Source organism: Eublepharis macularius, chromosome 5 (genome assembly GCF_028583425.1).
Source record: "Eublepharis macularius isolate TG4126 chromosome 5, MPM_Emac_v1.0, whole genome shotgun sequence".
Lineage (NCBI taxonomy): Eukaryota > Metazoa > Chordata > Lepidosauria > Squamata > Eublepharidae > Eublepharis > Eublepharis macularius.
The window spans coordinates 76,100,024-76,244,202 of record NC_072794.1 but is presented as its reverse complement, the minus strand read 5'-3'; the positions used below and the strand labels follow the sequence as shown (position 1 = coordinate 76,244,202).

The 144,179-nt window shown below is 41.7% G+C and overlaps 3 protein-coding genes across 4 annotated transcripts in view; all 3 read left to right on the top strand.

Moving 5' to 3' along the window:
• The window catches only part of AK4 (adenylate kinase 4), a 61,948-nt gene extending 23,291 nt beyond the window's left edge, over window positions 1-38,657 (top strand). For both annotated transcript variants that reach the window (XM_054979946.1, XM_054979945.1), the window contains exons 4-7: window positions 8,983-9,102; window positions 16,098-16,270; window positions 17,986-18,104; window positions 29,621-38,657. In XM_054979946.1, coding sequence (XP_054835921.1) covers window positions 8,983-9,102; window positions 16,098-16,270; window positions 17,986-18,104; window positions 29,621-29,735 — 527 coding nt within the window. In that variant the 3' untranslated portion in view covers window positions 29,736-38,657. The remainder of the gene's footprint in view (window positions 1-8,982; window positions 9,103-16,097; window positions 16,271-17,985; window positions 18,105-29,620) is intronic.
• A 37,000-nt stretch (window positions 38,658-75,657) lies between these two features.
• Window positions 75,658-121,577, top strand: DNAJC6 (DnaJ heat shock protein family (Hsp40) member C6). The gene is made up of 19 exons (XM_054981196.1): window positions 75,658-75,889; window positions 86,123-86,273; window positions 89,362-89,411; window positions 89,537-89,685; window positions 90,692-90,814; window positions 92,236-92,369; window positions 94,209-94,403; window positions 100,613-100,730; window positions 101,904-101,983; window positions 103,313-103,506; window positions 103,620-103,700; window positions 104,208-104,654; window positions 106,017-106,149; window positions 107,339-107,409; window positions 108,794-108,928; window positions 115,561-115,827; window positions 118,296-118,441; window positions 119,675-119,851; window positions 121,476-121,577. The coding sequence occupies exons 1-19, from the start codon at window positions 75,658-75,660 to the stop codon at window positions 121,575-121,577; spliced, it is 2,985 nt and encodes a 994-aa protein (XP_054837171.1).
• A 3,857-nt stretch (window positions 121,578-125,434) lies between these two features.
• LEPROT (leptin receptor overlapping transcript) lies at window positions 125,435-136,909 on the top strand. The gene is made up of 4 exons (XM_054980054.1): window positions 125,435-125,535; window positions 126,784-126,859; window positions 128,594-128,780; window positions 132,669-136,909. Exons 1-4 carry the CDS (start codon window positions 125,520-125,522, stop codon window positions 132,783-132,785), a joined length of 396 nt encoding a protein of 131 aa, XP_054836029.1. The 5' UTR covers window positions 125,435-125,519; the 3' UTR covers window positions 132,786-136,909.
• Window positions 136,910-144,179: the final 7,270 nt, after the last annotated feature.

The window sequence follows — 144,179 nt, the reverse complement described above, 5'->3', positions numbered from 1 at the left end:
TCCTTGTTGCTCAGAATAGTTTACAATAAAATAACACAATTTAAAGCCAACTCAAACCTGACATGATAAAAAAATCTAAAAATATCTCCTGACTGAGCTGTTAAAACTAAGTCAAGCAATAGTCCTTGTCATAAGATTTGATCCATGGATTTGTAAAGATACAAATATTATTCTGTAACAATACGAAAAATGTTTTGCAAAACACCCGAAAATCCAGATGTAGAGTTGTACAAAAGTATATATTTTTAAAAAGGCAAGCCCTGCCCATATGCGTATTTGAGGGCCTTATTAGCATTATCCCCACAGTCGCAGTAGTACCAACTGAACATAGATCGTGGTCTGGTTTATAGATTGTTCTGGCCTCTGCAAAGACCAAAGTGCAGCCTGAATAATGGACAGAAGGCAAAGTAGTAAAGGTGGCAAGTTTTCCTCCACCTTCCTACTATCTCAAAGGCCACTGCTGCAACTGGACAAGGCCCTGCTGTTCCATGGCCAGCCATGCCCCCTCTTTCTTTCCATTGTGAAAAGCTCCCAGAGTGTCCCAGAAGAACCCTTCAGTGTAACAGCCCCTGCTTTGAGAAGGGGCTGGCAAGTGTTCGCTCTTCCCTTGCGGTCCTGGAGCTGCCTTTATCCCAAGGCCAAGTTGTTTGTGTGTGTTCTCCAAGCCTACCAAAGGAAGTTGAATTGTTTGTTCTGTCTGTTGTGGACAATGATGATGGGAGTGGGTGGCCTTTTGGTAGACAATATTAGGTGCCTGATAATTTCTTTCTCCTTGGTGGGTATGGTGGGTATCTTTTGAATTAGCATTTGAATCTATGACTAAGTTGGCAGATCTTACTCTAGTGAGACCTCAGGCAAGCTTGATTTTGTGGTTGGGTAATTGTCAAAACCTGCTTGCGTTAGGGACTGTGTTGTGGAGTGGCATTTCTTAGCAGTGAGGACATTCTCAATCTTTTGACTTGTCTGTTAAATTACATAAAGAAGGATGTTATTACAGGTCATCCCCAAAAGGCATTGGAACGTTTTGTTGCATAACTCTTTGGTTGTTTTCTTTAGAGGCACTCACCAAGGTCAGAAAGGTCACAATGAAGAGTAAGCATTCACATCAAGAGATTAATGTCGGTATGCCTGTACACACCATTTCTTTTTTCATAGAGAAGTCACTTTTATTCTTTTTTGTGTGCACAAATTCACTTGTGATTAAACTGCTTTAATGCAATACTCCGTGTTTTTAAGCAGTGACTCATCTTTGCAGTTCAGTGAGATGAGCTCAGTCACCTGCCTCCCAATTGTTCCTGCTGTGTCATTTTCAGCAGAAGTACGATGATCTGGAATCTGATTTGTCTAACTGGTGTAGCTTTCCTAAAGTTCTCTGGTGGGGAAAACCCCCAATGTATTCCATAAAAAGAAACAGCTAATAAGGATTAAAACAATGAATTCCTGGCAATGAAGTTACAATTTTAGCTCTGTCATTATTAATGTTAATTATTTGAGCAGTTTCCCCCCATTTCCTTGCCTGGCATAGTTAAGAACATAAGAAGAGCTCTGCTGGATCAGACCAGTGGTTCATCTAGTCCAGCATTCTGTCTTGCTCAGTGGCCAGCTACTTACTCTGAAGGGCCAGCAATAGGGCAAGAGGCCAGTGCCATCCCCTGAAGTTGCCCCCTGGCACTGCTATTCAGTGATTTACTGCCTCTGAATGTGGGGTTCCCTTTAGTTAACATGTCTATTGTTGGCCACTGAAGACAGACTCTACCTCAATCCCTTTTAAAGCTGTCATTAAGTGTGGCCATCGTTACATCCTCTGGCAACAAATTCCATATTTTAATCACTTACTGTGTTTTTAAAATGGACTGTATTGTACTTTTAAAATTATTTCAAAGGACCCCTTTTTATGTGACCAACTTGGGGTGTTTCTTAGCATTTACGTTGCATTAAAACCATTTAATTGTCATTCATTATAAAAATAGACATCTATAGAGACTCCTTTCATATGTCACAAAACTACCTCAAATTTTGGTCATTCTCACAGCTAAAGAGTGATTGGCTATCTAGCAGCGCAATCTTAAACAATTATATCCTAAATCCACTGATTTTAATGAACTTAGAAATGTTTAGGTCTGTTTAGGATTACATTGTTAGTCTAGGAAGGAGAAAACAGCTTCTAATGCATGGCTGTATGGCTTGCAGAGATCAGTTACCTGGACATATCTGTATATGTCTTTCTACTTTCATTTATTTTCATTTGTAGTCTGCCTTTCTCACTGGAACTAAAGGCAGGCCATTATAGTACTACTGACTATTTAGTGCTAGGCATTAGAGGCAGTACTAGATATGTTTTAGCCTGTATAGCTTGAAATGGGGCTAAGTGGCTATAATGGCTATGCGCACATTTTATTGTATCTGTTATCATTCTACCTTATATTGGTAGACCACTTTTCTGCTATAATGGCTTCCAAAAATATGAATGACGTTGGCAATTGCATAATACTAGCATATCAACAAGGCCACAACCACTGCCAAACATCCAGCAGCACGGAAGATTCTTGGAGTAGTACTGGATAGCAAACCTTATTCCTAAACAGCAATGATCCAATCCAGAACAGACATGTTCCCATGCATCTGGGCAACTGAATTTCCCATTTGTTTTCAGATTATTCAGCTTCATCCAATCCTCCAGTGACTTCAGGCACTGTCCAAGGGAATTCACAGCCCCACTTAGATTTGCTGAGAAGAAATACAACTGTGTATCATTTGTGTACCAATAGCACTAGACTCCAGAATGCCCCAAATGGTTTCTTCATTTGGCACTTAATGTTAATAAGCATGGAAGTAGTATTGGAACCCGAGGAACACCAGAGAATAATCCCCAGTAGCCTCCCAGTATCTTTCAAATATGTTTATTTGTTAAATTTATTTGACTTAACTTTTTGCAGCAATCAAAGTGATGTACAACAAGCGAATTGTCATGTTGTCTTTAAAACTAGTAGCATTAAACAATGACATGAATAATAGTATCTTGGCAACAGTCACCAGAAGCAGAGTATTTTTGGTTGGTATTTGTGTGTCCAAATGGATACCTGGTCATAGCAGTCTAATATCCAGTGGGCACAAATTAGAATAAGGTTTGCTATCCAGTACTATTCCAGCAATGCATTAGCAGCACTTAGATTCAAAGTGAGCCAATTTGGTGTAGTGATTAAGAGCATGGAACTCTAATCTGGAGAGCCGGGTTTGAGTCTCCACTCCTCCACTTGAAGCCAGCTGGGTGACCTTGGGCTAGTCACGGCTCTCTGGAGCTCTCTCAGCCCCACCCACCTCACAGGGTGTTTTGTTGTGGGGATAATAATGACATACTTTGTAAACCACTCTGTGTGGACATTAAGTTGTCCTGAAGGGTGGTATATAAATCAAATATTATTATTATTATAAACTGGAAGCCACTGAAAGTTTGAACACTATAAGTATAACTTTTAATGAAATTGAATAGAAACAGTAGAATATACAATATTACACAATAGGGTTATTATAAAAATACCAATTTTTATGAACAGATCTTTTTTTCTTCTTGTCTGATTCTTTGCTTTGAAAGAATTCTTGCTGCAGCAGGGTTCCTATGATGTTCAATGAAACCGAAAATGTTGCATTCATAGATTCTTCTTCTCTGTCTCTGTCTCTCTCATAGAGCACAGAGACAGCACCAAAACTGAAGCAAGCAATTTCTGTAGACAATTTTCAACCCATGCAAAATTTCGGAAATGATACCAATTGTGTTTTCTTACTCATATGCCTCACAACCACTTCTCACTCTGTTAGGGGTAGACCCTTTGGTGACTTGTGTATTCTCTGTTCTACTCACTTAACTAGCCAGTCCCAAATAGGAAGCTGGTACCAAGCAATCTGCGAGCATGTTGTTGCAGGGATGCAGCTTGTCTGCAGCCTTAATTGAAAATAATCTAAGTAACTTAGTAGCATCTGAAGGAGGCTTGAGGTGCAATTTCTTTTATTTGCATGGTTTCTAAGTTCCATCTGACAACAGTCTATGTAAAATGCTTTTAGACCCAGCCATAAAATGCACAGATGGAATTACAGGCTCTTAGTAGGATGCATTTTAAAACAAGCTGTAGTTTGACCTTACGGCCCAACAGCAGGAAAATACTGGATATAAGATGGGATTCCTTGTAACAGTGACGAATCATTGTAATGACAAATCACTATAATGCGCTGCACGTAGTTGCCTCTGCCATTATTCCATGGTTAGTAATGGGACTGACAGCTAATGGTTGTTGTACAGTTCCAGCCAGTGTATGAATGGCAAGGATGTTCTTTCTTTGACTTGGTAAGACTGCACTTTTTAGCCCTGTGGTCCCCATGGCACCTGCCAAGCTTTTCAGACAGTAGGTAGGGCCTTTGCAAGGTAGGGCTTGTTATTGGCTGCCCTCATTCAAATGAAAGAGCAATAGCAGCAGCTGCCTCTGGAGGATCAGGAGGACTATTAAGCGTCCAGATTTGTAGTTCTATTTCCCCTTTCAGGGGTCCCTCCTTTTTATTTCTTTTTCTGTATTTCCCTTCCCCTGGACTTTCCCTCATTTCTTTTTTTCCCCTTCCACAATTCTTTTGTAAAGCAAGGAGGGAGGTACCATATTTTACTCTGCCTCCAGTGGCAGCCATTTGGAGGTTGTGCTCACCACCCCTTTCAAAATTCCAAAGGTGCCCATAGACACACAAGGTTAGGGATCCCTGATCTTATACTTATTTTATATTTGCTGACAAAAATTGACTTTACTTGTTTGTCTTCAGTTTGACCTGACACCAGAAGTTCAAAGAAAGGTCTTCTGGAATGCTGAATTTGGAGTTCCATTGAGCATAGTTTCAGATTGCCTTTAGCCGTGGGTACTGTTTGCTGAAAGAAAGGTTACTCTTGCTGAAGCTATTATGAAGAAACTAAAAGCCTTTCTTGGATTCTAAACCAGTCAAAGGTCTGTTTGGAGAAAGAGCATGAAACAAGTCCATTCCATGAAAACAAGCTTTTTAGCAAGTTAAAGAGTGGAAGAGTTTCCCCTACAACCTTAAGTTAATATTTAAGAACTCTGGTCAGCTGAAAGTGTTGTTTAGCCTTCTTGTTTAAGGATGTTAAGCCATTCCAAGAAAGGGTCTGCTGGGTGATACTTTAAATTGGGTTAAAGGGTAATTCACTTTTAGGCATCTGGGCACTGGTAGAGTATTGTGTGTCTATTAGCTAGTAATAGCGTCTTGCAAGTTCATGTGCGTAATGTTAATATGTAACCTGAAAGATCACTTGTGTGATTTTTGTGGTACTGTGAGATATATCTATCCGTAAGAAAGGGCTAATCTTTTACTTCATCTTTCCCTTCTCTGAGATAAAGTCCTCTGAATAAACTGGAAAAGTTTCTGTTCTATCCACAGTCTGTTATTCCTGCTTATTTGTCTTCCATAAGGAGGGAATACTATTTGTGTTAGACCATGTGAATCATAATGCAAGTAGCTGTAGTGGCCAACAGCTGTATCCCTGGACCTGCCTGGTTCTAGTCCCACCAGTTAGACAGAGGTGGCTATTGTTTCTGATATAAAGGAGTGCTAAGATTTGGGGGAGAACTCTCCATTTTAGCCTCCTTCTTACATATTTGTTTTCACACAAGGCTCCAAGAACATTTTACCAGCTTCCACTGGTGCTGTTATGGAAAGCAGCAAGCAGGTAAGAAGGAAAAACTTAATTGGTTAGGTCAGTATTGGAGTTAGGATTGTTGGATAAGGAATGGAGAATCATTTTATGGATGTTGTATGATGAGCAAAATTCAACAGAGATATGTAGTAGGGAAACCTTTAACTGAAAGAAATCTTCCTTTCACACAACAGAATATCTTTTAACAGCTCTGTAAAGGAGGAAGTCATCAGGTAGAGGAAGGAAAGGAGGTATGAAACTGAAATCTTCCATGCACTGATAAGGCAAAGAGAGAATGTTTTCATCCTGTGTAAAAAAAAAAAAAATTAGTTCCCAGCTTGAAAGATTGAGATAATATGAAGGCCAGTAGAAACTGGTTGAACATATGTTACTTTTGATGTTCTCCTCCTAGGTTCTGTTCTATTTACTTTAGGTCTTAAATATTTTGCGGCGGGGGCGGGGGATATTCTACTATTTTTATGTTATTCTTAATGAGTTCTAATATGGTTGAATACTTGCATGTTACTTTATATGCTGGAAAACTGCTTTGCTACTACAGATCTAGAACTATTGTAAATGTTCCTTTGTTCAGAAATGGTTCACTTCTACAAAATGAAAATCATAGGCTTGGATCCAGTGCATGTTTCTGTGGGTGGAAAGATTTCCACCAATGGAGATTTCCTCCAGTGGAGCATGACTTTCTTGCCTGCCCCTCCTCCTTTAGCCTAAAATGCCCTCTGAAATGTTACTCTCAGAAATCCTTCAGCCCACATAAAGGCTGGACTGGATCCAAGCTAAAGAATGAACGGATAAAATAATTTCAAAAAAATAATAATGAAGGGGGTGAAATGTAGACATGGGCATGAACCACAAAAAAAACCCCCCGAACCATGGGGCTCATGCTTCGTGGCGTTTTCATGAACTAGGAACCATGAATCCCCACAAACGGGCAAGTTCACGAACCAGTTTGTGGTTCGTGGGGTTTAAATGATATTCTTTCACAGGCCTTGAGTGGCAGGCCTTTTCTTGCTTACAGACAACTCTCCAGCTTAAAACAGCTTCTCAGTAACAATAGTGGACCACCCAATAGAGACATGAACCTGGGAATGAAACCCTGCAACAGACTTAGCTGCCGGCTTTGTTCCCATGTACATTAAAAGGCAGGACTGTTATGGGTCCTAATAATATCAGCTATATCTTCTTGGGGTCATCCACTTGCTTATCATCTATTTCTATATATGTCATCATGTGTCAACAATGTTCTTGTCTTCATCATGCAAATGTGGTCGTCTCTATATAAAAGAATCAATATGCTCAGATCTGACATTAAAATCCCCCACATTCAGAAACCAGAGGGAAAACATTTAAATCTTCCTGGACATATCATTGCAGATCTGAAAGTCACTGTTCTACCCTGCAGCCCTCAAATTCAAAGGGATTTCACACTGCTGAAGTGCTGAAGTAGAATTCATCAAGAAATTAAGCACTTTTGCCAGGGCTAAACATAGGTTTGTGTTTCCTTACTATAATTACAAGTAGCTCAATAGAAACAGTTTTTAAAAGCCTTTAATTGGCTGCTCTTAACCTATATTGTAACCCTTTACTAATATTAGTTAATTTTTTCTTATACTTGATTAGTAGTTTTTATCTAGGATGAAATCTTTGGACTTTCTCACCATCCATTATGTGTAAGAACAAATCCATTCCAGTCCCTTTATACAGGGAATCATACCCAAAAGATTTATGACAAGATTCTCTTTAGACTCTATTCTGTTCAAACTCCTTCTCTTTTGCTCCCTCCCTTTTGTGAATTTTTTTAAGTCTCCAAAATGATTTCCTTCCCATAAGCATCTGAAGAAATGAGCTATGACTTATAAAAGCGCATGGTGACTTCTTTCTGTCTTCAAGGTGCCACCTGACTTCTATTTAACTATTGAGTCTGCCTGATTCTTTCTGTGCTCTCTGGAGACTAGTGATCTGCAGACAGAGAGAACCCCCCCACCCCCACCCCCCACCACACACACACTTCTTGCTTGATTGTTTAACCTCTAGCTTGATTAAGAGCTTCTGGGGAATTTCCCAAAACTTTCTTACCAAGGTTGACACTTAAGTTCTGCAGTACTGATATTTTAGAAATCTTTTAAAATCAGTACCAGTTAGTACCATCAAAAAGACTGTTTTTACACTTTTCAAGCATACCACTTATCGTTTGTTAAGAATAAAAATGAAATGAAAATGCATGTTGCTACAGGCCCAGGTTGTTGAATGCCTGGAATAAAATTCTTTGTTACTACTACTTTTCCAGCTTATCTGGAGAGGCAGCTTACTGCCACTCATTGTTTCCTTTGACCTATTTTCCCCCTGTTATTGTTACCTCACCCAGAAGCATCTAATTTGGATCTTCCTTTGTCAGAACTGTGAGGGAACACTGAACAAGCTAGCAGCTGGCCTCCTGATCATGAAATAAACCAAGCTATGCTAATTAGAAAAAGGAGGAAAATTAGGAGGTCTATCTGAAGTTGTATACCTGGCAATGGAAGGGGTCACCAGGAAAGTGAAGCACTTAGCAAGATGTGTAAGAACTTGTAGTTAAATAGCTTCTTCCCTTCCTTGTTCATCTATGTTTATGGTCCACCTTATTTGGTGTTAGTATCTGATTTTTCTAGTCATCTGCTCTCAGTCCATTGCTTCCTCCATCTCTACTTTGGCTACTGTGCCTCAGACTGTTGCCTCATCTCTTCTCCAAGCTGTGCCACCGCTGTCTCCCATCTTCCATGCTTTCTCCTTTCTTAGCTGCTTTCTTCCTGAGCCTGATGTGTTTTGTCCGTATTTTGGCTTCTTGTGTGTGTTTTTTCTTGAGGTTTTTTCTGAGTGTAATAATGCTGCAGCTTGTAATAATGCTTATGCTTGGTAGCTGTGAGATGGTTAAGCTGAGGTTCATGCCATTTGGTTGCTTAGCAACATTGATCTTGGGCCTGTAGCATTGAAAGCTGGAATCATGGTGAGATGATTGCTGTGATTGTTGTATTTGGTGGTGATATCAAAATGCTCTGAAGCCTTACTGTCCCACCACTCTTCCTGCGACATTTCCCTTTGCAGTTCTCTAGAAGCAATAGGCATTTTGGAGGACATCTTGGAGGTGGGTAAAAGGTGCAAATCCAGCATATCACTCTTCTTTCTTAACAAGCATTCTGTTGACATTGCTCTTTCCTGGGCTGGTGAAGCAGTTTTGGAGAAGAATCTGGGAAGATATGCTTACTTGTTAGTCATAACTAAAAAGTTTTTGTTTTTCTTAACAGATATTGGTGCGTTGGCAAGGCAATATCTAGAGAGGGGGCTTTTGGTGCCGGATCATGTATTTACACGTGTCATGATGACAGAACTGGACAAAATGCAGGCCCAGCCTTGGTTACTTGATGGTAAGACTATTATTTATTTAAATAATAGCTATTATGGTGTTTAATGGTTAAATAACCATTAAACAATAGGAGGAATCAGTAGGTCACCTTTAACCTCAATAAATTTGTTTAACATTACTTTTCTACAAATAGCATGTTTAACATAAAACTGAAGACTATCCTGAGCCTTTCCAATATTTTTAGCAACTGGTGGCAGAGTAGAGAGACAACTGAAAATATCTCAAGAGCTCTTACAAACAGAGCTGTTCATAGTTTAATCTTTTTTGGCAACTGTTAAATACAGATGGAAAAAGCAGTGTGGGTTCCTGTCCTCAAGATGGATTTATTTAGAGGCTGAAGAAAGGTGACAAAAATCTAAGTCTTCTTAGATTTCTCTTGGCTCATCTTGATATAGTGACTTGCCTGAGTTAACTTGGAATCCTCCAAACCTGCAAAAACATCTGCTTTCATTTTCCCTGAAGGGTCCCTTTGTGCAAGAACTGGAGTTGCTGACATGCCTGGACTAGTATTTCCTGGAGCAGTCAATTGGATAATATTTGTTCACTTAACAAGGCTAGTTCACAGAAATCTTAATATGGGAAAGTGTGAAAGATTGGCTGCCTCTTTCACAGAAAGAAAGGACACCAATTATCTTTGATGGTAAATGTAGGATATAAAGCAGCAGATTAGATGGTCTGTTGGATCAATTCCCAACTTCCTTCCTATGAGGAATTTTTATCATATATGCAGAGGCTAATCATTCAGCTGAAAGTTGCCATTGGATCCAACCCAGTGCTTCTTAATAGGATATTTTGCCCGATCATCTTTACACAAGCAGGGATCTGATGTATCACAACAGTTTTCTTGGTGGTTTGAATCAGAGGAAGTGACATTGTTCTCTGGAAGAGTAAAGAATACTTTCTATCTAAACCAAGGTCCATCTTTCTCAAACTTTTGTGTACATAACATGTATCTGAAGGCCTTGGCTCCTCAAATGAATGCAGTTGAGACAATACGAGGTATAGTCTGCTCTTCCTTGTTCAGATAATTTGAACCTATACCAAATCACTATAGAATTGGATGGATTTCTGAACCTGAATTCTATATTGAAGCACATCTTCAATAAACCCCCTAAAAAGAATTTAATGTGTTTGTTTAAAAGCTAGGTAGTACTTTTAGGAGCCTGTGGGCCATATATTCTTGAATTCCATTTTTACAGCTAATTTATGTAACCTTTTTTGTCTGCATAATCCATCGGAAAAAATTAAACCAGTGGTAGCCTCTTATTCAGGTTATTCTGACACTTGTTATTCTGACATTGCTTTTATTTTCATCAGAAAAATACATTTCATGTATCTGAAATATATTTTGTGTATTCAGAGGGCTGTCCTAATGGAGTTACTACTTCTATTCAGGATCAGTTCCAAGTGCCTGAAGCTGACCAAGTGTCAACTGTTGCTAAATCTCAAAATATTTCAGCTTAATTGATTAGTAACAAAATGGTAAAAGAAGCTTCTGTACCCTTAATTCTTTAACTGTGCTGCAGTAACAAAATCAGTTGATATAAATAGACCAAAGGAACGTTTTTTTAATGGGAACCAAACTAGATGACATGACAGCATGGATTTCATAAATGTGTGTAGTGAGGTGTCTCAAAAGCAAATCATATTCCAGATATTCACATGTACTGGTGAGGCACTCTGCTTTGCATAGTGGTAAATGATCTGCAGTAGAGGGGAAGGGCATGCCCCAGTGTAGTATGTGAACTACTGAATGAAAGCCTGTTCATACAGATATACAATTTGCATACGAGAGGGCAGAGACATGGCTTAAATGAAGACAGATGATGTGCTCATTGTGAGCATGTGCCACAAACCCACGTCCAACTCAGGCTTAGGCTGACCTTCCCCTACCCTGAGGTAAAACTTCTCCTGTTTAAGCCTATGAAGCTGTATACTGGGCTGGGAAGCCTCTGGTAGCGTGGTCGATGTTAAGCTTTAACTTTCCTTCTTGTCCCACCCTTAAGAAATATTAAAAATGGTTACCCAGCCAAGTCTTAGTAGGGGATAGATCAGGGGTTGCACTTCCCTTTAGCAGAAACTGGCACACAAGGCTTGGGGAGGTTCAAAACGTAACTGAAGGTTTATTTACAAAAGGCTAAAATTAAAAGGCAGGTAGGCAGATGTTTGAACTGACGTAACAGAAAGGTTTTTGTACAGCAACTTCACTGGCATGAGGCACAAAACACTTGGTTTAACACTAAGTTGCTGGCTTCTTTCAGAGGTTGACACTGCTTCACAAATGTTTCCCTTTTAAAGCACAGACAGAGCACAACTTTCCCTCCTCTCCAGACTTAAGGGTGCTCCACTGACACAAACCCTTACTAGATACTGGGCAGGAGTTATAGTTATGAGCTGTTCCTGGCACTGAAGGGGAGACTCCTTTCCACCCACTTCCTTGGCCCACTATAATTCCCAGATCTCTCAAGTCTAAGCATGAGTTAGTGCTGGTTTTTCCCACTTTAGTCCGAGGACTTACAGTGCTTCACAAACATTTCTTCCTCACACAGAGGATTCTCTGACTGATCCTCTCTGGTCTGAAGCCAGGCTCCAACTTCCCTTTCGCTCTCTTGTTTACACTCCCACTACAACTGACAGCTTTCCCAACATTCCATCCCCAACTGCCATTTCAGGCTAGCCACATGGGGGGGGGGGAGGAAACATGTCAATCATAGCTCACTGACTGGAAATCTCAGCATCTGAAGCTGAGTCCATCACAGCATGACTTGTGGGTTTCCTAGAGCTTTCCCCTTTGATCCAGATCAAAAGAAAATCTTGTTTGATCTGGCTGAAAGGAGGAAGTGCAGGCTGGCTGTGGACAGTGGAGAGTTCATTTGGACACACTGCCTGAAGCCAATACAGGGCGAGGGATAGGGATAAGATTGGTCTTCAAAACTGACAAGTTAATAAGCAAAACAACATCTTTGCTAATATATGAGGAAGTTTTGGTTCTGACTCCAGTAGCACCTTAAAGACCTACTAGATTTTAAGGGTATGAGCTTTTAAGCTCCCTTTGACTCTCAAAAGCTCATACCCTGGAAATCTAGTTAGTCTTTAAGGTGCTAGTAGACATTTACATTCTACTGTAGACCAACATGGCTACCCACCTGAAACTACTATGTATGTCACTCTATATAGACCTAAGAACAGAACATACCTGGCAAAGTGTCTGAAAAGCTGTGGGGGGGGGTCAAGAAGATGGCAGTCCAGAATGTGTTGCCCAGCCCCACAGCCTTCAATTGCTTGCTTCTCTGGGCTGTCCCCCACAAATCACACCACCCCTGCTGATTCACTGCACAGTTGCTGCAGCCTTCATGATGTGAAGCATATGTAGCACTAAACACTGCCTTGCCTTCCCCTCCCTGGTTTTGGACCTTTAAAGGTACTTTCTCTATTTTTGCAGCTGAGCTGCACTGTACATCTCAGGTGGGAGAAGGGGTTGCCGTGTTATGGAGGAGACGTGCACAGATGCAATGGAGGGAAAAGTGGGAAATGCTGTAAATTAAGCAGGCGGGGGTGAAGTCACTCAAATAAGTATGTCATTCCTGAAACACTGCAGCTGTGAAATGGGAAACAAATTGTTGCCAAGATTCTATAATGTTACCATCCTGCTACATAAAGAAACAAGTCTTGGCTTGAGGCCCTGAGAGCAGAAGCACACAGCTTGCATTACGTCTGTGCGTGATCATGTTGTTTCCTTATGAATAACAAACTTCTGTTTTCCCTCTTCGATTTTCACCGTTGCAAATGAAATTAATAGATCTAGTCAAGACTTAAGAAAAAATACCATATATTTGTAAAAGAAGAAGAACCTGTTTGTCCTCCCTTGGTGTTCTCTGTACTTAGGTTTGCCGCACCATCTTGTTCCTCGCAGTTAATGTCCGGTGTGTTCTGTTGCTTCAGATGCAGAAAGTGAAATGCATTTGTTTAAACTCACTTGCATTCATGGGCTGCTTCCTACACCATTCAGAAACCGAGTTGTATTTACCAGTGAATGTATGCTCAAAAGGGAGCTGCAGTCAGTCATAGCTCTTTGATTCACACTCTTGCCAAAAGTATGCACCTAAAATTGTAATGTGTGAAATGGCCTTACACTAACCAGGGAAAAATCTATGTGGGGTGGTCCTTTGCTTTTCCACTGAGCTTACAGTTTGAATACTTTAAATCATCTCACTTGGTACAAATCATCTCATGATGAAATAGGTGATAAATAGAGCCCCCAGACCCACAAGGTCCTTGACCTATCTGATCTGTGGGAAACTATGGTAAGCAACCAGACCCTACAAGTAGACATCCGTTTGGAGCCGATTGTCAACAGTGAGTCAACTGGCCCTTCGTTGGGATCTCCCCCTTATTTTTCCTCAACACGATGGCAGAAAAATTGTTGTTTAAAAAGTGTGAGGAGTGTGCCACTAAGGTGGCAAAAATGGATGGTCATGCCCGATGCCTTTCCTGTCTGGGGGAGGGCCATATTGTGGAACGCTGTAAGATTTGCCAGAGCTTCACACTGAGGGTGAGGGGTGATCGGGCGGCTAGACTTAAAGCAGTGCTTTGGAATAAGGCTATGTCAAACCCCACTAGCCCGGCAAAGAAATCGATCTTGGCGGAGTACTTGCTGCACCGGACAGGTGAAACCGGGTTGGATCCAGCAACAACCTTGGTTCTCAGGCCTACGGAATCAATTTCAGAACCATCGGTACTGAGGGCTTGGAGCCGACCGTGCTGTTGTCTCGAGAGACTTTGGCGTCTGTGTGGTCTATGCCTAGTGTGATTCTGGCAGGGAGTGACCAGTCTGCTTCTCAGAATAAAGCCTGAAACATTACTCTTTGCCCTGCATATTGCAGGGTCACAAAAAATAAAGGCAGACTACTTGAGCAGATTAGGCACTTCACATCACAAGTGATCCCTGGGGGACAAGTAAGTGTGAGAAATTTTTATGGAATGGGGGTATCCCGATGTGAACCTCTTCGCCTCGGCAGAGAATACGAAGGCCCCCCAGTTCTGTTCCAGGGCTGGTGTTGGAAGCAACTCACTAGGGGATGCTTTTCAAGTAATATGGAGAGGAGGGTTGTTTCATGCCTGCCCCCCGGTCCCCTTGTTGTAGAGGGTAATATGCAAAATTCAGACAAACCACACCAATTGCATAGCCCCTTTTTGGCCGCATCAGCCATACCTTAAGAAGTATGGCCAACGGAAATTACATTCATCTTCTGTCAGTACTGGACCTGATTCATTTCGGTCCCATATTGCACCATGAGTTAGACAGGCTACATTTGATGGCATCATTAGTAGAACACTAACTGGGCAGTTCTCTGACATGGTGGCACACATTATTCTAAATGCATGTAAGCCCACAACTAGGAGATCTTATTCCCTGAAATGAAATAGGTTTGCAGTATGGGCAGAGAGCAAGAGTATTTCACCTGGATCCTGTCTCTTATCTGATGTGTTTGAATACCTGATTTGTTCACAAAGGTCAGGTCTAGCATCCTCATCTATTAAGGTCCATATGGTAGCCATTTCAGCATTTCATGTTAATGTAGACAGAAAGGCGCTGTTTTCCCATTTTTGTCTAAGTTATTCTTAAAGGGATTAAACAATTTTTACCCACCAAGAGTCCCAATGGTCCCTCAATGGTCTTTGCCGTTGGTATTATCGATCCTAATGCTCAAACCCTTTGAACCTTTGGCCGGGTGTAACCTTAAGATGCTGTCAGCTAAGATGGCCTTCCTCTTAGCAGTAACTTCGGCTCGCAAAGTTAGTGAGTTACAGGCTTTGAGTACAGATCCACCATTTTTACAAATATATTCTGATAGAATAGCGATGCGTACAAACCTTCAGTTTTTACCAAAGGTGGTATCTAAATTTCATATGTCACAAAATACAACTCTCCCAGTGTTTTTTCCATACCCTGAGTCCCCTAGAGAGCAAACACTCCACACATTAGATGTTAGAAGGGCGGTATTATTTTATTTGGGCAGGACACGGTCTCTGAGGTAGAGCCAAGCCTTTTTTGTTTGTTATGCTGGCCCAAGCAAGGGGAAAGTAGCATCTTCACAGACCATCTTGAGATGGGTAGTGGCAGCAATTAGGTTGGGTTATGCAGTCGTAGGCGTCCCATGTCCATTCTCTGTAAGAGCTCATTCGCCAAGGGGGCAAGCAGCATGGGCAGCCTTCCTGCATGGAGTGCCACTAATCAACATTTGTAAAGCAGCAATTTGGTAGTCTGAGGAGACATTTGTAAGACATTAAGCAATTCATGTGAATTCTCGCAGAGAAGCAGCGGTTGGACAAGCAGTTCTACAGTTGCTGTTGGCATGAGAGCCTCACCCCACCTCCTTGGTGAGTAGCTTGTGAATCTCCCGATGTGGGACTGCACTGAAGACTGTAAATGAAAACAGAGTTGCACTTACCTGTAACTGCTGTTCATCTAGGTCTTCATGCAGGCACACATTCCCTCCCTCCTGCTCCACTGAGAGCTCTCAAGAATTTGTGGATTGGGGCTGGCGGTGGCGCAGAATAACTGAGGGAAGAAAGGGGTGACCTCTTTCATCACGTGACCATTTTGGCAGGAAAAACCGGCTCAGAGCAGTCCGCGGGGGAGATACCCCCCCCCCGAATAGTCTGTAAGCTGGAAAAAATCCTTTTCTGAACAGCAGGCCTGCGCAAGCACAGGACTAATGTGTGTCTGCACAAAGACCTAGATGAACAGCAGTTACAGGTAAGCGCAACTCTGTTCTACCCTAGTGCTTGTATAGGTGTGCCTTCTTTCATAGTAGGCCAAAAATAGGTGGTGTAGTAAAGTTGTTTCTGCAAACTGAAGGACAGGGGTGCCAAGACCTTTTCAAATCAGAAGTTGTAAAAATAGTTACATAGGAGTTAAAAAGTGGTCTTAATTTCTTTTGTAATAAATTCCTAACTGCATTTTTAATGGGATGTTTTTTCTCTTGCATGTAGGTTTTCCTAGGACCCTGGGTCAAGCTGAAGCACTTGACAGAATATGTGAACTAGATCTAGTGATAAGCTTGAACATCCCCTTTGAGACGCTAAAAGACCGCTTAAGCGCTCGTTGGATTCACCCAGCTAGTGGACGAGTATATAATATGGAATTTAACCCACCTCATGTGCACGTAAGTTAATGTATCCTACAAGGCAGTGTAATTTGAAGAAAGAAATGTCAGTTGATAAAGATGCTTTCCAAGCAATGCTTTAGCAGTTACTGGGTAATTTGATCATGGTTTTTAGTTAAATGGGGAATATGTTTTTAAACGAATGGTAAAATAGCTTCATATACCATTACAGAAATGTAAAATTTCTGGAAACTTTTGACACCATGAAGGAAAAAGACCCATATGTTTTGGTCTTCAAGGACAAAATGGAAATTTTATGAAAAATTGAAGTTGTCTTATCCAAACTAAGCTTATTCAACTGCTTTTACAACATAAAATACATAACTTATAATTTACTGAACGTAAAATAATATTTGGCATATCATTGAAATTCAGAAGTATAAATGCCTTAGGTTTTCTACAAGCAAATTGTGATTATACGGAATATTTGAGAGACTGCAAGCAAGCTGTGAACTGCTACACCCTATACTGCTTAAGTATGTGTTTCTTAGTTATTGCTGTCTGACAGATAGAAAACACAACTGTTAAAGTAAACAAAACCACATTATTTGGACAGTCTGAAACATCAGAATGTTTCATTATATGACTGTTATCATATTAAGATATTGAGTGAAAGTCTTTAACATTAAAAACACAAAACTTGTTATTCCTGGAACCTTAATTCTGTGCCCGATACTGAGCTTGCACTTAGAAATCCCAGAACTTTCTAAGTGAAAGTTCAGTATTGGGCACAGAATTAAGGTTCCAGGAATAACAAGTATAACCTGTTTTTTAAAGAGAGAGAACATAATCAAAACTTAAGATTCAGAGCAGTTTAAGCCGTTATTTAACTTTACCTTCGAAATCAGTGGGACTTGGAAAATACTGGATCATGTCCCAAGCTTCTTGCCCCCATGGCTGGGGAAATATGTTTAAAAGTTTTGTGAGCAGTGGCTTGTGAAGTCTTAGAGGTGGGCTTTGAGCAGGATTTGCAATGTTAAGGATAAGAGGTCTTAGTACCCAGCATTGTTCTCTTGTTTCAATTCATGGGATCTGAACCCAGGGCCAGATCTACGGTTGCCAGCGCCCAGGGCAACCGAAGACTGGCCACTCATGTGTGCGCACAGTGCGTGCACACTCCCGGTGCTGCGCAATGACGTCACTTCTGTGACATCATCACACAGGGTGGCGTGTGCCGCCCCGCAGCAAGCTGGCTGTCCTGGTGTGCTGCAGAGCTGGCAGCGGCAGCGCGAGTGGCTAGGAGGCCGCCCGCGCCATTCGCCGGCTCTGCAGGACGGGGTGGCCGGCTTGCCACACACCTCCTGTCCTGCAGGGCAGGTGAATGACACGGGTGGCTTCCCAGCCACCCTCACTGCCTTTCTCCTGCCCTGCAGGACAGGGGGTGCGCGGCAAGCCGGCCGCCCCCTGTCCTGCCACCCGTGTGCTCCTGGGGCTGGCAGCTGCGCCCAGTGCCCCCTTTTTGGCGGGGGCAGACTACCCCCTGCCCCCCCCCCGTTGATCCGGCCCTGTCTGAACCTATTAGCTTGTTTTCTGTATAATTATGTAATATCGTCATACAGTTATGCAAAAAATGAGCAAACAGGTTCAAACCTATATATAATGCACGTTACTTTTATTGGTATAATTTTGCTCAAAATTGTGAGTATTGATTTGCATAGCATATGTCCAAGATATATTTCATATTTTTGCTTTTCTTATCACTTTCATTTAAACAGGGGATAGATGATACTACTGGCGAGCCTTTAATCCAGCGGGAAGATGATAAACCTGAGGCTGTTGCTGTCAGGCTAAGGAAATACAAAGATGCTGCAAAGCCTGTAATGGAATTGTACAAGTGAGTTAGAAATTTGAAATCCTCATAAGCAGTTTGTGGAATTTCATAAGTATTTTCAAATTATTCAGAAACTAGTATTTTTAGACCATTGTGCTTATCAAAACTTCTGAGGTATGGAGCTTTTTGATTCATAACATTAGCTTGGAGTCACTGGAATGCTTTCCCCCAATGGGAGGATTTCCACTTGGAGAATGGATTTTTCTCACTTCTCTTTCGCTGAAGTCCAGATGTCCCCTGCATATTGTTCTTCAAGGGGTAGTTTGAGCTGTTGAAGGTGGGGGAAGGTGAGAGTCAAGTTCTGTGAGTGGAAAGCCGCCCATCTGTAGAAACACTGCAGTGGATCCAAGCTAATATGTCTTAATTGAAAGCAATAGCAGTTTGAATATGCAACAAGAAATCTGTTATTAGGAAGAGATATCCTTTATAACCCTTTGGTTTGGGGAGATGCAACAAAATGATTACCTTCTTAATTCCTATACTGTTAACAAGAGTGTAGAAATTCTTAAGCTTACAGAATGCATGACTGGCTTTACGTGTTGCAACATGTTGGTATACCCCATACATCTCTCTGTAACTTCCATTTCATCGGTGGTCTTCCTGTGCAGTCCCACATGGGACTGCGCACGCGCAGTCTTGCCGATTTTGGAATTTCAATAGCTTAATACCACCAGGGGGCGCCCCTGTCCCTTTGCATGCATGCACAACCATCTTTCCGCCTAAACATGGTCTTAAGGGGCGGGGCGCCCCCGACATACCCTTAGTTCTTCCTTGGCCGCCGATAAGAGAGGTTTGTAGCATACTGAGTCAAAGTGGAAATTTCTACATCAGGTCAGAGATGGCCCTTTTCAAGCGCTGTGAGTCCTGTAATAGGAAAATGACCAGATCTGATGATCACGCTCTCTGCCTTTACTGTCTGGGTGAGACACATAACACCCAAGCCTGTAAGCACTGCAGAGCTTTTACCCTGAAAGCCAGATCTGAATGAGTGGGAAGACATCAAGCTTCCCTGTGGAAGCGTGCCATGGCAGCCACTGATCCACCGACGAGGACACCATCCTCGGCCTCACCAGCGTCTTCTAGCCAGCCTGGCCCTGCTCCTCCGAGCTCTAAGACCCTACATTCCCAGGCGTCTCCAGCTCATTCGGAACCAAGACCACCTCTGTCGTTGACTCCGACATCGGTCCATTGCACGTCGGAACCGACCGCTTTGGGGTCTGATTCGAGACCGACTGGTTCGAAGACCCCTCGGAGCCGAACTCCATCAAAATTGCCCATCAAAGTCTCTTGAGATGTGGGACCGGCCGCAGTCCTTGCGTCGGATTCGAGGTCTTCCTGCTCCCAATTGCTGTCGGCTACCTATGCTTCCCCAAATGCCACTATGGTTCCGACCCCATCGGATCCGTCCCCAGTGCAGGATTCGACCCAATCCGAGTCGGGGAAGAAGAAGAAGCACCTATCTACTAAACAGGACAAAGCTATCTTGGAGAAGGTGCTCTCGACCCTGGCTCCGCTATCATGTCGATTGGGCTCGGAATCCCCAGAGAAATGACATAGAACAATGAGCGATCACCCATCGCCTCCAAGTGCCTCCCATTGTAGGCACAGCCTTGAAGAGGAGGTCATCCTTGTGGAAAAGCCTCCTACACCTACTGGACACCCTTGATTGTTGTCCCAAGTGTCATGGTCCTCCTATTCATCCTCAAGACAAACTGGCCACTCCCATGACAGAAGCCCTCATTCTTATTGGAGCTGTTCCCGGGAGACTTACCCAAGAGATGACAGTTGTTCCTACAGGAGGCACTCTCCCTATTCAGACATCCCTTATCGGAGGGAATCTAGATCTCCTTCCCTACGGGATCAATCATATGGGGATTCCTATCGAACCCCACATCTGTTGGATCTGGAAGTGATGACTAGGACAGCAGGTCAACGTGCCAGTGCCTCCCTCTTGTCTGATTCACCAGAAGGTGAGACTGGTCCTGTGGATGACGCGTCTCTCACTGACAACTTCAGAGCTTACAGTGAGCTACTTCAGAGGATGGCAAAGGCACTAGAGATTGAGGTGACCTCGGCTGAACCGAAATTCACCGATAAGATCCTTCAACACATTTATTCTGGCTTGACACCATCTATCTCCTTTCCTATAACTGAAGGTTTTATTAAGTTCCTGAAAGATTTAAATCTGAAACTGGCTTCTGTGCCTGCAACGAACAGGAAAGTGGAGAATCTCTACAGGGTAAAGGACGATCTGTGCCCTTTCCTATCGGTCCATCCGCTTCCTTCATCCCTAGTGACAGAGGAAATGTAAGCCAGATCCAAACAAGGTTCCCTATCAGCTCCATCTGACAGAGAGAGCAGACGCCTGGATGCTATGGGATGTAAAATTTATACTTCCGCAGCCTTTGGGGTGAAGGTTGCAAACTACTCAGCAATGATGGCAGCCTACCAACTGCTTCTCTGGACAAAGGTAGCCACATTTATACCCAAGTTACCCGAGGACCAGAATGTGTTTCTCAGGGTCATACAGGAGCAGGCAGTTCGACTTTCCCGCCACCAGATCAATGCAAGTCGCAACATGGCAGACACCTCTGAATGCTCGTTACTGTCAGCAGTCGTCCTACATAGGTATGCATGGTTGCGAACCACGGCTCTTCCTATGGAGACGAGAAGCAAGGTGGAAGACCTCCCCTTTGACGGCACCACACTTTTTTCTGAAAAGATGGACGAATATCTGTCCAAGAAAAGATCGCCTTACTGCCAAATCGTATGGTGTACTTCCATACCTGCAACAACACAATGCCCCACATTTCAGCTATAGGTCCTTCCCTAGAGGACATAGCCAACAGCAACACTACCAACCTTATCAAGGGTAAGCGTATAGGAACCAGCGACCTTATCGAAGTCCGCAGTCTTCTTTTCCCAGGCGGAGGTCAAGCCGAAGGCCCAAGCAAGGCATGGTGCATCAACAAGCCAAAGACCAGTTACAGCAGCAAAAGCAATTTTGACAATTACAGGGCCCTGACCCTCTTTTTGGTGTCAGGCTAACTGAGTTTTTCTCTGCCTGGTGATCTATTACAAATGATGTTTGGGTTCAAAAAATAATCAATGTTGTTTATGAAGTTGAGTTCTTACAGTTGCCTTATTTACGGCTCCCCGTGTTTTCTTCTGACTCTCCCAAACCTGAGATTCTCTCAGAATTCTCGGCTCTATTACAGAAAGGAGCAATCGAGGAGGTTACTGACAGTGATGACCCACAGGGGTTCTATTCCAATCTATTTATGGTAGAGAAAAAGGATGGTGGCCTTCGTCCCATCCTAGATCTCCGTGGTTTGAACAAATTTATTAATGTTCGTAAATTTAAGATGATTACAGGCAGTCCTAACTCTGGTTGCTGTGGGTTTTCTGGGCTGTATTGCCGTGGTCTTGGCATTGTAGTTCCTGACGTTTCGCCAGCAGCTGTGGCTGGCATCTTCAGAGGTGTAGCACCAAAAGACCGAAATCTCTCAGTGTCACAGTGTGGAAAAATGTTTTCCACACTGTGACACTGAGAGATCTCGGTCTTTTGGTGCTACACCTCTGAAGATGCCAGCCGCAGCTGCTGGCGAAACGTCAGGAACTACAATGCCAAGACCACGGCAATACAGCCCGGAAAACCCACAACAACCATCATTCTCCGGCCGTGAAAGCCTTCGACAATACAGTCCTAACTCTGTTGCCCCCTGCTGCATGGTTTTCAGTCCTGGACCTAAAGGCTGCCTATTTCTATGTCTCCATTTTTTCGGAGCACAAGAAATACCTTCGTTTTTCCTACGGTGACCATATTTTTCAGTATAGAGTTCTCCCATTTGGGTTGTCTACTGCTCCACGGGTTTTCACCAAAGCGGTGGCAGTGGTAGTAGCTCACTTAAGGGTTCAAGGCTGCTGTATTTTTCCATATTTAGATGACTGGTTGCTGGTGGGCTCCTCAGCAGCTGATGTTCACAGACAAGTCTCCATTACTTTAGACACCTGTTTACGTTTAGGGTTATTCATGAACCAAAAGAAGTCTAAACTTTCTCCCTCACAAGTAGTTCAGTCCATTGGCACTATCCTGGATGGTACCCAAAATGCGGGGTTCCTCCCAAGAGAGAGGGGAACTGGAATCAAGACCCTTATCATATGACTTCATAAATGTCATTTTCAATCGGCCCATTTCTTCCAAACTTTGCTGGGTTGCGTGGCGTCCACCATGGCGGTAGTGCCATTCGCTAGACTGCACATGCGACCGTTACAATTGTGGTTTACTTCAGGTTTTCCCCCCGAAAGGGACCCTCTACTCAAGATATTTAACATCCCGAGGACGCTCCTCCACTCATTAGATTGGTGGTTGGTTGACAATAACCTATTCACAGGAGTTCAGTTTGGCTGTAAACAACCACAAGTATCCATTACTACGGATGCTTCGACTTTAGGTTGGGGCACTCAATGTGAGGGCTTTTAACGCACATGGTGTATGGGATGTTGTTGAGAAGCGAGAACATATTAACCTTCTAGAGTTAAGGGCTGTATACTATGCATTGGTTTCCTTTTCAGATCGTGTGAAAGGCAAGACCATCCAAATTCTCACAGATAACACGATCACCATGTTTTGTATAAACAAGCAGGGAGGCACGGCCTTTGTGACTCTGTGCAACGAGGTGGTGAGAATCTGGACCTGGGCTGCGACCCACTCGACATGGTTGCAGGCAGTTCTCTTTCTGGGTGTGGACAGTCTATTGGCAGACCATCTGAGCAGGCTACATGGGGACAACCACGAATGGTCGCTCCATGACAAGTACTTAAACCCTGTGTTTTCAGAATGAGGCTTTCCAGAAATAGACCTGTTTGCCTCAGAGGATAATCACAAGGCACCCAGATTTTGCTCAAGGAGAGGCCTAGGCTGAGAGTCTCTTGGGGACGCATTTCAACTAGAGTGGTTGGGTCACCGATTCTGCGCATTTCCCCTCTTCCCACTCCTGACCAGGGTACTCAGCAAGATTCAGGTGGTCAAACCTTCGATGATTCTTATAGCCCCTTTCTGGCCACGCCAACTGTGGTTCCATACATTGCTCAGACTGCAAACACAGAGGCTCGACTTCCCACTGGAACCGAACTTACTATCCTGGAAGGGGGTGTTACACCACAAGATAGAGAAACTCTGGTGCGGGGAGAAAGTCTTGAACCCTTTTGGCTCTTCCCTACCTGAGGTCTTGGAGTTTTTGTGGAATCTAAAACAACAGGAACTGTCCAATTCTTCTATTAAAGTGTACCTGGCGGCTATCTCCACCTTTCACCCTCCTATAGACCGCAAGACAGTGTTCTCCCACCATTCTGCTAAATTGTTTTTGAAGGGATTGAATAACTAGTGGTCTAGTTTTATCTAGACTAATGTCAAAACCATTTGAGCCTTTAGCTATGTGCCCGTTAAGTCTCCCGTCTATGAAAATGGCATTTTTGGTAGCTGTTACCTCATCCAGGAGAGTTGGTGAATTGGCTGCTTTGTCCTGCGAGCCACCCTTTTTGAAGATCCACACAGAGAAGGTAGTTCTTCGCACTAAGATTGACTTTTTACCTAAGGTGGTTTCCAAGTTCCACCTTTCTCAGGAGATGTCCTTGCCAGTATTTTTCCATTCATAGGATTCTGATGCTAAGAGAACACTCCACACACTAGACGTTTGTAGGGCACTATTGTTTTATTTGAACCAAGTTAAATTGTTCAAGATTGATTCTCACTGGTTCATATGTTTCGCAGGGCATAAGAAGGGTAGAAGAGCGGCTCCCCAAACTTTAGCTTGTTGGGTGGTACAAACAATTTTATTTTGTTATGAAATTGCTAAACTGCCTTGTCCATTAGGAGTCCACGCACATTCTACCAGGTCCCAAGAGTTGTCGGCAGCCCTCCCGAGGGGAGTTCCGATGCAAGACATCTGCAGAGCGGTGATGTGGGCCTCTTCTGACATGTTTGTCAAGCACTACGTGTTGGACGTCCTGGACAGGAAAGATGGCAGTCGGCACAGCTGTTCTGCAATCAGTTTTCTTGTGACTGATATCCAACTGCCACCCAGCACAGGAAGACTGCCGATGAAAAACAGTGTTTCTTACCTGTAACTTTTGTTCATCTAGGGGCCAAGCTACAAGTGACGAATGACACTTGAACAGCAAGTGTATTTCTCCCTGTTCACTTGCCCTCCACTCGATCCACTTAACGTTCAAGTGTCATTTGTCACTTGTAGCTTGGCCCTAGGTCTTCCGTGCAGGCACACATGCCCTCCCTCTTTTCCTGCTAACTCTCTCGGAAATTACCTTGCAGTACAGTGGCAAAAGAGGACTGTGGGTATGTCGGGGGCACCCCACCCCTTAGGACAGTATTTAGGTGGGAAGACGGTCGCGCATGAGCGCAAAGGGACAGGGGCACCCCCTGGTGGTATCAAGCTATTAAATCTCTGAAATCGGCAGGCCTGCGCATGTGCAGTCCCATGTGTGCCTGCACGGAAGACCTGGATGAACAACAGTTACAGGTAAGAAACACTGGGTTTTTTTGGATGTGACAGCATATGACATAGTGGAATATAAATGTATCCACACATCCACCTTTTGCATAACATACAAAACTATTCTATTGCCTGATCCTCCATAAAAAGACACTTCATGTTATTTCCCCAAACACTAACACAAGGCATTTTCATTCAACAGCTAACATGAAATCTACATGTAAATTGTCACATATAGTAGTCACACACATTGATGGCCTGGTTTTTTTTGGCTGTGTGTTTGTTCATTTCTCTTGGTTTCTCCATCAATGTATTCACCTCAGAACATTAAAAACTGCAACAACTTGCACATAGCCGACTGCAGAGTGGGTCACAAAGTACTTCGTCATAATTTTGTAATCTGTGGATGCCCTTTATGCATATTGCTGGGGTTTGGTACAACATCATCACATGTATTGTCGAAGGCTTTCACGGCCGGAGAATGATGGTTGTTGTGGGTTTTCCAGGCTGTATTGCCATGGTCTTGGCATTGTAGTTCCTGATGTTTCGCCAGCAGCTGTGGCTGGCATCTTCAGAGGTGTAACACCAAAAGACAGAGATCTCTCAGTGTCACAGTGTGGAAAAGATGTTGGCAGGTCATTTATATCTACTCAGGAGGGGTGGGGTTGAGCTGAGTCATCCTGTAAGAGTTTCCCCGGGTGTGGAATGCTAATGGCGGGAGGCTTCACTGTATCCTGAGGAGGTTCTTTTGCATATGGATTGGTGCTTGATGTGCTAATCTTCTCTGCCGGGCTATTGTCAGGTATAGAGTGTTTTGTTAGCCTGGTGTTTTTCAGAACTGGAAACCATGCTCTGTTCATTCTTAAGGTTTCTTCTTTCCTGTTGAAGTTTTGCTTATGCTTGTGAATTTCAATGGCTTCCCTGTGTAGTCTGACAAAGTAGTTGGAAGTGTTTTCCAGTATTTTGGTGTCCTGGAATAAGATACTGTGCCCTGTTTGAATTAGGCTATGTATACTCCTGCAGAGGTGAGGGGGTCTCTACTGTCTTTTGCTGATCGTAGCATCTGTTGTATTTTTCGGGTAGGTCTGAGTACTGCTTGAAGGTTATGCTTTTTTATAAGCTTTCCCATCTGATCAGTAATTCCTTCAGACCCACCCGAAAAATACAACAGATGCTACGATCAGCAAAAGACAGTAGAGACCCCCTCACCTCTGCAGGAGTATACCGTATACCCTGCAGCTGTGGACAAGTTTACATCAGGACCACAAAGCGTAGCATCCAGACAAGAATAAAAGAACATGAAAGACACTGCAGACTTGGACAACCTGAAAAATCAGCAGTGGCTGAACATAGCCTAACTCAAACAGGGCACAGTATCTTATTCCAGGACACCAAAATACTGGACAACACTTCCAACTACTTTGTCAGACTGCACAGGGAAGCCATTGAAATTCACAAGCATAAGCAAAACTTCAACAGGAAAGAAGAAACCTTAAGAATGAACAGAGCATGGTTTCCAGTTCTGAAAAACACCAGGCTAACAGAACACTCTATACCCGACAATAGCCCGGCAGAGAAGATTAGCACATCAAGCACCAATCCATATGCAAAAGAACCTCCTCAGGATACAGTGAAGCCTCCCGCCATTAGCATTCCACACTCGGGGAAACTCTTACAGGATGACTCAGCTCAACCCCACCCCTCCTGAGTAGATACAAATGACCTGCCAACATCTTTTCCACACTGTGACACTGAGAGATCTCTGTCTTTTGGTGCTACACCTCTGAAGATGCCAGCCACAGCTGCTGGTGAAACGTCAGGAACTACAATGCCAAGACCACGGCAATACAGCCCGGAAAACCCACAACAACCAATATCATCACAGCTTGACCCAGTAGAGTGTGAATATGTCTCTTGGTGACCCTTTCTCCCTGGTGTTATTGTGCTGCACAAGTAGACACTTAAGGTGCATGAGAACATGCCTACTCCCTTTCTAAGTATGGGAAATAGTCCACTACTAAAGTCTTTTGGCAGATCTTGACTTCTTGGTAAACATGAATTCAGTCTTTTGGGGGGGTTCAGTTACATTGAGGTTTTATCTTGCAGGGTATGAGAGAAATCTGGAAGTGTCAGTGATAGTAATAAAGTGATTGTATGGTTCTAACACTTGCTAACAGTGCTGTTAATGCGCTTAGAGACATTCTAATGCATTTAGAAGCGTTCTAAAAACTAGAAGAAAGGAAGTCTTTTTGAGCTGTATTTCGTCTCTGTGTCAAAAAGAGATCTTTATTAAAACATTTGACCATTTAAGTATGTCTGCTAAAACATGGATAGATAATTCACTTCAATAGCAAATTTTTGAATAACATCTTAGACTTGAAACTAACGTGAAGACACCACATCATCACCTTTTGTGTGTTGGTGCTTATAGCATAGGTTGTTTTTCTGGAAAAAAAAACACCTGGTATCAGGTGGTGCTTCAATTTATCACAACTTGTACCAATAGTTTGACTCAGCCGTTCACTTCCCTTGCCATGCCAAAATAATGTTATCCCCATGTCAGCCGCCCTCTGGAGATCCAGTTTGGTGTAGTGGTTAAGAGCAGTAGGACTCTAATCTGGAGAACCGGGTTTGATTCCCCACTCTTCCTCTTGAAGCCAGCTGGGTTGCCTTGGGTCAGTCACCGCGCTTCTAGAGCTCTCTCAGCCCCACCCACTTCACAGGGTGATTGTTGTGGGGATAATAATAACATACTTTGTAAACTGCTCTGATTGGGTGTTAAGTAGAGATGATCATGAACAGCAATACGAACTAAAACCATGAACAGCCCAATCAGCTGTTTGCAAACAAGCTGTTCATGAGGCCCCCTTCTAAACGAACAGGTGGTCATTGCAAGCCTCGTTTGTTGCTGTTTGTCAAGCCAGACAGTCTGGCACCTGCAATCAATTCCCTTTGCAACTGGAGGCAGGGACTGCCTGAACTCTGTCTGAACTCCTTCTGTTGCCCTGGAGACCCCAATCTAAGCCCAATTTAGCTTGATAGGCAGGTCTTCCTTTCAAGTGTGGAGCTCCAAATTTGTTAGGAGGAAGCAAAGAGCAGAGGGGAGGGGGGCTCCCAGCTCTGGTTTTGCAGACAGTGAGGGAGAGACAGTTGCTGTTGGCATTTTGAGAGAGAGACAGGGAGAGTTCATTGGACCTTGAATTTTCTTTGTGTGTGATTGGGTAGGAATCTACCTCTTCAAGTTCCAGGTCTGCTGCCAGGCTCTGGGGCCAAGCTATCATTTATTATTGGTACATTTCTTGCTGCCTGCTCAGGTCAGGTTTCTTGGAGTGGTGCGGTAGGGATCTTGATAGCTAGAGGAGAGCCTGCTGGCCCCCACGAACAACGAACATGTTCATGAACAGATCATGTTTGTCAATGTTCATGGATGGCAACGAACACCATGTTCAGGGTTTTTTTCTGTTCGTGCCCATGTCTAGTGTTAAGTTGTCCTGAAGGGTGGTATATAAATCAAATGTTGTTGCTGATGTTGTTATTATTATTTTGATAGGTATAAGTTTACTAGCTCCTCACAATATGCAAGTGGAAACTCATTTTACTATTCAACAGAAACAGTGGCCATGTTTATATTACGTTAAACATTGATCCTTCCCTTAGATGGCAAATGAATTAATATAGAAAGAACATTTCTTAGTGGTTGACTTAAAGGCTTTTAGAAATCAGAAACATATATTAAGGATTGCTTAACTGTTCTAGAAAAAGTCAACTAGGCTTCAGAAGTCTGTCTTGAATCCTTTGTGAGCACAATACTGCTCATGGAACAGAACTTTGCAACCTCCTCTCTCCTATAGTCCCTGAAATTATGCTCTTTGAGGGTTGGTTGAGCCCTGAGATCAGAGTAGGGAGGTGAAATGGGAGTCTGCAGGGGGGTGGAGACACCACCAAAGATTGACACCCCCTTCATGGATACAAGTGCCTTCCATAAACAGAAAACAGCTAGCATTTAAGGCCTATGTCTGGTAATTTTGATATCTATGAGACTGAAGGGGAAATACTGTTTAACTCAAGTAATAATTTTTAATCCCTGCTTTTGATATTAATGGTGTTGTTGTTACTGTATAGCATTTGCATAGCATCTCTAATGTGCTTAGCAGTCCTGTTTTTGTCCTCATTTTTCAATGGATACTGAAGATGGCAGAGAGTTAATTTGTCCCTTACTTTCCCAATAAAGTATCCTTTAGGTCACAGGCCGACAATCCTCATAATTAAAAAGTCCAACCCTGTCAAAATTCAGAGCAAGAGATCAATAAAGAGCCAGTAAAAGAGCTAGTTTGCGTAACTGAAAATATACAATTCAACTTTACTGATAATTGACAAGTGGAGTTAAAATCCATAAAGTTTCTGCAGCCAAACTCTGTTATGATACTGGGAAGTAGCATACATGAGGCTTCACAATAAGAAGTAAGACAGGAGCACTCTAGTAATTTAGATTACTGGTTGCCTCTGACATTTACCTTTCTGTAATGCAGAGGTTTCCAATTTTATTGAGACTGTAGGCATTTTGAATTTTAAAAACAGTGAGTGGGCAGTAAAATCGCTGCCATCTATGGGGCGCAGCTGGTCACAAAATGGCTGTCATCGGGCCAACCACAGAATGTTGGGAGCTAAGTGTGTCCTCTTATGATGAAATATCTGCTTCTGAATGAAGTTTTTCTGAACCCTCTTCTTTCAGTGAAATGAAGGAAAGCTGGGATTGACTCTAGTTTGGAGATGCTTTGCGGAATACGGAAGTGGACAACAGGAAATACATTGGTGGGTTCCATGTTGGGGACCACTGTTGTAAAGCATCTCTTAAGAAACTGTTAAAAAGATGTAGACAGTAACTGTAACTGAATTGGCCTGGTGTTATCTATTCCTTTGCATTTAACTTAGACGGCGTTTGTAGGATGGTGTCACAGATTTTAAGATGTCACATTCACTTATATGAACTTCTGTTTCATATTTCAGAAACAGAGGGATCCTACATTCATTCTCCGGGACAGAGACCAACAAAATCTGGCCTTATGTATATTCTCTGGTGTCCAGCAAGATTCCTCCAATTCAGGCAGAAGAAGTAAATTAACCATCTCATAACGTGGAACAACAGGGAACATAGTTGACCATTTATTTTTAAGAAGTTTGTGCTGTGCTGTATCTGTGCTCTGCTCTCTCCCTTCTTTTTCTTTAGGAAAATGGCTGTTCTTCCTGGAGAAATGACTGTGGAAGCATAGCTATAACTTTTTCCTCAAGATATGATGTATATGGAATCAGTACCCAGGCTATTCAGTATTGGTACATCACTCCATATTATCATAGTTGGTTATGCAGAGGCAGATATATCTTAAGCAAGTATATAGAACCTGTTAGTTCATTCCAGCTACCAGCAGTGGTTCTGCATATTAAATTTGTCATTCTGTGAATGTTTGGAAACGGTTTTCTTTGATCTGACACTCTGTGGCAATTTAAAATAACCAACCCCACTACTTTAAATATAGTTATAATGCAATGAGCACTATGGAAAATATATGAATTATACAGGTTGAATAAGTGTGTTTGAATATTAATAAATGGGGAATTCAAATCATGGTGAGTTTAAATATGTTGGTTCTCAAAGACAACCACCACTAAAAAAGTATCTGTTAAAAAAATGCTGCTGTAGAAAGAGAACTAATTTTCAACATGATAGTGTGACTTCAGGTTATCCTGTAGGCCGGGGATAGTTGTGGCCTATTTTGGATCTAAGATAAGTTACACTACTTGAGATTTTGGTTCTTTGTTGATAGCTTTAATATTTTGCAATGGAGTCTGATTGGATATAATTTGTCACTAAAGGCCAGTTTGGTTTCTAATTTTTGGAAATAGAAGTTGTTGCAACTGTCTTGGGGTATTTTTTTATGTGGGTAAATGAAACATATGAACCAGATATTGAGGATATAATTAGCAAATACATTCTGGTGAGAGCAGAAGGTTGGATAAATATGATTGTGGATTCTGTGGTAGATTATAGCCATGATCTTCTAATTTACATGCTGGTCCATGATGCGGTGAGTCAGTTTTGCTCACTGAAGTATTGCGTGTGTTGGACCAAAAGCCTTAATTTAGTTGGTAATTTGATGTGTTACCACCTTGTGGAATGTATCTTATTTTATTGCCTCATTAATTAGGCCCTTTCTGTCCTCTTTGACTAGGGGTTATTATATGGCACAGTTTCCCCTGAATTAAAGAGATTACATCATCAGTCTTCTTCCATATAGGAACTGGGTATGGAAAGAAAAGAGGCCATTTGAATCTGATCCTACAGTTCCAGCGTACATTCCATTTTCCTTTCTTCACACATTTTCTTTTGTATTTATCCAGATCAGGTTGACACAGAGGCTAAACAAGAACTTCTGTGTATAAAAACAAAACCATCTATTGCACATGTATTCCTTGAGAGTTGATTCAGTTTATTCTTAAAGTGTTATTTTTGAGGTTACATTCTGTTAAGCATGCAGTTAATTTGGGCATATTGGCCAGATTCTTGCTAGATCAGTATAGGTCAACTCCAAAACCATTTCTGTTTTCTGAGCCACAAGAATAATTGTATGTTTCATAAGATTTGAGGGAATTTTCTGTGCAGAATGTGCCAGTCATGTAGGTATGAACCATGCCTATTGACTTTGGTGTTCTCCTATGCAAATGGAGATCAACCTAGAATAAGCACAACTTGCTCTAGTATTGAGAATTGCAGGGGAAGATTGGTAGAAATGGGTAAGCTGTCTTCCAGGATGCTCCTCTCTGGGCTGGTGTAGATGATATTTTCTTAAATTCTAAGTTCTGATGTGATGTCTTGAATGAGTTGATCACTGCAGCATTAAATGACAGTTGATCACTGCAATATCAGTCTCCACTGTGTGGTATAAAAGATTTCTTTAAAACGTTTCCCTGGAGCTTCAGAGGTTTTGTGACTTTTAAGTCACTGCAACATTCCTAAAGGATGTTGTAGTAGTTGATTCTTTCAAATGAGAGCTATAGAACATTGATGGCTACATAGTCTACATTTTCTAAGATAGTTTGTAATCAGAACTCTATGCTACAAGATAGTGCTAATATTCAGAATGCTGTTGACTGAAAATAGGCACTTGAAATCATTGTGGAATGGTTGAAGTTGATTCCTGAAATGGTAAGCTACCAAACAGAATGCTGAATGAACATGGTTACATGAAAATGGGAATCTCTTTATGATGGTATCATCTAGGCCACCCCCTTACCTGGAACCCACGATAAGCTTCCAAAGAATCCTGGATTTCCTAGAATGCAAGTTGAAAGCACCAATTCTAGGGTAACAAACCCAAGTCAAGCAGATTTCAGATGTACAAAGGAACTTCTCCCCTCCTACATATGAATTCCTTCCCGTGTAATTTCCCTTCCAATTCTTCCCATATTGATTTTCCTCTAGTAACATTCTGTAATAAATAAATGTTTGTAGTTTGTTAAAAATGCAAAACTAGTTTAATTTTTAAATGGTGAAGCAAAGAGTAGCTCATGCTTTTTAAAAAAAGGTTGTGAAATCTATTTTAAATGTTCTCTATTTTCTGATAGGCAGAGTTAGTATTGATACCTTTCCTGAACTGGAAATTAATATTGCAGCTGTGATTTTGGGTTTTTAATATTTAGGTAGAGCTGTGACTTGTCTGTCTCAATCTAAGTGGCCTCATGTTGCCTTATTTTATACATTGGAGAAGGGGAGGGAGAATATTTTTTGGGGGGGTCATGAATTTTATGGAATAGATGTTTTTTTCTTTGAAACCATGCTGCTTTGATGACACAATTATTCTGATTAATCTTTTTAAAATTACCAGTGTCATTGTTCAAAAGAATTTTACTACCCTATTGCTGCACAAAAAAGTTACAAGGTGACTTACAGCACATTCCTGAGGGCGGGGGCTGAAGACGCTGACTAGGAGTTATGCCAGTGTATCCCACATGTATGCTGGCATAACCCCCCTACGGCAGCATAGTGGCACAGTGCGGCTCCGCCCAAGGCCGCCAGCGGTGTTGGGCCATAGCGGTTGGACACAGGCATAACTCGGTTGTAAGCCCTTGCATAGGAGTAATGGGATGCGAGTTAGTTGGATCCCTAAACCGTTTCAGGCACAAGAATGCCACCAGCAGTAGCAGAAAGTTATGCCACAAAAAAATGATGGCATAGCCCATAGGTGCCCATTGTGTAGGAAAAGTCAATCAGGTCCTGTGCCCAGCCCTGCCGAAGCAGCCCAGTGGAGCGTGGGATACCAACTACTACAGAGGTCAATCCACTCAATGCCTCCATGATGGCTGAGCCTCCTCCCCTGCTCCCAGTCAGCTCCTTGGGCACCCTACATAACCTCCAGCCAGGGCGCCATGACCTCAGGTAAGTGGGGAGGCAGCTGGAGGCTCTTCCCAAGAGCCCACTGCCATGGGAACTTAGAATGAGAGGGGAGAGAGGATGCTCATGGTGGTGAGGCCAAGAGTGCACAGGGAGAACTTGGCAAAATTTGGGGTGCACCTCGCAGTCACAGTTAGGAAGGGAGCCACATTCAGACTTCTCCTGCTATCTCCGGGGGGACTTTTGAGTCACAGCGAGTGGCCCTTCCATCTTGGTGCAGGGATGCTGGCCAGCAGCTATAGGGGGTCCCAGAGTGGCTGTGGCAGCTGCCAGAGTAGGGTTCTTGTAAGCACCTTCCTGAGCAGAGCATGACCTGAGAGCAGTTCTCAGAAGGATGCCCTGCTCAGCTGCATAGAAAGATTCTTTGCAGTGGCAGATGGTCAGGCAGAGAGTAGACCACCCCTCACCCACATGTGTGGGGCTGGGCAGGGAAGGCCAGCCTTGTCCAGCAAGCCATGCAACTCTGGTGCAGAATGGTATCTCAGGACTGCAGGTGCTATGGCTGGGGTACAGCCCCCCGCACAGTGAGAGACAAGCTACCTGGGCTACATGGGACTGCTAGGTGACCCGGCAGAGCCTGGGGGCTGCAAGCTCATGACCTGCTTGGACAGTTGTGGGGGGCCCCACTCCAGAACCAGGGCCTCCCTAAATGGACAGCTTTCCTCCACCTGTGCACCTCCATGCATGTGCCGTGACCATGGGGGCATGTGGTCCCTAGCTGCCTGCTCTCTGCTGGGGGGGGGGAGAAGGAGGTATCAGTGGACTGCTGAATTATGGTCCCTGCATTGGGTGCGCCTTTGCTTGCTGCCTACCTATCATGGAAGCAGTGCAGCCACTGGGATGCCAGTGGAGTTGTCAGGGGAAAAGTGGAGCATGTGCTCCTGGCTGTGGCCTTGCTAGGCTCAGCTGCTAGCATAATTCTCCCGCAAAAGTCCTTAGGGAGCTAACGAGAGGCGCCACAGGTATCTGGGTACTGGTGGTACAGCAAGTCTCAGGATTGCCCTGTTTGCCTGGCTAAGTTGTTAATAGAAGGAAAAAATAAGGCCATGTCAATTGCAGAGATTGAAAAAGCAGGCAAAAAAGCCGATTATGCAAGTCAGAAAAAATACTTGTTTATTCTAATTAAAATTCCCTGAGTGTTTTGCAAGGAAGTCTTTTTAAGGGCAATCTCATTTGTCTTTCAGTATTTCGCTATTGTGCTTGCATTCTTATTGTAAGATTATCAAAAAAAAAAAAGAGAGAGAGAGATTCCCCTGAAGGAAGCCTTCTTGGCAAACCATGCAGGGAATTTTAATCAGAATAAATGATCATTCATTGCCCATCTTCTGTGCAGTCCCACATCGGACTGCACATGTGCAGGCCTGCCGATTGGTGAGATTTTTAAAGCTTAAAGTCTGCTAGGGGGTGCATGCCTCTTCTGTGCACGTGTGGCTTTTCCCACCGAACATACCATTGGGAGACAGCGCCCCTTCACCCTCAGTTCCTTCTTCACCACCAATTGAGAAGGTTCTTGCTTTTTCCACTTGTATCTAAGAGAGAGAAGAGAAGGAAGAAAACTGAGAAAGCTTGTAATATGGCAGAAAAGGTGTTATTTAAGAGATGCACCACATGTGCTACTAAGATGATGGAAATGAACGGGCATTCCATTTGTCTAGAGTGTCTGGGAGAAGGGCATAATGTTCAGGCCTGTGAACATTGCAGCAAGTTTACCCCCAAGGCCAGGGCTGAAAGGGCCACCAGGCTAAAAGCTCTTTTGTGAGAGAGAGTGATGAAAACCATACACTCGTCCCATAGAAAGTTCTTACACTTTGTCTGCAATGGTAAAATATTCCAGTACCAGGTTTTACCTTTTGGTCTTTCCACAGCCTTCAGATCTTTACAAAGTGCTTGGTCATAGTGGTAGTATATTTGAGAAAACGGATGTTCTGTCTATCCATAGCTTGACGATTGGCTGATACCCGCCTCATTGAGTGAACTACGGCAGAGGCACGTAGGAATGATGATTGACACCTGTATCTGATTAGGTCTTAGTAAACTTGAAGAAATCAGTACACGTACCTTCTCAAAGAGCTCAATTTATTAGAGCAATTTTGGATAGCATTAAGAATAGAGACTTTTGACCTCAGGAGGTGGATAGAATTAAAAGACTGGTGGGACAGCTTAACCGTTGTAGATTTCAATCGGCTTTGACTATACAAACCCTACTGGGGCTTATGGCAGCCACCATGTCAGTCACACCATTGGCAAGGTTACACATGTATAAACTATAACTGGTTCTTTTATGTTCATGACTTAAGAGTCACAAGAATAGAACAGAAAGTATTCATATCTAGATCAGTGATTAGGTCCTTGGAGTGGTGGTGATGACAGAAATCTATTAGAAGGGATAGAATTTGGCTTTGCACAAATAAATGTTATGTCCACTGATGCCTCCACATTAGGTTGGGGGGCCCGTTGTGGTTCACTCAGCACACACAGGACATGGCTGAGGCATGAGAGAATGTTACACATTAATGTCCTGGAACTAAGAACCATTCGTTAGCCCTTATCACATTCGCAGATACCATAAAACAGAAGAGAGCCCAGGTGTTGACAGACAACTGTAAGGCTATGTTCTATTTGAACAAACTGGGGGCACCACTTCCAGAATATTGTGCAAAGAAGCGATCCCCATCTGGGAGTGGGTGGTGGAAAAAGGCGCTTTCATACAAGCTGTACACATACCAGGCACTACAAATGTAGTAGCAGACAAATTGAGCAGACTCAATACAGAAAATCACAAATGGTCCCCTTACAACTACTTACCTAGAACGGGTTTTCAGACAGTGGGGTTTTCCCAATATAGACCTGTTTGCAAAGGAGGGAAACCAGAAAGCTCTGAGATTTTCTTGGGAATAGGTCACAACTCATTAGGAGATGCCTTCCAACTAACTTGGAAGGGACATCTTTTTTTATGCCTTTCATCCCATCCCTTTGATTGCCAGATCAGTCAGCAAGATTCAGGACAGACCATACATAATCTTGATAACTCCTTACTGTCCCAGACAGCCCTGGTTCCAACATGTGATGCACCTATCCAAGGGCTCACTGTATCGGTTTGGGTCAGAACCAGATCTGCTGACCAACAGAAGGGTATGGTATCAAGACCTATTCAGACTGAAACTAACAGCACGGCACATAACAGAACAGGGAACCTGCCTGTGAGAGTGACAGACTTTGTGTTTAATGCTAGAAGGGAAAACACTAGGAAATCCTATGCATTCAAATGGGAACGTTTTAATATGTGAGCCAAACATAAAGGATTAGACTTCTTTGACTGCCAGTTGTCAGACCTATTAGAATTTCTACCGTCACTTAAAGATGGTCTTTCCAATTAATCTATTAAGGTATACCTCACTGTCATCTCAACCTTCCATCGTAGAATTGAGGGGGAAACTGTGTTTTCTTACAACGTATCTAAATCATTCCTTAGAGGACTACAGAACTTATTCCCACCTGTTAAAGAAATTGTACCTCAGTGGTCACTGCAATTAGTACTAGCCAAATTGATACGACCACCCTTTGAACCTCTAGCTAGCTGTGATTTGAAGTTTTTGTCTCTTAAAAGTTTCATTTCTAGTCCAGCGGATGGATGAGTGAATTGGCTGCTCTGTGATGTGATTCTCCTTAAGGTATAGCAAGGGAAGGTCATAATTGAAATCTGATCTCAAATTTAGACCCAAAGTTGCAAGCCAATTCCATTTGTCCCAAGATGCCATACTTCCAGTGTTTTTCCTACACTCTACGAATTCAGAGAAGGCCTTACATTTGCTAGACGTCCGCAGAGCTATATAGTTCTATCTGCATCATACATCAGCGTTTAGAAAGGACAAACAACTGTTTTTCTTTTATGCTGATCCTAGGAAAGGGAAAAGGACTACAGCACAATCAATAGTGAGTTGTGCGATACTAACAATTAAGACTTGTTACGCAACAGTCAACTATGTCCTTTAGAGGTGAAGGCACATTCCACAAGGTCCCAGGCTTCCGCTGCCTTCATGAGAGCGGTCCCTCTACAGGACATCTGCAACGCAGCTACATGGTCTTCATTGGATACATTTGTGAAGCACTATGCACCTGGATGTGATGTGATGGAGAGAAAAGAATCAGCAGTTGGACAGGCTGTACTCCATTCAGTCTTTCAATGAAGAATACACCCACCAGGGTAAGAAGCTTATGAATCTCCTGTGTGGGACTGCACAGAAGATGGACAATGAAAATAGAGATGCATTTTCCATAACTGTTGTTCATTGCTGTCTTCTGTGCAGGCACACACACCCTTCCTCCTGCCCTGCTGTGCTTTTTCAATACTTTGGAGAGTCAGTGGCTCAGGAGAAACGGGGTGAAGGGGCACCAACTCCTGGTGGTATGTTCAGCGGGAAAAGCTACATACGCACACCAGAGAGACGTGTGTCTCCTAGTGGACTTTAAGCTTTAAAAACCTCACTGATTGGCAGGCCTGCACATGCACAGTCCTACATGTGCCTGCAGAGAAGATGTCAATGAACAACAGTTACAATAAGTGCAACTGTTTTTTCTCTACTTGCACCATTAGCTTTTTTGCCTACTTTTAAAAAGTTAATAGGCCACAACTCCTAGCACAGCTATATAATTTGTATATAAGATGGCTAAGTCCTTATGCAGTTTGCCTAAACCTTGTGTATATGTAGTTGCGCATTAGTAAGTCCCTGTCCTGTTTATGCCTTGATCCTGTGGAGCTGTAGGCCCTGATCTAGAATTCAGCAGGGCTCTTGTTCTTGGGTGGAGTATTCCCAGCACTGAATAAATGGAACGCCCTGCTTGTACAGCCCTTCATGTTTGCATCGCAGGACACCAGATCCATTAGATATGAGTGTGTCAGAATTATTTGTTGTTAGATTTTCTCCCAAGGAGCTCAGGGCAGCATGCACGGTCCTTCCAACAATGCTGTGAGAGAGGTTAAACTGAGGGATTGTGATTGGCCTAACAAAGTATCTAACGTGGTGATTTAAGCCTAGCCTTCAGCTCTAACCAGTGTATATAACTGACTCCTACTTGTAAACACTTAGCTAAAAGGCATCTTGTTAATATTTCTACTGTTGAACACAACTTTGCTGCTATTCTGTACTATATATTTTCATATTTCACGTTTGCATTTGATTCTGATGCACATAGCTGTATTATTCTTTTTTAGCCTGCTTTTTAACCTTATGGCTATGAGATAGAATACAAATTAAATTATAAAAAATTAATGCAAACTCTAAAAAGAGTTTAAAATGTTATATTTGATACTAATACCTGCCTTCTGATATGGAACTTAACTGTATGTGATGGTTGCCAAATTGTAAGCTATTCAGTGTGCCTCTCAGCTGTATTATTACTGAATCTTTTCTTGATTTAAGCTTTCTAGTTTGAGAAGGCCTCCAGTATTCAGTATATAGGTTGACAGAACCCTATCTGCAGCAGATCTGAGAGCCAAGCTACAAGTGACGCCTGACACAGGTTGGACACTTGTCAGTTTCCCTCAAGTTTTGGTGGGAAATGTAGGCATCCTGGTTTTACAGCTTGGCTCTCCATTACAGCTGCAAGACCAGGATGCCTACATTTCCCATCAAAACGTGAGGGAAGCTGACAAGTGTCCAACCTGTGTCAGGCGTCACTTGTAGCTTGGCTCTGAGATAACAGGTTTGTAAAAACTATAGAGGGGTTTCTAATTGTAATTCATACTGCAAGCAAGAGGGAAAGTCTAATATGAAAGAGTACTATATTGCTTTCTGAATTTTCTGCAAGACATACATGTAGTTAGATATGTCAAAAATATTTTGGAACTGAAATATCTTTGCCACTCTGAGCAGAGGTGCTCCTTTTTGAAGCTCCTTAGCTGCCACAGACTTTTAGGTTAGCTTTCTTCTAAAATCACAATCTTCTGTAATGCAGTGTAACTTACATCTTGTAATGTTGGCACTTTACTATAGATCTGATGCCTTATCTAATGTTCTGATCCTGCTTTTATAATAATTTTATTTTGGGGCTAGGGGATTTCTCTAGTTAATTGTTCTAGAGAATAATTTGTATTTGTATGCAATGTACCTGAAAATTTTTGTTTTGTTTACTTCCCCCCCCCACAAGTCCCTACAGCTATTTGCTGTTTGAGATATCAATAAAGTTATTTTCAGCTTACTGTGTTCTCACATGTATGGTATAAGATCAGCCACATTTGTTGGTGAACGCCATTTTGAAATAAGTAAACATAACTGCTCTTTAAATATTATAGAAAAAAGCAAACAGGCCGTGAAATCTAACTAATAAATGTTTCTATTGTAAATCAATCAAATTTAAAGCAATATTCCAGTCAACTTAAACAAAAGAAACAATATATACAGATATACAGGGTGGGTGATTACAGAGGGCAAAGCATCATATAAAGTAATTCAAATATAATTCAACAAGAATTCCTGTGCAATATTAAAGTTCTGTGTGCCTTGAATTAACCAGAGGTCTGTACAGTAATCCCCAAAGTCCCAATAAGTTTGTGGTATAACAATGCAAGAAGGTCTTCAGTACAATAAATTCCTTTAAAGAAATGGTGTATATGGTCTCATATGATGACAATGAGAGGCGGCAGAGAAGAATAGATACACAACTGCGACGGGAAGCCAGCAATCTGCCCGTTTCATCTCTTCATCCTGGCAGTCGTTATATCACAGTCCAAGCATATACACTTCCATTAGTCACTCAATATTCTTGTCTTTAGCACCTGCCTTCCATTTTGGCGCATTATTACCGTGATACTCTCTACTTGCTTACTACTTTAAATATTATAAACAATTTCAATTTTATTTTTCTAAACTTTTTTTACGTGTAGTGCTACATGGAAGAACTAAACATAATAAAAACATGAGTGATGCTGAAAATGGTAGCCTTGTATTGGTGTGTCCTTTTTAAAATACTTTTTAAATTTTATTAATAAGATTAAAAGCCCAATAAAAGGGCAGAGAAAAGATAAAAAGAATAGAGAGAAAAAGAACAAAAATTAAAAAAAAAACAAAAAAAATTCATATTTCATTATTATTGTCATATCTTTACACACATTATACTTGTAGTTTTAATACCTCTAAAATTTATTTTCGATACTGCCCCCCTTCTATTTATTTTTCCCTAGTTTATCTTCTTAGAAATCAAATCTACAAATCATCAATCTATTTTTTCTCATCTCACGCAGAAAGTCAGTATGGGGTTTCTAATTAACCATAAAAGTAGACAGTGTTTTATCTCTGATCAGAGCTGTAAGTTTAGCCATCTCTAACTCCATCATTTTCACAATCCAGTCATCCATTGAAGGCAATTCTGTACTTTCCCATTTTTGCAAATATAAAAGCCTAGCTGCCGTTGTCATATATAGAAATAGGATACCAAGTTTATTTTCCAACTGTTTGTCCATTCCAACTGTTTGTCCACTAGTCCCAACAGAAAGGCTTCTGGTTTAAATTGTATATTGATCTTCAAAATTTTCTGTATTATCATATGAATTTGTGACCAGCATTTTTTTGCTTTAAGACAAGTCCACCAAAGATGACAACATGTTCCTTCATGTTGCTCACATTTCCAACATTTGTTTGACATACCTTTACTCATTTTTGCTAATTTATCAGAAGACATATACCACCGATTCATCATTTCGTAAAAATTTTCTTTTAAGTGTGGAATAAAAAAGTGTTTTGTGGGGCACATGAGAGGAATAAAATGGGCCTCTGGGTACATGCCAAACCAGCTGAGATGATTTTCTAACCATCTTCCTGGGAGCTACTGAAAGCACATGTGCTCTGAGAGGCAACAATCCCAGGCCAGATAACATCAACTCCTAAGAAGGCAGCCATTGAGAGAATTTCTAAAAGTGTTTTAGATGGGTAGCTGTGTTGGTCTGTAGTAGAAGAGCAAGACACTGTTCCAGTAGCACCTTAAGATGTAACTTGATTTTCAGGGTATGAGCTTTTGAGACTCCAAGCTTTGAACTCAAAACTTTCTGAAAGTGATGTCATTTCATAGCTCTATTGCTGCTGCTACTCATACTCTGCAATTAAGTAGCACTTTGAAGTGACTAGCTCAGATTGTGATGAAATATACTATACTGTAAGCAAGGCGTTATACTATAAGGAACCATGTACACTAGCACTATATAAATAAATAATAAACCATGGATCAGGGGTGCAATTCTACAAGCAGTTGCTGTTTCAGGCAGCAGAGCTGGGTTTTCTCTATTTTGTATCCATTTAAAATAGCTAATTCTTCTCTCCCAGCAATAACTTCTGCACGCTTGTTTACTTAGGTCTCTTGCCAGAAACCCCCACTGCTTACCACAGCTCTGAGAGGCAGCAAGAGAAAAATGAAAATGTTGCCAACATCACTACAAAGGGTACCTCCAAGAATTGCTGGAAACTATTATGTCACGTGTACATTATCTTGTCCCTGCTCCCAGCTGTCCTGCTGGTTGCCAGGTTGGCAACCCGGTTCAGTGCATTTTTATTCCACCCTTTCTTCAACTTGGGGCAGAATACAAGTTTCTGTCCTCATCCATGTTATTCTTACAATAGCCCTGTGAGGTAGGCAATGCTGAGTAACTGAGCATTAAGTTTCAGGGCAAGGGATTTCAGTCCAGGTCTGCCCCATTATAGTCCAACCCTCAATTACTGCACCACATTTGGTTGGTTCTATTATCTTTAACATGCAAATGTGTTTTAAATTACTTTTATCATTTTCATCTAGCTGATTATCTTCCTTTCACCATTTAGCTGACCTGATCTGTATTAGTGAAATGTCTAGGTTGGATGACTAATGTTATTTGACTCCCTGAAGGGCAACTTAGAGACTACAGTTGGTATAGAATGCAGTTGCTCATCTTCTGAGTAACCAATATGACAATATTATGTCCATACTAAAACATCATCAGCTACCACTTTGCTCCTGTGCTCAATGCAAGGACTAATAATGGCCTTTAAAAACCCTTCATGATCGGAGTTTCCCTGTATAATCTCACATACCAGCTACACTGGGCCTACTATTGGTGCTTAACTCATGCGAGATTGGTGGTTGCCAAGTAGTAATTTATCACAATGTACATCTAACCACTTAGTGCCAAGTTATACCCTCTAATATACAAGAATAAGGCCCACTACAGGCTAACTTTAATGTAATTTTTCTTTTTGTGGTAACTTCCATTGTACAAGCCCCTGAAAACTGTCTTTAATACCATCCCACATTTAAATGCTGGACAATCATGCTGGGTGAATAAAAAAGTAGGAAACAAGCCCTATGATTATGTGACTGGGTCTGTATAAAGGCATGATGCTTATCTGATTGCTGAGGTAGCAATGAGTTATAGGAATTTTAAGTAGTATATGATTATAGGGGTGTTCTGGTTTTGGGTGGTGAGGGAAGGCACCTAACATTTAGTTTAAAAATGCTGATCTAAAATATTCAAATGGAGCAAAATATATGAAGCAATTGGTATTTTCATTCAACAACAAGTTACACTATGATCTTTGAGTAAATACTGATGACAGAACGCTAAGGTTAGATCCCAAATTTCTGCATAAGCCAAAAAGTAGGCAAGAAGCTAACTTTAACATGATGAAAAAACAATTATTTCTCTTGGAGGAGTCAAATTCATGACATTCATTGAGGCTGATGATCAACAACTATAACAAAGCATATTGAAGTTAAAGGGTTCAAATGACTTGAATTTAACAATAGGACTATATTCATAGCTATAGGAGGAAAGATGTTTCTGCACTGCTGTTATGTGAACCAGATAGTTTGTTCACTTCAACCTCAGTAAATGATTGAATGCCACTGAACAGTTTTTGTCTTCCGCAGAATATTCTACAGAGGAAGGTTCTGCTTATTATAAAATATACAGAAACTTCTTGCCCTAAGGCTATTATACTCTTTCCTACTGTTGTATCATAAAGATGTGTAATAAAATAAAGGTGTAAAAAGAATGAAAATAGGAAGAGTCCTGTTGCCAGCCTCCAAGTAGGGTCTGGAGATCTGGAATTACAGCAAATGTTCATACTACATAGATCAGTTTCCCTGTAGAAAATGGCTGCTTGGAAGGGTGGACTCTATGGTATTATACCCTATTGAGATCATTTCCTTCCTCAAACTCTGTCCTCCCCAGGCTTCACCCTCCACCCCAAATATCCAGGAATTTCCCAAACCAAATTTGGCAACCCTAGTTCTGCTGTATCAGACTAAATGTCCACCTTGTCTAATATCCTGTTTCACACAATGGCAACCCAGATCCCTCCAATAAGCCCGCAAATAGGTTGCAAAGTACCTCAGTATATACCTCAGTAGCTGGTATTCAGGGGAACACTGTTTCTGAACATGGAGGCTCAATTTCAGCTAATAACTATTGATAGGTATATCATCCTTCTTGAATGTGCCTAGACTGCAACCCTCCAAGATCTATGAAAATCATTTAATTAATAAATAGAAGTTTCATCTTGAAAAAACAAGGACAAAGGGGAAAAAAGGAATACTCTCAAAGTAGACCACTTTCTGATAAAACCATACTGATTTTAAATTGTGAATGCCAGCAGGGTATAAGTTCAGGATAAAATTTGCCTTTATTATTGCTTTTCCTATGTTAGTCAATCTATTTCAAACTACTACAAGGAAGGTGGCATTTTATTATACTCTGGAAGGAGTAGTGTAATTACTAAAAATGGAAATGAAATAGTTTTACATCATACAGAATCCAGATTGCGTGCTTTTTCAGCCATCAAGAAGTCAGCAAGATAGTCTTTACACAAAGAATACCTTATAGTTGCCTTCCTTCATGTTATTTTCTTGAAATTAGCAAAAGGGTCTGGATTTATTTTTCAAAAACGCAACAAATAAGTAATGATATTAACTGCAGAAATAGAGAGAAATCCTTTTGACTCCAGATCCTGTTCCATGCCAGATTTTATAAAATATGTCTACTTGCATCCTCAGCCTTCCTCCGTTTTTCTATACTCAAAACTATAATCCAGCACTGTACACCTTTTCCTACAAATTATCACACATCAGTGCCCCGGTCTGAGGAACGTAGCCTCGGTGACCTATGACTGGCTATGAATGACAAATCAAAAGTCAGCGTTTCAGAAATCAGCTGGGTTTTTTTCTGCTGAGCTGCAGCAAGGGGAGGAAAGGAGAATGAAAGAATCTGAAAATAAAGGTAAGGAAATGATTCCAGGGAATGTGTACAGGGTTGACAAAGAGATGATGTCTAATAAATACCTGGGGTACTGTTTACAGTTTGTTTTGCTGAGTACCCATTTTAAAAGAGCATCCTAGCATTCTGCATCTTGTAGGCAAAGAAGGCTTGTTTAAAAATAAATGCAGTTATATAATATACTGAGGGATAGACTTTGCACTGGAATCTCTTTCTGGTATCAAAATGTTTCATGTTTGCTATTCAATGTACATAGTAGGATGCTGAATTAACAAGTTCTTAGCTGTGAAATATATGTGATTGGTAAAACAATCCTTTTCTGTTTGTCTGTTAGAATAGCAAGACTTACTTCAAATGTGAAAAATATATTTAATGTTGTGTTATGTGGTGATATTAATGTCAGCCAAGAATAATGAAATGGCTCCAAGTTAAAATATGAACAGTCTTGTATGATCAGCAATAGATAAAATCCTTTCAAAAAGGGAGAAACATATCAAATCATCTGATTATTCAGGACAGAAAACTGACCTGCATAATTGTATCAAGATGATCAAAAAACCTTATCCCCTTAGGGGAGAAAAAGCCACTTCTAAATCTCAGTGGCACATCATTTCATATTTACATTAAACTATTTGTGATTTAATATCTAAATTACCAAAACCAAGACTGTCCAAAGCAGTAAAGGAAGATCACTTGAACTGTGTTCCTGTCCCAATGTTGCTGATGCAGTGAGGAGTCATTACCTCTGTAGCAGTCTCCATTACAGAGAGCTCATTTTAAGTGCATTTTTAAAAATGAAATATTTGGTCTTCTCAAAAATGCCTCTGATTTCAACAAATTTGAGGGACCATGAGAAGGATGAAAAATTATATGACCAGGGAAGATTGATACTGAACTGTGATGAAGGAGGCCTCTATCTTCAGATGTATCTTAGAGGGAGGGAGTTGTATATCTATCAGGAAAAGCTTCATTTGAGAAGAAAACCTCCTATCAGTTTGTGTAGCATAGATGCTACCAATAGAAGCTTGAAGACAATGTGGGGATATGCTATATTTAGCTTGCTGTGACAGCATCTGTTTCTTTCTGATCCACGAAACACTAACAGCTGATATGTGCGGCATCCACTAATCTCTTTAGCCTTTAAGGAGAAATCATGTTTTGCCCTTGAAACTCTGGTTTTTAACTTCATGCCAGTGGTAGTATAAACACTCTCTTTTAATTGAGAACTGATCTGTTCCACATACAGCTTTACCCTGCTGCAAATTAATCCTCAGTTTAGGAAAAAGATCTAGAACTGAAGCCTGTATGTGTGTAGTTTCATTCACCTCCCTCTTTGTTTTTCTGAGCAGAGTTACTATGGAGTTGGGCATTTTAACATACATGTATATCTCATAACAAAATCTATTATTAGACTTTGATCTAGTATTCATTTAAATTTAAATAGCTATGTTTTATAGAAGAGTGAATTGTAAGCAGATGCAGAAATGAGGAGAGCCAACACCATAATATGGAATAAGAAAAGGGTCAAATTTATTTATCTTTATATCGTACCCAAAAGGGAACCTACAGCACCCACAGGCCAGCCCCAGTCATGGTGCAGGCAATTGGCAGGATGCAGAAGCGTCTGGCTTCCTCTGCTCATGCATCTCTGATTTTATGAGCCAGGAAACTCTGGCTGCAAGCCTTGAGCCATCATGCATGTCATCAAAGAGATGGAGCACCCACCAACCCTAGTATAGTTTCCTTGTGCTCCACCTTGATGCAGCATATACAGGGAAAGAACTTAAACATGGCCTGAAACTGTGGCATACTTCACCACTCCCCCTCCCAACTGCAGGTTATGGAATGGCATTATATGGAGAAGGACCATTGTAGAGATGATTTGAGGTAATGGTAAACCAGCCACATATAAATACATTTAACAAGCTTAACAATTCTATAATGGCTGCCTGCAACATAGGTTTGCATTTTTAAAAATTCTTAATGCTTGAGCAAATGTAACTAGCATAAAGTAACAATAACTTGATCAATGAATGATGAATATTCCAGGAGCCAATGTGCACATTCAGCAGAATCAAATGATAAAGCTTTTCCTGGATTGTACCACTTCAGATTGCAGCTGTGTGTATGTAAAATGCTGTCAAGTTGCAGGTGATGTATGGGGTGACCTCCATAGCTTTTTCAAGATGAGAAATGAACAGAGGTGATTTGCTATCCCCTGCCTCTGTAGAGACCCTGAACTTCCTTGGTGGTCTCCCATCCAAGTACTATCCAGGGCCAACCCTGCTTAGTTTCTTAACCGGGGTAGTCCAGGTCAAGGCAGGTTGTACCTAGGAATGACATATTTGAATGGCGTTCCAAAAAACAACAAATAAACTCTCCCTGCATATACAAAAAGAACATGTAAGGTGGACTGCTAGGTTTTGAACCCTTTGCTGATGGTAAATTAATTTTGTATGTCAGTGAGTTTTATCAGCTAGGGGAAAAGTCATGCAATTTCTTGCCTGTTTCAAGTAGTAGTCCAGGAATTCTTTACAACTTGATTCTGCTGGATATATAGACTGTTCTTAATACTCTGTTTGGACTATTAATCAATTGTTCCTAGTTCTAAATCAAACTAGGTCCACCCTGCTCCTTTGCATCCATTCACTTGTAGCATTACCATCCTTGACTTGGGAAATTCCCGCGTAATGCCTGGGGAGGACAGAGTTGAGAGAGAGAGCTCAGGGGGATGTGATGCTAGAGTCCAACCTCCAAAGCTGTCATCTCCTCCAAGGGAACTGATTGCTGTAGTCGAGATCAGCAGTAATTCCAGGAGGACTGCAACCCTACAACTTTGCCAGCAAGAGGCATCTTCACTGAACTGTGTGGTATTATACCCTGTTGCACTTTAGACAATACATGAATCCTGATTTTTAAAAATTTATTTACTTCATTTATATCCAGCCTTCTCCCCAATGGGGACTGAAAGTGGCTTGTATCTTTCTTCTCTAATCTATTTTATCCTCACAACAACCCTGTGAGGAAGGTTAAGCTAAGAGTCTGTGACTGGCCCAAGGTCAACCAGCAAGTTTCTTTGGCAGAGTGGACGTTTGAACCTGGGTCTCTCAAATCTTAGTTTAACTTGTTAACTGCTGTGTCATGCTATCTCAAGCCTCAAACACAATGCGAAACACAATACTATAAGATTAGTCCTAAATGAACTGCTGGAAAGCTGTGGCTTTATTATATTTAGTTTGAGAGAAATTTGCAAACCATTTTTTCCTAAACCTTATCATTGATATTTGGTTAAGTTTAAGAATATATTCAAACATGTCATTTCTAATGAGACAAGAATAACAGTAACAACCCCCAGACTGATTTTAATTAAGTTACTATTAAATCTGTGGGGCAAATCTTACAGAATTTTTATGTGTAAAACTTTGCAAAAAGGTTTATGGAGGGATAAGGGAGGGTAGTAAATAGCTCTTTCCCAGGCAAAAGAGTCTTGGGAATATGAGGTTAACCAACATGGAAGGAATAAGCAGGCAAGCAGAAAGGATGGACAGCAACACAGAGGGCTCACAAGGCAAAAATCACAGGCAAGATGTGGAAAGTGATGTGTAAGTAGTGATAGGTAGTCTTGATCTGAATCCAGGCATCATCATGACACAGAGTCTCTCTACATGTTACTAAGTACCTAGGGATGCTTAGGGGCGGGATTGTATGTGTAGTCCTCAATTCACATGCAGACTGTTCTTGCTTGGCTCATGTGGATGCCACTTACATGGGAGCTCCCTTTGTGTGGCTGCATCTGCAAGTGATTCTGGTGGGCAAAGCACTAATTTAGCTCTGTTTTTGCTGCAAGAACAAGTACTTTAGGCACCTTTGAATTGCCAATTTGCATTTCCTTAAGCTGTGAGAAAGTGTCAAGATCTGTATTTCAATGAATGGATGTGGGGGAAACTGGGATAATTCTAGCAGTTGAGGAGGAACTGGTATCAAATTCATGAATGTATTCATGTGGAGCGAATTGAAGTGTGACTGTGTGAGTGTGTGCATGGAAAGTTGGAGGAGAGAACATGTGAAACGAGGTTCACTTGAGCATCCTCAGGTACTTAATAACATGTAGAGAGACTGAGATTAAACAGAGGTTTAAATAGAGCATTGGGCACAAACACAGGTTCATATGTCCCTCTCATTCCTCCCCCCACCATGCACCGAACTTGATTGAAAACTTTGCCATTTGATCAAGCTCCAATGTACCATGAGATCTGAAAGCAGATGTCAGAAGTAATAAGAATTTGTTTACTCGCCACCACCCAAGATTCTAAACCTTTGTTACAGCTCAAAAGTTTTCAATCAAGTTCTGCATGCAAGAGAAGAAAGGGGAAGTGAGAAGAGCAGGGGGAGGGGTATGCAAGCAAAGCAAGTAAACTGTGTGTCTGCTTCCCAGCAACAAACCTCTATTTAATTTCAGCTTGTTGAGAATGTCTCTTTGCAGCCACAGTCAGCATGTACAAAGTACAAAATGTAAAAGTTGATATAGGGCCTCAGGAAGAAAGAATGCTGCACATTCTTTTCAAAGCAAAGACTATGGGGCAACAGCTAAAGGATATTTATTTTTATTTATTTATTTATATTTGATTTATATTCCACTCTCTCCACAGCAGCAGGCTCAAGGCGGATTACAACCAACATACAATTTAAAATTACATTAAACAGTTAACCAGTTTAAAAACCATAAAACATTCAAAATTACATATTTAAAATACAAATAGTTAGGGCCAAACTAGACATGATGGCATCCTTGTGTTTAACAAGGGTGTCCCACCTCCATTTTAAAGCCTAAATAGGGCAATTTTAAAATGCTATGAGGGCCCAAGCCTGTTTCCTTCACACCTTTCACATGCCAGAACAGCGGAGGGGGAGGGGGGGAGATGTTTCAGCACTCGAAAAAGCACTGGGGGCAGGGACAGGAGAACTTTGTCCTAATGTGGTGCAGGTGATTGGGCCTTTGTTGGGCTTTTGTGACATTTTTAAATTGCCCATTTTATGCTTTGATATGGTGTCAATGTCCCCATGTCAGACACGAGGATGCTGCTGCTGCCACTGCTACTGCTACTGCTACTGCTACTGCTACTGCTACTGCTACTGCTACTGCTACTTATTATTATTATTATTATTATTATTATTATATCAAATTTTATCTGGCCTTTCTGCTTTCACAGGGCCATCAAGGTGGCTAACAAATTTAAATACAAATTAAAATATCATCTTAAAAGGTACTAAACCCAAACATAAGATAAAAACAACAGTTAAAATATTGGGGAGAGCAGAAGGATTACCGCAGGAATGCCAAACAAAACAAAAAAAGTCTTCACCTGCTGGCAGAAGACATCCACAGAAGGGGAGAGAGATCGAAAGTTCCACTACTGAGAAGGCCTCTTCCAGATTGCCACCTGCCTAATCTTGGAACTTTAGAAGGCAGAGGACACCCAAAGCAGGACCCCAAAGATGATCACAGTGGGTAGGTAGGGTCATAAGGAAGTAGGCAGCCCTTTAGGTAAGTTGGTCTCAAACCATATATGGCTTTAAATGTCAGCATCAGCACATTGAATTGTGCTTGGAAACAAATTGGGAGCCAGTGAGTCAAAACTACAGTGATATGTTCCATGTAACCTCCTCCAGTCAATATCTTGGCTGAAGCATTCTGCAACAACTGAAGTTTCCGAACACTTTTCAAGGGCAACCTCACATAGAGCGCATTGCAGTAATCTAATCTAGATGTAACCAGGGCATGTACCACAGTGGCCAGATCTTTTCTGCCTGGGAAGAGCCACAGCTGGTCAGGGCTGGATCGAGGGGAGGCAGGGGGGGTAGCCTGCCCTCGGCGCCACCAAAGAGGGGGTGCCGGGTGTGGCTGCTAGCCGCCCGGGAGGCTGAGCGCAGGGTTGGGAGACACTCTCCAGCCCCACCGATGGGGCGGCTGGCTGGTTGGCTTGCCGCGCGCGCAGGACCTCCCAGACCTGCGCTCAGCCACCAGCGCAGCAAGCCAACTGCCCCAGCGCATGCCCTCGCCGCCACCAGCTCCGCGGCTCACCGTGTGCTGGGGCAGCCGGCACAGGGTAGTGGGGCACGCTAACTGCGCGGAGGGCCTCCTAGCCCTGCGCTCAGCTGGCCGTGCGGCAAGCCGGCCACCCCAGCACTTGGTGAGCTGCGGAGCTGGCGGCAGCGAGAGCATGCGCTGGGGCAGCTGGCTTGCCGCGTGGGTGGGTGAGCGCAGGGCTGGGAGGTCCTGTGCATGCAGCAAGCCAGCCAGCCGCCCCAGTGCACGCCCGCGTCGCCACCAGTTCCACGGCTCACCGGGCGTTGGAGCGGCTGGCTTGCTGCACAGGCAGGCGTGGCTCCCACCACGCGTGATGATGTCACAAAAGTGACATCATCATGCAGCGCCGGAAGCGCACATGTGGGGCACCCAGGCAAGGTTTGCCCCGGGCGCCCGCGCGCCTGGATCCGGCGCTGCAGCTGGCTAACCAGTTGAAGCTGGTAGAAGAATCCCCTGGCCCAAACTGCCACCTTTTTATCTAGTAGTAGTCCTGGATCCAAGAGCACTCCCAAACTATGAACCTGTTCCTTCAAGAAGAGTGCAATTCCATCCAGAATGAGTGATGCCTTAAATCCTGGGTCCATCCTTCCACTCACCTATAGCACTTCCATCCTGTCAAAATTAAGCTTCAGTTTATTAGCCTGCTTCCACTTCAAAACTGCCTCCAGGCAGCGATTCAGAGTTTATCTCTCTTTTTGAAAGTATTTATTAGCTGCCTTTTCTCCCAAGGTGCTCCAAAGAATTTCTGCAGCCTCCCTGGGATCAGCTGGTAGTGTGAAATAGAGCTAGGGTTGCCGGTGCCCGGTGAGGGTGGGGAATTCACTGCTTCCAGCCTACTCCCCCCCCCACTCATCTGGGGGAACAGGCCTCCCTGGGCATGCTCCTGGTGCAACATAATGACATCAGTCCCAGGAGTGATGTTATCATACAGGCCCTGGGAAGAGTCCCACATTTCATACCCCTACATGATGACATCACTCTCATCCTGAAAGTGATGTCTTCATGCAGACCCCAGGAGGGCTCCCGCACTTTGTACTGGGCCAATTCTTTGGGGCACAAATCAGTCCTGTGCGAATTGTGGGAGCACTCCTGGGGTCTGCACGATGATATCACTCCCAGAAGGGACGTCATCGCGCCATGCCAGGAAGACTTCTGTGCTTTGCATGCACAATCATATAGTAGAAGGTAAGTGCCACGTCCCCCACCCTCCCACTGGGAGAGTAAACAGATCTGGCGATTGTAGATAAGGCTGAGAGTTATCTACATATCGGTAAAAACCCAACCCAAATCTCTGGATTACCTCACCCAGTGGTTTCAAGTAGATGGTAAAAAGCACAGGGGACAGGATGGAACCTTGAGGGATTTCATAGGCCAAAGGCCAAGGTGCTAAGTCCCTCAGCACCACCTTCTGAAACCTACAGTCTAGGTAAGACTGGGACCATCACTGAACAGCGCCTCCCAATCCCAGCCCAATAAGGCAATCCAGAAGGATACCATGACTGACGGTACTGAAAGCTGCTGAAAGGTCCAGAAGAATTAGCAGAGTCACACTCTCTCTATCCATCTCCCAGTGCATGTCCTCTACTAGTGCAACAAAGGCTGTTTCAGTCCCATAACCAGGTTTAAAACTAGTTTGGAAGGAATCTAAACAATATGTCTCATCCAGAAAAGCTTGATGTCGAGTGTCAAGCTGGGGTGGCACAAGCCACATTCCCAAAGTGTGGAGAGCTCAGGCAAGAGGCTAGTTCTGGCAGCATAGTTAAAGTCCAGTCCTAGGTCAAAAGCACAGAGTCCACAAGCCGGTGGTAGCCTGGTCCAAGGGTCAGTCCAAAAAGCAAAGTCAGGAGGTCTGAAGGTCAGTTACCAGCAAGTTCAAGGGCTAGATGAAGGCAGAGTCAGGGCATGGTCCAAAGGTCACAGGAAACAAGGCACAATCCAATGCAAGAGTCAGAGGGTGGCAACTTGTTGCTTCCACACCTCATGGTCTTTCTTGGCTGGGTTTTAAAGCTTGGTACCAGAGGGCTGGGATTACAGCCAGCTGCTTGGAGTGATCCTGGGGCTACTCCTCATTGCTATCAGCAAGCAGCTGACATTGGGCCAGGAGGTGTGCGCTTTGCTGTCTCTTCTGCAGGCTTGCTCTTTGCCTTCGTCACTTGTGCTCAAAGGGTATGGGCAATGCTGGAGGGCTGGGAATGATCAACTGAGTTCCACCTGTTGTTGCTTCCTGGCTGGAGGGTGTTGGTTGCTCTGCATCAGCTGCTGACTATTGGTCCTGATGAACCTGTAGCTCATCAGTCTGCTTGCTGGTTCCTGATTCAGGGCTGGCTATCCTGGGCTCCTCTTCCCCTGAGGAGCCCTCTGCTGTTGTGCCTTGACTGGCCCAGTTGTCCAGTCACCATCCTTTCACTCACCGTGTTCATGAATGTACAGTTTGAGATTGGTTGATGGTTATTAAGATCTCCTGGGTCCAGGGTAGACTTCTTTAAAGGTTGGCACACCACAGCTTGTTTAATGTCTGAGGGGATCACTCCCTCCCTCAAAGAGGCATTAACTGCCTCTCAGAATCATTTACCAACCCTTTTAGGAGATATGACCATTATGGATGAACTGGTCAGTTTGGTAACTTACAAGAACATCTTTGATGAACATCTGTGATGAAGACAAAGACAAGTATAAGGAAAATAGGAAATACAATACTTACCGTTATTAGACTTACCTCTGAATCCAGAGCATCACACCAAGTCAACAATCAAAACGTGCTTCCAGTGGTTGTCTAGAAGTACATTGAATGTGGAGAGACATAGAGTCTCTTTAGTTTCTATGGTCCTTTGAGAATAGCAGAGTAGGACTTTATGACTTATAGGATGTGAACATATTTATTGGTATTTATTATAAGTATTTATTGGATATACTGTGATATTTATTAGACTGTGTGTATTCACCCATGAGCACTGTGCACTTTCATCATTAAATTAAGAAACTGTATATAAGTAGTTGTTCTCCATGGAAGATTTTGTATCTCTAGGTGGGAGTCTAGGTTCCATGGTGCCCTTTAATTGTGTTGTCCACCCTCCCCCCGCCCGAAGATTTAATTAGCCTGGAAGAGCTAGGGTCATACAAGGAGATGGTAGGCCTCAAACCTCCAAGGATCCTTCCTGTCCATATCTTCCAATTGAATAAACTGTAAATTGTTCCAAGCAACTGAACGAATTGGCACCCTGATGCCATCTGACCCTATCACTGCTAATGTAGAGACCAAGTTAGAATAGATGTGAGAGATTTTGTCTGCAAAGTGCTAAGCAAAATAGTCACCATTAGGGTGGCCAGCCTCCAGGTGGTGGCTGGAGATCTCTTGGAATTACAGCTAATCTTCAGGCAACAGAGATCAGTTCCCCAGGAGAAAATGGCTACTTTGGAATGTATACTCTATGACATTATACCCTGCTGAGGTCCCTTTCTCTTTCCCTCCTCCAACTCACCTTCCCCAGGCTCGACACTGAAAATCTCCAGGAATTTACCAATCCAGACCTGACAACCCTAGTCACAGTGGGCTGCCAAGAAGTCTATTTCATCCTGCAGGCCAGATCCCAATGGCCTCTGACCACCCAGAACAGTTCATCCGGCCTACACTGTGCAGATGCAATGGTGGTAGAAAACTATTGTTTCTTTGCCACCATCACTGCCACGTAGTAAGCTTTAAAATGGGATTTTACCCATGTCTTATTAGATTCATTCTGAGTCTTCATTGTCACACTAGCCATCTCTTTTGTCTTTGCATTGCCTGCAGCCCGTCAGTAAAACAAGGACGTACCTGGGCTCTGATACTTGAGAGAAGGCACCTGGGAGCAATCGTGTCAACTGCCCCAGTCATTCCAGCATTCCAGAAGTCCAGCAGGGCATTGACAGAAACATCAGCCATATCAACAGGAAAGTCCCTGACAGCCACCAGAAAGCCATTTGGATCCATTTTGCTCCAGGGGCAGATCATTTTAATAGATCTTCCACCCCTGCAGAGAATTGGTATCCCTCTGAGTCTAAACCCAAGCAGATAGTGATCTGTTCATCAGTTTCTCCACCCTCAGATCACATTTATCCCATCCAGAACAAATATCAGATCAAGAGTGTTTGTGACCTGAACAATGTGTAGGGCCAGTTATGGTTGTCATGGATACCATGAATTCCTGATTCCTTACAAGGCAGCCTCAGCATAAATGTTGAAGTCCTTCAAAACAATCAACCTATGGGACCTCAGCACCACTCTTAAAACCACCTCTATCAGCTCAGGCAGGGAGACTGTTGAGCATCAGATGGGTGGTACACCTACAGAATCCCAATCCTGTCTCTCAGTCTCAAAATTAGGTACCCAGCCTCAAAGCTTGCAGTGTCCTGGATGGGACACCATGCTAGGAGGAGACAATCTTTATAGACTACAGCAATACCATCAGCCTGCCCACCAGACCTATGCTGATGTATCACCTAGTACTCCACGGAGCACAGTTGGAAAAAGTTAACCATTCCCCCCTCCAAGTCTCAGTGATACATACCAAGTCAGCCTTCTCATCCAAGATAAAGTCCTTGATGGCTGCTGTTTTAACAGCAGGATTTAGCAGCAGGATTTTATAGCCTAGCAGGTTATTGATATGGTTACCGCCATGACTTCAGTTGCAAAAAGAGCTGAGAAGAGCAACAGCATGCAAATGTCTGCTGTCCCTTCCCATTACCTGGCCTGCTCTTCTACTACCACCATGTTTACTTTGGCCCTTAGTCATTCAGCTGAAGGTTGTTGCTTCAAAGCTAGGAAGTCCTATTCCAAGGATATGACCTAGCAGCATGAAGGAACTGGGAAGAGGTTGCAACAGCAGTGCATTGTTGCTTCATGACCTGTACAATTGTTTAAGGATACATATTTACTGGGAAGTGGGAATGCAAATGATTTAACAGCAAGTAGGTAGGCTTCAATATTTACTTCATTTCCACCTCATCTTTTATCCATGGTGGAACTGAAGGTGGCATTTGTGAGGGCTCTTATCTAAACACTGACCACGCCTGACCCTATGTTGCTTAAGTCTGCTGCATGTCATGAGCCTTCCAACTGCACTGTACACTCAAGTTTTTTGATGAATCACTCTGGGTGCAACTTTTTTTAAAGCCTTCTTATGAGTGTCAGTGCTCTAAATGTGTACAAAATTGTAGCATTCATAAACATCTCACTATACTAGAGTGCCCCCTTATTTCAATGGGCTGTTACATAATTTGGGGCTTGCTAGCTTTCATTGGCATGTGATGTGAATGCCATTTGTTCTTATATATGAAGTTTGTTTTTGCTAAAAGGACTCCGAAAGTGTGCAAGTCTCCTGTAATGTATTTTATTCTGTAAGAATTTTTCTATAACATTGTTCAAAACCAGTGTGACATCACTGAATTAACACTTAAGGTAGCAATCGTATGCATATTTACCAAGAGGAAAGCCTCATTGATTTACTTTACCAATAAATATGCCCATGATTAGAGATGGGCACGAACAGAAAAAAAACCGAACATGATGTTTGTTGTTCGTTGCCATCCACGAACAGGGACTCACGAACAACCACGAACATGGCCCTGTTCATGAACATGTTCGTGGTTGGCTGTTCGTGGGGGCCAGCAGGCACTCCTCCAGCCATCATCCAAGTTTGGTCAAGATCCCTACTGTACCACTCCCAGAAACCTGACCTGAGCAGGCACCAGGAAAGGTACCAATAATAAATAATAGCTTGGCCCAGAGCCTGGCAGCAGCCCTGGAACTTGAAGGGGTAGATCCCTATCCCACTACACACAAAGAAAATTCAAGCTCCAATGCACTCTATCAAAATGTCAACAGCAACTGTCTCTCCCTCTCCACTGTCTGCAAACTAAGCCAGAGCTGGGAGCCCCCCTCCCCCCCTGCTCTTTGCTCCCTTGTAACAAATTTGGAGTTCCACACTTGAAAGGACCTGCCTATCAAGCTAAATTGGGCTTAGATTGGGGTTTCCAGGGCAACAACAGGAGTTCAGACAGAGTTCAGGCAGTCCCTGCCAAAGTTGCCAAGAGAATTGATTGCAGGTGCCAGACTGTCTGGCTTGACTAACAGCAATGAACGGGGCTTGCAACGACCACCTGTTAGTTTAGAATGGGGCCTCATGAACAGCTTGTTCGCGAACAGCAGATTGGGCTGTTCGTGGCTTTTTTAAAATTTGTATTGCTGTTTGTGCCCATCACTACCCATGATGCACCTGTATGGCTGCCATCTCTATTCTCTGTTATTTAGGAGTAAGACTCATTGAAATCCATAGTGCTTACTTTTGAGTAAGCATGCACAGGATTGGATTGCATTTGTGGTGTTTTCATGCTGTGCTACAAGCAATTCCACATCCAACTAGTGCAGCTGTATTTGGTTCATGTAAAGGAAAGGTAAAGGTAGTCCCCCTGTGCAAGCACCGAGTCATTACTGATCTATGGGGGGACATCACATCACGACGTTTTCTTGGTTGACTTTTTACAGGGTGGTTTGCCGTTGCCTTCCCCAGTCATCTACAGTTTACCCCCAGGAACATGGGTACTCATTTTACCAACCTCGTAAGGATGGAAGGCTGAGCCAGCTACCTGAACCTGGCTTCCGCCAGGCTCAAACTCAGGTTGTGAGTGGAGCTTGGGCTGCAGTACTACAGCTTACCACTCTGCGCCATGGGGCTCGTTTGGTTCATGTATTCTGCCCAAATCACCTTCAATCCTAAACCAGGGTAGATAGTTTAATGTACTGAAAGAACCCTGTCTTGAGAGTCATCTTAAAAGAACACCATAGGACATTTCTCTTTAAAAAAGAACCTTGATGTTCTGACATGCACCAGATAGCAATGTTGCCCCAGACCCACCCAAGAGTACAGCTTTTGGTGCCGTCTTAAGCAGTTATACTCTTCCAAATCTACTAAATTCAAGGGGCTTAAAAGGGTGTAACCATTTAGGACTGCACTGCTGATCTGATTTTGGTTTCACTACTGAAATGCAAAGAGAACATTCTCTTGTGTAATTCCATTCATGTTAACCATGAAAGATGAAATCCCTGGGATTTGTGTATTTTATGGATGATATTTTAATTTGCTTTAACTAAGAAAATTTTAATTTGGCTTTAACTAATTACTCAAATGAAAAAAAATGCTAGTCTTTGAGATAATGTTTTTAAAATAATTTAATTGATTGTATTTTCCTACTGGCTAAAAGAAGCAGGAAATCCCAGTATGGTTAGAGAGGGATCTGAGGGACCTGTGCTTTGTATCCATGGGCTGCGCCCCACAGATGGGGGCAAGAGGCATGCTGTTACCGTGACAAAGACACACATGCTCACAGAACACACCTCATTCATTTTCATTGGTTTTAAACTGAGTATATAGAAAATGACCAGGTGGAATTGCTTTAAATGGGAGCGGCGGCTAACCGATGCAGTAGCCAGAATCAGTCTTTTCCTCTGAGTTTGGTGGATTTCCTTTTTCGTATCAGTGCTTATTTCTAATAATTTTTCTTGTTTTTAAAATACACATTTTCTGCTTTCTATTTCATTCCTTAAATATCAGAGAAAAAGTAGTTTGGTTCTTGAGTAAAATAAATCATGCTTTAAAAGTCTGTCCTTTCATCATTGATAGTCAAAGTTAGTTTCTTTTATCCTGTGTGTTAAAAGAATATTATCTCCACATACTATGTTTTTTTAGATTTATACTTAAGATGTTTTAAGGATCTTATTTATTAAAATATTTATATCCTGCCTTTACCCAAGGATTCAGGGTGGTTTATAGGGAGCAACAAAAATATAACAAAATCACAAAACATATCAATCACTCATTCACAAATATACAGTCTGAATTAACAAGTGGTCATATAATTCTAGCGATGCCCCCAGCATAATTCATGAAAACAGCAACCTCAGCTAAAAGCCTTCTGAAGTAGAATGGTTCTGTATACCTTCCTAATGAAAATGGAACTTCCAGCTGTCCTCCTATATATTATTCCTTAACACAAGCCCAATTACTGCAGAGAAGGAATGTATAGAGCTATGAAAGGACTTGGTTGGTAGAAGTAGACCAGAGGAACATAATTAGCATACTGGTTTATTGATGTAAATGCAGTTTATCAGAACTAAAAATAAAAACATGTAAGAACAAATGCAAGTATGTGTTAGCAAGTTTTATTGGTATACCTATGAAGGCTGGCTGCATTTTAATAGCCATCTTCCATTAAAGACTCTTTAATATTAAATATTAATACCTCCGCCTCATCATCGTCATCGTCATCGTCATCGTCATCATCAAATATTTAATATTAATATTAAAGCCTCTTTAATAGAGGCTTAATATGTGTAAATGGGCAACTGAAGCTTTTCATCACATGAAAATAAATAACATCCCATTCAACCTCTCTTAAAGGAACAGGACCTCCTGGCAGTTGGCAACTGTTTATAGTAGCTGCACCTCTAAAATATGTGATCACAAAATTGTTAAAGTGGCAATTAAACTAACAAATAACATTGATTTTCATTCTCTGTGTAGCTACATACAAAAAGGCAGCTGATGTTTTGTTGTTGTCTCTACAGAGCCACATCCATAAAATAACATGGGAGTTGCTATTGATGGGTGTTCTGTGAGGTAATTTGGAATGACTCATTCTTGCATACCATAGTTCAAAGCTGTTAACAAATTCTGATGATGTAGATCTAGGGTATTAATGTATCAATATAAATACCAGTTCAAGGCCTTCAATAATATGAATTCATCTGAGAATAGATTGAGATGACAGGAGACACACAATTATCCATGGAAATCCTTAGAAGTTCAAACCAGCTGCAGGAATTAAAGCTAGATAATGGCAATTGCCTGTAGTTCCAGGCAAGTATGCAGCAAAATTTTAATAGACTATTACTTAGCTCCTTATGACTTGAATTCACTGTATTTTAGCCCACAAATCTTGCCAAGACATTGAATGTATTAATATGCACTGCATAGTACAGAGAGTGCCCTGCCATAGTGAATTGTTTGTTATGGGAGCAGATATACTAGCAGTCAAACCCCTTCCTCATGCTGAAAAGGCAGTTTATGAATATCATAAATCCTTTTTCCTCATGTGCCTTGAACACAAAACACGGCCTGACAAAGCAGAATAGATGCCAACCTCGGCTGGAGTTGGAAAATTACCAGAAGGTGTGTCAGATTGACTAGCAGCCCCTCCATGCCCCAGAGAAGCACTGAAGTGAAACAAAGAGGTCTTCCAGGAGTTTCTGCTTCATCTCATCAATGCCCTTCAGTACCTTCTCTCACCCACCTTCCCAATCCAGACTTTTCAGGGACTTGATAGTTCTCCCCATCCAGCAATTGCTGGGTCATCAAGCCCCGTTCACACCTTTTGTCTACCTCAGGTAGAGCCATTAAGCCTCTCCTAACTTATTGTCCAAACCTCTGGACAAGCCATCCAGCCATTACCTTTGAGGTAATACATCAGTTTTGCTTCAGGACACATTTTGCCCTATAATTTAGCTGCCTTCAGCCATGTGTGGTGTGTGTGTTCTGGTCTCCATCTACACACCTTCAGATTATGTCTGAGCCTCCCTTCTCATCTGTGAAGAGCTGGTCATTTTGCTGCTGTTCCCATGGACCTTCCCCCTCTCCAGGACTGGTAAATGTCACCCTATCCTGAATTGCTCTCCCCTGTTCCTCACTGTTTTCTTAGCTAGCTCTGTGTGTATGTTGTGTGTGGTTCTCTGTACGATTGCCTTTTATTTCTATGTTAATAAAAGAAACCTTTCCTGTAGAATATCTGCCTGTTTATTTGAGAGTTCTCTGAAACAATCCTGGTATACATTGGTGCAGCTCCCAGTTATCCCCTCTTGCTATGTCACCTTGAGTACTAATTCCCCTAACTCATGAGTCATGAGACACCACTCATTAGGGTAATGTGTGTAGAGTGCCCTCAAGTCAGAATTGACTTATGGTCCTGGTGGGGTTTTCTTGGCAAGAGACTAACAGAGGTGGTTTGCCATTGCCTGCCTCTGCAACCCTGGTCTTCCTTGGAGGTCTCCCATCCAATTACTAACCAAGGCTGACCCTGCTTAGCTTCTGAGATCTGATGAGATCAGGCTCACCAAGGCTATCCAGGTCAGGGACATTAGGGTAAGAGGTAGACATAATTGTTTACAGGAGCTGAAATGTGGGGTTTTTTTCCTTGCTATCTAGAAACTTTGTTTCTATCATTTTTAAAAATCCTGTCAGTGATTGAAGAAAGCAATAACGACAATTCACCCAACAATGTTTGCACCATAAGCCAATACAAATGGAGCAATCAGTTGAAGAATAACAACCTTACCAGTTGTATTAAAAAGGAGAAAATTGGCTGGTATAACTTCTCTTATTCCTGTATGAAAAGTTGCTTGTGCTGAAGTTCTCTCTTCTGTGCCAAGTATTACAGATACAGGAGCTCTGCTTCTGGTAACCCTAAATTTGAAAAAGCAGCAAATTCCATTGTATGTATGTATGTATGTATGTATGTATGTATGTATGTATGTATGTATGTATGTATGTATGTATGTATGTATGTAGTCCACCTTTCTCACTGAGACTCAAGGTGGTATCAAGTACATTTCCATACAGCGTCAAGGACATTTCCATGAACAATACCATAGGGTAAATATAAACAAGTTTACAAAGACATTAGACAACATGAAGCTGAAACAGAACATAATCAATTCTAGGACTAACATTTGACAACATGAAGCACGGTAGTGCATAGGAGTACATATTTAAAGCAGCAGATAGTGTGTAAGGCAACATGGTGAAGTCTGTGGTCCCTAACTTACTAGTGGAGTATCTGAGACTTCATCCCTACAATACAGCCCTCCTATCTGAGTAAAAAAGCCTTTTTGAATAATTCTGTAGAAAAGTTGTAAAGGTGGAGAAGATAAGATTTCAGGATTGGTATGAAAATATTCATGCCTAGTACAGCCATGTCATAATAACCTGTTCTAAAATATGCGTGCTGGGACAGATCTCTGCAGGGGCTCTTCCATGATAGTGTTACTGAGTGCGGCCAGATATGAAAAATGCTCTTGCACCTTTAAATAGCTGAGTAGCCAAAGGTTTATCTCACATGGCTTATTAAATTCCCCCACTTCTATCCAATTATTAAAGCTACGGGAATCCTGCCCCACCTTGGCATTTGTACAGCCTGATGTTAAAGGTTCTTTGAGCTGCAGATAAATATATAGCTCAGTGCTTTTTTTCTTTTAAAAAAGAAGTGCCAGTACTTGTAATGTTTGCTGCCTTGTGCCCAAGCTCTCCGGCCAAAAGAGGTGCTAGTATTGTGTATTAGGCAAGTATTGTATTAAGCAAGTCAGTCTCATCAGGTGTATGGGGATAACAGTATAAGGCATTACAATGCGTAATATCTGAGGATAAAAAGAACTATGTGATGTGTGTTTGCACATATGAAGATGTTACAAGACTGCACAGGAAGCCCAGTGCAAGGCAGAGCTACACTTGCTTAAGTGATACCTAGGCTTGAGCTGCAAGGCAGCAGTCCCTATGCGCACTTACTTGAGATATACCCTTGAATTCCATTAGTTTTACTTCTGAGTAGGAAGGCAGTAAGACGGCAATTCTAAACCTACTAGGGAATAAACCTTGTGGAATTACATGCTTCTGAGTAAACATGCATAGCTCAAGCTGTTATCTGGAAGTTGGAAAATGATTTCAATGGAAGGTGTTTAAGTAAGCGCATTTAGGATTGCTGCAAGTATAACTATGCTGTCTTAAACTATTTGTGGATTATGCTGTCTTTTTATTTAAATTTGTAAGCTACCCTTAACATAAGAACATCTGTAAAAGTATTAAGGTTATTTTCTTTCCACGGAATTCATATTAGGGGAATTCTCAATGGTATCTACTAAGGCAAGTCATACTGATGAAGTGGGACTTTACAGGTTGCTTTAAGGATGAGAATGAGGAGCTCCCTAATAGGAATGCTTGTGAGGAAGCAGTGTTTCTCTACTACAGGTGATAGCCTCTTTCAGCACTTCTGCTTGGGCAAGTATCTGTGAACTACTGAAAGCATTTTTAGCAATCCTTTTAGGTTGCTTCTTTGTGTGTGTGTTTGTTTTTCTAAGCAGGTGTACTAAGTTTCCATTAAAGGGGAAAATAATGTTTCATTTAAGAGACAAGAATTTCAATTCTGAAAAAAGGGTTTCAGATGCTTTCTAAAGCCTCACAGTGCTATTCTAAGCAGAGTTACACCCTTCTAACTCCACTGAAGTCAATCTGTTTAGAATTGCACTGTTAATCTGCTCTTATTTTTGTGTGGGGGCGAAAAATAAGAAAAAATATATTAACAAGGACAAAAAGTAAAAAATTTAAACCTCTTTGTTTCATCATACTTCTCTCTCCAAAGTTCTAACTTCCCATAATATGAACAGAAAGATACTATTAATGACTGGGTGATAAAAATAATTACAAGATTATTTTATGATGTTGTCTTTTCATTGGGCTCCTAAAGTGGAAAGAGCTGGAAATTGCAACACTGAAATGATGGAGGACTAAAGTTTGTATAGAGTGGTAAGCACAAATTCTTCTAGTAGGAGGGCTTACTGTAGAAACGTGTTCATCCACTCTCTAAAGGGGACAATTAGAGATTTCTTTCGCTTATTAGTCCTTGAGAATATTATGCTGTTGTCAAACAGCTGTGCAGCAGTAGTCCTTAAACACAATATAGTTTACAATAGCACAACGGAAGTCAATGGGATTCCTTTAAGAACTGTGATTAAAATGTTGATGGGTGGAAGATATGTACCTTGCTCCATAATAGTGACCATTTCCCACCTGATTAGTGTATAAAGTATTCTGTCTTGTATAAAAGCATTGTATGAACCATGTCTTACTTTGCTTCTTGGTCCCACCAAGAATGACTGCATTAATAGTGCCTTACCAAGAATAAGGAGAGCATTTTATTTTGTTGAATTTGGAAAGTGTGGACAGTGTGGCTAAAGGAATGCAAGAGGTTTGACAAAGTTACACAATAATACTCTGGCAGGGCAAGGAAGATGTGCAAGATGATCTTAAGTATAAAAGTTTAAAAAGTATGTAAGTATAAAAACTGTTTTCCCCACTTTTATTTATTTATTTATTTGATTTATACCCTGCCCTTCCCACAGATGGGCTCAGGGCAGCTAACAACATTTTAAAAAGACATTAAAAGTCACAAAACCATAAAATCAATGATAATTTTTTAAAAGTAATTAAAATAGTCCATTTGAATTGCAACCCCGTCTAATGTCATGAAGTATGTTCTAGAGAGCAATCCTAAGCAGTTCTACTCAGAATCCCATTCCTAAGTCTATTCAATGAGGCTTAATATGAGGAAAATGTTTTTTTTAGTGCTCTGGATTCCAGCCTTAGTATGCAGGAATTCTGTATTTAACTAGGCTCAAAAGATTCTAGTAAGGGCTTCAATGTTATGTGCATTTGCATGACTTCAGTTCCAAGTAAACATGGAAAGTGAAAAAACACTTTAAATATGCTTAGGCAGGATCACAGCTGTGCACAATAATCATAAGTGTGTCTACTGCGGAAGAAAATAACACCTGCATTCAATTCAAACGACATGTGCCCACAATTGCAGCCTTTAATCCCACTCCACTTCAAATTCTGAGGGCGACTTGGAGACTTGGCTATGGATCCAAAAAATACCAAAAACAAAAACATACCCTTCCTGACTTTCTATAAAGAACAATCTAGGAACTAAGGAATGGATTTTTTATTTGTGAATCTTCTTTCTTCTGGTAAAAGATCTTATAAACAAACAAACATTCAAGGATTTAAGTGTTTTGTTGGAATATTAGATGAACATTTTTGCTTTCTTAATTAGGAAATGAATACTTCTTTAACTTTGTTCTTTAAAAAGGTAGTTTCTTGCAGCTATATGTGCATACATGTGTTTATCTACTTTCTATAATTTTATAGAATTTAGGTTTCTGATTATAAAAATTTATCTCAAAATGATATTTATACCTGAGAAAATTCTTCAGCTAGTTACGTTGATTGTTGAATTTGCCTTTTAAATCCCAATAAACACATTTTGAAAGTCTTAATTACTTTATGAAATGTCACAATGGCAATCCACAATCCCTTTCCCTCCTCATTCCTACTATCATATTGTGTTACAGAACAATAAGAAAGGAATTAAAGTTGTAAAACACAAACTTTGTTAAAGAGTGAATGAGCCATGCATAACTAATCCTTTAATTTTCAATACAAACATTAAAATCATCATATCAGGAGAAAAAATAACATATGCTGTCTTTCTTGTGGGGCTAGGAGCAGAAGATGAGAGGTACCACTTTGGCCACATTCTTAGCGGCACTCCAATCTGACTAGCTTTTGCCCCCAAATAATACAAACCGCAATGAGAAAACAAAGAAGAGGCAAGACAAGGGAAATTGTAAGAGTTCTAGGAAGCCAACTCATATTTTGAAATGGAGTCAGTTTATCACTTTGTTTATATACCATCACATTGTTGACACTGTATGGAAATGCCTGCCCTTGTCCTTGCCACTGATTGTACTAATCCCACACTATGTAATCTGCCTTGAGTCTCAGTGAGAAAGGCAGAATATAAATGACATTAGCAAACAAACAAACAAATAAATAATTCACTTCAGGTTTCTGATTCGGGTTTTTAACCCAAATCAGGCCTGATTTGGAAAGATGCGGGATTCCTGAATCGGTCCCAGCATTGTTGAGATGATTCAGGAATCTCAAAGCAAAGCTTTCTGAAGCGATTTGTATCGCTTAGGGAAGCTTCGGGCAAAGTGGCAGCAGCAGTGCCCATAGTATTTTTTCTAGCTATTTGCATTGCAAACAGTAAAAAAAGTGCTGCTTCCATTCAAACTTCCAACTCCACCGCTTTTTTCCCCTGATGGGAGGGGGAGGAGGGAAGTTTGAAAGCCACCCTTTTAATACCACCTGCAAGTGGCAAGAAAAGGGTGGCTTTCAAACTCCGTGCAGCTTTCTTCACCCGATGGGAGGCGGAGGAGGCTTCCCCTCCCATCAGATGAAGAAAGAGGTGGGGTGTTTGAAACTTAAAGCCTCCCCTTTTCGTGCTGCTTGCAAGCAACAAGAAAAGGGTTGCTTTGTGCTTTGGTGTGCTCTGTAAAGATTTCTAAATCTTTATGGAGCATACAGAAGTGATTTAAACACCCGAATCCCAAAGCGCCTTGTTACTTTGGAATTTGGGTTATTTCGAATTGTTTTCCTGCTTCAGGTAAACCAGAAGCAGGAAATCTGAATCTTTTTCGGGTACACACCCCTACTCCTAACTTCATCAGATGGCCGTTCCATTAGGTGTGCTCTGTGGAACCCCACACGATAATTCCAACACTGAAGATAGCTGGTCTCCAACAGCAACCCATTCTATGAGGAATGATTTAAACCAGTCCAAGGCACATGCCTTGATACATACATCTGCCTCCAAATTCCTCAACCAGATGGCATGATCTTCTGTATCAAAGGATGCAGAGAAATCCAGGAGGAGCAACAACGAAGCATAGCCTTTGTCTACATTCAGACAGAGGTCATCAGCTAAATCTGCTATGTCTCCATCCCATAGCCTGGTATGATGCCAGGCTGGAAAGGGCCCAGAGCACCAGAGATATCCAAGAAGACCTGGAACTGGTCTGCTACTGTTCACTTTTGCCTAGAAGGGTAAATTTGAGACTGAGCAATAATTGGTCACATCATTTTTGTTTAGGGGTGGTTTTTTTAAAGTAGTGGGTGAATCATCACATCTTTGAGCAGCCGAGGGAAGATGCCCTGAGTTAGTGACTGATTTATGATAGACATCAAGGGCTCATTTATGTTGTTCTTATGTGGTTTTAGCAGGCAAGATGGGCAAGGATCAAGTATGCAAGTGATGACATTCACAGGTGCTCAGGTCCTGTCAATATATATCACTGTACCTGGGTCCTAGTAGTCCATAAATGGACTAGATGGTATATTGTCTTTATTTCACCTTGTCAATATTACAGCTGGCATCCAGATCAGAGAGTATTCTTGCTGTTTTATCAGCAAAACACTTTGAAAAGGTGTCACAGTTAATTGTTTATTCCAGAGAGAGTAAAAGTCAGGAGATACTGAGATACCTTAAACAATTGGGATGGTTGTGAGCTAGCTGATGCGATGGTTGCTGGTTGAAGAAAAATAACCTATCCTTGCAGCTATCACCTTCATAGTTGCTGCTTCATAGTTCTTCCAATGAGCTCTGTTGTATGATGTGTCAGATTCAGTGTGAGTTTTCTGCCAGCATCTTTCTAGATGTTCTTCCAGCCTTCTTTAGGTCACCTAGTTCTGTGGTAAACCATGGGGCTGCCCCAGCAGCGGGAAAGGTAAATGAGGAGCAATCTGGTCAGTAGATTCAAGGAGCTTCATGTTTCAAACTCCCATGACAGCCTCAACAAAGAATATGTTTAGAATCCTAAAATCCTCTAGACCATTTTTGGAATCCATAAGGATCCATGATCCTCTTTGGGTGGACCATTTTAAAGTCCCCTTTTTGTGGGTTTTTGGGGCTATATTCACCCTTATCTTCATTAGATAATGGTCAGACCATGGTTGAGGACAAATCTCCAATCACAAAAAAGTCCTCCCCTCAAAGTCTCAGTACAAAATATTAAGTCCAAGGTATGGCCTCTTTTGTGTATTGGTCATGTCTGAGAGAAGCCCAGAGCATCCAAAGAAACTATAAAGTTCTGGGCCAACTGTGGTAAGGAGCATTCAGCATGACTGTTGAAATCACTGAGGACATCAGTCTAAGTGTCTCTAGCACTATGTCTAAGAGCAACTGTGAGCACCCAGCTCAGGAAGGTTGCTTACAGGACAACTCGGTGGCCAGTGAAGAAGCAGAATACCTAAACTATCCTTGGTTCCCATTGTAAGGGGCATACTGTCAATGCCAGCTATAGTTTGTACTAGGAGTTTTCAATAGATGGTGGATAATAGTAACTCCTTACTCTCTGGCCAACTGTGTGGGGTTGGTGAAGGACCAAATAACCAGAAGGAATTAGTTGGGACAGCCATGTCTCTGTTATGCAAGTCAGTTCAATTCCATCTCCCTGTAACATTCCAGCGAGGTGTGCAATTTTTGCCTCACTGATCTGGTATTGCATAGCATTAATGAAAAGATAGAGGAAATAGGAGGCCCTGTATCATTAACTCTCAGGATGCTACAGAAATTAGATAGGTAGAGAGCATTCTTGCCTGATACTGGCCATCTTTGATAAAGCATATCCCCATATTTACCAGCTCCCACATCCACTGGAATAGTGCCAGTTTGGTGAAGTGGTTAAGAGTGGCAGAACTCTAATCTGGAGAGCCGGGTTTGATTCCCCACTCCTCTGCTTAAAGTCAGCTGGGTGACCTTGGGTCAGTTACAGCTCCTTCAGAGTTCTCTCAGCACCTCACACCTCACAGGGTGATTGTTATGAGGATAATAATAACACACTTTGTAAACTGCTCTGATTGGGTGTTAAGTTGTCCTGTAGGGCGTATATAAATTGAATGTTGTAGTTATTTTTATTATTTATTATTCACCATACATCCTGCTCCACAGATTGCCCCCACAACCATAAAGATACACCACAAATACCTCACATTCAACATGCTAGTGACCACAGAGAGCCATACAAAAGTCCAGGACTACAGTTGTTAGTGTTGTCCAACAAGTGTTGTTTCTGTGCCATCTGTTCCTGGTCTGCAGGTATATAGCTGGTAGAGGTCTCCCTCTCTTGTAATGGGAGACCTTCTTCCTCTCATTGTGTGCCATGGGCCAAGAGCCCTTGTAGTGGTCTTCAGAAGCTCACATCCTCTGGCATAAGCCACCCTTTAAATTATTGCTCTGCCTTACCTGAGAAAGAGAAGGGAAGTGGATGGTGCCATTTTGACCACTGGAATCAGCCACACAACATCTATTGGTGCTGCTAGAGTCTTGTAATCTTGGAGCACTACCAAAAAAATCCTCCATTTTATTAGGGTCTCATGATCTCAAAGTTTTTATACAAAGGGCATAGAACAGGGGTTCCCAACATTTTTGAGCCAGCAGGCACCTTTGGAAATCTGATACAGGGTGGTTGCCCACAGAAGATCTGATGCAAGATGTGGTGTCAACCACAAAATGTCAAGAAGTGATGTTATGCATAACTGATTGTAGTTCTTCAGCATTTCAAACACAAGCTCTATTTAACAGGATGCATTTTAAAATGAACATATTGTTTAAAAATATTTCCTTGCATACATGCAGGTATACATATTGAGCTAGCTAACAAACACTAATCTAGCAGTATCTGTCAGATCTCCAGTGGCCAGTCAGAAGCCCTGCCAGCCCCATGCACTTTCTAAAAATATATGGACTTCAGAACAGATGTCAGTGCGCACCATGACACTCATAGGCACCACACAGGGGACCCCTGCCTTAGATCAATCATTTTCAAGGGATAAAAATTTGGCACTTCCTGACCACCACCTCATTCCATAAATTTTATTTTTGCCTGACTTGGTACATAATAATAATAACAACAACAACAACAACAACAACAACAACAACAACAACAACAATAACATTCAATTTATATACTGCCCTTCAGGACAACTTAATGCCCACTCAGAGCGGTTTACAAAGTATGTTATTATTATCCCCACAACAAACACCCTGTGAGGTGGGTGGGGCTGAGAGAGCTCCAGAGAGCTGCGACTAGCCCAAGGTCACCCAGCTGGCTGGGTATAACTTACAATGATAATAGAGACAGGCTAATAAATAAAAATTATTTTTTACGTTGCCTTGCAAGAAAGGAATCCTGGTAGTGTGATCGTAAACATGTTTACTAGGAAGAAGGTTGCACCAAATTAAATGAGATTTAAGGCTGTAATCTTTTCTTTACTTCTTTTATACCCTGTCTTTCTCCCTAAAGGGGACCTAAAATGGCTTGCATCATTCTCATCTCTACCACTTTATCCTCACAACAACTCTGAGATAGGTTAGGCGTGTGACTGGCCCAAGATTACTCAGACAGCCTTATCACAGAGTGGGGAGTCGAACCTGGTCTTGCAGATATTACCTCTTGCTTTTGAGAACTCCTTGAAAGATGGCACATTGATGCTCTTCCTTTGATCTGGGTCTACTGGGTAGCTGTATGTGACCCTCACAGAGAGAGATCGCTTCATGTTTCTTTCACAGGTACATGCCTTATTTAAAAGAGACTGTGCAGGAGGCGTGAGCTGAAGGGTGAAAGCACTAAGGGCTTTTAGCTCACGGCTTTTAGCCTGAAGTGTACAGCTGGGGCATAGACATCGCCTGTACCAAGTGGAGCACACTAGAGGAGAGGAAGAGCTCTGCCAATTATGTACCTTGTTACCAGGAACAGCTGGAATGGAAACACCACCAGCTGGACAATGCTTACATCAATACACCATGAATGTTGTTTTAGTTGTGGTTTTGGGTAGATTTTTGAACTTTCTTTATCAAGTGCAGAATGTATGGTGAATATGCTATTGCATTGTACATAAAAGCTGGAAGAGATGGGTATGATTTATCAAAGGTGGCCAGTATCAGGCAAAGATTCTCACTGCTTATCTAACCTTTCTAGCATCCAAAGAATAATGCAAGAGCCACTACTTCCCCTATTACTACACTAATATTATGCAAACTCACTTACTAATTCAGGGCACCTTCCCTTGGCCACTCAAAGAAGCACTTATCTGCCACTAATTTTAAAAATCCAAGATAAAACTGACATGGCCAGTTATCGCCCTGTCTCCAATCTGCCCTTTCTTGGCAAACCCAGAAAAGACTTAAATGATACTGGTTGGGAAGGCAGAGATCTTGAAGAACATTGTATTCTCCACTTTTGATGGAGTTTGTCTGACTCTTGCAGACTCGGTTAAGATACTAGGAATCCAGTGCTATTGCTAGAAAATCAAATTAATGCAGCTGCAAAAAATGCTTTCAATAACCTCAGTCTAGCCTGGAAGATGGTCCCCTACCTTGACATAGCTGATATAGCCACCTGGGTCCATACCATGGTAACATTGAGACTTGACAACTGTAATGCACTCTGTATAGCTCTACCCTCGAAAGGCTAAACTACAAGAGATGAATTAACACAAGGACACTCACATGAAGGGAGTCACAATATTAGCTGGGAAACCAAGTTTTAAAAGACAGATTTGGAAGCCTTTGTCAATTTCCCCTCTCTACAGAGTCAGCAAAGATGCTTCTCAGAGGGTTTGCTCTTTTCCTCTCTGCCTCCTAGAAGTGGAGGTGAACTGACGGAGCCTTCTCCAGTTTATTCAATGAGGCTCACTATTTGTAAAGTACTCTTAGGATTGCACAGATAGTCACAGAAAAATATAGTGAGAAACCAACATGAAAAGTACCCAAATAATGTAATATTAACTGAAATAACTTGGGTTTTAACCAATATCATTTTCAAGTTTTACATATTGTTTTCATTAATTATATATAGGCCTCTCTTTGAAAGTGGAGTATAATTTGTCACTGGCAATCCTTTGTAAAGTAACTCTGTTACAAACGTTCTCTGAAAGGTCTCTATCCCCCATTTTTCTGGAAGGTATGTCATTAAAACACTGCAGACACTTTTAGGAAAAGGCAAACAAGTAACAAAAATCATTCCATCAAAGGTTTGCTGGAGAGCATACTGATTTCCTTTCCTACTCTTATTAAATATAGATTGTGTGAAATCAAACACATTCTCTTGAACAAAAGGAACAATAGAGTGATGGCTATCTACTGTTCATGGGAAAGGGCTTGCAAGAATCCTGACTGAGGGAAGAACAGTTCTATACAGTGAAACAATGATGAGCAATGCAAGGTAGACAAACAGATAGGCAAATGACCTTATTAGAAGATAATTCTGAAAAAAATTATGATGCTTTAAGTTACCAACAGGGCTGGAGAAAAAACATTGTCTCTTTAATACAGGAGCAGCTAACCTTTTTGAGCCTGCAGGCACCTTTAGAATTCTGACACAGGATTGTGGGCGCAACCACAAAATGGCTGCTGGGTGAGGCAGAACCAACCACACATGTCGGCGAGTGAGGTTATGCATAACTCTAATAGTAACTCTTCAGTGTTTCAGGCAAAAGCTTTGCTTAAAAAGATGCCTTTTAAAATGAACATATTGTTTAAAAATATTTTCTTGCATACACACAAATTACCTTCAGCATACAGGGAAGATCTTTGTGCTATAATGGTTGTGGTTGAAAAACAATGCTTTTAAAAATCTGCTCAGCCAATCAGAAGCCCTGTTGGGCACTTGGCAGGCACCAGGAAAGGTGTCAGCGGGCACCATATTGGAGACTTCTGCTTTAACGTGCGAAACTGGGCAGCGTAAGGTTTTCATGGCATGGAACTCAATATAATCTGGAAAACAGCATCCTGTTAAGCCTCTATTAAAGGAACAGAAAGTTTTTTTCCAGGCAGTTGGCAACATTAATGACATAAAGTAAGTGAGGAATGGTGCTGTAGAAAAGCCATATAAGCATTCTGGAGCCTTCCACCAACGTTATGTTCCAGATGGTGTTTTTTTCCCAGGGTACATGAATGGCTAATAATGGAGCAACTCTAGTTTCTGAATGAATGAATGGAGTGGCTGTTTTACAACTGCTTTTTGCCTTCCTTCACTTTATAAAACATGGGAGATATCTCTAGGGCTTCACAGCTGAAATTAATATCCTTTATTAGGCAGGACTCTGTTTTGTCCAGTAATAAAAACGGTCCTAAGTAATAAATTGAATTATCATATTTTGCTCCTAGCTCTGGGATGTGTGGAGGAGAGGAGAGAGAGAGAGAGAGAGAGAGAGAGAGAGAGAGAGAGAGAGAGAGAGAGAGAGAGAGAGAGCTTCTTGATGCCAGGACATGAGTTCTGGCAAGCTGGAGGCCCTGCATCTCTTTCCAAATAAAAAATTCCTTGTTTTGGTTCTCTTACATTGTGAATGGGAGATGAATTAAATGCCAGTTTTTTGACACTAACGAAAGGTTTAATCAAAATTTAGTATTTATTCAAAATCATGTTGAAATATAAAAATAGTATGGGCTGTATAAAGATTAACATCTTTGTGTTTGAATTTAGCCTTTGAAAAAGTATATGACTGAAGAATCCTACTGCAATTTATCCCCAATAATTTTAATGCTTACTTGTTTTAACTTTTACTTTTATGCAGTTTTATTGTATATTTTGAATCCCAAGCCGGTCAGAAGAAATGTGGGCATATATATATATAAATAAATTAAATTCTACTGATTTTCTGGATTTGCCCAAATTTCCATGTAAAAGTTATGTCCCTGCCAGTGCTATGGTTACCATGTTATGTTTTGCTGCTTTGCTCCTACTGAGACATGTCAATAGATCCCTCCATATTGCCACACTTTCACTGCAGTTATGTATATATATTATATATATTCCACCTTTCATGCTGTAAAAATTTACAGCGTGGCAAGCGACAATATAAAACCTTGAAAGCAGGAAAAAAGGGAAGACTATAGCCAGGGCTGGCGCCACCATTGAGGTGGTGAGGTGGGCGCTATGGGTGCTGGGACACTGGAGGGGGCGCCAGAGGGTATGCTTGGGGTGGAGGCACACACCACAGAGCTGGCATGCCTGGCCTGCAGCTGCTGCAGCTGGCCAGCCCCACGCTACCACCGCCACCACCACACGCCCCCGGCTAGGTGCAGCAGCCACGGGCCAGGCATGGCAGGCAGCTGGGGCGGTATGCAGAGTGCATGCAGCCTCCACGCACCACCCCAGCCACCCGCCGGCCAATGGGCCCGGCTTTGCTGCATGATGATGTCATCATGTGGTGATGTCATCACGTAGTCTGGGGCTGTGCACATGCACTGCGTGCGCGCGCACATGGGGATGGCCACGGGTGCCAGAAACCCTGGTGCTGGCGGTGACCATAGCACAATGACAGCCAGCATCATTACAAAACATAAAAATTAGTGATTGCTTGTTTCAAGTATCCCCTGAAACAAACAACGATGGTACCAAACAAATATCTTTTGGAAGGGACTGCCATAATCAATTCAGAAGATCCTATCTAGTGTAATGACCCACTGCTGCTCAGATAGACAGCCAGGATGGTGTAGTGGTTGAGTGTTGGTCTAGGCTCCAGGAGACCCAAGTTTGAATTACCACTCTGCCATGGAAATTTGTTGGGAGACTCTTGGGCCAGTCACACTCAGCCTCATTTTCCCCACAAAGTTGTTGTGAGGTTAAATATGGAGAAGGGGAGAATGTTGTAAGGCATTTTGGGTTCCCATTTGGGAGAAACGTGGGGTATAATTGAAGTCAATAAAAATAAAATTTAAAAATATGATGGGGAAACAGGTCCCACTATGACTTGATTAAATAGTTTTTATGGAAGAAAACAGTCCTTGACGTATCTTGTTTACAGACTGTTTATGGTTCTGAAGGTCAAAACCAGCACTTTTAACTGAGCATAGTTACCAGCTGGGATCTAGTAAAGTTATAAATTCAGAATGGTTCATATCAGTTAAAACACTGCTCCAGCTATATTCTAACTTATTGGTAACTTACAAACAATCTTTAGAACACATTACAGGAAGCTAACCTGATGTTACCAGCAGTGGTCACTTCTTGGAGCAATCAGAGAGCTAAACTAGATGTGACAACCACAGGTGTGACTTGTGTATGCTGCCATCATTTTACAGAGATTTAAAAATGCTGTGAGCACCTGGTTCTGATTGGGCCAGCAGTGTGGCAGACTGAGGCACTCCTGCCCCCTCCCTAGCCTTATTCAAATGCCAAAAGACCACATCCCTCATGGCTGTTTCAGCACTTGAAAAACACATGGAGGAAACAAGAACATCTCAGCCCACCATGTTTGGCCTTGCCACATTTTAAAATCAGTTTAAATTATGTCTAAGTTGGCCCTTAAACAGGTCTAAACACAAGTCTCATTTTATTCAATGTGGTTTACTTCTAGAAAAATGTTCTTATGATTGCAGCCCACATCTAGAAAAGGAGACAGCCTAAACTGGTAAGAAGTGCTCCTGGTTACCACTAATATCTGGACCCCCAGGAGTAACTGGGAATCTGAGCTGCAATTCCATTAGAAATAGGCTTTATGTGAGTCCTACATCCCATTTCCTCCTAGCCTGGATAAAGCTCGAGTTTACGTGGAAACCAGCCCAGTGGAATCCCATGGGACTAGCTTCTGTGTAATCACACCTGGGCTCAGATTTTGGCACGCAGCTCTTCCGTACTGCCATTGCTCTACAATCTTATTCTGTGAATGTGGTTGAGATGCATTTCCATCAACTTTGCTCTTTGTTTCGTTTTATTTCCTCATTACGTATCAGAATTGTGGCATTTTTCCTTCTGTTCTCTTTGTGTAATTTTTTTTTGCCCTTTCCTTAACGAGTGTAGAAATGGACTAAAACGGGAAGAGAATAGATGTGAAAAGAGGATTCAGAGGCAAGATAGGTTAGGGAGTGGGGGATGGAAACCTGTATGTGTGGTGGGAGTTCGAAAAAAGTTCAGCTTTCCTGTTAGTATGATGTTTGCTGCCACAATATTTAGTTTCCAGTCTATTGAAAACACGGTGATGTTGGTGCGTGTTCTGTTCACTCTTGCTATAAGTGCCACACGTCCACGGTTGGACTCTGGAATTTGAAGTTTAACAAACCAAGTCCTTTCAAGACATATTTTCAATTGGATTAGTTACGTTGGAAGGAAAAAACAACCCTCTGATTGCATTGCCACTTTCTCGCCTGGCGATGTTCCATTGTTCCCCTCCACTGCTCCTTTCTTTGCTGGATCGGAAAGCCCAGCTGCCAGGCAGGCACAGCCAAGCCGCCTCCTGGATTGCTTCCGGGCACCGTCTCCAGAAAGCAATGGGCTCCCAGCCGAAAGGACCCCGCTCTTGTCTGTAGCCGCCATCGGGGCGTGCCTTGCCAAGGCTGCTCCAATCGCTGCCAGGCGGAGAGGCGGGACGGGAGGAGAGGGGCGGGGGGGGGCCGCGGCACACACCCAGCCAGCAAGCAAGGCCCTGCTGGGGCTGTGGCCCCTCTCTGGGTGCGTGGCCGCCGCCTCCGCCTCAGGGGGAAGGTTATGCACTTGTGAGCTCCCCTTCGTCCTCCTCTTCCTCCCCGCGTCCCTCTTATGTCAAGTGCAGACTCTCTCCCTCCCTGACTCGCCCATGAGCCTCCTCGGGAGCTACCGGAAAAAGACCAACAATGATGGCTATGAATCTTTGCAGCTGGTGGACAGCAACGGTGACTTCTGCGGCAGCCGGGAGCGAACCGGCGGAGGCGGCGGCAGCATCAGCAAACAAGGGGTGATCCCCGCGGTAGTGGCGGCGGCAGCGGCAGCGAGGAGCCCAGTGCGACAGCAGCATCAGCCGCTCGACTGCAGCACCATGGACAGCTCAGGTAGCGGGTCGAACTTCGTTGCTCTGTGCGGAGGCGCGGGGCGTGTGTGTGTGTGTGTGTGTGAGCGAGCGAGAGAGTGATGGGGGATCTTGTAACAGCCCCACCTTCCTCCCCCAGCAAGATCCGCCAGGCCCAGGCATGTACTGGGGGCGGGGTGGAGCTGGACATCATCCAGGCGATCCTGTAATTCCGAAGGAGCAGAAACCTTAGACGGCCCAAGTGCTGCAATTTTAACAAGCTCTTGAGGCCACTTACTGAGGAAACGTACCCCAGCCGTCACACTTTGCTGTTAATTGATAGGGAAAGGGGTGAGGAGAGGCACAGCGGAGCTGCCGAGGCCAGGGCATTGTTCTCAGGTTGTGCAGAGGGAGGCTCCTTATCCCTCTTGCTGATGATCTTCATGATACACAGATAAGCTAGTGTTAATTTTGAGGAAAGTCTGAGAAGGGTAATTGAAGTGTTTCCCAAAAGAGATCTGGTTCTTGGTCAGCAGGTCTATGAGTGAGTGTCTCTTGGAAAGGGTTGTCTCAGTGCCGGGAACAATGTGGTGGTAAAAATTGTGTAGAATAACAGGATATTTTGACAATATTGATGTTGCCTTGTAATCAAAAGCTGCTAATAAATAATTTACTAATTTCTACAAGGTGCTTTCCTGATTAGTCTGGCCCTAGAGTTACTTTGCGTTCTGTAAAAGCACGTGTATCCTGCCTGCTTCCCTGCCTAGATGGATCTGTGGAGTTGAAATATGAAGGTGCATAAAAAGAAGATATTAGAAAATCCTACTGAATTTCCCCCAAGTGACTAACAGTGCCATTGTAAGCACCATGTAAGCACTCTTTCAAGTCCATTTCTTCACAGAAGGGAGTGTGTGTGTATTAGGGATTTTTCTACCTCCCCCCCCCCCCCGCTTCATTCTAGGAGTCCTGATAAACATAGCCAGTGGAATTAACTGACATGCTGCGTGCATTTTACTTTTTGCTAAATCACTAGATTGAAGAGCCAGATGGCTCATAGGATTGGTAATGAGAAGCTATTCAGTTCTTCAGAGGTCTGGGTTCAGATTGGCATGGTTTGTAGAAAGTAGTTACTGGTGGATTATTTGTTGTTTCCTGGAAGTGGTATATGGACGTGCTCTTTAAAAAAAATGATGCTCGCAGTGTCTCTGAACAGTTTTATCAATGACTGTACTTCTGATGTTGGCTTCCTTTTTCCTCTTGAGAGCTTCATTTTTGATGTATAAGCATTCTTCATATAGTGATGTGCTGCCACTGCATTTTTAAAACAATCTCCTAGTGAGCGAAGTTGAATACCAAGGCACAACTGTCAGATGAAGAGTCTGATAATCTTACCAACTACTCAACCGTGTTTTGTGTGTGTGTGTGTGTGTGTGTGTGTGTGTGGGTGTGGTGAAAACACTTCCTTGAGGCAAAACAAATAATTTCTCATGATAACTTGCTTATTAAGTGGCTGTGTGGGGAGGTGAGTTGGATATCTTTGCACAGTGTTAAAATAATCTAAATTCTAGAATGTGCATTTGGGAATCCTGTTTGTAGTACAATAATATTGAATTAATTGTGTGATATCAAGCTTCTAGCTTGGGGTGAAAAAATGCTACTGCTTTTCAATCTGCATCTGTCAGTGAGAAACATTAAAGAATCTTGGACTTGTTACTTAGATCTCATGTTACTTTTTGTCTGTGCTTGTGTGTGTAGTTAGTGACCTAAGCTGCTTCTAGCTGGGTCTTGCAGAGCAAATGAGGCTCTTCAGAAGAAGCAGCTTCATTAATGTAAAGAATGCTTTCAGAAGCCTCCTGGCAGGAAGGAGTCCCTGACTTCCTCAGAAATTCCAGTGGGGTGCTAGGCTTGTTGCAGCAGAACCAGATAGGAGTCCTGCACCCCTTACAGGCACATATATTTATGATAGCATTGATTTATTGTATGTTACTGTAAGTTCAAAGTTTCATAGATGTCCTTTTTGATTTTCCCTTCTTTTGAAGAAAGGGAAGAAGAAAGGCTTCAAAAAGGCTAGTGTTTTTCTAATTGTTACTGATCAGAGCAGGATTCGAAGGTGTCTTGGTTTGCCTGGGATAAAGCTTTTAATTTGCTTCTAGGCATGATTTGGGGGGGGGGGTGTCCATCCACTGTACATGTCTTAGAAGAGAAATAATATAATAGCCTAAAGAAAGTCAGAAATTTGTGTATCATCTCCCAGCGTAGCACATAATATGGTTAGTCTTTTGGTTAACCTGCTCTTTAATAAGAGAGAGAACCAAAGGACTTAATTTGGCCTTTGCAAAATGAAAATTTTAATTTTAAAAAATGTTTAGTTATTCATGTTATACATGTTTCTGCCCATTTTATACATAAATTAAAAAAAGGTTAATGAGCTTAATGTGCAAATGCTCATCAATTTGCAACTGAGATTATAGTTAATGAAGCAATAACTCATGGAATTGTTCTTGTAGACTTGTTTTCATATTTATGGGCCTGTTTGCTGATATTTATTCCTAAATTAATATCTATTTAGAAAGTTGCTTGTGAATCAAATAAAGAAAATGGAAGATTAGTAGTTAGCTTTCAAAAATCTGAGAAACAGATCATAACAATGTTATGCTGGCAAATGGCAGCACATGAAAGTGGAGAAGCTCAGGCAATTGCACATTCCCTTCATAAAAGGAAGACCATTCCCATATACACCTCTGGATTACTGAATGATTGACGCAAAACCTTTATCAGTGATAACCAAAAGCTATAGATCCAGAGGAGTTAGCCATGTTAGTCTGTAGTGGCAAAATAGAAAAGAGTCCAGTAGCACCTTTAAGACTAACCAACTTTACTGTAGCATAAGCTTAAGAGAACCACAGTTCTCTTCATCATATGCATCTGACGAAGAGAACTGTGGTTCTCGAAAGTTTATGCTACAGTAAAGTTGGTTAGACTCTTTTCTATTTAGCCAAAAGCTAAACATAACCATAACCGTTATTGTGGCCTGTGGGTGTCTCGTTGCATGTACTGGTAGTTCTTTAATTCAGTTCTCTGATTTCCTCCATCAGTCTTCTTAAGTGCCTCAACCTTTTGAAAGGGAACAGGGTAGGGTTTTTCAAACTTGCACTAACTTCTGAGCTCTTCAAGCTACCCAATCGCAATTTCTTTAGCAGATGAATGTATAGAATCATTGCGTACCACTGAATATATGTAGCTTAATGTCTCTGTGTGCATAATCTGTGCATTGGGACACTAGGATATCCTTCAGCTGGTTTTAATGGTTTTTTAAGATGTGATTTTATTATTCATGTTTTTAATTTGTTAGCTGTGTTGGTGGCCCTTGTGAGGATAGAAAAGTGGGATATAAATTTTGTAAAATATTACAATATTCGACTATTAGAACTACATGTAGTTTCATGATTCATGAAAAAGGCAAGCAGACAGTGGTGACTTTCAGTGCAATCCTGTGCAGTACTCTTATCTAAACCCATTGATTTCAGTGGATAGGAGTAACTCTGGGAGTAACACTGCATAGGATTGCACAGTCTGAGAACCTGTGCTAGGGAAGGGCATATAAGCCCTCCCTGCCCCCTGTTTGTCTCTTCCACAAGCAACGAGGGAATGAGACGGGGATCTTGAATCATCTATTGTTCCTCTGTGCATCTTCATGCCAGGCAGGGGCAGAACCAGTTGATATTAGCACTAGGAGATCCTTCTGCAGCTTCACTGTTGCCCAATGATCAGTAGGTATTAAAGGGCTTTGGAAAATATGGATATGGATAATTGGAAAAATAAAATATAATTACATAATTGGTATACTTCAAAGTAATCTAATTGAGTGTACCAGGATAAGTAAAAAAAATGGGAATTTCATAAAGGAGAGAGCAATGCTTGCTACACAATAGAGGCCCAGTAAATATTAAGTAGCTGTTTTGGTGGCTGCCTATTGCTGTGAGTTAATTGGTCCAGCACTTAACACATTGCTCTGTTTATTCAGTTCCTTCCTGTCCTTGCTCAGTAACAGAAATGACTACAAAGAATTTCATTCTGTAAAGATACATCAAACCTGAGCCCCATGAACATTTCTGGTCCCAATTGTTAGTGATTATAATGCCAGAAACATCTGCTCATAAATGAGCGAGTGGAGAGGCATTTGCAGGACGTGTAAATTGTCCCCTTCAGTTGAGCATTTGTTGCTTGTATAAACTTTAGTGCATGCAGATCACACAGGAACGCTATTTTCATTTTAGAACTATCATGAGTCATTCCACAAACTTAAATCATATACCAGTCACCTCATTTAATATGGTTTAATTTCATCTTTCCAGATCTTATAATAAAGACAAACATATATTTCTAGACAACAGTTTCTTGCTGCAGGTAACAGATTTCTGGAGGCTTCATTGAAGAATGCAGAAGAAACAAATAATTCAGCTGTAGTTGGAGGCAACTTGACGGCACATAACACACGCACACCCACTTAGCAGTCTGTCTGAGAATACACAGTGCTTTTTTCCCTACAGTTCTTTTGTTGTTACTCTCAGTGTCTAGGTTGTCTTGAGACTCAGTGAAAAAGGCAGGCAGTAAAGGAAGTAAATAGGTATAACATTGAATTTTTCCACTCCTGTCAATAAAATGGCACCAATGCATATAAACAGATGTTTTTAATTTGTGGTAAACTAGTTTTATGTAATTGGTAAATGAGGTCCATTTGGCTAGAAGAATAAAAGTTCAGAAGTGGTATTGATCATAACATCCACTTTATTGTAAATTTTGTGGCCTGATCCCATGCACATTTGTTCAGTGCTTTCAGTGGGACTTGCTACCATGGAAGCAGGCATAGGACTGTAGCCTTGTTCAAAATTGAGTGTGTGTGATTAAGATATCCAGCTTAAAGTAAAATTTATGTTTAACAGGCTATCAACAGCATTGTTAGAGATTTGAAATTAAATTCCTTTTAATGAAACATACCACTTTTTAGTTTATTCTCAGTAGACTGACCTAGAACCCCTTCTGCACGGGCCAATTTCACTGGTTCGGTTCCTGTACTGTAGGGGTTTTTTTGTGACTACCTTACACCCGATTTGCTGCCATGAGTAGTCACTCTGGCCACTATGTGGCTTTTTTACAGCTTTCCTGGGAGCGCTTATACCATGACTTTTTTAAAAAATCTACTTTGTGGTTGACTGTTTCCCTGTGCATACTCTTTATTCTATTTTTTTGGTGTTCCACCCTCTTCCCCCTTGCCAGCCCACTGTATTGTAACAACAACAGCAACAACATTTGATTTATATACCACCCTTCAGGACAACTTAACACCCACTCAGAGCGGTTTACAAAGTATGCTATTATTATCCCCACAACAATCACCCTGTGGGTGGGGCTGAGAGAGCTCTGGAAGAGCTTGGACTGAGCCAAGGTCACCCAGCTGGCTTCAAGTGGAGGAGTGGGGAATCAAACCTGGTTCTCCAGATTAGAGTCCTACCACTTTTAACCATTACACCAAACTGGACAGATGCACCACTGCACCAAACTGGAGAAATGAGAGTATTGGCTACTCTCATCAATCTAGCCACTCCCTCTCTCCTCCTTTCTACCCCCTACTCTCCTTTCCATCTTTCCCCCCTCCCCTTTCCTCTTAATTTTTTTTTTAAGTCCAGCGCAGGATCGATGAATTGTTGTTTTGAAAGCACACATCAGGAAGTTCCCTTTTTATCCTTTCTGATTTTGCATAGGTGAGAATATTGTATAGGGGGCTAAATATTTGGGTGTCAGAAATAAAGATTTTAATATTGACTTTTAGATTCTCTTTTTATCCCAGGGTGGAGAAACAGATGCTTGGGGGCAACAGAGAAGGAAGCAGGAATGGGGCTTTGCCAGTGATGCATTGCTGCTCTGATGAGATGATCACTTCAAAATAAAATTCTTTAAAAAAATATTATTTTAAATTTTTTTTTAAAAAAAATATTATTTGCATGAGTGATTCAAGCTCATACTTGAATTCTCCCCTCTATTGTCTCTGCTGTTTGACTGGCCAATAGGCGATTCTCACAGCCAATCACATGTGGAGTTTCTTAAAAAGAAAAAGAGGAGCAGGCAAATTAGCAAATCAGGATCAACAAAGGGATGGGTAGAAAGGCTGAAATCCACGAAATAGATCCAGTGCTCCAACAATGCATCGATTCAGTGTATACACACAAAAAAAAAGGAAGAAAGAGCTGGTGGTGTAACATCACAAATGATGTCATTAGTGATGTTAATTAAGTACTCATGATCCTGATTCATTTTGGCACTGTGTGAACTAAAAAAAAATGGTGCCATGCTGACCAAAAATGAAAGGTGTGAATGGCCGCATACAAGCTGATTCCATGCCTTTTGGCTTGACATCATGGAAAGTGAGGAGTTAAGTCCCCGATGTAGAAGAGGCTTAGGTACAGGGTGCACTACAAGCTAAACATTCTCAGTTTGATAAGAAATTTCCAAGTAAATTATAAAACACTGTGACCCTCAAAAATACTCCTGATAGTCAAAATACCATTGTGAGTGACATGGTATCCAGTACTGGTGTGGGGTGGGGACTGCAGCCACAAAGGAAATTGGCAGAAAATCACTCCCCCATCTCTTGCACAAGTTCTTCTGCAACTTATGCAAGCAATAATACGTACGTATGTGTTGGGGTGTTAGAAGATTTCTGTTTACTTTGTTCTCTGACAGCAGGCCTCCATGTAGCATCCTATGCCATTCCTGAGGGTTTGCCATACTTCAAAAGTAGCTTTTTGGTTGTGAAGGGGAGAGCTGGAAAGAATCCTTTTTGTAGACTTGCTCTATTGTGGTTCTATTGGATCCAACCACTAGTCCGAACCTCAAAATATAATGTTCCTGTATAAGAAACCTTGGCTTAATATTAACTCATGCTTTTAAAAGTAAATCTAGGACTTTTTGTTTAGAAAATTCACTGCAGAGTTATATTGGCACATAGAAGAATGTCCCATCCTATGTAAAAATTAAGATACTGTTAAATGCCTGATGCTGTGCTTTATCATTTTCTGCTGGATTACCTAAAATAATACTTCAGAGCTGAGTTATGCCCTTGCCAATGTCAGCACAAAGAATTATCCCTTGGTGCTCCTGTACCACCAGTTGCCCTGGCTTCCAGCAATGTACAAGTGTGTTCTTCCAAATACGATACCTGTATCCAACCCCTGACAATAGCTTGGCTGCCTTATGCTGGACCAGCTGAAATTTATGAACAGTTTTCAGAGGCAGCCCCATGTAAAGCACCTTACAGTAATCTAACCTAAATGCGATTAGACCATGGATCACTGTGGCCAAATCATGCTTTTTAAGGAAGGGCTGTAAATGGTGTGTCAGCCAAAGTCATTAAAAAGTTCTATGTTACACATAGGAGACCTGAACCTCTAGATGTAGGCTAGGGTCCAGCAGCACCCCCAAGTTATGAAACAGATCCTTTGAGGGGAATGTAACCCCCCTCAAGGACAGGCTGACTCCTCAGTCCATGATCTATGATGTCATTGCGAATAGCACCTAAGTCTTGTCTGGACTGAGCTCACTTACTGGTCTGCATACATCCCATTACTTTCTCCAAGCATCTGTTCAGGTCTGCCACAGACCCATCCAACTAGCTGAAGAGCATAAATAAAACTGGGTATCATCTGCATATTGGCACTGCACAGCAAATCCATGGACAGTCTCTTCCAGTGGTTTCATGTAGATGTTAGACAGCAAAGATGGATCCCTGTGGCACACCTTGGCATAAATGCTATGGGGCTGAGTAGCAGATCCTGGAATTGGCCAGTCTAGTAAGACTGGAACCACCAAACCACTCCCAACTCAGTCAGCCTCTCTAGAAAGATACCGTGGTTGATGGTACTGAAAGCTGCTGAGAAGTTCAAGAGAGTCAACAGTGACACTCTCCTCCTGTAGGATTGTGCTGTCAGAAGCCTAACAGAAATCTTCAAGCCATACAAAGCACACTGGGAGATCAATATTTGTTCCAGATATTCCAATAATACAGCTGCGTGTTTCCTAAGTTTTCAATCTTTAAAAAGTTCTACAGGATATAGAATTTAATTACTTTTTGATAAAAGACAGCAGTGACGATCGTAAGTGTTTCTCTTTGTATTGTTTGCTTTCTTGCCAAAGAGAGCTCCAAGATGGCTCACCTTCAGCTCCAAAAGTCTTTCTCTCTATCTTCAGATACAAACTGGTGTCAAATGGTTTACTTGCCTCTTCCCATGAGCTAGAGAGTGTCACTTTTTCATACCCTGCTGAATCTCTCTGATCAAGCTGGACTGTTAAGCCACATAACAACAAATGTCTCTAAATGGTAGCCCGATGCTGATAAGTTCTACTCAGAAAAAGTCAAAAGAAAATTCTGCATGGAATTGGGTTTTGGAAAGATTTTAGAGACTGGAAAGTTAATAAAAATCAACTGAATGAACATTTCGCATTTTGATTTTCAAATAGTGCAAAAGTTAAAATCTATTATCTTTGTATTTATTTTTGAATGAGCCAAGAGATATCTCTGCATTAGTGGAAACAAAACAATTACTTAGACAATGTCTGTTCTGTCTTGCTCTTTTTGTCTTTTTAAAAGAAGGGTCCAATTCATAAGCCTCTTTGTGTCAGGGAACTGGATAGCATGACCAGATCATCCACACATCTTTTGTTGCTGTAGCACTACTGGTTATCTTTTTAAAACATATATCTAATTCCTAGTATGGCCAAAGCTGTGAATATTTAAATCCAGTAATTGGAGCAATGAACACACAAGACGGATCTTTCCACAGTCTGAGAAAAGCCCTAGAATTACAGAAAAATCTGAAATCTAAAAATAAGTAAATACAAAACACAGTTTGTGATCTGATCGGTATGAGTTGGAACTGATATAACAGAGGGTGTTGGAAAAATTAGTTCTTGCTGTTTTTGGAGTTGGAGCTGGGGATGTCTATAGAGTGTTTTATAAGCGCTGACCTACAAATGTGTTCTGGAGGGAGGAAAAGAATCAAGTCACTGGGTATGTCTCTGGGTGTGAATGTCACAATGAATTCCATTAGGCATGTACCACTGATTCTGCAAACAACCTGCCTTTTCAAATATAGACAAGATGTGATGCTACAGGCTCTGTCTGTCTGTCTGTCTGTCTGTCTGTCTGTCTGTCTGTCTGTCTGTCTGTCTGTCTGTCTAGAAGACCTATCTGGAGAAACCTTTTTAAAAACATAGTGTGGTCCAGCTAACACTTGGGGTGAGCACAGATCATATTCTTTCATAGGTACTGAATCAAACTGTGGATAAAATATAAAAAGTAGCATTTATCACCTATTTTTTAGGGAAGCTGGCAGAAATGGTCTTCTCTGCCTTTTGCTTTTGTGAGGTATGGCTGGCAATGAAGATGATTACTCCCCTCCCCGCAATAAATACTAACAATTGTTGCCTGCTTGCAATTCAAAGCTATTAAATACACAGTATATAGCTCCAATATAGAGTGATACTCCTTGACATATCTTGCAACCTGAGATACTACTATAGTGGACCCTGCATTAGAGATACAGTCACAACAGACCAGACTCTGTGAGATTCTTGATGAGATTCTCTCCATATTTTAAATCAAAATTACAGCTTAATCTCCTTTGTTGTTTAAAGAAAGAAGAGAGGCAAAAAAAGGGGGAGTGCCTTCTTCTATGAATCAGGGACCCACATGACTATAATATTACTTTAAAAGATGCTCAGAGATCAATGATCTCCATTTAACTAGTTTGACTATAGCATAAATTTTGTTGTTGGATTAACTTTTGCTGCCTGTTGGTAGCAAAGGTCTTATGGCTGTTTCTCTCCTGTTCCTTGACTGTAGAAAGATCTGGCTTGTGTCTTTCTGGCTACATAGGTTCCTGTAGTTGGTCTTCCTTTGTGCCAGGCTGGTTTCTATCATACCTTGCTCACTATCCCAGCTATAATTGGACCCCCCTACCCTCGTTTATGATATTTTCTGGACACATTTTCAGTGTTGCTCTTTCTGACACAAACTTGTTCCCTTTCTCTTCTGCAGTGTTTGAAACTACTAACTCAGCAAAAATCCCCACCCTACCCAACTAATTACTGGAGATTGTGGCTAGAATTTACACCTGTTTCCTTATTTCTAATTAGCAACTGAAAAGTTGTTTAACTGCATTTATTAATAAATATCTTGATTACTTGCAAAACAGTTTGTGTGTGATTTTCTTGTTTCTAGGTGCCTCATCCCCTGACATGGAGTCTAGCTATGGGGGTGGCCTATTAGACATGGTCAAAGGAGGAGCAGGGAGACTCTTCAGCAACTTGAAGGATAACTTGAAGGACACACTAAAAGATACATCTACTAAAGTTATGCAGTCTGTTGCCAGGTATTGCAAAGATTAAAACATCAACTCTACTACCAAACCATAGTTTTGCAGTGCTTGTTATGGAGAAATGAGGTTTTGGACTAGACATGGGCACGAACCAAAAAAAAATGAACCATAGGGTTCGTGAACCATGAAATCCCACGAACTGGTGCAAGTTCATGAACCAGTTTGTGGTTCGTGGGGTTTAAATGCCCCTTTTCAGCTGCTTAGCAGCAGAGAAAGGGGCATTTAATCGTTTAAAGGGACCTTTCCTGCCGCTTGCAAGGGGCAGGTCCCTTTAAACTATCAGCTGGGATCCCCCTGCCACTTGCCAGCTGATAGTTTAAAGGGACCTGCCAGTTGCAAGCAGCAGGACCCTTTAAACGGCCCAAACCCCAGCCCCAGCCCTAGTCCCAGCCCCACACGTACCTTGCTGCTGGGGTGGTGGAGGCCGCGGCCCAGGTGCCCTGCGGGCCTATGGCCTCCTCCTGCGAGGGGCAGGAAGGCCATTTTTGGCTTCTTCTGGTGCTGCGCGGGCCCGCAGAGTGGCAGAGGAAGCCAAAAATGGCCTCCCCACCCCCCAAATGGCTGCCGCGGCGGCCATTTGAGGGGCGGGGAGGCCGTTTTCGGCCTCCTCCACTGCTCTGTGGCCCATGCAGCAGCAGAAGAGGCCAAAAATGGCCTTCCCACCCCTTGCAGGAGGAGGCCGTGGGCCACAGGGCAGCTCCACCACCCCAGCAGCAAGGTAAGTGTGGGGATGGGGCTGAGTGTGTGTGGGCTGGGCTGGGGGGCTGGGGCTGGAGTTTGGGCCATTTAAAGGGCCTTGCCGCTTGCAAGCAACAGGTCCCTTTAAACTATCAGCTGGTATGCGGCGAGGGGAGGCAGGAAAAGTTTAAATGGTTATTTCCCCAGGGAAATGGCCATTTAAACTGCCGCTTTAATACGAATCAAATGAACCAGTAGACCAGTTCGTGGAAGTTCATGGAAATGAGCTTTCACTAACCACTGGTTCGCGAACCACAAATTGGCCTAAGTTGGATCATTGGGCCATTGAGTTCAGTTTCATCTACTTTGACTGGCAGTGTCTGTCCAAGATTTTGGGCAGAGATTTTTCCCATCCTTACTATAAAATAATCTTTTAACAGAGGATGCCTGGACTTGGGCTTGAGCATGCATGCATATCATGTGTTGTACCATTGCTGCATTGTGTTTGAATTTTTATAAAGAAATTAAATTACATTTTTAAAAGGATGGGAGAGGATTGACTTGCTGCACAAGACATTCACTTATAAAACTATTTAATTTACAAGTCTTCCTTCTATGGCCGTCATCACACGGGCATCTCTTCCGTTAAATTTACAGCATATAGCGTACTACCTGTTATCGTCACAGTAACGTTTCTTTGGGTCGCCTAACGGCTCTTCGCGCCACCAGCTGTCCACACCGAAGCACTCTGTTCTGTTCTCTCTAACCGCACAGAAGCAGCTCCTCCCCCCCTTTTTTTATTATTCTGGCGTTTAATTCCGCTATAACGGAATAACAGCATATAAACATTCCATTAGAGCAAAACATTACGACCCTTTTGTTTTTCCAACTTTGAAATGATATAAATAGCCCTTTGCCCGCAGAAAACTCTCTGTCTGACGTGATCCCCCTCGCTGAAGATTCTGCCATGGCGATTGAGTCATTTTTACTTCAGCAGAAAGTTTGCATTGTGTTATGGCGTTATGGCGTTATAAGGACATAATAAAATTTAAAAAAGGGGAGTCGCAGGAAGAAATGGATTCTGGGATTGAAGGGAGGGCATAGGACGTTGCGAGGCGAAATACATCGATGTGAGGCATTCACACTGAGGCACAAAATAGCGCGACTATCAAGCACAAAGCAGAAGAGAGAAAATCGCTTCAGTGTTGGAATAAGGTGGGTGTTTGCCGGGAAATAGCGCCATTTTAGCGCTAAATAAAAGCCTGTGTCACGACGGCCTATATAACAATACTTCCTACCATCTGCCTTACATAGATTTTACTTGCAATAAACTTGCACAATCACATGAAATTGTATGGAGACTGCCATTTTAAATTTTTTGTATACTGGCTTGATGAGGACAGGGATGGACTTGAGGCAGAGCTGAAGCTGGATCAGGAGTGTAAGTGGACAGATTATGTTAAAGAAGTTTAGTGTAGGACCCTAGACAAATTGGGGTGTCAGTTGTTGCCTAATTATAGTGAGGAAGTGTATGCATCTTGCTCCCTCACAATGAGTTTTTAAAAATTGTCTTGTAAAATGGATTTGTGACTCATTCCCCACTAGACTGGGAATACTTCCCACACACTGCGCTGAGTGAATGTGGGAAGAAAGAAAAGTAATGTGCTGTATCCCTAACATCTAGACTCCAAAGTGAGGGACCAAAACTCTCTAAGTGCCAACTCCTTGAAATAAGGTACACAAGAAATGGCCATATTTTAATGCATTTTTTTAAAGAGGAGATGTCTGTCAACTGGTCTTTTTAAAACTAAGGATATACATTTTGCAATGAGGGTCTCCTTTGCCATTACCTCCGTGGTTCTGAAGAACCATTAGTGTAGTGGATCTAGGAGCTCTTTTGTATAGCTGGCTGTAGATAAGAATTTAGGAATCTGTGTGCATAATTACTGAGTCCTTTGTAATGTTAGAAATTAGGTTAAGACTGTAGATAACTATAATGTTCAGGTATTTCCAACTCTTGTATGTGAGCCCTAATATATGGTTCTGATCCCTAATATATGGTGCTTTGTATTTTTGAATGGGACTAGGCTAAAAATCAGTGGCTCATTGCCATGAAATATTCTCATAAATCTGGGTCAAACCAAGCAAATGCAACAACACTGTAAAACCCAACCACATGATCAGAAGTGAAACTATTAAAAAAAAGTGGGTACATAATGGACAGTGTTTTAAGTTAAGTCATTAATGCACACTATAGGAGTCTCCAGCTACTAGGAAAATGAGGGAATTCACAGATATAGGGCATCCAGTGTACAGATACAAGGCACTTGATTGTGTGAATATGTCTCTAAATTTTCTTAACTGACACTTTTTAGATAACCATTATCTCTTGTTGTCTTTATAGCTACACCAAGGGAGAGCTAGATATTTCTTATATTACCTCAAGAATTATTGGTAAGTACATCAATTTCTTGGAATAATAAGACATTACTGTATTCAGCAGTGCAATAGTGTGCAAGTTGAATGTAATGTTTTCCTTTTCTTGTTTAGGGCATTAACTTGACTTTTTCCCCCCCTAGTGATGTCTTTTCCTGCTGAAGGGGTTGAACTGGGATTTAGGAACCATATTGAGGACGTGCGGACATTCTTGGATTCGAGACATCCTGACCACTACACAGTTTTCAATTTGTCACCGAAGTCTTACCGTAGTGCCCGGTTTCATAATAGGGTAAGTGATTTCTGCTGGCATGATGATGTATCAAAGTATTTCTCAAGGTATTCAATCCTGTTACAAGTATTATTGGGACTCATTTTATATGGCATATAGCTATATGGCTATCCTGGGTATATGGGTTTCAAAGAAATTGCCTGCCCTTTTCTTTGGTCTGGCTATCACTTGTGGTTTAAACCTCTTGCTGTTTTAATGTTTATGAGATGATCTCTGCTTAAGGGTGCCATTCTGCATGCGTGTCAGAAAAAAAGAAAAGCAGTATATAAACATTTTAAATAAATAAAACTTGTTTCATCCAGTTTGGATGTTGCAGTAAATTGCAGTTTCTTACACAAACTGGCCATGGCTCATAGTCTGAAGACTCCTTGAAGGCTCATTCTCAGACCAAACAAACCAAAAATAACATCTGGAATGTCTAAAAGCAGTCATGCTAGAATTAAAATTTAGAACCATTTAGCATCCTAGTTTAATGTATATCAATATATATAAGCTAGAAGTTTAACCTTTTCTCTTCTTGTCTATAATTACCATGAGCCTCTCAATCGCTCATTTTATCAATCTAAATGCTGTTCATATTTTTTACAAGCCCGGGTCTGAACATATTGCAATATAAACACTCTGTAAGTATAAGTAAGGTTTAAGTACCTTTGCATCAATAGAGACTGGAGAGGTTAGAGACTTCAGCTGAGGACATATGCTGCACATAGCTCTGCTCTGTAAGATGAATGCTATGAAGGAACTGGTGGTAGCTAAATAGAGTTTAAGGTGCGGCCTGGAAGACAGATTTGCACAGAACATGAAGTAGTCCATACGGGAAGAGCAGGAGCTGCTCCATGAACAATATAGACATTCTAGACTGGATGGGAGTATATTTGGAACTCTTCTTTTATATAAATTTGAGGAAAGATGGGATACAAATGAGTTAAAATGCATGACCTAAATTAGATGACCTAAATTGCTACTATGAAATTTCAAATCTGTCTGTTTGCTTTGTGATTTTTAGGTGTCTGAATGTAGTTGGCCAGTTAGACAAGCACCAAGCCTCCATAACCTCTATGCTGTATGTAAGAACATGCACAACTGGTTGCAGCAGAACCCCAAAAATGTTTGTGTCATCCACTGTATGGTAAGTCAACCAGTAAGTAAGCATTTTTTACAAATGTCCAGTAAAAAAAACCAAACTGTTTTGTTTTAAAAGAACAGAGAATTAGAAACATGCATTTAAAAACCCCAAAAATAGTTTCATAAGGAAAAAAGTTGCTAAAATCTATGTTGTGCAATACTAATAATATCAAGAATAAAAACCCAGTTCTATTGCAGGTGTTAAATTTCTGGAATTCCTAGCATCATAACAGTTTCCAGTGTCGCTCTGGATTATGACGTGGGTCCTGTTGACTTCAGGGCTTGGCAGGGTTACATGCTGGAGCTGTAGTGTTGATAAGCTTTGTAAGCTTAACCTGCCTACTCAGCTGCATGGAGAGTCTGCGCAGTGGTGCCAGCAGTCACCAGGGTGATATAATTGTTGGTGTGTGAATTCTTCCTTACGATTTGACTGAAATGTGAAGTAAGAAGCTTAAAAATGTTAATTTCCATGTGGAATGCTGGCACACAGGATTGGTTCTTGATGGCTTTCACATTGAAGGTGAAACATACAACGCAAGCCAAAGAAGAGAAAAGCATAAGACGCATGTTACGTGATAGATGGGGGATCTGTGCAGTTTTTGAGGACATTAGTGGGCGGTGCAATCAATGGCCACTTGTGTGGATTAACTGTTTTTTAGTTCTTTGCATATGGAACAAAAGATTTTGCGAAGCACTTGGTCCATTAAATCTACTATATGAAAATTTCAGGAAAGTAGCTGTGCTAGTTTGTTGCAGCAAAAAGAAACAGGAGTCTTGTGGCACCTTAAGAGCTAATAAGTGTTGATTCTGGCATTATCACAAACTTTCTCAGATTCACATACTGAGTCCTTGCTAGTCTGGCATGTGCACATGTGTGTAATACACATAAAAATTCTGAAGAAAAATTGTGAATAACTCAATCAAAGGGACATGAAATATTTTAAAGTACTACAAGGCTCTATTTATATAAAAACAAATAACCTTCCTTTACCACCTCTGAACGTTTTAGATAATATTTAGACTATCAGCTTTCAGCCAAATATTTACTGCTGATTTTTCAGTCCAATTCTGTTCATATTTTCTTGGAAAGAAGCAGCATAAAAGCTTCTGATGTTGCCTAGGAAGCTTCCCCACGGAGAGGTTTTTGCTCAAATAGTTCTGTAAGCCTGAAGTGGAAAAAAGGTGAATTAGATGGCAAGATTCTTCCTTTTTTTTTTTTTTTGAAAAATTTTTATTGGGTTAGAATCAAATGTTTATACATTACAATCAATTTTCCCATTTCCCACTTTCTAACCCCCTCCCTTTCCCCCCCCCCTTTTTGTTGACTTCCAACAGTTTTCCAACCCTTTATCCCTTTTCCCTTACTCTTTATATATTCCTCTATCTAACAAATATATATGGATGTTCATTCATTTTATTTGACAGGATGGTCGTGTAGCATCAGCAGTCCTGGTCAGTGCAATGTTCTGTTTCTGTCATCTCTTCTCTAATCCAGTTCCTGCCATTCAATTACTAAATTCAAAGCGACCTGGAATAATACTTTGGCCATCCCACAGAAGGTATAGCACACACATTTCCTGTCTATGTGATTTCTTCTTGTAATTGCCATTCCTTGCTACTTTGATCCCAGTTTAGCCAACTCCACCCTTCCCAACTCTTTTCAGTATCAAAATTAAAGATAATAAAATGTGTTAAGTTGTTCAGATATGTAAATGACAGAGGGCAGATGTGCAGAATAAATGAAAGGGTGGGCCACTGTTGCTCAAGTGCTTTCAGCTCAGGCTTCCACTGTCCCAGTTTGACATGTGCTTTAAGGCTTTCTGTTCTTAAGGCAATATTCCAACACTCAGGGTCTAGGGAATTAGACTGGGTGTATGTGTATAAATTCAGCTGTGGGGCCACAGTGGGAACTTATTTCCTGCATTTGTGACATATGTAGAGAGGAAACTTCTTAATTTGTTTGTGGAGAAGCTGCATCTGCACAACTCTGACCACCTAGCTCTTATGTCAGTCATAAAGCAATTCATCCCTCACACCTCCCAGATTGGGGCGAGTGCTTTCCCTAGTCAGGAAGCCACAAACTTTCTCTCATGCACATTCTTTCTCTCTCACACCTCACACACATAATTCCATACAGCAAAAAACACTGACTTAAAAATTAAAACATACATACACAAAGATGCATCTGATAATTCTATTTAGGGGAGAGGGGTTGAAGAGGGCATACATGCTTGACTGAACTTTTACTCTGAAGCCAGGTACATGTAAGAATATAGGAATAAAGGCGAGGGAAGGTAGTGGCTGACCTACAGAAGCTCCAGTGACACTGTCTCCAACTTTAGTCCCATTAAAATGGAACTACTGCAGAATAAACAGGAATAGGAATTCACTTCTTGACTTCTGTAGATACCATAAGAATCTCTGGATTAAATTTTGTCTCAGCAAAGCTGCAAGGCTTTAATCTGTGAGCTAAAATACAAGTGACTTTTTTCACATGGAGAACACTTGATCATTTTTGCAAGTTTTCCTGGGAACTGAAGTCCCAGTGTCCTTCACCTCACTGTTAGAATCACTGCCTGAAGAGCCAGAGAAAGTTGGCAGCAGCAGCAGCTTTTGCAAATTGTTCCTCCAGTCACAAGCCTGCTCTCAATGATCTTTGTGGGCGGAAAGCTGCAACTTTCTCCCTGGGCATCTTGCTCCTGGGGAGCTGCTCTGGAGAAAGCTGACATATCGGTGAAGCCGAGCAGGACGCCCAGGGAGAAAGTTGCAGCAGCCTGCTCCCAAAGATCGTTGAGAGCAGGCTTGTGACTGGAGGAACAATTTGCAAAAGCTGCTGCTGCTGCCGACTTTCTCTGGCTCTTCAGGCAGCGATTCTAACAGTGAGGGGAAGGACACTTGGACTTCAGTTCCTAGGAAAACTTGCAAAAACTATCAAGTGTTCTCCACGTGAAAAAAGTCACTTGTAGCTTGGCTCTGTAAACTATAATCTTAAACCGCATCAGACCCTTCTAAATCCATTTACTTCCATGGATTTAGAAGGATGTCACTGTGTTTAGGATTGCACTGTAAGACTACATTTATGTGTGACATGTTGCTGTAACGCTTGATTTAATGAAAAAGCCAGTGTCAGGAGACAGAAACAAAACACTTCTGTAGCTTTTAAATGAAGTGCATCAAGATTAGCAAGATGCGTATGCTCATTTTCTCCCTTGAACTTCTAAAGAAATTACCAGGGTCTATCATTCCTGTCCCTTGATGGCATGATTTCTCCTGTTGAGAATGTTAGGTTGTGGCAAACTGAGCAAGTACCAAGTATGCCTCTATTATGGAGCTGAAGGGCAGAAAGCAGTTGTGTGAACTGTGTCTTTGAATCATTATGATATTCTTTTCCATGGCAGGTACATAGGGTATATTTGTGATTTAATAGCAGACAAGCCCATTCAGCCTCATTGCAAGCCTCTGACCATCAAAACAGTGATTCTCAGCCCAGTGCCCTGTTTCAACAAGCAAAGAAATGGCTGCCGGCCTTTCTGTGATGTTCTGATTGGAGAAACTAGAATCTTCACAACTTCTCAAGAATATGAACGAATGAAGTGAGTCCCCATTATGTTAGGCTTGGATCATTTTCTCTGAACTGAATTTTGCAGTCAATGTGATTTTGATTATGGGCTATTTCAAACATGATATATTTCAGAATGATTGTATGAGATTCTGTTCAAACGGTGCGGCTCATGGAATGTGTGAGTGCAGGCCTAGCAGTGATGCGTGAACGGGGAGTGGGCAAGGTAGCAGAACACACAGGCCAACTTGCTGGATTTAAAAGAGGCCACAGCTTTATTGGTATACAGCTTATGGAGCATTGGAGTTGCATAGGGCACAGATCCAAGCATCAACTGATCCACCTACCAGTCAATGACCCCCATGCCTCCTCAGACCCCTGCTGAGGGGGGGAACCACAGAATGACAGTTAGTAGGATACCATGGGGGCTTACACTTTTGTGTGGATCCCCTGCAACCCGGGTGTGAGGCTGCCCTGACAGCTCTTATGCTGGGCATGCCTGCCATGCCTCACTCCCAAGATCCCTTAAGAGGACCCCCAAAATGGGGAAGCAGGGCTTGCTGGCCCAGCTTCCCCCAAAAGGATCTGCACCCAATGCCAAAACCTTCACAAGAGCCATAAAATGGCTCCCACAAAGCTCCTGAAGTTGCAACCAACACTGCAGTCCATCCCAAATGTCCTGCAACCAAATGTCCTGCCCTCAGATGGACACGTGTACCCTGTCAGGATGGAATAACACCTCCCGCCGGAAAGATATGTCTGGGTGGAGGATCACTGTACCCTCACCTGCCTCCACAAAATATTCTACTGCCTTGGCTAACTTCATCCTGGCCAGGTCTATCCTGCTATGGCCAGTGGCATCCTTCCAAGAGCACCTTTCCAACAAGTTTGACCGTAGAAGGTGCATTCCAGGAAAGTTTCCACAGAGGAGCCACAGGTCAGCTATGATGGAAGATCTTAAGTTCAAACTTTGCTTCTTGCCCAAGTTCTTCTCCCCCAGCTTGATGACCAACGCATCGGGAGGGCCACGATGTCTAGCTTGACTAAGGACCATAGGCATCAGCGCATCCCACAGCATACCCTTGATGCCGATCCAGGTAACATCGATGGCCCTTTCCATTCCCAGCTGCTGACCCCACCCAGACAGTGAAGCATAGAGACCAGTCCAGTGCACAATGTTATGACCACAGATCCAGACTGATTTGTGCCAACTGTGAAGACTACCAAGATATGAACCCTGGGTGTGGCAACTGAGATGTCCAGGAACCCCAGGGCCCACCCCATGTGTCCCAATGGGAGTTGGAAACCAGCTGCCCCAACTGGAAGGCCCCATAAAAGGCCAGCAGGAAGGATGTCCTAAACAGCTGGGCCTCAAAAGCCAACCGGAAATGCCCAGCAGCTACCTCAGGATACTTGAGATCCTTAAAGAAGGAAACGGCTGCCGAGTGACAGCCCATGGTCCTAGGGATGAAGCCCTGCGCCTTCAATTGAACCAGGTAGCAAAGGACCATGGCCCCAGAGATGGGCCAGCTGGCCAAGCTGACAGCACTGCTGCAGATGTCAGGAAGCTAGAGGCAGCTGCCAAATAGGTGCAGAGAGTGGAGAGCGCAACTGAATTGAGTACTCCCTGCATTATGGTGCATTCTCAAGTCCCACAGTTCCTCTGGAAACGGGTCAGGAATGTGACATGTGGCCGGGGCCAGTCTGAAGAACCTATCTGTCTGGAATTGTGTCTGCATTGATGCTATCCGTACCTGCTACATACTGGGCTAAGAAGGAAATGTTAGCAGAAAGACAGCCCAGCACAAACCTGTGCACCAGGCGCATGACCCACTTAGAGCAAGAGGACTGCCTGTTTAACACCCACATCACAGCCTGATTGTTGCACCAAAATCTAACCTGCTTGTCCTTGAGGTGCTCTTGCCCCATGACCACCGTCAACAAGATTGGAAAGACTCCAGGTAAGGGTAATCCCTCAGGATGTCTGACCCCACCCAGGTGTTAGGCCATTTCCAAGTGCAGCAGTGCTCCCCTGCCCAGGTAAACCCTGAACCCTATGCTGCCTGCAGCAGCTGCACCTGTAGGTCAGACCCCAACTTCCACAGATCCTGCCATAGTGAGACCCTGTTGAAGTTGATGAGAAAGGAGAGCCAAACTGTCAAGTCCTCCTTAAGTATAGTGAATGTGATGGTGAGGGGTGGCGGCTTTGCCTGTGTCCATGGCAAGGTGTTCTCAAAAGGCCTTCCCAGGGGAAACAACTCAGCATGCAAAATTCAAGTGCCCTATAATGGATTGGAGCTCTTTAAGAGGGCATTTGTGGTGGGACAGCACCTGCCAAATGAGCTCCTGCAGGCCCTTAGCCTGTTGTAGGGGTCTGCCCCAGGATTGAATCAAGCTCTATCTCAAGGTCAACCAGCTGAGTGGCTGGCCCTTCCATTTTCTCCTGAGCCAGAGGGACTCCTCAGGTCCTGAGCTAGAGCCTGGAAGGTGCCCAGGCGGTCAGCTCAGGCTGTGTTGCCTGAAAGACCCTCAATTAAAAAGTCATCCAAGTAATGGGTGTCATGTGGGTACCTGATATGTTCCTTTGCAGCCCCTTCTAAGAATGCGCTGAAAGTCTTGAAGGTGGCACAAGCCACTTAGCAATCCATTGGCATGCCCTTATCTATGTACCACCCATTGTTAAGCTTAAAGCCAAGAAGACAGAAGTCGTTGAGATGTACCAGTAGCAACTGGAAAGCTGACATCACATTTGGCCCTAAGGGCACCAGGGCTGCAGGACCAGACCAGCTGGACCACATAATGAAAAGACACATATTTAACCGAGCACAACTCAGGCGGGATGGCCTCATTAACAAAGCTGCCCCTGGGGTATGAAAGGTGATGAATTAGGTGGTATTCCCTAGGGGCCTTCTTTGGAACCACCTCCAGTGGGGAGACCCTCAGATATTGCAAAGGAGGGGCATCAAAGGGGCCAGCTACCCAGCCAGTGGCCACTTCCTCAGCAAACTTGGCCACCACAATGTCCCGCACCACCCTGGCTGATTTAAAGTTGTCTGATACTGCAGGGATCCAAGGGCTAGTAAAGGGAATCTGGAAATCGAGTGAACCTCTCCCAAAGGTAAACTACCCTGACAGGGTAGTGGAGTAGGAGAGGGCAGAGGGCATCAAGCCTGATGGGACTGTGTGCCAACCCCAGACCTAGGGCAGCCCCACTATTTCCCAGAGCTGGTGACCTGGGCAGAGGGGACTCCAGGTCCTCCTTCTTTATAGGAGGTGCAGGCTGAGGGCCAGGCAGTCTGAAACAGCTGCTGTGCACAGGCAGGAAGGATAGTGATAAGGGCCAAAACAACTGTTGCTAATGTGATTAAACCTTCAGTGAGGCCACTGGCATTTGTCCAGCTTGTATTCCCAGCAAAGGCTTCTGACCTGCTTGTGTCTGGCTGGCCATCTACCCCTCCTCCCAATGTGGGGCCCCAAAACAAAGCTGCCCCTGGGGTATGAAAGGTGATGAATTAGGTGGTATTCCCTAGGGGCCTTCTTTGGAACCACCTCCAGTGGGGAGACCCTCAGATATTGCAAAGGAGGGGCATCAAAGGGGCCAGCCACCCAGCCAGTGGCCACTTCCTCAGCAAACTTGGCCACCACAATGTCCCGCACCACCCTGGCTGATTTAAAGTTGTCTGATACTGCAGGGATCCAAGGGCTAGTAAAGGGAATCTGGAAATCGAGTGAACCTCTCCCAAAGGTAAACTACCCTGACAGGGTAGTGGAGTAGGAGAGGGCAGAGGGCATCAAGCCTGATGGGACTGTGTGCCAACCCCAGACCTAGGGCAGCCCCACTATTTCCCAGAGCTGGTGACCTGGGCAGAGGGGACTCCAGGTCCTCCTTCTTTATAGGAGGTGCAGGCTGAGGGCCAGGCAGTCTGAAACAGCTGCTGTGCACAGGCAGGAAGGATAGTGATAAGGGCCAAAACAACTGTTGCTAATGTGATTAAACCTTCAGTGAGGCCACTGGCATTTGTCCAGCTTGTATTCCCAGCAAAGGCTTCTGACCTGCTTGTGTCTGGCTGGCCATCTACCCCCCCTCCCAATGTGGGGCCCCAAAAGCCACAGCTATAATTGTGGCTGGTGAGGTCCCACCTGGACCTTGGGTTATGAGAGTTCCTCTTTCAAAAGACCTAATCATATTCCAAGGCTGCACTGTCCCTAGCAAGGTCCTGGAACCTCAAAACATTGCCCAGGAGATTGGTCAAATGCCAGCCCCTTTCAGAGCTTGCACGACCCCCATAAAGACTGTGTAGCCTTTCAGCCAATTGCCAGAAGTACGCTCAGCAGCCTCCTTTTGGGGCTCCTTCCTATCCCTCTTGGAAGGGAAAGCGCACCTCCCATCCTCAGCCTCACGTTTTGTCAGTGTGAAAATGTCCACATAATACCCGTTGAGAATCTATTCCTGCACCTTACATGCCAAGTAGGTCCTCATCAACTGTGAAGGATGCAAAGGTAGCAGGTGTGGCCTCAGCTTGGTCGGCTGCCTAGACCTCCTGATGGGTACCTCCAGCTTGCCCTCTGGGACCTCCTCCAAAACATCCAGGTTGGTAGGCCAGGGACACTGGCTACTACCCCCCAGTACTCCTCCTCAGGGTCAACCAGTTTCCCTTCCGAAGAAGACTCAGCTGTGGTTCCCCCGCTGTCTGTTTCCTCAGCACAATGTGGCACCCTTTGGCCCGTCCGGTGGCTCTTCTTGCTTCACTCGGGGCTACTGAAACTGCTGGAGGGTGATTGAGCTCACTGACCTCCCAAGGCATGCTTCTTGACCCTAGTGGCCTTACTCACTGCCAGCTGCTCTACTCTGTCCAAGAGGAGCTCCAAGGCATGGGGAAGGCCTTGCAGAGTGCTCTGGCCTGTGGCTGCAGTAGCCTGCCCCTGGGGAACCCTGAGAGACAGTGAATGGTAGTGTGACCTTCTTTGGACTGGGCCGTGGGGGGTGGGGTGGGGCTTATGAACAATCTTCCTTGGCCTCACAAGGGGGGTGCTGGCCTTGGCACCCCCTTTGCGTGCCCTAGAACCCCTTTTGCCTGGATTGGCATCCACAGCCCCTTTAGGAAGCACAGCTGTGGTCTGCCCAAACAATGAGGGATCCCTCTCCCACAAGCTATACATGCCTGACCTGCCCTCTAAAAGGCAAGTTGGAGGGGGTGGGGAGGAAGGGGTAAGGCTACCATTCTCCCCTCTGAACTCTCCCTGTTCTAGTGCCTCCTTCCTCTTTATTTATTTATTTTTAATTTATTTATTTGTTATTTTTAAAAAAGATTTATTGCCTATGAGCCAGCCCCTGTAAGTATGCTGCCCTCCCTGCAAAGGTGGCCTGCCTCGGGGATCACCCTATTGGGCTTCTGCTTCAGGATCATGGCCACCCAATCATTCCCTTTATGGAAGGGGAGAGAAACAAGTAGCCGATGCTGCTTGTACCATGGCCAGGACCCTCCACAGGTGTGTTGGAGAAGGCATGGAGGAAGCTGCTGCCTGCTGGAGAAAGTTGCTGAGGCCCTGCTGCTGTGGCCTGCCCGCCCCCGCTCCTTGCTGTGTGCTTTTGCTGCACTGACAACAGCTGCTGCACCAACATTGTGGCAGCTTTCCTTAGCTGCTTTCCTTAACCATTGTCACTTAGCTGCTGCTGTGCTGACCAAGATCCACTGACGAGGACCGATAGCCGGCCCCGATTGACTATGCACTGCCCAGCAGGAGTCTTCAGGGGGGTGCTGGGCCTCCCTGAGAGAATGCTATACTGTGTCCCCCTCACCCTGCAGGCTGCAACCAGTTTCCCCAAGTAAGTCTGGGCGATGGTGTTTATCATCACATGTCCATGCAGGGAAACAGACTTGTGTTGCAGGTGAGGGTATACATTGTTTGCATAGAATTATCTACACAAAATGCTATTTGTGGGAAATGCATTCTCTAGTTGTCACATAGGTTTGTGGATTAAGCAGGGAAATGCCATTAAAATGCAAGTTATAACTGAGAAAAGATACCAATTGCATTTGTGTTGTGGTGTTGAGGTTAGCATTTGGATTGCAACACCTCCCCTGAAATATAGAACTATAAAATATATCATGATACCAATATTTAAGTGGGTCCCTAAAGTAACACTTTTGGAGAAAAAGTCACACTTTGATTCTGAGTGAACTATGTGTTGACTTGTCCTATGAATGTAATATGGGATATTTTTATTTTATTTTTCTTTAGGGAGTTCCGTGTTCAAGAAGGGAAAATTGTAATTCCACTAGGAGTCACTGTTCATGGCGATGTAGTAATTTCTGTCTACCACATGCGATCAACCATTGGGGGACGACTTCAAGCTAAAGTATGAATTAGTCTATATTTTCAAATGAATAAGTAAAATAGATGAAATGGTTTAATGGTCTAAAGATACATCCATATTGTGAGGGGTAGACTGTTATTCTTAACCCAAAGTAGGATGTTTCTGCAGTAATGAGGGAATAGATGTAACACTTTTCTGCTCTATCCCAAACTTAGAATTCTGGGATATGTGGGAATACATCTGGAGACTGGCAGTCATGATTTTCTGTGAAAGTGGCTGGGTAGCTTAAGGAGCATTGCCTGCTATCAGCCAGCTTGGAGTAAGGTTTAATTCTAAAATATACAACAAGAGTTGGTGCAAAATGGTTCCATTTTAATAAGTTTGCCTAACTCAAGTGACATAAGTCCGGGCATTCAGAGTGTATCTTCTGATCTAAAATTGATCCATTTTGAACAATGTTTTCTAACTGATAGTAGTGAATTTTTCTAAATCAACAAAATGTCTATTTAAATATAGTCACAATATGTTTGTCCTACATTTCATTTAAATTGTTACTATGTTGTGTTTTGGGTTGCAAGGGCAGGAGGAGGAAGGGCTCACAAAAAACACTTGCATTTCTGATAATTTCAGGTGGATAGCCATGTTGGTGTGCAACAGAACGGCAAGATTCGAGGCCAGTAGCACCTTAAGAGACCACAAGATTTCCCGGGTATAAGCTTTCAAGCGTCAAAGGGACCTTTGATTCTCAAAAGCTTATACTCTAGAAATCTTTTTGGTCACTAAGGTTCTACTGGACTTGAAGCTTCCATTTCTGAGTTAACATCACATAAAATTGCTAGCTGTGTTCAAACTCTTGAGCTGAACACACATTTCCAAAAAAAGAGCTCCGTGTAATTTGAAATCTTGTTTATTTGTAAGATATTTTATGATCTGATAAAGACATGACTTCTCTTAAATTATTGAAGGCATTTATACCATCCAGCTTTTTAACCGCATGGTTGGTGAAACAGGCTGGCATACAACCATTAGGGGGAAAAGCTATAAAAATAAAATTCAAAGGTGCACCAACAATAAAGCAAAAATAAAAGATCCAGAAACCACAATTAACTAAAGCTCCTTTGTTTATAGACATAGTTCCAGTGAAGTAAAACTGTCTGCCTAATTCTTTACACATTTGAGTTAAAAAAAAAATCCTAATAATTTTTTTGCTTCTAGATGTCAAACACACAAATATTCCAGATACAATTTCATACTGGATTCATAGCTCTAGGAACAACGGTGTTAAAATTTAATAAGTAAGTATCCTGCAAATGAGAGCAACAATGGAGTGAGATATACTTACTCCGTATAGTTGAAGATCTTCAATGAATGATGTGGCAGAGTAAACTAGGAGTACTGCAGAATATATTTACATTGTGAAGTTACTGAAATGCATTTAAACCTAGATTAGCAGATATGTTGCTCCCTCCTAATAAAAAGTTGTATCGGTATTTTTGTGGCTTGTTATGAAGCAATTTAGTCTTGGTTCATTGCTGAGTTTCTTTGAAGGCCTACACAGCTTTTTCTAAAGGTACAGGAAGAAAAATCTATAAAGAACTGGTTGCTGTAGATTTTCATGAAAGCAATTAATGAATATTCTAAAATAAATTCAGGCTTTCTAAACAGTGTGCATGATTCTCCCACCCCCAAAACCAACCAACCAACCAACCTATCACTTGTTATTCCTGTCAGTAATCAAATAAGATGCCTGTTGAAGTTAGAACTAAACACAGACTATTCCCTTCCCATCCAGAGTTGTTTTTGTTAAGACTTAATTGCAAGTGGAGAAGATTTGATGTTTAAAGTACAAGGAAGGACTAGGGCTCAGTGGCAGAGCATATTCTTTGTACAAAGAAGATCCTGGCTTTAATCTTTGGCATCTTGAGTTAAAAGATCTCTGATAGAAGGCATTGGGAAAGATGCTGCCACTCAAAGTAGATAATATTGAGTTGGATGGATCAATGGGCTGACTTGGTGTAAGGCAGCTTAACATATTCTTATACATCTCTTGCCCTTAAAATGAACTGTTTATATAAGTTCAACTGATATGCTTTGGAAATAAGTAGTAAGCAAGAGTAACCAAGATGTACTACACATGGTGGCTGCACCAAGGTGTACTACACATGGTGGCTGCTAGAAGAACAAGTAAAGGAACCAAGTCAAGGAGTATGATCTACCCCTCCTTTCCGGCTAGTATGTATAGGCTTATTCACACATGAACTGATGAAACAGCCCACCAAAGCCTTAGGATCTCTACATACAGTCCTACAACCAGTTGAAGAGTCCCTTTCCTGTTCTCTGAGCAGTCATACCATGAAAGTTTCTTTATTTTCTTCCCTCTGTTTCCAGAAGAAGAACCCAGGAGATTGGATATTGGCCAGGAGGGTGAATAGGCAGGAGGGTGAATAGATAGGTTCAGCAACAAGTCTGCTGAAGGGAGTCTCTGACTAGGTGTAACAGTTGGAGCATTTGTCAGCAGGTAGTTTCTATGCACACGGGCTGGTTCACAAGATTTGGTTTTAACAGTTCATCAAATGGTTTGGTTTAATTGATTTTAATTTGAAGAACTTTTTGTCAATGTTTAGACCTGAATTGGATGCATGTGACTCTCCAGAGAAATATCCCCAGCTGTTTCATGTTATATTGGAGATAGAAATAGAATCTGCTGACAGACAGACTGACCTGACTCCTCCCTGGGAGAACTTTACAACAAAAGACATCAACCCAAGCTTGCTTTTTTCTTCTCACCAGGAACTCCAAGATACCCTTTCCCTGGCAGGTAAAGTTATGTTGTTCTTCTGTATCATTTCCAGTTTTCATGCCAGTATAAAATGTGATTGCATTTCTTCTGTTCCTACTTGTTAGTATGTTTTGACTCTTTGTAAATTATAGGCAGAGGTCCTGGAGAGGCATCACAAGATAACCTAAAGACTGCTGGACAAGGTGCATTCCTGTCATCTCTCAGCTGGCAAGGTAAACGGGATTTCATGTCCAGTAACTTATCTTTCACAACTGACAAATCCAAATGTTGCTGTGTGTTTTCTCTGACATTGCCTTGCTTGTCTACATTCTATGAGTTTGGCAATGATTTGTTGGGTGAGGGGAGAGAAATTTCATTTTTCCTTATAGGAAGGAACTGGCCAGCACCTGCACAAGCCTGGATTTCACTATGATCTCTTCACTCCAGAGATCTTTGGAGATCTGCCCAACATCTGATGCTAGGCAGATCTTGTTCTTATCCTTGTTGCAGTTGGTTATAACAATAGCCCTTGGAAAATCATTGAATATCAGACTTCTGTTCCCCCCATTTTGTATTCTGAGAATTCCATTTTCTGTTACATTAAAATGCAGGTACTTTTGGTTAAATTGTAAATATTGGCTATTACTGATTTAAGTTGCTTCCACATGTGGCTTGTAAAAAAGTTTGTTTTCTTCTCGATATAATATGAAAAGAACTAATTTTAAACTTTGACCACTTAGATCAAAAATCTGAGAGAAGCAGTTCACACCCCAGCTCTGAAGATCGGGCAGCCCTGGTGCATGAAGAAAGTGAGCAGTCAGATGATGAACTCTTGTCCCTCTCCAGTCAGCACAGTAACACTAGCACTGACAAACTCCATGGGGCACCAAAGCACAGCAAAAAGCCTCAAGAGCCACCAGGTCCACCACCCCCTGAAGATGTGGACCTTTTGGGTTTGGATGGTAGCCCTATGAACAAAAACTTTACATCAGCTCCCACTGCACCCCCTTCTAACTCTGACTTGTTGCATGATCTCTTTGGAGCTGGTCATTCTGGAGGTCCAAGCCAAGGTGCACAGACAGCTGTTGAGGATGTCTTTCAGATGGGTGGGACTGGATCTGCACATTCAACTCCACGACGGTCTGTAACTTCTGCATCCCCATCTTTGTCCCCAAGGATAGGAGAAGGTAATCATTAACATCTGTGGTACCTGATCTTTTTTCTCTTTAAATCTTAATTACTTCTGTCTGTGTTATGGCTGCTGGATAGAGGTCTAGATCAAAAGAGAGACAGAGGATCCTTCCATTTTAAGGGCTTCTTTATGCAATTAAGATTCAAAAATTGGTGCTGGAAGCATTGCTATTCCATGGCTATTAATTAATATTTGTTTATGTGAACAAGGAATTTCAGGGTTGAAATAAACCATAAATGTATGCAGCCTTGAATCATTCTGGTCACTCTGTTTCAGTAAGCAGTTGTGACCCCCACTGACCAAGCTTGCACAGGACAGCTCTGCAGAAAGCATCTTGCTTCTGGAAAAACCAGAAGGAAAGACAGAACAGAGGCACAGAAAGAGAAGGAGGAGTCAGACAAAGAGAGTCCTCTCTCTCACACACAGTCTGATTCCTGAAGAGAAAAAAAAGGAACAATAGCATCCGCCAGTGTCCAGTCATGCTGAGTCACTTCTGTTACAATGGAACAGACCCCTTTTGCAGGGAAATCCTATGCATATTACTCTAGAAGTAAGTCCTTCAGTGGGCCTTCCTCCCAGGTAAGTATGCATAGGATTGTAGCCTTAGCCTCTTTGTCTCTCTATATGACTTCCCCCTAATCTTGTAGCTTCTTTACAACTACATTTTTAGTTAGTGATGAAAAAAGAAGAAATGCTAACTGAAAGAAATTCCCTAAGTTATATAACTACTGTGATTTATGTACATAACCAATGAAGAAAACAAAAAAACAAGGAAGGTGCTCATAAAATGAAAAAAAGCCCCTCCTAATGTAAGCCAAGGAAGATTTTTAAGTATATAACTGTGCTATCCTAAGCAGACTTACCCCTTTCCAAGCCCATTGACTTCAATAGACTTAGAAGGGTGTAACTCTGTTCAGGAGTGCACAGTAAAAGTTATATAACCTTGGTGAGGTTTATTGCCAGGTTCTTCTGGTTACTGTGGAAAGGAGATATTGTCTGTGTTGATTTCTTGTTTGGTCCTCCTAGTGCATGAGTCAGAACTTAAACATCCTTTTATAAACTTCCAGTTCCAAAGTACTTTGGAGAAGGTTGTCATTCTATTTTCAGCCACTTCTGTTTTTCCTTTCTGAAGATGAAAGTAAAATGGAGTGTGTGTGTGTGTGTGTAAGTGAATCTTATAGCATTTGACTTGGCATAATTGTAAATTCTCCTTAATATGATTATGTTATGTTATAAGTACAAGGAGATATAAAACTTAAGAACAATATAGGATCATTTGGGACAAAGAATGCAAACTAATACTGGAATTGTGATTAAAACTAGGCTGTGTGTGTGTTTTAAAAAATTATTCTTTTAGCAACTGCTTTTGACCCATTTGGAGGAAGTCCTAAGCAACCTGCCCCAGATCTTTTAGGCTCTTTCCTTGGTTCATCAAATGCAGCTGCTGACCCTTTTCTTCAAACAGCCAGAAGTCCTTCACCTACAGTGCAAGGGGATCCTTTTAACTTGGGTAAGCAAGCTCTAATGTTCCTTTGAGTTATTAGGAAAGGTTATTAATCTTCACTGCCTACATTTGCAAATCATTTAATTTATAAAATCGGGTAAAACTATTTGTCTTACAATGTCTTAAATAGTTTTTGGATCACATTTGGTAGTAAAATATGATCTCTAAATTTAGAAATTTGACGCAACAAGCCAAACCCTTCTGATTGTTCACAAGCCTAAGAATACACAGCTGTTTCTTGCCTGGCACTTGCCTTGTCATTGTAGGCTTTTTCAATGTGTGACCTGCACACAGTTGAGTAAATGTGCACAGAACTGGACTGTGTAATGGTCTGCATCCAGCCACAGACCCCTCCTTCCCCACAGAGAAGACCCCACTTTGTTCCCTGCAGAATCTCTGAGGACCCAATGATCCTCCTCCAGGAACACATCAGGAGGGGACGAATTGGCAGAAATCACACATCCTCTTCAAAATCTTACGCCTTTAAGTTTTTCAAATTTCATGGTTGGAAGTAAGCCAATATTGTAAATTATAGCACTTATCTTGTAAAAGTTCAGTGGGCTTATTTCACTTCAGGTATCTGAAGATTGCATGAGACAATTTCTTCATTTGAAAAGTCCATTTAAATTGACTAATTTGGACTGCTTACTTCAAATATGTTTGCTTTCTGGATGACAGGCTGGAAATATTCACATTTTCTAATGATATGAGTATATGTAAGGCGACTAATCAAGGTACACAGTGTTTCAGAATTTTTTTTAAAATACAATATATGTACAGTTGCGTGTACATGTGACCCTACTTGAGGGTAAGGGGTGGGAAATAACTCTTCAACTCTGCAGTGGTTAAAGTGTTGGACCAGAACCTGGAACAACCAGGTTCAAATTCAAGCTGTGCCACGGAAGCTTGCTGGGTGACCTTGGCACAGTCACACATTCTCAGCCTAACCTTCCTCAAAGGGCTGTTGTGAGGACAAAATGGAGTAGAGAAGAATGATGTAAGCCGCTTTTGGGCTCCCATTGGGAAAAAAGGTAGGTTACACATGAAGCAAATAAAGTTAAAGAAAAAATTTCCATGATGTCACTTAAAGACTAAATCTCTTTTCTAATAAGTGTTTATGGTTTTCATTTTTTTAAAAAAACCCTGTATTAATAAGCAATGGTCATTTATTTAGCTTCTTCTAGTACACCAACTGTTTCTATTCAACCAGATGTTTCAAGTGACTGGGAATGGCCCGGAAAATCAGGTTTGTCTAAAATCAGTTCTCACCTTGTGCTCTTTCTTTTTAAAAAGCAGTTTTGTTATGAGAAGTGTATATCTATTATCTTGGACACTGACCAACTTATTTCCCTTGACCAACTTACTTCCCTTGTTTAAGTAGCTTGTGTGTGTTATGTGCCATCAAGTCACCTCTGACCTATGGCGACTCTATGAATGAAAGACCTCCAAAACATCCTATCATTAACAGACTTGCTCAGATCTTGCAAACAGGAGGACGTGGCTTCTTTTATTGAGTCAAGCCATCTCATTTTAGGTCTTTCTCTTTTCCTACTGCCTTCTACTTTTCCTAGCATTGTTGACTTTTCCAGAGAATCTTGTCTTCTCATAATGTGACCAAGTAGCTTATGTTACCTTATAATGAACATATGTGACGATAAGAACATTACATACAGCCAAAGGTGGCCTATTTTTTTAAAAAATGGAACATAACTAAGTTCCAAGAGGTTTTTACCCTGGAAACAAAAGACTGTCGGGGGGGTGGGAAGGACTACTCAGAAATGTCGCAAAAATCTGAACAAAATGTACAATTCTCATGCAGGGATTTCCATGTGTCTCTTTCAGTGTCTAACAGTGCAATTCTAAGCAGAGTTACTCCAGTCTAAGTCCATTAAAATTATTGGGCTTATACTGGAGTAACTTTGTTTAGAGTTGTGCTGTAAATATATCAAACGGCTTCTTTGCTACTAAACTGGCACACAAACCAATGCTGCTAACTACATTTATGCAATTGTCAAAACCCACTTCATAGAACATGCATAAAGTTGAATTCTTTTACCGTCTGTTCATTTGATGGTGAGATTTAATGAGGCAGCCTAAGGGATTAATAATGAGAGCCCCGTGGCGCAGAGTGGTAAACTGCAGTACTGCAGCCCAAGCTCTACTCACGACCTGAGTTTGATCCTGGTGGAAGCTGGGTTCAAATAGCCACCTCAAGGTTGAATCAGTCTTCCATCCTTCCGAGGTTGGTAAAATGAGTACCCAGTTTCCTGGGGGTAAAGTGTAGATGACTGGGGAAGGCAATGGCAAACCACCCCGTAACAAAAAGTCTGCCAAGGAAACGTCATAATGTGACGTCCTGCCATGGGTCAGTAATGACTCAGTCCCTTGCACGGGGGACTACCTTTACCTTTTTTACCTAAGGGATTACCATCCTAATGTGATTTTGCCAAAAATTGCTTGGGTGGCTGCTAGAACATGTTCAGCAGTGTGACCATTGTCAAATGTTTTCTTTCCAAATTATAACTTTTAGCTATTTTGTATAATGTTGAAGTGACTGGATTGATGTATGTAAAACAACAATCATGTCCATTTCAGTTCTGTAAACCATTATTTTTTCCTGTTTTTCTTAGGAGGCGTAGGTATGGGGAGTAAATCAGCTGCTACAAGCCCCACAGGATCAGTACATAGTACTCCAACACATCAAGCCAAACCCCAAACACTTGATCCTTTTGCTGACTTGGGAACACTGGGAGCAAATTTAACAGGTGAGGTTAAATGTAGTATGTTCACTAGATCCTGAGTGGAACAAGTAATCAAAAACTTGGCTAATTAGAAATGCATTTTATATAAAACAGTAAAGAGTAACTAGTGAATTGCATAATGGTACAATTAACTACTTATCTGTTTTCCCAGAGTAATATCCATAGTCAACAATGCAAATAACCAAATACTGCCGTAGATTGAATCTCTTCCCTGCTTGCCAAATTGTATGGGTGCAGGGTTTTCACCCAGTTACATCGTTATCGTCCTAGTACTGTGCTGGAAGGGCACCTTATCAGTGAGTCAGTTTCGATGTTCTCATAAGAATCCTGAGTGGTAGAAGCGTTACCAGGGTGCTTTCCAGGAAACTCTTCAACTAAGAGAGCTTCTCAGCAAGGCAAGCCCTTTTCTTTCCTGAGACTGATTAGGGATGTAGCCAATCTCCAGTAAAGCTCCAACTGATGTTAGAGGCTACAGCTACCAATCACAGAATTATTACAGGGTGATAAAATGAAGGTCTGGCCCAATCTGGTTGGTCCTTTGTCCAAAAAGGAACAAGTCTGGCCAGGTAGCTCCCATGATTAGAAAGATTGTGCTGGGTGACTTCAATATTAATGCTAAATGCTCTTTGTCAGGGCCAGCCCAGAATTTTATAGCTTCTTTGGTTGCCTTGGGCCTCTCTAAAATAGTAATAGGACCAACACATGAAAGAGACCACATCTTGGACTTAATATTTTGCACTATGCCTTTGGGGGATGGAAGGTCTTATTTCAGGATTGGAGACTTGGCCTGAAACATGGTCGGACCATTACCTACTGAAGGCAAGGGTGAATATGTTCTTGACACCTGCAAAAAGATGGCCCACTTAAGGAGATTTATGGATACTTCTGGATTCTAAAATGCTCTGGGCAATTTTAGAATTCCAAATGCTTTCTTTGTTGAGACTGTAGTGGGAGCTTGGAATGTAAAGCTCCTTGAGGCTATTGACAAGATTGCTGTTAGGACAGAAGCCACAGAGTGACCTAAAGAGGGCTGGGAGGTGCTTAGAAAGATGCTGGTGGATAACTCACAGTCATACTGAATCAGAGTACCTATATAGAGCTTGTAGAAATACCTATGAAGTCGTGGTGATAGCAGCAAAAAGAGGTTATTTTTCTGCAACCGTTGCATCAGCTGATTCATAACCATACCAATTGTTTAAGTTATCTAGACATTTTCTGACTGCTAAATCTGAACCCCTACTGACTTGAGAATAGACAAGTAGCTGTGACACCTTTGCAAAGGTTTTTTGATGACAAAATTGCATGAATAGGCTCTTATCTGGATGCTGGTTGTAATATAGATGAGGTGGAAGAAATGCTTAATACAGTGTCTGGTCTGCTTATGGACCACTTTGACCCAATAACAGTGATGGATATTGACAGGATCCTGACATCTGTGAAAGCCACTACTTGCACACTGGATCCTTGCCCATATTGGTTGATAAAATCATGTAAACAACACATGAGCCCTTGATGTCTATAATAAATCAGTCACTAACTCAAGGTGCCCCCCCTCAAAGAAGCAGTTTTCCGCTCATTGCTGGGGGGAAAAATCCCTAGACAAAAATGATGTGGTCAGTTACTGCCCAGTCTGTAATTTGTCCTTTCTAGACAAATTGAGAGAGCCAGTAGCAGACCATCTCTAGGTTTCCTTGGATAACTCTGGTGCTCTGGACCCTTTTCACTCTGGTTTCAGATCGGTCTATGGGATGGAGACAGCTCTGGTGGCCTTGGTTGATTACCTCAGGCTGAATGTAGACAAAGGCCATGCTTCTTTGTTGATCCTCCGGGATCTCTCTACAGCCTTTGACACAGTAGATCATGCCATCCTGTTGAGGCATTTGGAGGCAGAAGTAGGTATCAGGTGATCTTCTCTGGACTGGTTTAAATCATTTTTCATGGAATGTACTCAAAGGGTTGCTATTGGAGACCAAGTATCCAGACCAAGTAGCTTCAGAGTGGGAATTATCTTGCAGAATCCCACAGAGCACAATCTTATACCCATGCTATTTAACCTCTATGTAAAATCTTTAGGAAAAATCATTTGTAGGTATGGACCTGGATGTCGTCAATGTACGTATGATACCCAGCTCTCTATCTTTCTGTCCAAATCCTCCACTGATGCAGTTGATACTGTGAGTCTCTGCTTGACAGCCATGGTCAATTGGCTGAAAGTGAATAAGCTGAAATTGTATCCAGACAAGACAGAAGTGATGCTGATTAGGAAAGCAGAGATATTGAAGGATATTGTGCTCCCCACTTTCAGCGGGGTTTAGTTGAACCTTGCAGACTCAACCAAGAGCCTTGAGATTAAATGTCCTCTACAAAGCAAAAAATGCCTTCTGCAGACTCAGAGCAGAACTACAAGTGACAAAAGGCACAGGTTGGACACTTGTCAGCTTCCCTCAAGTTTTGATGGGAAATGTAGGCAGCTTGGCGGAATGTTGGACAAGTGACAGTTGAAAAGTCCATTGGACAGCAGTCGGAGAGCCAAGCTGCAAGACTAGGATGCCTACATTTCCCATCAAAACTTGAGGGAAGCTGACAAGTATCCAACCTGTGCCTTTTGTCACTTGTAGTTCCACTCTCAGTCTAGCCTGGAAGATGATGATGATGATGATAATGATAATGGCCCCATACTTTGACTCAGCTGATCTAGCCACCTGGATCCATGCCATGGTAACATCTTGACTAGACTACTGTAATGCACTCTTCATAGTTCTACCCTGAAAGTCAACTTGGGGGCTCCAGTTGGTGCAGAGTGCCACAGTTTGATTATCAACAAGAGCTGTGTGAAGCATGCATATTACTACCATTCTTCAGTCACTCCATATGCTATTCATCAGGTTCAGTTCAAGGTTTTGGCTATCACAAGTAAACCCTTTCATGGCCTTGGTCCCTCATATCTATGGGACTACCTCTTTTCTCATACTGCTTGTACATATACATCCTTTGTAGTGGTCCCCACTACATGAAATATGTTTTGTTTCAGCATTGTTTCAGCTCTTCATTGGATTTTTCTTGCTTTCAATTTCTGCCATCTATATCATATTGCATTGTTTATTTAATGACCTAACCATTGATTGTGTTGACTTATACTATGTAATTTGCCTTGAATCTCAGTGAGAAATGTGGACTATAAATAATGTAAATGAATAAATAAATAAAATAGATGGACATAATACTTCTCCAGAACTTATGACTACACCAGAAATATTTAACAATGAATAATAGAAGGAATGAAGAATGTGGTTAGAGATCGATGGAAAGCTGTGGGAAGAAAACTGGGTGAGGAGTGGACTAGAGATGGGTACAAACCAGGAAAATGGTGGTTTGTGGTTCGTCGTGTTTCACAAACCACAAACTTGCTCGGTTTGCAAACCAGGTCATTTGGTTTGTGTGGTTTGTCACTTCCAGAGGCTATAGAATGGCTCCCTTGTCAGTTAGAGATGCCAAACATACAGGGAGTCTTCAGCAGGCTCTCCTCCAGCCACTCTCCAACATTGGTGAAGATTGGATTTCGGATGTCTGAGTTATAGACCCCCAAAGCAGGTGCCCCCGGAAATTTCCATTAGATATAATGGGAGCCACAAATGCCAATTGACTTGCTTTGGCTCCATTGAAATACATTGCAGCACCAAAAAGTTGCAATGAAAATGTGGGATGGAGTTAGAGAATCTTCCTCTGAGAATGGAATGATGGCCTCCGGAGTGGAATGACAGTCCCTGGGAGCAGCCAAACTGCTCTGGAGCTGGAACGATGGCGATCAGAGTGGAATGATGGACTCTGGGAACAGATAAACCGCCCTGGGGCTGGATTGATGGCCCCCAGAGGCAAGCTGTGTGGAAGCCTGAGAGTCTAATTCAGTCTAAGTCAGACAAACTGTGTGTGTGCCTGAGGCAGTGTGTGTGTATATCTTAGAGAATGATTATTCACAAGGTATAAGTCTGGATAAAGTAGAGAATACCTAAGCTCTGTGTGAGTGGAATTAGAAAGTGAGTTGGCTGTGACCAGAACCCTCTTTCGCTATAAGTTTATGTAAGGAAGAGCAGAATTTAAGATCCAAAGCCAATGGTTTTAAAAAGTTTTAAAAACAAACAGCAAATCATTACAGGATGATATCAAAACTAAGTAAAAAATTACACTAACCTTTCTATCAGTCTGATTCTTTGATTGTATCGCTCTGAAACGTAAGAAATGGAGAGCGTACAGTCACCCTCTTCTTACACATTATTGTTTTTTAAAGGTACAATAGCTTTCAGGAGAATTTTAAGATAGCATTATCACCAGTGTAGTGATTTGCTGGAATAAGGATTTTTATCTTGAGTGCTGATTTATTAATGATAGGTCTGAACTGTGTGCTTTTCATTAGTACAGACTGGTTAACATTTGGCTCATTGTGATGAACTGGTTTAAATTTTGTCCCTGGATTAAATTTTGAAGACTGTGTTTTTGCCTAAAATGAGTTTGGATGGGATGATAGAAAGCAAGAAGGAATGATGAGGAATGGTGTTAGGGCAAAGGGAAGGCGAGCTGAACAAGCAACAATTCCTAATGGCTGAACATAGGATACTATACCCAAAGTTGATAAATATTTCTGCCTTTACTATATGTCTCCATGGTAGGGCTGCCAGGTCCCTCGGTGGGGGCAGGAGATCCCCCCCTCTCCCAGCCTCTGCTCCCAGCTGCCACTCACCTGGCTGGTGAGGGGAAAAGGCCCAGGGAATGGACCCAAGGGGCAAAAACCCTCCTGGGCCAGCATGCAGCAGGTGCCTCCCACCGGCCATAGTGACATCACTTCCTTAAGTGATGTCATCGTGCCTGTTGGCAGGCATGCTTCTGCGCTTCAAGGGGCCAACCCTACTCCATGATGCTTCAAACTTTCCCCCTCAAAATGAAAAATGATGTTTGTTCCTCTGTATAAAACAGAAATATGTGCCTTGCAAAATAGACCTGATATCATTTGTTTCCAAAATATTGTTCTACTATCAGTTAATCTTTTGAAGAAACAACATATTCTCTATCCTCTTTTCTCTAGGGCCCTGTTTTCCTCTGATACTTGTGAGTCTTATTGTTCCTGTTAAAAGGAACAATAAGGAACACCTGGCTCTGGATCTGAGGAAAGGCACTTGTTTTTAGTCTGTGTAATAGCCAACAACTTAAGAGCATTTTCCAGCCATTAATAGGGCTGTCGATAGGCTTGGAGAAAAGTACTCTGTTCTCTTAAATGTCCTGTCCTGAGTGGAAGTGTGCAGCTCAGTCTTTTTCATAGCATGAAGATAAATAGCATCACTTGGTAAATAACATCCCATTAAACCTCTATTAAAGGTACAGATCATTTTTCTCCAGGCCTGATGGTAACCCTAAATAATGTAAAAGCACTTTTGAGAAATGATGAACTTGGTCATTATTGCCAGCAATGCAGTGATTTCTAGGTGAAAATTTGTTAATATAATAGCTGAACAACAAAGTAGATGAAACCAAAGAAAAGTATGGTCTGATTAAACACTAAACTGAGAATAAAATAAAGACTGCCTAGCTTATTAGTACTTTCTAAGCCTGTGAATACTTTTCTCTAATACTTTTCCTCTTCCTTTTTGTAAATAGATTACTTCCCTCCCCTTTTAGCTCTCTTGGCTCCCATTCCCCCCCCCCCACCCCCACCCCTGTTTACTGCCTCAACTACTTAAATGTCACAGCAGTCCTGAAATCAGGTACCCCACTTCCCTCTGCTGGCTGGCTGCTGCTTTGCAGGATAAAAACAAAACAAAAATGTGTCTGATGCCACATGGCACTACTTCTGATCCGTTCTCTGTTTATTCTATAATGTTGAGGAGGCCTTGCATGATTGAAGGAAAAGAAGTAGAATATTTGCTGTTTCAATTTCATTTAATGAAATTTAATGAAATTTAAACGACATTTAAATTTTAAATTTTATTTAATGAAATTTAAACAGCAAAACAACTTGGTCAATTTTTAATAACCTACATTTCATACTATAGCTATGTGACTGGTGATGTTGATAAGATTTCTGAGTCAAATGATATATGATCAAAGCTGGGCAACAAAGCTGATATATAAACATAGCTGGGCAACAAAGACAATGATACCAAAGAGAAGTATGACCTTATTAAAATCTAAACTAAGAATAAACATTAGATGGCTTTTAAAGCATGTTTTCAAGATTAGCAGAGCAATCCAAAACACAGTTGTACACATCTAAGCCCACTGAAGTCTGTTTAGGTTTGGCATTGTTAAATTAAATTTCAGACTAAATTTTCCACTAGCAGAAGGGAAAATGGTAATTTTAGCCAATTCCCTCTTCTTGCTGCAGACCATTGATTTTCCTCTCAGGCCATTCCTGAGGGACCCCTGATCCCCATGATCAGCAGGCAGATTATGAGGGAAGGCAGGAAAATTGTTTTCCACTGATAGAAGTGTCTTCTGTTAGTAGAAGTCTGGATCCAGCTCTCTATGTCTGTATAAAACTAGCCCCTCCCCCAACAAAATGTTAATGAAATTTATGGAAGACTGATGATAAATAAAACTGATGTACAATATCCAGTATCTTATTTCCTGATTTATTTCTGTTTCAGGTTGTCCTTCCTTTGCCAGCAAACCCAGCACACCTACAGGAATAGGTGGAGGTTTTCCTCCTATGGGTTCACCTCAGAAGCCATCTCCTCAGCCAATGGGAGGTGGCAGTTGGCAACAGGGGTCAGGTTACTCATGGCCTCAATCGCAGTCCAAACCCCCGCAAAGTATGCCACATTCCTCTCCCCAAAACAGGCCTAACTACAATGTGAGCTTTTCAGCAACGCCCGCTGGCCAAAATGACCGGGGAAAGGGAACAGGAAGTTCTGGTAAATTGAATTTTTAATTAAAAGAAACTTGTTTTTTGTGTGAGTATAGATTTGTTTGAATATTTTGGTTTTTAAGGTTTATGGTATATCTAGAAACCATTTTGAGTGTATGATAGAAAAGCAGTATATTTCAGTATTTTTTTTAAATTTTTTTTTTTAATATTTTGAAACTGAATACATTTCACTCAGCTATTATAAGCCACAATGTTTAGCTCTACCATAAGAGTAGGGTTGCCAGCCTCCAGCTAGTGGCTGGAGATCTCCTGGAATTACAACTGGTCTCCAGGCCACAGAGATCAGTTCACCTGGAGAAAATGGCTACTTTAGGGGGTGGACTCTATGGAATTATACTATGCCAAGGTCCTTTCCCTCCCCAAACCCCACTTTCTCCAGGTTTCTCCAGGTTTCACCCCCCAGATCCCCAGGAATTTCCCAACTTGGAGCTGGCAAACCTACATAAGAGGCTAGTAGCAAAACTTTTCAAAACAGCTGCAGTGGGTTTTGCATCATGCCTTACAGGTTTCCAACTCAGTACATTTTAGGAACACATTATTTCAGGTACCAGTTATTGCTTTCCTCTTTTGTCTTCAGACACCATACTGCCAGCTTGAACTGCTGAGTTCAAGTTCAAAATGAGCCAACAAAGTTTCTGAGATTGATGTATATCTTGCTGTTCTGGTAGGCAACCCCTGACACACAAACTACATAACAGAAATCCAGCCTCTTGCTTGGCATGGCAGCCCCCTTTCCTGAACCCCAAACGTAGTGAGTAGTTCAGTGGGGAAAGGCTCAGGACATGGCTGGGTAGCCATTGGCAGAATTTTGAGCAGGGTTTTGAGAATCATAAAATCATAGAATCATAGAGTTGGAAGGGGCCATACAGACCATCTAGTCCAACCCCCTGCCCAGTGCAGGATCAGCCTAAAGCATCTCTGACAAGTATTCATCCAGCCTCTTCTTGAAAACTGCCAGTGAGGGGGAGCTCACCACCTCCCTAGGCAGCTGATTCCACTTTTGAACTACTCTGACTGTGAAAAGGTTTTTCCTAATATCCAGCCGGTACCTTTGTGCGTGTAATTTAAGCCCATTGCTTTGGGTCCTACCTTCTGCTGCCAACTGGAACAGCTCCTTGCCCTCCTCCAAATGAAAGCCTTGCAAATATTTAGAGAGCAATGTCCCCCTTCAACCTCCTCTTCTCCAAACTAAACATTCCCAAGGCCCTCAGCCTTTCCTCGTAGGGCTCAGTCTCCAGACCCCTGATCATTCTTGTCACTCTCCTCTGCACCCTCTCAATTTTGTCCACATCCTTTTTGAAGTGAGGCCTCCAGAACTGCACACAGTACTCCAGGTGTGGCCTGACCAAGGCAGTATAGAGAGGGGCTATGACCTCCTGCAATTTTGACGCTGTGGCCCCTTTGATACAACCCAAGATTGAATTAGCCTTTTTTGCCACTGCATCACACTGACTGCTCATATTTAGTTTACAGTCCACTCTTACCCCAAGATCCCTTTCACATATACTACTGCCCAGAAGTGTATCCCCCATCCAGTATTTGTGCTTCCCATTTTTGTGGCCCAGATGTAATACTGTGCACTTGTCTTTGTTGAATTGCATCCTATTCACAGTTGCCCACTTCTCCAGAGTATTCAGGTCTTGTTGAATTTTAATTCTATCTTCTTGGGTGTTTGCTACTCCTCCCAATTTGGTATCATCAGCAAATTTAATGAGCAGCCCTTCCACTCCTTCATCCAGATCATTGATAAAAATATTGAAAAGTACTGGGCCCAAAACTAAGCCCTGCGGCACCCCACTAGACACCTCCCTCCAATCTGATGAAATGCCGTTGACCACCACTCTTTGAGTGCGGTCCTCCAACCAGTTCCCTATCCACCGAACTGTCCTATAGTCTACTCCACAGTCTTCCAGTTTGCCCATCAGAAGTTACCTCCTGTAGAGCAGTAATTTACAATTAGAATTTGAAGTGTGATGATTTGGAAAACAAAAAAAAATAATGTAAACTCCTCCACTGGACCCTGCATGCACCTCCCTGCACCCCCCTGCACGCACCCCTCAGACTCTGCTCACAAAGTATCTTTTAAGACCAGCCGTTAAGCAGGCGCTATATTTCCTCCACTGTAATCATATATCTAAGTGTGTACACTGAAAGCAAAATCACTAATGTTTCATAATGAGCTATCTAAGAAAGGCTTACCTTAGTCCTTTACTCCTATGCTAAAAAGAGAGATCTATATACAACGTATGCAGTGGACCAGGCAGAGTTCGACCTTTCCTTGCCCAACATCTTAATGCTGCATTTTTTACAGCATTTGGGACAAAAGGGTTTCCTGTCTTTAGGTAGCTTTTACACATTGTATGATGTAATATATTCTAGCAATAGATTTGGAATAATATGACATTTATACCTTCCTAAGTAATATGCTTAAACCTTCTTATTTTCTTCTTTAAGACTCAAAGCCAAAAGGAACAGCTGACTTCGAGGACCTCTTATCTGGTCAAGGTTTTAATGCCCACAAAGACAAAAAGGGACCTAGAACAATAGCAGAAATGAGGAAGGAAGAAATGGCCAAAGAGATGGATCCTGAGAAGTTAAAAGTAAGCTGCATGTTTGTAGTTTGATAACTAATTTATTGAGGATTTTTTTTAAGCATAAGAAACAGCATTTCATATTTTACACTTTGGAGATGGAGTGGGAAAGAGGTCAGACCAGCTCCTCATCTTGCCCCTGAAAACTACTCTGATTGGGGGTTTGACATAAATGCTTCACTTATTCCTCTGGAAACCATAAAGAAGCACACTCAATATGATCACAATAAAGTAGAATACAATTTTGTATTTTGTCTGGGACTTAACACCATATTCTATCAAAGCCTTTCAAAGGCCTTCCAGAATATGTATTGTCGAAGGCTTTCACGGCCGGAGAACGATGGTTGTTGTGGGTTTTCCGGGCTGTATTGCCGTGGTCTTGGCATTGTAGTTCCTGACGTTTCGCCAGCAGCTGTGGCTGGCATCTTCAGAGGTGTAGCACCAAAAGACAGAGATCTCTCATCTTTTCCACATCTTCCAGAATAGTTTCCAAGTTTTTCTGGAAGGTCTGCAGAGAAACACACACACACACCCCTTCTTGGAGGGAATTCCATAATTTAGGGGCAGCAGCCAAGGGGACCATCCCACGAGTTCCCACCAACTGAAGATCTGAAGGACTAGTTCCTGCAGCAGGGCTCCTCCAGATGATAGTAAGGCTTGAACAAGTTCATAGGAGAAGAGGCAGTCCAGTCTGAATCCAGACTATGTGGGCAATTTCTACCAATTCCCCCTTGTGACTGCAGACTTCTCTCATGTCATTCCTCAAGGCCCTCTGCCCTCTAGGAGCAGGATTTCATGGAGATCAGTGGGTTGCATTGAGCGGAGAGAGGCAGGAAAGTTACATTCTTCTGATAGAAAATTTAGTCTGGATCCAGCCCAGTCGTTCAGGTTCTTGGTGGGTTTAAAAGGTCAAAACCAGCATCTTGACTGAACCTGGAAACAAACTGGGAATCCATGTAACCAGTACACTTAACACAGTTTACCTCGCAGGTTATAATATTCTATTCTATTATTCTGTTATGTACTTTTCTAAATCTTTACTGATACAAGTTTGGGAGGTATAAATAGAATACTGTGACTTTCTTATCTTTTGTGCTGAATCTCATTTCCAGAAATCTTTGTTTTTTGTTTTTTCTAATATCTGAAGAAGTTCTAGAGAAGCATCCAGTAAGCCTTTCTAGCACTTTCATTTGCCAGTTAGTATAGCTATTGTCTGGTTCTTAACTATATCTGTATATGCAGATTCTTGAATGGATTGAGGGAAAGGAGAGAAACATAAGAGCCTTGTTATCCACAATGCACACAGTGCTATGGGAAGGAGAAACAAAATGGAAACCGGTTGGCATGGCAGATCTTGTGACTCCAGAGCAAGTGAAGAAGGTCTACCGGAAAGCAGTGCTTGTTGTTCATCCTGACAAAGCAAGTAGCCATATTTGCAGATAAATAATTTAACTAACAAATATATTAACCCATAGTTTGCTTCTAGATCTACCGGTATGATCTGTCTGCAGTATTTAAAAATGATAGAGGTGTTTGACTGAAGAGTCCCGGTATGGCTAATAATAGTTATCCTGGTTAAAATCCAATAAAATTTTGTGAATGTGAGAGAAGAATTTGAAGTTTTCCCCTTAAGATTTTGATCCTAGAGATACACTGCAACTGTAGTTGACAATTTCATAACAATTTTTTAAATGAAAGCTGTGATGCTTAGAACTTGATATTCCCAAGGTGGGGCGGGGGGGGGAGTACACTATATAAACAAAATCAGTGTATTGCTACATTTGGAGGGACATGGTTCTGGGTCCTGGTAAGTAACACTACTTTGTCATTCATGAAAGGTACCTTGATAGGCTTGCAGAATGACCTAGTCTATTTGCATATAAACTGGAGGTAAGAGCTACCTGCAGAGATCTACAACCCCTTCACACCAAGTACCCATATTGAACCCCCAGACAGCAGCATGACAACAAGATAGTTGCAAACATATGACAGAAAGAAGAAAAGCCAATGACTTCTTTGGTAGGGAGAAGAGTTAATGCTGCACACATAAGTAGAGCATTGCATGACCAACTGGTGGGGATGGCTAGGCTGGGGAAAGAAAGAGCTTTCACATATGTATGGATCATTAGAGGGCCAACTGGCTGGAGGAGAACAGGAGGGCTTTGATTGATTGATTTGGACACTCTTGACCTGCTTTTCTCCACTCAATTGTGGACTCAAAGCCACTTACAGTATTACTCCTCCCCCTTACACTCAGATACAACAGAGAACCAAAAATATTTAAGCCCAAACCAAAAGCAAATCTATCATCAAACAACTAAAGTACAGGGAGGTGAGAGTATAGAGTAGATGGCAGCAGCTCTGCCCTTAATGGCAACAGTCTTACTCCCTTTTCTGGGGAAGGGGCTCTGTGAACTTGCCACTGCTGAAAAGGAACCCCTCTCCGCTGCTGAGTGACATTGTCTCACTCCTGCTCCTCTCAGTATGCTTGTTGTTGCTTTCTACTTATGTGCACAAGCAACAGACCGTCCAAAAAGCAGCAGAAACAACGAAAACCCTCGTGGGCTCTGTAGGGCTTGCAACACAGCGGATGGGGGCTTTCTGACCCATCCGAGGATCCTAACCACGCGTTGCTGTATTAGGGGACATTCACAGATACCTCATTGTACCATGGAGATAAATCTAATCATCCCAGGGATAAACTCTTCAAACTCACATGTACATATGACAGACTTATAAATAGCTAATTGCCTTGTTGATGCTGATGAATAAAAATCCCTTGTACACCACCAGTTTGGAACAATTTGCAACAACTTGGCTGCCACAAGTTTTTTCCATACGATTAACAAGTACACATGGTGATGCAAGTAAGAAAAGATTTCCATCAACTAGTAATTTTTATGGATTTGTAGGGCTGACTGAAATCTTTGGTGTCATCTGCTCTTTCCTGGATCAGAAAAGTTTAAGTAAATCCAAACTTTGTTAGCTTACGTGAACAGCCTTTACTACGTCTGTGATGTTTTCTTACTGTGTTTCCTTCTAGGCTACAGGGCAGCCATATGAACAATATGCAAAGATGATTTTTATGGAGCTCAACGATGCCTGGTCAGAATTTGAAAACCAAGGCCAAAAGCCCTTGTATTAGGAGACTTCCTGAGACATTGCTGTAGATCTGTGCTAGTGCTCATATAGTTTCTTGCCACAAGATTTTCACAGCTGAACTGATATCTGGCTGGAAATTGGAAATAATAAACCTAGCCCTGATACTAAAACCTTCATCATGAAAAGAGGAAAAAATATTGAGGGTTCTCCTTACATATGCCATAAATTACAATTGCAAAGAGGGGAATTCTAGAGATCTTGCAGTGTTCTTTCAGGTTTAAACAGGGTAGATAAGAATGCATTCTAGAAAACTAGGATTTATTAGTTATGGAACTAATGAAATGGATTTCCCCCCCACTGTTAAGAAACTGAACTCAGTGAGGGTGTGGCTTAGACTTGAAAATTTGTATCCAGGACAAACTTTCTCAAACTTTAAGAATGTTCATATGCATAGTGTTGTTTGCTTTACCCTGTCACTCCTAGTTTGACATTTCAATTACTTGTTGTAGTATATTTTTGAATTTGAGAGTTTAGGCAACTGATTACATGTCTGGCAACTTACTGCCTTAAGCATAGTACTGTATTTCATGTTTCAGGCAAACCGATAACCACAGAGCTTGGGAAAGTGTTTTTAAACAATTTAATAATTCTGCTACACATGCAGAAGTCTGTTGAAGATAATATCCAAATCAAGGAAGCATTGACATGATAGAGGCATGCATTTATGAAAAGAGTGGATAAGTTAATTTTGCCTTGCAAAGGCTGTTTAAAAAAGTCTTAAAATCCTGTATCAAAACCAAAAGTTGAAGCCTTGCATTCTGTATTGTCACTATGAAGTTAAGTTCTTTATTCATGTTGTTGTTCATATCCAATCAAATATCCCCAAATGCTCTGGGGAATATTTGATCATGATTGACGGTGATATAGCTTCATAGCCTAAGCCGCTATTGGCAACTTACCATATTGCTCATGCAGTTTTGACAGATCTGAAGTAAGCAAATGGTGAATCCTATTTACCTACAGAAAGTATATTGGCCCAGTAAGCAATAATGTTCACATAGTCAGTCACACAATGGTATCTATGAAGTTAAAATAAAAATGTCTCATCTTCTTGCAAAACTAGTTTTTACATAGCACTTTGAAATGTTTCTCTTTTTGCAGAAAAACTTGTAATAGCAGTTTTATGTACAGGCATTTCCTGAATGAAATCTGGTTTCTTCAAGGCATGGGGCAGTCAAATATTACCACCACCCCCACCACCCCGGCCCAAATTATAGCAGCTGCCGAACTGTTGCCTTGCAGCAACAGCTATGTGGAACTGTGATATTTCAAGAGGTCAACTGTGTTTATAGATTCTGATGACATTGGATACCATCAGACCCTGGACCTCATTATATACCCCATTTCTTGGCATTATTGCATAGTAAGTTACAAAAGTCACTGGGTGGGGGAAATACCATATCTGCATCTGCCTTTTGGATAGATAGCAGATAGACAGAAAAATTTCCACATGCATTAAGGGGAAAATCCCTAGCAGATGTGAAAATCTTAGTCAAATTGGTGTTTTAAGGACAATCTGTTCCTGTTTTTTTCCTGTTATTTTCAAGTGGCACCCTTTTCTGCAGATACATTATGTAAACCAGCCTACCTTTATTTTTATATAACATGTCATCTTTTTGTTGTACTGATCCACTATTTATTGCCATTTACTGCCAATGTGAAACAAATACCAAGTCTTCTTTTTATATATACAAGGCATTAAGATGTTTGAATAACTATAACAAACTGGATGTTATTTATTAACATGTTATGAAATGTTTTGATCAAGTATGTGCTTGTCTTATTAAAAAATTTTGGAATGTGACTCATGTTCCTGTGACTTGTTTTCCTCTGTTCCATTCACAGCTGTAGAAACTATGTGAACTATGCTTATGAGCATACAGATGAATTAAATTCATATAGCATACATTTTTGAAATTATAAGACCGGCATTAACTTTGTATCACTGTTCAAGAGAAAAGCCCTGGATAACTCAACTGTTGATTAAAATAAAATATTAAGCTTCATTTGGTTAAGTAAAAAAATTACAAAAAAATTACCTAACTTAAAACACCTCCTCTGACTGCAGTGTTTTTATGGTGCATGAAACTGAGACCTACTATATGTCAAAAATACAGAATTCAAACAGATTTCGGTTGTGTGTGTGTCATATCTGATAACTTGCACAGCTTGTCAATTGTTCAGGTTTACTGTTTAACTAAAAACCCATTGTAATTTTTTTGTAAATATTCAGTATTCTCAATGAAATGTGACTGGTCTAAAATATTTGTACATATTAAAAAGTTCAAAGAATTCAGTCATTTTTATTTTATTTTATACAGTGGTAAAGAGAAATACTAAAGAAGCAAAACAGATCACTTGGTTCAATGAAATTACTAGTAAGATCCACAGATGACAGTTTATTTAGGAATGCACCCTCACTTACTAAACAATAAATCTATTAAACTGTGGGATGATCTGAAAATCAGATTGTGCTGAATTTGTTTTTCCATATCTCTGAACATTTTTAATGAGTTTTTTTCCAATTTATGTCCCATTTTATTTAGTCTGAGCAGTGATGCTGAGCAATGTACAAATTTCTGGCTCCCTCTCTTTGGATAAGCTTAAGAATCAAAGATAGAGACTAAAGCACAATAATATTTATTTATATATGTATAGTCAACTTTTTCACTGAGGCTCAAGGCGGTTAAAGTCAATAATTGTATGTTGTTACACCGCCCTGAGCCCGTCCGACGGGGAGGGCGGTCTAGAAATGTAATAAATAAATAAATAAATAAATAAATAAAATACAATCAATGGCTGGGTCATTCAATAAACACACAATTCCGCCTACCTTGAAGACAAAAGTATGCCCAGTGTTTACTTAGAACAATATTTTAAGTAGCACATCGATATACTAATGTCCTCTGTCAAGAGAAAGACAGAAACGCAATGACAGAAAAAATATACATTAGGAAGTGTACCTATATTTAAAAATGCAGCTAGTCGAGCAGCATTTAGACAGTACTTTAAGACTGAGAGCAGTATTCTGGATATCTACCTGGGAGATACCTGTTCCATTACATTTAAAATTAACAGCATAGCTTTTCCTTTAAAAGGGAAGGCTGTTTTGCAATGTCACAGTCATATGTATATGAAAATGGTCACAAGAAATTGAAACATTTGCCATACATATTTTGTGATGCTTTTAAAGTAAAAAGAGTAGCAAATGTACCATGACTGCTCTTAAGAGTATCTGTGAGTGCTAGGTAGCTTACTCAGTTTATGGGGAAGAGAAAGGTACTAATAAATGTTGCTGTTAACAGGAGTTCAAAATTCAGATCGTGATGGGAATCCCACACTGGTACATCTTAGTTGGATAGGTGATAAAGAATTAATGTTAGCTTACTTGTTGCATATGAACTTGAGCCATGTTAATAAAGTCATGCTTAATAATTCTAGTAGCAAGACTCTCCCCACCAGGTCTGAATAGGAGCTAGGGTTGTCTCAGTCAGTATAGGTACTAACAGCTAACCATGACCCACCCTTTACAGATGTTAAATTATTTCTGCTTATTACCTCTCACACTGTATCTTCTTTGACAGATCTGATTGTCTATCCTATCATACTCTGTTCATACCCATCTACCTACTGCCCTCTCTGAATAGACTGGATTCTTTTTGACTCACGTTAACAATAACCAGGAAGTAACAGTATTTGGAAGTGGATCGTGCCTTTCTTACAGGTGGGATATTGCCCCGCCCCCACGAAAGAGTGCTGCAGAACTAGGCAGAAGTCTACCAGCAGCAGTTTATCGTGGGAAGGGCGGGCCGAGGAAGGGACACAAGATCACGTGACAGGAAGGCGGAAGAAGCTCCCGAGCCCAAGCCTACATCGCTCCGAAAGATTCAGAAGTGATAATAGCCCCCTTACGAAGGACTGTGATATGGCGGGGGTTAAAGGTACTATTTCTTTTTCTTCTTCCGCTGGACTCTTTCGTGTCCTGCGATTGCAACGGCAACCCTCTTCAAGCTCAGGCGTACAATCGTAGCCGTTTTTCGCTGCATTCAGCAGGGCTTGCTTCTAAGCAAGCAAGCAAGAGTGGATAGATTAGCCGGCCTCTGCAGGGGAAGTTGCTAGCGTTGGTCACTCCAGAACGGCTTGGTCGGGCGCGCCTGGGTAGGAAGCCCTTGGCGGTGACGCTTCCAAGCGGTGGGAAACGCGGCGCTCGATGTTCTGCCCGCCTCCTTCCCTTCCGCACCTTTGCGAGGATGTTCCGTGTGAGGCGCGCAAGGAGGGCAGCCCCGAGGAGAGCGTCTCGGCGCGCGAAACGTCCCTCCCCTCGGCCCAGGTCAGCTGCGGGGGGGCCGCCCTTGAGTGCCCGTCTCCCCCCCCCCGGCCCAGGTCTGGGAGTAGCTAGGGCTGCCCTGCTCTGGCATGGCTTCTGGAGCCCCGGGGAGAGGCGGGGCTAAACGTTGTGCGGAGTCAACAGTCTGGATGCTCGCCCGGCCCTTCGTCTGTTATCAGGCGTTTTCCTGACGCTGCTAGCTTGTTTTATTGATCGACGTTTTTGTGTGTGTTGTTCCCTACCTTTATAGGAAACCGAGTTTTGTTTCACGTGTTTTATGGCTTCTAACGTTTATTCTTTTGTTGAGTTAATTCTGTTGATTTTTTTTAATGTTAATTTTTTTGTTGATGGCGTTATTTTAATTAAAGTCAAAATTCCACAAAAGTATGAATGTTTAACACAGCGAATTAGCTTCCCACTGTTTATGTGCAGATTGCAACTTTAACCTTTTATTTTGAATTAACTTTGTTTTTATGTTTATTGTGTTTTAAGGCTTGTTTTATTAATTTTATAATCGTTTTATTTATATTATAATCCCTCTTGAATTTCTGCAAGGTAGAAAGACAAAATTAAGTTATGTTAACCTTAGTTAAAATATTTTATATACTACAAGTAAATGAAAATGAGTGTGTAGTGAGTGTCTTTATATAAGGTAAACAGCTAATTAGAAAGTATGATTGTTTAAAACCATTTAAAATTGCTTCTCCTTATAAATTTGCTGCCTTATCATGCAGCAGTTGAAGTGTTGGAACACATCTTGTAACTAGTTGCACTGAATTTATTGTATTTTGATAACTGGCTTTAATAAGCACAGTTAACTTATGAACAGATTTGTGACTTCCTTTTATTTCTGGTTGTGTAGCCCTGGTTGGCTTATCATTCACTGGAGTCATCGGCCTGACGTTTCTTATGTTGGGATGTGCCCTAGAAAATTATGGGTAAGAATATGCTAATTTGGGATACATCTTAGTGCTTTGTTATCTAGTTTGCCAGTTTTAAACCATTTTAAAATGCCAGGATCAAGCTAGATGTGGTGTTGGGATATCACTGAATCAATCTCTCCATGAGGGTGATTTTATGTGTAAATGGCCACAGACCAGACAAGGAAATGCGGACCTGGGGGAATAGGAGCAGTTGGTTTAAAAATGTATATTGAATTTTTTTTATTTAAGAGCACAAAGGGCTTTTCCACACTTGACTTATTCCTGATTTTCTCAGCCAGTCCTCAAGCATTAGCATTGGTTTGGGTATAATTCTTTCACACATCTGCCTTTGCATTTTTACATTTGTGAAGTCAGTTTATTTTGTTCTGCATATGCCTTAAATAAGCAAGATTTTCAAGTGTGGGTGCTATTGTCATTGGTGACATCAACAGCGATGTCACATCACTCTACCTTTTTTTGTGCGTGCTTATATAAAGTTATATTGATATAAGGGCTGAATTAAAAAAGATTGAAATGAAAACATGAGGAAGTCTTTGCATGGGGAAGCCTAAACGAAGAGTCACCCTTACCTAAGGCTTCCCCCCCCCCAGTTCAAACTGGAGAGCCCTGCCTAGGCTGGTCCAGAGCTAGGAGGTAGAGGCTGGCACTGATGAGGCAAACTGAACTCTGTTGGGATGGAGCCTGTAGCAGCAGTGGCTATGTGTTTTTCAAACTCTGCTGCTTTTTCCAGTGCCAGAAATTACCACCCTCCCTCCTCTAGGCCTCAGTGCTTTTGCAATTTTTTGGAAATCATTTTCAGAGTATTATATTGACCTACCATGGTAACAAAGCATGCTCTGAATTCCTAGCTTTCATTTAAAAAAGAAAAGTACTTCTCTAATACCTTCCCTTGCAGAGATATAAGGAAAAAAGACATATATTTGCAATGGAATGGGCTAAAAACCTACCTTTTAAAAAAAATGAAAGCTGGGAATTCAGAGAATCTGCTGCATATTTTGTTAGAACAGTAGGTCACAATAACACTATGAAAATGATCATTAAAAAAAGATAGCAAACAAAACTGGGAGGAAGCGGGGGAAAGGAGTGGTTTGACACTGATGAATGTCCTATCATCAAAAATTGGGTTAGAGATGGAGGAGGGAAACTGGGCGGGACAAACAAAACCAGAAGAAACATTACACACAAGGAAAAAAATCGACTCAAAGTTGGCTTCTAGAACAAGATCGAGGTAAAAGAGGTCTCAAGAACTGGAGAAAACCCCAAAAACTCAAAGCAAAAACAAAAGGCAAAAAAAGTGCACTGATACCAAAGGGATAAATTGAAGCAGTCTGGGGCCAAAACAATGGGAGAAACTAGTGTGAAAAACCATACGGATGTGTGGGAAAAGTCAGAAGCGGTAGTTAGGGGTAGGAGGTGGGGGAGAATTATTGTGTTGGAGGAACTGTAAAGTAAAGATAAGAGTGTTTTGGAAAAAACTTTGTTAAAGGTGGGTTTTGAGATTAGGATCTGGGTTTTCAAATAGAAAGGAAACAATACAGTAAAATGACAGAAGGCTCAGAGAGGAATTATGAACGTAAAAGAATAATAATAGTTTTGAGTGCATAAAGATCAAAGAGTGAAAAAGGCAAGAGAAAATGCAGTTGGGTTGGAGAGAGAGAATCTTGAAGGACTAGAAAGCTGAAAATGCATGACTCTGTTATTTTATGCTTTGTATTTGTCTTTCTACAGTGTGTATTGGCCTCTATTTGTTTTGATATTTTATGCCATATGTCCTATTCCTCATCTTATTGCAAAACGCGTAAGTGATGATACAGATGCTGCAAGCAGCGCCTGCAGGGAATTGGCATATTTCTTAACAACTGGAATTGTGGTTTCTGCCTTTGGACTTCCTATCATCCTTGCACGAGTTGAAGCGGTAAGATGTTGGAGCAAGATGCTGAATGTTAATCTGTTTAGAATCTGGAAATATCTGGTGCTTGGCATACCACTACTTGCTGAAAGAGTTGTATGATAATTTCTGTCTAATTTACTCATGGGTATCACGCCACTGAAAAGTAGCTGTGTACTTGCTGTTTGGTGATACTATTTCATTATCATCTTTAGGGTATGTTGTAGGAAATAAATCCTTCCAGCAATCACTTAGGAGATTGCTGCACACAGGAAAACCTGTAATATAGTACATTAAACTGCTTATTGCCTATGCATGTACCTTAATGATTGTTCATTAAGGTAATGTTCATTAAGGTACATTAAGAAACTGTCTTCATACCTTCTCTTAAAGTCCAGAATGTCTGCAGTTTTAGTTTTATTCTAACCATAATCCAGATAATTTAAATACACAGTTGAATTCAGGGGCCTAAAATTTTAATCAGAATAAACATTAATTGGCCTTACATAAACAGTGTTTCTGCATTATCAAAATGATTTTGTTAGACCAGAGCTCTCAACTCATGACTCATGACATAGTTTACAATATAAAGCAACAACAGATACAACTTAAGAGAAAAAATTCTAACCAATATTATACACATGCTGTATATCAGATTAAAAATTAAGCCTGTGTGCTGCAGATACATGATTGCTAGTACATTGCAAGTCTTAATGATCTCTTACGCAGCTTGTTCTCTGAATCCACTTTGGATTGAGGTGTCAACTCTGTTTTGATTACTGGTCTTCATTACTTTTATTTTTCTTTGGGAGAGAAGAATATTGGGTCTTCTGAATGGTTTTTCATTGTCTGGATCTGGAGATTTGCCCTCTTGGTTTCTCTGGCAGCAGGATTAATTGAATACTGAAAAAGATTGTTGCCATGCCAAGGTGTGTTCTCTGCTCCATATTTGTTGCCTGTAGCCATTGAAGCTGGGATAGTGCCTTGGTATTGTCCTGCTTTCTACATCTGGTGAGAAATCTTCAAGTTTCTTGTTGTCTTTGCTCAAAATATCTTTCCTGCTCATAAATTGTAACATGCCTCTTCTATGTCCTCTACATTTCTGTTTGATTCTTGCTCTGACTATTATAAGCCACTTCAAGAACCCCATAGGGCTGTTGATGTTAGGAAGTAAGTCTACAGCATTTTCTCTCCTAAGATCCTAATTAACATCTGTTCCAGAGTAGTGCTGTATACTTTTTTCTTCTGCTAACTGTTCAACCAAATGGGTTTCTTTCTGTGAAGGACAAAGTGTAATACTAAAGAAGGCAGTGAGACCACTAGAGAGAGCTCTAATTCCTTCCTTGCTTACCAAATTATCTTGCTGAAGATTAAAGATGTCTGGAAATTTCAAGCCATCTTCTTTTCAGTTTTAGAGAGGAAATGACAGTTTTGAGAGAACTTGAAAAACACATAGTATGTACGTAACATGCGAACCATTTCAAGTTCTTAATTTAGTACCTAAAATTGTATTTTTGTGGGTATATGAAACTTAAAGCACAGCTTAACCATTTGTGCTATACAGTATAGCTTAACCATTTAAAGTACAGTTTAACCATTTGTGCTATACAGCTTAACCATCTGTGTACTTGATTGAAAATAAGTCCCACTGGTTTAAACATGGCTTACTCCCAAATAACATGTAAACTATTTTGAATATGTTAGAGAGAAAGCCACAGGTTGCTGTACAATATAGAACTAGCACTTGATATTTGGTAGAATATGAAAAAGTGAAAAGTAGAAACTGTTAATCTTGTAGGAGACAAGAACTGGATTTTTGGAATGTTGTAAACCTTTTGACAAAATTAGTTCTTTTTTAATGACATTGTACAGCACCAGATTTGTATGGCACTGTATGAAGTTGAAGGCATTGCTATGTAGAAAAAGAAGGCCCTGTTGTGTTTTTAAGAATAAAAGCTCAGGAGAACCCAGTGTAATTACAAGTAAGGGTGTGTGATCCAGGTCCAGTAACCAGCCAAAAAGATGGATTTATGCTGATCTGTCATAATCTGGATTTGCTGGTTCCCCAGGATGAACCCTGGAGCTGATCTGAGGTACTGAACTTTGCTAGGCTGGATTATCTAGATGTAGCAGGCAGGCACCACAGGCAGCTACAGTAGCGAGCGAGAGTACACCTATGGAGAGAGAGCAAGTAGCAGCATGAATGGAGCTTGAGCCAAGCTCTGCCACTACAGGATAGTGGCATGTGGCTAGCAGGATAGGGGAGGAGGCAGCAGAGTGCATTCCCATCCCAACACCTGAGTTCCAAAATGGCCATTCAAGCTGCCACTGATTACCTTTTAAACTCTGTGGCTTGAGGGATTCTCAGGTTCAACATTGGGATTCTCAGGTTTGACACTCGTTCCCTTGCTGCAGTTTGGTTCTGTTGTGCTATGTTAGTTTAGCTTGCAAAGGAGTCAGTGTCAAACCACAGAATCCCAAGCAAGATGAGAGAGACAAGCCACAGAGTTTAAAAGCCTTGGAAATGTTTCCTCTATAGGAAACAATGTAGAGTGGCTGGGGGTAGATTTTTCAGAGGCATATAGAACTGAACCCTGGGGTCCAATACTACTGCAATTTGGCAGGTCTTTGGGGGACAGTTCGGAGGAGGTTCCCTGCAAATTAGGAGTTAGCTTTAAAAAATCCCCATTTTTCCCAATAGGGAATAATGGCCTGATAAATCTAGGGTTCTCTAACCTGGATCAGAAAATCTGACGTTTCAGGGATACCAGTTCTTTTTTTTTTTTTTTTGGTATCCCTGAAACATGGATCTGGATTACCTGGATTTTTTTGGTGCACACCCCTAATTACAGGTAGCAACATTTGGATATTCACATACATAGGTGTCACAGAAAAATATAGATCTTCAGGTGGCATTTTGGGTTGCCAGATCAAGCCCAAATGGCAAACAAATGGTGAAAATGGAAGGAATGGGGAAGCAGGAGGATGAGAAAGACACACCATCAGGTCTGTGATGGGGGAGCAGAGCTAGGGGCTGGTAGTGTGGGAAAGAAAAGAATTAACATGTGGGGTGAGCAGCTGGTGGAGGGAAGGACCTGGCAGGTGGCTGGGGGAGGGGACAGGCAGAAAGAAAGATCAGGTAGGTGGGTGCCCAGGAAACCAAAAAGGGTGAGCATATTGAAGCACAGCCAGTGAACAGAGGTCAGGAGCGGGGAGCAACTGGAGTCAGAGAATGTTCTTCCAACTTTTCTTGTGCCAAGTTCTAGAAGTATTAATTGCTTTGTAAGCCAGTCAGCAACAATGCAATCATCATTAGCAATTAGCGTTGCCATCTTTTCCCTCTTGGCTCCAAGATTTGCTACAATGTGAGCAGTGCTTTTAAAAGTACCGAAGTCTAAAATAAAATATTTCATGTGAATTTCAGAAAATGTATCCCTCTCAAAATTTCTGACTTTTCTGTTTATGTCCAAAAAAGGTCTCTTTTTCTGTTTCTTCGCTTTTTACATCCCTACTGAAAGCTGAGAGAGGTTTTCATTTTGGTTGTTTTGAGAAGACCATGACTGAAATTACTCTTCATTATTTTTTCCTTGCTGTTCATGTTTGAGCAGGGAAAAAACGCTTAGAACATCTTATAAACTTTTCCTTAACTGCTTTCTTATGCAATATTATTATATATCCAGCATAAGTAGTTGCTCTGCATGTTAGTATATTTTAGCAGATCTTCAATATTTTTAAAGTATACCAAAATGATGACTAATTGACTTGCATAGTACTCAGAATTTACTGTTTGATCATTAGCGCTTTTAGCATCATGATGTTGTATTTCATTGTACTTGTCTAATGGTCAAAATGACCATATTTCCTGTCAATGAATGAAATATTAATTTTTATATATATATATATTTTGTATTTCAGATCAAGTGGGGAGCTTGTGGCCTTGTACTAGCTGGAAATTCAGTCATTTTTCTGACCGTTTTAGGCTTTTTCCTCCTGTTTGGCAGAGGAGATGATTTTAGCTGGGAACAGTGGTAGCTTGCACATGAAGCTTATACACATCTTATGTAGCTTTACTATGATACAGAGCTTATAGTACACTGGTCTTATGTGTGTATGTGTATATACTATGTATATATGTGCATATGTTGACTACATATGCATAGCCTTACAGTCTTGGTAGCTTTTCTATTTGAATATTGGCTAACATAAGGGAAGTTTATGGGATTTTAAATCACAGTGCCTAAAATTATGCCCTAAATAGTTGTTTGTACAAAATGAAAGATTGTATCTAGTCTGAGCTGTGCTTTATTAAGATGCTGATTTTTATGCTACTAGTTTTATCTTTAACACTAAGCAACAAACTGACCATTTAGCTTTATCATTGGAATTGTCTGTATTCTAACTATAAATGTGTTCCCACTGTTGTTCTGTATATTCTATTGTCTTTGAAGTTGTCTAAGGTGGTTTTACTATATAGTATTGTATATGTTCTATGTTTTAAAGAACTCCAAATTCTTCTATGTGAGCTATCAGGCAAAATAAACATGCTAATTTACATGCATAACTTATTTGGGGATAGGATAAGAAGTTGTACAAAGCACTAACGCTCTCACCTGTTAATGACTAGAAACGCTGTTCAGCTGTTTCTGTTTTCTGAAGCCCACCAAGCATTACACTTACACTTTCAAGCATACTTTTGCAGCTGTTTTTACAGTTATGTACTATTCAATTAGTGAAGGCAGAGATTCCCAAGAGGAGATTTTGCACATATCAAACTCTCTGCTAATACCAGGAGGGCATGTGGTGCTAGTTATATGTTCCAGAGTCATCTCCTTGGAAATAAATGACAATTTATTTTTTAAAAAATAAAAGACTATTGATGAATATTTTTCAATGGATATAGCCAGTTTGTTGTTTCACCGTGACTGCTCCAGTGAACCACAGTCTTTATATGAACAAAGGCAAATGTTATTTGATAAACCTGCAGGGTTGTAAATCAGAATATGCCTTACTATTTCACTATTAACTCATGATTAATAAATGACATAATTCCACTTTTTGCCCTCAAGAAACAACCTATTCAGTGTTAAGATATTCCTTGCCAGAATAAATATGGGCTTCCTAGGGTTATACTAACATTTTTACAAACAGGCAGTTGATGGAGGGAAATGAAATTAAGGTCCGCAGTTCCTGTCTTCACCTCATTTTACCTTCTGCCTCCTGTATCTTAAGGGTTCATTTAGATGGAAAAAACTTTATGTAGAGGTGACCCTAGATATTGCTCAACTGGATGCCTTAGTTTTATTTCCATTCCTTTATCAAGTTAAAATGAGTTGTAGAAAATACCTGACAGGAATCTTGCCGAGAGTCTTTTTAAAAATCTCACGCTGCCTAGAACTGTAAAACTTCCAAAAATTTTGAAGCAATGGGGGAAACTGGGTGGGTTTTTTTTCTGTTTTAAGGGGGGGGTAAAAATGAAAAGTATAAAATACTTTTCTTTCAAATCCAAACATATTTTATTGCTTTAACAACAAAGTGCATCATTTATAGTATATGAAATTGAAACACTAGACATTTTTATGTAAGTTTAAAGTATATATGGTTTTCAGTGAAGTCCAGCTCCGACTGGAGTAACTCTGCTTAGGATTTCACTGTTAGTCTTCTCTAAGCAAAATTGCCAATGTACTCAGTACCTGAGAGAGCTGCAGACTGCTATACCCTATATTAATGTAGTACATGTATCCTAATTTTTGTAATCTGAGAGGTAGGAAACAAAAATAGAAAATTTTGCAGTAAACAAAATAGCCTATTATTTGGACAGAAACCGTCTATACAGTCACAGTAAATATCCAGGATATTTGAATATCAAGTTAAACTTCATAACATTAAAGACACTGATGAATAATTGTCAGACACATTATAGCATTTTAATTGTTGCCAAAATTATTCATATTTAAAAATAAATATATCCTTAAAATATATTTGTCTACAGTATACATGATTATCATTACCTAGTGCTGTACATTGTCTTATATAAAAAATCCATTCTACAAATTTTGAATGAGTAAAACCTTGAATTTATTTCACCCATTCCAAGAGAGTCTTTTTCAGTGCTCCCCAAATTTCCCAGTTTTTCCATCAGTAGACAAGTAGGGATAGAGTCCATGGTGGAAAGACATAAAAAAGCTACATGCACTCCCTGGAAGTTTTCAGTTTTTTTTCCTGGGCCTTCACATCTGTAGCCCTGTCAAAACTGTCACTTCCTCATAATTTAGTCAGTGCAAATACTTTAAGCTAAAGACTTATTATCTGAAGTTTCAAAAATACTCTGTTAAAATGAGAATGCATTTATCCAGTTTATTACTAGGAGAAACCATGCTGACATTGTTTGTATTTTCTTATGAAGGATTACCTTTTTGGTATATGGAATCTCAAATAGCTAAGTAATAATGAAAGGATTAGAACACTTACCTAATTATTATTCCAGCCCTTAAACTGTGAAATATAAACTATATAAGTACTAGCACCCAAGCAAATTTGTATTGGAGCACTGTGAGTTTAGAGTTTTCCATGAAGAATAAGGTCTGAAACAGTAACTGTAAGAGATGTTGAGTTTTTTTGCATAAAACTTTTCACAAATTAAAACAAAAACTCTGGAATTGTTAATCTTACAGATGGACAGGTCAATTTCTGTCACAAACAACCATGGGGGTGGGCATAAGTGGGATGAATCCAGACTTTTCACAGGGTATCAGTGGCATTGGCTGATGGTACCAAACATTAATTTAGTAGGTGCATGCTGTCTGCTGCTGCATGTGAGGATCTTTGGGCTACATCTGATGAGCTGAATTGTATCTTATAAGTTGGGACCAAATTGGAGTGATGTAGGTTTTTATTTTTAGTAGCAAACTGCCTTTTGGTGCAATGCTATGACATTGCATAGTCAGTGTAGGTTTCAGGCTGCCTTTAGTTGGGTATTTAGCTCATTTTGCCAAAGAGCTGATATAACTGTTCTGTAGCAGTAGTGCAGAACCATTTTAATGACACAGTTTGTAAAGTATTCAGAGTTTTAAATCACTCAGGGCAACTATGCAAAGTATAGACAGACTTAAAAAACAGGCAGGCAGTGTTACCCAGATTTATAAGTAATAATTTTCTAGTTGCTATGCTTGTGTGCAACAGAGAAGACAAGACCTAATCTTACTTTTTAAAAGATTTTTATCCTATCCTTTTTTCATGGAGTACTTGCTTCTCTCCCCCTCTCATCCTGCCAAGGACGTTTGACTGAAACGTTGTGACTGGCCCAAAGTCACCCACTTGCCCAAAGTCACCCACTGGCCCAAAGTCACTCCATGGTGGAGTGGGAACTTGCATCTTAGTCCCCCTGTTCCTAGTCTGACACACTAACCTTCACAATATGTGCGATCAAATGTCTTTCACAAACTGTTACGTTCACTCATCTTTCAAACATCTTGAACACTATTCTCAACACTTGATTCTGGTTATATGTGAAATGGTAAACAAGTTGAAACTTGCATTGTAAATGTTGCTACATGTGGAAGGAACAAAAAAGAAAGAAACATGGTTTTGCCATTGGTTTGTTTTATAAGAACCATTTTCTTTACTTACCCGATACATGCTACAGCATTGGATCTTCCCAAAATGGTAGATAATGCTAGGATTGTTATTTCTAGTGAATACCAAATCACCGCTTCTATCTTCATAGGGGAAGCATGTGTTCTCTTATCCACTTGAATGGCACATGGCATGTGTTAAGAAATAGATGCATTACTAAAGTAAAATTTGCAAGAGTCTGATGCAGATCAACTTAGAAAGTAGTCATTCTGTCAGTAGTTGTTAACAGTCATTTACATATAGTGGTTTTCATAACAATGCTGTAAACTTACTCAAAAGTGCCTTTACCCTAGAGTTACTGTGGTCAGGAGAAAGCTTGTGCATGTACTTCTACACTCTAATTTTTTAAAGGCTTTGTATTCTCTTTGTTGACTAGCTTTTTATGATTCGGAGTGCATATAGCAACTGTTAAAAGTTTTGTAATCCATATTGAAGTATTTACTGAAATCACTTAATTTTACACTTTGTAAATGGAAACATGTTTTTGTTTTTTCAAGTTCTAATAAAATTATACTTTGATGTTTTTCTGTTGTATATTACAAATTATTTTGTCCTGTAACATTTTATCACGAATGAACAAAAAGCGAAGGTCTGTATGTAGTCCTCAGATGTTAAAAACATTGTTGCTTTACAGATATGGACAGTAAATTTTTTTGCCTACTAAAACTCCCAAGTTCAGTTTAAGGGGCTTGTGTTTCCTTTTAAGTTGGATGCTTTTCAGTACTAGCAAGAAAAATCTTGAGAACTGTTCATCCTCTGTTTAAACTGATTTTAATATCTTTTCAGTGGAGTAGTCAATGAGAAGAGCTCAGCTGTTTGCTACATTTCCTTCACCTCAGCAGTCCTCTCTGATCTTGGGGAAAGCTAATTCCTTGGATCACAGGACCTGTGTGGACTAACAGCCATGCAGGTGGGAGGGGGCTGCCATGAGGAGCCCCCACTGTCTTTCACAAGCACAATTTTGCTGTTGGAAAAGGGAACGTGATGATTTCTTTGCCTCTTAAGGCAGTTTGTGTGTCCTGGCCCTGCAACTCCAGGGATCAACCTTCCTGAAAATGGAAGGGACAGCTGGGGGAGTGAGGGGAATGCAGTAAGGATCTCTTATGTCCCAGCACCTTCTGCTGACAGATTAATGTATTCAACCTATACAGTGAGAGCGAATTTATTCTTTGGTGGTGAAGAGGTAGCTCAAAACTTCTATTTGCCAGAAGCTTTGAAGTACAGGTTGCCCAAGGTGGTAGTGTGTGCGTGGGGGTGCCTGTAATGAAGCTATATGAAAGGATCTGGACTTTCAGAAAGGTTGCTGCTGTAACATGTCTAAACGATAGTGATTGTTCCTGTGCCATTTGTGTGCTGAATTGAAGTATATCCATTATGTTCTATGGAACTGAAGAAATCTGGCAAGAGGAAGCAACCCAAGTGATATTGTATAAGATGGAAAATTCACGCAGCCTGCCTTCTACTACTGTGCTGAATTCCTGAGGTCACAGGAGCTATTAGGAAGTATTTATGGCCCTTATTGGTTATAGCAGTAATGCGAACAGAAATCCTTTACTGATTGGCTCTATCCATCATCATAGGTCTGATCTTTTCTTGACCCTGCATATCAAATTGATGCCACTATGATTATAGCAGTTTTGGATCTGTATGTATCAGGCCTCCACTCTTTCAAGACTTCAGAACTGTAATTACCAAATGCAACTGATTACATATGACTAACTTTTGTCTTGGAGTGTGTGTACCAGTTATTTGAATTTTCTCAATGGAACATGCAACCCTTCTGATGCATGTAAACATTTTTTTAATTGGGTTGCCTTAATATTTTTGACAATATGGTCTTTTTATTTTCTCCTTATCTTACATTTATGCCATGTCAGAACTGTTTGCTCTTGTTCGCCTCATATGGGAGCCTTCCACCTTGGGAGAAGCCACCTTTGTCTTTTATGACTTCTTCAATTTTCAGTCATTAACTTGGATCATTAACTGATCTTAGATTTGGTAGTTTCCTTCCTAATCTGTGGTATACCTTCTGTCTGAATTTCCATTATTATTGATGCTACTAGCTCACCTGGCAGGCAGAAGAATACTTCCTTCCCCTGCTCCTCAACCTCCATCCCCCTTGGCAACCACACTGAGCACAATGCCTCAAGCCTGTGTTGCTAGACTTTAAGAAATGTGACAAATGATGGGCGAGAAGGTATGTGTGTGTGTAGGTAAATAAATAGAAATGCACATATTTCTGCATTTGTGAATGTGAGATAATGGGGGGTGAGAGAAAATAAATTGAATTCATGTGTGTATTTGTGTATGTGTATATGTGTGTGACACGTGGGGCTAAGGATGGGGAGTAAGAAATGTTTCGCTGTCTTCACATGCCATCCTTCAGATATGTGGACAGTAGCCCCTCCCTCAAGATGAATGGAAAGTTAGGGCTAAAGAAGCAATACAAAAGTTCCTCTCCATCTGTCTCAAGCTATCCAATATGAATTATCTCTAGGGTTGCCAGATCTACTTACTCTCCTGGTGGGAGAGGGGACCTGGCACTCACCTTCCTTGGTGACTTCACGTGCATGCTTTCCCAGGACGACATGATGATGTCACTTTCGGGCCCATTTGGAACCCAAATCAGCCCACTGCAAAGCCCAGGAGTAATTCTGGGGTGGCACTGCAAAGCCCTGGAGCACTTCTGGGGTGGTCATGCTGCCTGGGAGTGTGGCCAGGGACCTGTTCCCTCACCTTTCTCCCCAGCTGGCTAGGTGAGTTGTGCCAGGGGGTGGAGGGTGGGAGCAGGAGATCCCCTATCCCCCTGGGGGACCTGGCAGCCCTAATTATCACAGATTATTTATAAATCTATGAGTAAATATTTGATGTGATTTATTCATAATTTTGCACTGTTGTCTGTGTGTCACTTAAGAAAGATAAGCTATGTTCTTTCTGTGGCTCTGCAAGGTTTATGCACATCTTCTGTATAATCATACATTAAGAAGAAATGGGAAAGAAAAATGTAGAGTGATCAGACTTTTTGTCTGGAATTTCTAATACCATTTATTCTCTGTCATTAACTTACATTCTATACTTTCTTGAATTGTCCAGAAACAAGTTCCGGTCAGGAACTACAGTGATTTTTTTCTACAGGCAAAGCTAAAACATGAGTAATTTTTGATTTTACATTGAAAAAAAACCACGATTCATTCTTGTTTCATAGCCCTCCTCCACTTTTGTTTTTTTGCAAGGGTATCTTTCTGTCTGGCACATACGTTGTATTAAGTACCATGCACAATTTGCAAACAAAATTGACATCTTGAACTGGCTTTTTTTATCCCAGTAACATGAACGTTGATATTGTGGCATATGACTTGCAGTTATGGAAGATCTTTTCTTGACCGTTTCTGTTAGTGATGGGGGTAGTTCCATGTTAATAATAATAATACCCCTTTACAACAGCAGAGGAGTTTATCATCATAGCTTCAACAAACTGTGGAAGGTCAAGCTGTGTGTGTCATGATGATTGTGAAGATGATTTTTTCCTTCATTATGATGATTAGGTTGGACAGAACCTGACCTCCAGGAGCAAAATTGTGGAAATCTCAGTGGACTGCAGCAGGAATTGGAAAAGTCTCGCTCTATAAACTTTGCTACATGCACAGTGATTTAGATCCAACCCTTGTTGTCTTAGTTGTCTTTCAATAACTGAGTCCTACTCTAATGTACCCATAGTGGCCCTAACGGCACTAATGGTCACAGAAATAAATCTTTAAACCGTAGGCTTGGATCCTGAGTGCCCTTTCAGACTTCAGTAGGCAGTAGCACTTCTACTCATGGAAGATGGGGAGGGTAATTATTGCTCATTTCCTCTCTCACTGCATTCCACCACCCCCCATTTAACCCCCATGACATTTCTGGGGGTACATTGACAAAGGGGGCACAACTACAAGGGTCAAAGAAGCTGTAGCAGGGGTGGTGGGGAGGGTAGGACAGTCATTATGCAGTTCAGCTCTACTTGTACTGTATAGGTTCCAAATCAGAACTAGAGATGGGCACGATCCGAAATAAATTAATGATCCAGCCGATCGTGGATCGGCGCCGGCAACGATCCCCAATAAACGATCCATACCGATCATCTCCCATTCCCGAGCCGTGGATTGTGGATCGTGGAGGCCAAAGCGGGGCACGCTGCTATTCCCAGCTATGTGGGAAGGTGGGTGTTGGCGGTGGCTGCCAGGCCCGGCAGGCACGGGGAGACGGCGACGAGCCGCCTCCCCTCAAGGGGCGGGGGGGTCTGGCCTGTGATTGGCCATCAGAGCTGCCTATCAGGGTTTGCAGGGATGAGATTGGAGTGCCCATGGCTACAGAACACCCCCTTCCCCCTCCCTCCCTCCCATGGCTGTCTTCTCCCAACTGGTGACTGCTTTGCTGCTCCATGGTTGAAAGGAAGCCCTGCTGATCAAGGAAAGCTGGGCTTCCATTCGGGTTTCCAGGGCGACAGAAGGAGGGCAAACACAGCTCAGGCATTCCCCTGGTTGCCAGGGGAATAGATTGCTGGTGCCTGAGTGTCTGGCTTCCCGATCTGAGCACGATCGCCCCGATCAAGCCCTGATCCAGTCCCCCCCCCCCCGATTGCTGCATCGTTGGCCGTGGCCAAGCATGATCTGCCGGGTCCCGATCGCGCGATTGCTATTATGGGGGGGGGTTTCAATGCAGATCGTGCCCATCTCTAATCATAACCCTTCAGGTTACTAGCAATGAAGGTTAAGAATTCACCCTAAAAATGAAGACCCATCAGGCAGTAGATGGATAGTCAGCACATCTGGCAAACCCCTACAGATGTACTGTTTGACCCTCTCGGAGCAAAAGAGGGAATTTCAATTTGTGGTAAATAACTGCAGAAATGATATTCATAGTCATTTTCCATCCAGAAAATACCAAAAGCCCATCATTTTGAAGCTACATGGTTCCCAACTATATGGTTAAAAGATTGAGTGGGACAACGTGCTTGTCTTTACTTGTTTATGGCTTCTTTTCCTGCAACTACAGAGGTTCTAATAGAAAATTCTTGATGAAATGGTGGGTTCATTGAAATGAACTAGCAATCAACATTGTGGTGCGAATAGAAACAAGGCCAGGGGAATGAAGCATTCTTTGTTCTGCTGTTTTTAACCTACTATTATTTCTTTCCCTAGAAATAATAACTTGGTTTTATTCCTCCCCTCAAAATGATTATTTAATTTTTTTAAAATTATACCAAATATACATTAATTGATAGTCAGTTAATCCATGAGGGGGGAACATCTATGTACTGGAAAACCAACTTCTTTATAACATTGAAGGAATACAAAGGTTCACATGTCGGCTCAGCTTTCTGTATTACTGGCAACATGAGTACAAGCAATGATGCAAATGTTACTATAGAAACTGTTTTTATTTAAAACTCAGTAAACAAGTTTGTCAGACACCCATATGTTGCAGATTCTTAAAGTGCTACTGCCTGGCTTAACATTTTCATGTATAGTATGGATGTCTTCTTTCTCTCAGCATACTTGACACCTACGGCTTTTCTCACTTATCATGTTCAGTGTTATATTGCAACTAATTAGGCAAAATTCTTCTGCAAGGACAGTGGAGAAAATGGCAATATTTGAGTTTGTTTATTATTAACCTTTAGCAAAATGATGTGCCCTCACTTTATTTCCGATTTGTGAACCCAAGTGTTTTTTCCTTTTGTAATTTGGCAGATGTAGAAATGTAACGGAAAGCATATCCGCAGTCAGAAATGTAGCCTATTCACTGGCTGGATTCTTAGGAAAGCAGAGTGCTACTTCTAGAAAAGTTTATTTTTGTCTTCCTAAAGAATGAAACTCCTCTAAACCTGAAGCAAAGGAATTTATTTATTCCAGGCAAAAAATTAACTTTTAAAATTTCATAGTATTAACTTTCATATATTGTCCTCTAGTGTGGGGAACACAATTCTCAGGCACACAGTGAGCTGATTAGGATAGAGACCATGATGTACTGGGAGAGGATGCTTAAGCCTTTCCGCCTTGCCATTTATCTCAGCTTAAATGTCCCTGCTGTTTGACCCACTGGGGAAACTTACCTGTAACCCATCAATATCCATGGAAAAACCAAAGGGGCAAATACCACCCCCCAGGGCCATTTCAGATGAAACAGGAAAAAATACCTGTTCCACAAAGAGGAACCAGTTTCAAAAATTGGCACTTGAAATTATCTTAATAGAAGCTGTTGTAAGAGATTAAATGATGGTCCAAATAATTACATAAATACACTTCAGGGATCATTTGTACCCCATTCCAAGGCCATGAGTAGTAATGCCTTCCTATGCAGTAAATTTCAGAATGTCCAAAATTGTATCTATTGTATCTAAACTAACAAAAATACTTTGTTTTTGTCATAGGGTTTTTTAAGATGGTTACTTTGTTCATATAGAAAAACAAAAACAAATCTACATGTATTTATTTATACTTGAGGAATGGTCTATGTCTGATTATAAACATATCAAAGCACTCAAAATATAAATGTGGCTTGACCAGCCTTATACACACAATTGCAATAATGGATACTGCTGGTATTCTGATTCCTGTTCAGAGTGTGGTTAGGAATTTGCAGTTTTTATATTTACATATTTATTTAAAACATTTGTTAGCCACCTTTCTACCATGCAAGACCTCAAGGTGGCTTACAATATAAATAAAAACCACAGATAAAAATAAAGTTTAAAAACAACACAGTTTAGGACTACCAGTACATAAAAATAAAGTTAATTAAAAGCAGTCCTAAATAAAATCATCTTCAGCTGCCTCCTGAAGATCAATCGTGAAGGGACCAGGCACATTTCCCTGTGGATGCTGTTTCATCATTATGGGACTGCCACCGAAGAGGCGCTCTCTCTCTCTCTCTCTCTCTCTCTCTCTCTCTCTCTCTCTCTCTCTCTCTCTCTCTCTCTCTCTCTCTCTCTCTCTCTCTCTCTCTCTCGTGAGTTTCTTTAGCTGATGGAACAGCCAGGAGCGCCTCTCCCTGTGATCTTAATTCCTGAGTAGGAATATAGGGAGGAAGACGGTTCTTCAGATACGCTGGACCCTAGCCATATGAGGCTTTAAAGGCCAAAGCTAACACCTTGAATTGTGCTTGGGAGTGAATTGGTAGCCAGTGTAATTGCTGTGGTAGTCCCAATAGCTCACATAATTCCAATAGCTGGTCCCAGCCAGCAATCTAGTAGCACTAACTGCAGCTTCTGAACACTCTTCAAGGGCAGCTCTAAGTGGATCACATTGCAGTAGTCCAGTCTAGATGTAACTAAGGCATGGATCACAGTGGCTAGATCTGAGTAAGCCAGGCACAGCTGACACAACAGCCAATGCTCCAAAAGCACTCCAAACCACTGCATTCACCAAGGTTTTCCAAGGTGACTGTTGTGTCATGCAGCACTCCCAAGGTGTGAACTTGATTTTCAAGAGGACTATAGCCCTATCCAAGACAGGAGAGATCTTAAATGCTTGGTCTGCCTTTCTACTAACCCAAAGACCCTCTGTCTTGTCAGGATTGTTTCACCTTGTTCAACCTCACCCAGCCCATTACTGACTCCAAGCACTGGGTCAGAACATCAACAGCATCCTTGAAATTAGATGGAAAAGAAAGGTAGAGCTGGGTATCATCTGCCTACATAACATGGCACCACAGCCCAAATCTCCTGATGACCTCTTCCAGTGGCTTCGCATAGATATTAAATAGTATGAGGGATAAGGCCGACCCTAGCAGAATGCCACAGGTTAATGACCC

Excerpts from the sequence above, each read along its gene's own strand:
- DNAJC6 (XM_054981196.1), top strand. The coding sequence starts at position 75,658 with ATGAGCCTCCTCGGGAGCTACCGGAAAAAGACCAACAATGATGGCTAT. Across the intron at positions 92,370-94,208 it reads CTTTGGCCATCCCACAGAAG|GTACATAGGGTATATTTGTG; the intron begins GTATAGCACACA and ends TTTCCATGGCAG. Across the intron at positions 101,984-103,312 it reads ACGGTGTTAAAATTTAATAA|ACCTGAATTGGATGCATGTG; the intron begins GTAAGTATCCTG and ends GTCAATGTTTAG.
- LEPROT (XM_054980054.1), top strand. Across the intron at positions 126,860-128,593 it reads TGTGCCCTAGAAAATTATGG|TGTGTATTGGCCTCTATTTG; the intron begins GTAAGAATATGC and ends GTCTTTCTACAG. Across the intron at positions 128,781-132,668 it reads TCCTTGCACGAGTTGAAGCG|ATCAAGTGGGGAGCTTGTGG; the intron begins GTAAGATGTTGG and ends TTTGTATTTCAG.